Source organism: Centruroides sculpturatus, unplaced genomic scaffold (assembly GCF_000671375.1).
Source record: "Centruroides sculpturatus isolate CEXI.00-Female unplaced genomic scaffold, Cexi_2.0 scaffold1662, whole genome shotgun sequence".
Classification (NCBI taxonomy): Eukaryota; Metazoa; Arthropoda; class Arachnida; order Scorpiones; family Buthidae; genus Centruroides; species Centruroides sculpturatus.
Genome location: NW_019385783.1, coordinates 1 through 133,553, shown reverse-complemented (window position 1 = coordinate 133,553; position 133,553 = coordinate 1). Strand labels below are relative to the sequence as shown.

General features: G+C 32.6%; 5 protein-coding genes and 1 long non-coding RNA gene across 6 annotated transcripts in view; 2 read left to right on the top strand and 4 right to left on the bottom strand.

The window, feature by feature from the left end:
• Positions 1–22,897, bottom strand: part of LOC111642107 — a 33,036-nt gene extending 10,139 nt beyond the window's left edge. The window contains exons 1-5 of the mRNA XM_023388386.1: positions 22,836–22,897; positions 17,419–17,541; positions 17,206–17,341; positions 11,301–11,439; positions 8,418–8,607 (exon numbers count right to left, since the gene is read on the bottom strand). Of these exons, the coding sequence (XP_023244154.1) occupies positions 8,418–8,607; positions 11,301–11,439; positions 17,206–17,341; positions 17,419–17,541; positions 22,836–22,850 (603 nt within the window). The 5' untranslated portion in view covers positions 22,851–22,897. The remainder of the gene's footprint in view (positions 1–8,417; positions 8,608–11,300; positions 11,440–17,205; positions 17,342–17,418; positions 17,542–22,835) is intronic.
• LOC111642103 lies at positions 19–1,489 on the top strand. The gene has a single exon (XM_023388382.1). The coding sequence runs from the start codon at positions 67–69 to the stop codon at positions 1,285–1,287; it is 1,221 nt and encodes a 406-aa protein (XP_023244150.1). The 5' UTR covers positions 19–66; the 3' UTR covers positions 1,288–1,489.
• Positions 22,898–26,041: 3,144 nt separating the features above from the next.
• On the top strand, positions 26,042–33,340 carry LOC111642104. The gene is made up of 3 exons (XR_002759512.1): positions 26,042–26,275; positions 32,983–33,054; positions 33,322–33,340. It is a non-coding gene; the product is annotated as an uncharacterized LOC111642104 (long non-coding RNA).
• A 5,078-nt stretch (positions 33,341–38,418) lies between these two features.
• Positions 38,419–45,552, bottom strand: LOC111642106 (glutamate receptor ionotropic, delta-2-like). Its single transcript, XM_023388384.1, has 6 exons — positions 45,514–45,552; positions 43,406–43,561; positions 39,977–40,121; positions 39,653–39,879; positions 38,747–39,012; positions 38,419–38,650 (listed from the first exon to the last, which is right to left on the bottom strand). The coding sequence occupies exons 1-6, from the start codon at positions 45,550–45,552 to the stop codon at positions 38,419–38,421; spliced, it is 1,065 nt and encodes a 354-aa protein (XP_023244152.1).
• A 2,355-nt stretch (positions 45,553–47,907) lies between these two features.
• LOC111642102 (Golgi apparatus protein 1-like) lies at positions 47,908–115,974 on the bottom strand. The gene is made up of 14 exons (XM_023388381.1): positions 115,670–115,974; positions 110,144–110,182; positions 102,910–102,996; positions 102,057–102,269; positions 98,983–99,228; positions 93,686–93,866; positions 88,474–88,703; positions 80,231–80,352; positions 76,449–76,467; positions 63,266–63,433; positions 60,987–61,124; positions 54,142–54,291; positions 48,070–48,189; positions 47,908–48,000 (listed from the first exon to the last, which is right to left on the bottom strand). Exons 1-14 carry the CDS (start codon positions 115,958–115,960, stop codon positions 47,908–47,910), a joined length of 2,097 nt encoding a protein of 698 aa, XP_023244149.1. The 5' UTR covers positions 115,961–115,974.
• Positions 115,975–128,193: 12,219 nt separating this feature from the next.
• Positions 128,194–129,352, bottom strand: LOC111642105 (low-density lipoprotein receptor-related protein 12-like). Its single transcript, XM_023388383.1, has 3 exons — positions 129,180–129,352; positions 128,987–129,106; positions 128,194–128,734 (listed from the first exon to the last, which is right to left on the bottom strand). The coding sequence occupies exons 1-3, from the start codon at positions 129,271–129,273 to the stop codon at positions 128,244–128,246; spliced, it is 705 nt and encodes a 234-aa protein (XP_023244151.1). The 5' UTR covers positions 129,274–129,352; the 3' UTR covers positions 128,194–128,243.
• Between the last annotated feature and the right edge of the window lie 4,201 nt (positions 129,353–133,553).

The window sequence follows — 133,553 nt, the reverse complement described above, 5'->3', positions numbered from 1 at the left end:
ATCAAAATTATATATAAAGCGTGTATTGAAACAATTATACTCTATGGTGCTCCGTTCTGGGCTGAGATGGTAGACAATACCCGTACTAAGAAAAAGTTAAACAAAGCCCAAAGATTAATGTTACTAAGGTTATGCAGGGCATATAGAACGGCCCCGACAGCTGCCCTACAAGTCTTGTCTGGTGTACTGCCTCTACATATAAGGGCAAAAGAAGAAATGTGGAAGTGGCACCTTAAAAATGGAGGAATTATAGACAATCAGAATAGTGAAATATATAAATATATTCAAATTGGGTTATTTCCTAATCTTAATGAATACCTTCTTAATACTTTGAAATCAAATTTGAAGGAGGAAATGATAACTAATAAATTACATCCAAGCTTAACAGAAGATATTAAGGTAACGGACTATAATGATGATCCTATATCACAATTCAGGATTTTTACTGATGGATCCAAAAATAACAGTAAGGTGGGATCTGCTTTTGTGGTCAGGGATTCCAAAGATAATATCTCTTATAAAGCTTGCTTTAAGCTTGCTGACGTCTGTACAATCACACAAGCAGAGTTGTTTGCAATTCTTCAGGCAGCAAAACATATTAATAAAACTAAAATTAAAAATAAGCATATCAAGATTTGCTCTGACAGTCAGGCTGCTATCAAGAGAATAGTAAATAATAAAGGAACCCTCGCTACTTTAATTCGTAATGAAATAAATAGTACAAACAACAAAGTGACCTTTTCATGGATAAAAGGCCATTCCGGCAACGAAGGGAATAACATGGCAGACTTCATGGCTAAGCAAGCCGCTACATCCAATGTCACTCCCTCTTACTGGGAAGTTTCTTATATTATAATCAAAAATGTTATTCACAATACAGCAATACAGATCTGGCAACGTGAGTGGGAGGAAGGTGAAACAGGGAGGACAACTTTCCGGTTCTTTCCTGACATATCAACTAGACTACGGAATAAAAACTTTAATACCAATTTCTACACAACTCAAATTATAACGGATCATGGGAACTTCCAATACTATTTACACCGTTTTGGGCATCGTGATCACCCTCTCTGTGAATGTGACCATACCAGCATCCAAAATGCTTATCATCTTATTTTTGACTGTTTTAAATTTGATGATCAACGAACCGCTTTGGAGAGGATAGTCTTGGAGAAAGGTTTCAACTGGCCATGCCCAATGAAGATATTGGTGGAGGATAAGGATATCTTCGCTACTCTTGAAAACTTTATCAAAAATACTGGTGCATTAGAACCCTCATTCAGTTAATGTACTTAGTTACATTAATATAGTGGGTGCTTATATGTTTCGATGATGTGTTCATTAAGTTTGAGTTACAATTACAACTCAGCTATTCATCGGATCTCTTGTGTCTACACAGAAGCGGCTTATATGGTCCTTTTACTGTGGTGCAAGTTAATTATAACTCTTATTATGCAACAGTGATATTATACTGTATATTACAGCTTTATAACTATTGTGTTATGATAATTTGTCCAAGACTACAATTTTGAACTGTGGTGAAATGAAGTCCAATTAAGACTTTTACTATGCAATCCAGATTGTGATATTGTAATATACGGATTTACATTTTTGCATGTGGTATATTAATTTATGTTAATACATGCCAGCAAAATTTTGTATGTCGAGCACAATTCTTTACAATGTATTTGCTTGTCTGTATTCCTAGATTTAATATTTAACATAATGTATTGTTGGTCACTAGTTTTTGTATAGTATTTAATTTGATTTTATTTTATCTAATTATTCTTATCATAATAGTTTCTGTATATTGTACTTTATTTTAAATTCTATATTGAACTGTATGTACATAACTTCATTGTCGCGATTACTATTCTGTTAACAGTTATTGTTCTGTATTACTTACTTGTATCTTATTTAAGTATTTTTATGTAATTAGTTCAATAGTTTCTGTGTATTTTATCCCCTAATAATTTTATATAACCTTTCTGTATTTATAATTGTATTTATTTTTAATTGTATTTATTCCTAAATATTATTTACATGTCGTGATTTTGTTTGTTAGTTCCTTTACAGTATATTAATTTATTTCATCTTATATTATTATAGATATAATGTAATTTGTTCATTAGTTCTATACACTTTATTTTATCTTATATTATTATACATATAATGTAATTTGTTCACTAGTTCTGTACACTTTATTTCATTTATAATATTGTATAATTATTTCCGTATTTCATTCTTTGTATCGAATTGTATGTACATTATCACATTTTATTCTTTGTCGCAATTGTTACACCAACTAATAATTTTGTACTGTATTATATATCATTGTATTTCATTTACCTATCCTATGTAATTAGCTCTATAGTTTTGTACTTTTACTTTATCTTAACTACTACGTTATCTATTTTGTATCTCATTTCATCTTATATTATTTTGTATATATTTCCATAAATGCCAATGCAGAACACTCATGGGACTCCCTCCTTCACCAACTATCCTATCTCCCTTTTCTTTTTACATCTTCCACCCTCCTCTTACTTTCCCCTCACTCCCTCTTTTCCTCTTCTCTTTTCACACCCAGGCAATACCTATGAGTAGCCTGGGTTTTCATCTCCTTTTATGCTAAGAATGCTAAGAATGCTGCTGCCATCACAAGACAGGCCTTGCAAAGTGTCACAATCATGGGCTGGCCCACCTGGTCTTCAGATTTATCCCCTATCGAGCATGTCTGGAATGTCATGGGTAGACAGATTACATCTTATAGCCATCTAGTGAGCACTGTACAACAACTGACTGCACAAGTTGTGCAGGCATGGAGAGACATACCCCAAAAAGACATTCAAGCACTTATTGATTCAATGCCTACAAGGATCCAAGAATGTATCCATGCTCAAGGTGGGCATACCACTTACTGAAACATGTACCAAACAGCAATAAAACCTTACTTAATTCATTTCATATTGTGTTCATTTCTTCTGGATATGACCCTGTACATGTTTACTAAGTTTCGTGAATTTCCACCAATTCTATCTGGGTGTAACACTTTCAATTTCCACCAGTATATAAATAAGAATATAGTCAAACCCCAATTCATCTTCATTTCAGGATTATCTAATTGGTTTGAATAATCATTTCATTTTAAATTTTTATACATTTTAAGAAAAAATTATTATTTTTTGTGATTTTTGTGAGATCATTGAATTATTTATTGGTTCAAGACTGCATATTATTCAATACTAAAAGACTTACTATGACACCTTGTGAACGTGCAGCCCAAGTTTATTACTTCCAAATGTTTTTGGTCACGTTAAATGATCTTTCTCAAGAAAAAGAAAAAACAAAATAAAAAACAAGTGGTTAAAAAAGACTGTAAAAATTGAATGATACCATGGTATCGTTCGATTTTTACAGTCAATACCATGGTGATAGATCTTCATCAATACCATAAACAGTGAATAATATGATGTAAATAAAGGTACAGAAAAAGGTTGCTAACTGCTGGTGTTGCCTGTTTTTTCATAACAGTACCTCCATGCATAGGAAACCTTAATGGCATCATTTGTGTTAATACAGTTGCCATGTAAGCTGGCTTTGTAAATTTCTAATGCCTCAAGGTTTCAAAGATGTTCAATTCGATGTGACAATCTGACCAGTTTGGCTTTATGAAGGTCGGCCTGTATGTCAAGGTCTGTGGCGTAGGTGGATAGGGCAGTGGTGTTCCTTTACTTAGTGATATTTTACTTAGAGAATGCTTTGTGGACCCAATGTATACTAAATCCCTTTGAAATCTGTTGTCTCTGAGGGGAACCATGTATACATCCAGTGCCCAACTTTTGTCAGTCCTGTCTTTGCCGTTGCATAATAGCCCATATACATTGTTTATCTGGCATTTCACAAGGAATCTAAACTTATCCTTAGCCTAGTCAAGGCTAGTAGCAATTTCTTGTATAACTTAGCCAGCATAGCTTATAATATATTAAAACAACTTCTTACAGGATTACTGGAATGTATACTTCACACTCGAGAACTTTAAGAATCCAATAATACTTTAATGGAAAACTATAGGCAAGTTTTGTGCCTGTATGAGCACAAAGATTGCCTATAGGAGATCCAACATTGTATATGGATTATTGTGCAATGGCAACGACAGGACTGACAAAGGTTGGGCACCAGGTGTATACATGGTTCCCCTCTGAGACGACAGATTTCAAAGGGATTTAGTATACATTGGGTCCACAAAGCATTCTCTAAGTAAAATATTACAGGAGTACAGATATGATATCACTAAGAAAAGGAACACCACTGCCCTATCCACCTACGCCACAGACCCTGACATACAGGCCGACCTTCATAAAGCCAAACTGGTCAGATTGTCACATCGAATTGAACACCTTTGAAACCTTGAGGTATTAGAAATTTACAAAGCCGACTTACATGGCAACTGTATTAACACAAATGATGCCATTAAGGTTTCCTATGCATGGAGGTACTGTTATGAAAAAACAGGCAACACCAGCAGTTAGAAACCTTTTTCTGTACCTTTATTTATATCATATTATTCACTGTTTATGGTATTGATAAAGTTCTATCACCATGGTAATATACATGGATAAGAATTGTATACACGTGATTAGATTGTTCCATAGATTTTAAAATAATTTTGAACATGTTCCATAGGTTTTTAAAAAAATAATTTGTAAATATTGTTCTTTGCATTCCAAGTTTGAATTTTACTGGTTTTAAAAACCTGAGGAAGTCCAGGTATGGTCGAAAATGTTAGTTTTCCATTAAAGTGTTATTACTGGATTCTTAAGGTTCTTGAGTGTGAAGCACCTAATGTACAGTACCACTATTTACATTTCAGAATCCGATCACTTTAGCTATAAAAATATCGAGTAATTAATGACGACTGATTTTATAATTTTACGAATAAAGCTTTAAAATATAAACTATTAATTCAATTAATTCCATAACAAAATAATAATAATAATAATAATAATAATAATAATAATAATAAATTTTACTACTTAAATACAGTACAGTGGTACAGTAATTCAAAATATTTAATCATCATTTTTAGAGTTAAATTTTAAAAATTTATAAAATCAATATGATAAATCATATTAACAGCTGTTATTAATCATATTGGCATGTCCTTTCAAAAATTACAAAAATGAACGATTGAATTAGATACAGTATTGGACCAAATATCTGCCTTTCAGAAAACCAATTATTTTTGGAACTAATTAGTTTTGAATTTGGCATACCGTAGTTCGCTATGCATCTACTTTGTTTTGGTTCTGTGAGAATGCAAGAGCAGAGAGCAATTTATTTGAAAATCTATGTAATATCTCATCTATAAAATAGATCAAAAATTGTCATTTTGTGTGCATTAGAAACTTCTTATCTAATTTATCTGATGAACATCTCTCTTGTGTCAGATGTGTGTCTGGTCAGATGATTAGAATCTTACAATCTGACTGGTGGGAACTGAGAAAATACAGGAAAAATTCACGAGTTCAGGGCAGTTCCTGATTAATTCGAACATGCCATAAACAACAGGCAGTCTACAGAAGAAGAAATTTGCCATACTTGACAGGCAGTCCATGAGAATTAGGAACATGGCATATTGACAGCAGTCCATAACCAGAAGGAAGCTGCCATAAGAAGAGCAACAGAAGAGATTTGCCATTCCAACTTTCCCAGCATTCATCTCAAATTCTCCAAGTTTGATCGACAGAGATTATTATTATTTTAAACTTATTGTAAACTGTCTCTCATGTTTTAGAGATAGGCTCGATTTATGATAGGTTATATTACATATCTCGCTTTGTGTACTTCTTTGTTTTATTTTACTCATTAAATCCTTTTTGTTATTGTTAACCTGTTGATCCTTTCCCAAGTACAGACATTCACCCCGTGACTTCCTCCCCACTTGAATAATAGCCCTCCTACATGCCATCCAGTGACCCCGTGAGTAGATCTAATGGTTATAATGACTAGAGGGTTTCTGAGTCTACTCTCATACCCTTGTATTCTCACAGTTCTGTAAAACATGCATCATATGATTACCAGTTACAGCAGTGATTCTCAACCTTTTTTCGTCATGGTACACTTTTAATAATTTAAAAATTGGCAGCACACATGGTCACTTCGGTAAGCACTGCAGAACCAGTGATGTCACAACTGATTTTTAAACGCAGTTGGTTATTTAGGCCATGTTTTCTAAATGCCTTAGTAACTAACCAGTAACACCAGTTACGATTTCCAAACACACCTTAGGAAGGTAGAACTGATTAAACTACTTGTCTGACGTTGCTTATGTATTGATATTCGCAGTGGCGGCACACTTCAAAAATCTTGCGACACAGTGGTTGAGAATCACTGAGAATTACAGTGTGACTGCTGGCATACAGTGTGTTAAATACAATTTCATTCTTTACTTTCAATTTTTTATTTTGTATTTTAAGTATACATTTAGCCTATCTATGTCCAGAAAACCAGAAAATCCATAAATATGGACCACTTCTGGTCTCAAGTCTGCCAGATATTTAGTCCTGTACTGTATGCAAAACACAAACTTTTTTCTTCTTGTAATATAACAACATTTACTAGCTCTCTTCTATGGTATTAATGAAAATGTTAAAAATTACTTAATTGTTTTTAGCCTTGATAAGAGATGTTTTAATGCTTTTCCTACAAATAATAAAATTCATACTTTTCACAATTTTAACATGTTTGAATTAAAAACAAATTCCAATAAAAATTATTGAAAGCAGAATAGAAAGTAATTCCAAGTAATATAATAATTTCTTGAAACTGTCCCAAAAAATTTAAAGAAACATGATAATTGAATTAAAAAGAAAATTTAATAATTTACTTCAAATTTATAAATTACAGGTATTAATGAAAATGATGATAAATTTTTATTTTTAGCCTTGATGTCACAATTTCTTTAAAAAATAAATGCTTTTAATTTATAAATGGAAAATTTATAAATTGTTTTAATTGAATTTCTACTTTCACCAGATGTATTTTCAATTAACTAACTTGTGTTACTATTTTGGCTGCCATCAGTTTAGTAAAAACCCATAATTTATGACTAATTTTATCAATTTAAAAACCTTGTTTGTTAGCCGTGGAATGTTTGGAAGACAACTCATGACAGCTACTTTTATGAGCAGAATCTTATTTTCTTTGGTTACAAATCTTTATATACACTCATCATGAAGTAAAAGGTAATGGAAAATTATAATATAATGTACGTAACATAATCTGTAATCTATAAAGTGACAAAAATTAAATAACTGATAAGTTGAGTAACACTATATATGTCAAAAAAAGAAAAAAGTGAGAAAAACTAAAAATCATTTTTTTCATACCTAAAATTATATTTATCACAAAGTACAGAACTTTTCTTTAAAGAGCTGATAAAGGTACAGTAATGTGAATGTACAGTAAATGAATACAAATACAGTAGAACCTTGATTATCCGGACCTCTATTATCCGGATTTTCGATTATCCGAATTGTTCAAAATAAACAAAAATTTTATGAATTTGCTGATTTGCACTTGGCGAATTACGACACTGTTTATGCACATGATGGAATGCATAACTTTTTTTGTTTCAACAGCATCTCACCCAGCACAGTGGTCATAAACTCTTAAATATATTTTACGTCGTAATAAAAATATAACTTGACATACGTATTTATAAATAATTTATATTCAAATTACATCATTTCTATGACCAAGGGTGACGTAAGACATAGACGACATGGGCCACTGCCTATGCCTCGCGATCCGAAGGGCCTCGCGCCTCGAAGGTTTATGCATTACTTAAAAGCCGCGAACACAACAAAAAAATTTTAATCATCATAAAACGATAAATAGTTTGTCAAATTTTTATTCATAAAAATGCAGTTTCAACTGCTTTCTATTTTATAAAATCTGTCTTCTTGCACCACCAGAGGGCCTTTTAAACAATAGGTCGTCTGTTAGCGCTGGTCAGTAGTAGTCCAAATTCAATACAAACATTTGTTTCTTGAAAATTTGATCACGATTTAAATACAGTATTTATTTTTATTACCGATATGTCATCGAAAAGAAAACGTGTTGTATTATCATTAAAAGACAAATTAAAGTATTTGTTTCGATTATTTGAATTTTTCCTTATCCGGACTACCTTCATCCCCAACTAGTCTGGATAATCGAGGTTTTACTGTACTATAAACATTAAAAATGAAAGAAAAAAAAAAATCCAAGAATAAGGTGAAAAATATGTTTTTTGATGGTTTCATATATTTATATATGATTTTGTCATATTTTTTATTTTTAATGTTTGATTTTACTTCATAATGAAAAAATAAAGCTTTCTTCTTCAAACAGATAAATATTAACTCACTAACCTTCAAAACTATGTTATCATTACTATGATTGAATTCTTCAATTGAGGAAACAACATCTCTTATTATGGTGCATCCCTGTCTTCTTGAAATTTCTTGTTGAGCAGCAACCAAATTACGAGCAGATATATATCCTGCACCAGTATAATCAAATAGAGCAACTTCATCTTCTCTTAAATTCATAAAAGGAAATCTTAAAATTAAAAACATTATTATTAGTTTATATTCAACAAAATTATATTCTTGAAATCAGAGTTTAAAATTGCACCATACACTAAAAAGAGAGAGAGATTCTTATTAAATAAAATATTTAAAAGTATGCAAAAAATTAAGAAAAATAGTTTGGTTTCTTATAAAAGCTGATGTACTGTCTTTAATAAAACTTTAATAATATTATCCAAACTAATTTTATCTTTTTTGAAAATTGATATCCCGTTCAATGTAACTAATTACCATTTTCATATAAGTGACTCCTTTTTTTAAACTTATGATGATAATATAAGCTAAAAAGAGAGTTATTTATTCAAGCTTTTTAAAAATTAATTTAACACTTATAATTAAGCATTAATGTATAATACAAAAAACCTGGATTTACTAAAACCAGAGACTTTGTCCACTTAACTCAGGGCTACTTTTTATGAGATAAGACTATTTTTATGCTGTAGGGCTGTTTTTTGAGATATTTAACTAATATAATTTAGCACTAAAGATGTCAAATAACATTTATATCAATTAGATAATAATTAGAAATTAATTATTAATTTATAGAAATCTTAAAGATATGGAATGAAGATCACAACTATAAGCTATGCAGGTGACATTAATGATTACACTATTTATGCTTCTAAAGCAGGATATTTGCCAATTTTCCCAACTCAATTCATTTGATTTGTTCTATTGTTATTCCTTCCCTTTTCAAAATTTCAGAGTTTCTTAAATGCATTTCTTAAACAAGGGAGAAATGCATCAATTTACCAAATGTACTATCTAAAAATGGAACTATTAAAACTTTGTCTGACAAGTTTAATGACATACAAATTCTATGAAATGATGGCATTGAAGATAAGCATGATATTTTTTAGCTGATATTTATGAGAAGTGTGTAATACATTGTATTGTCCATTTAAAAAAACTTTTGGAGAAGAAGAAAATTAAGAAATTTCTATCTGTTATCTACAGAATGCAGAAATATCAAGATAAAAATATATTACTAGTTGTATTTCTATGCCAGAACCCAATTTTTTTCTCTGATAATTTCAAGCATCTTCTAAACTCAAGTTTTATTATATTTGTGAATTGTACAAGTGGGAGACAACAGCCTAAAATATCTCAATCTAAAAACAAATGCACTATGCACATACTTTATAATATTTGAAAGCAGAAATAAAATACATCGTAAATCTAAAATTTTGAATAAAATTAAAAGTAACATGATTTTTGAAGTTTAAGACAAAAAGTTAAATGAGTTAAAATGTTATAGAATTGTTAAAAAGTTTAGATANAACAAGAAATTTTTGAAAAACCAATGGGTGTTATTTCTGATCATAATTTTGTTAAAAATACAATAAATTTGTCTAATAAATTATATAACTTTAAAAGAAACTAATTTATTATTTTAAATGAAACTGAACTTTCTTTTCTAAACTTTAAATTAATTAAAATATTTCTGCATGAACATAAATGTACAAATCTTTATAAATGCTATCTAAATCAAATTGTATTGAATTGTTCAGAAAGTAATTTTGTTTTTTTTCTGTGGGAAAAAACACAATATTTTTATAATAAATATTTTATTGAATTATATATCAATCATTTTGGTCAAATACCTGTTGTCATCATTTCTGGTAGCAGCATGATTTCACATTCATAAAAGTTTTGATCGTTGCTTACAAAAAGCTGATCCAAGTGATTTTTGACATTGTCATTTCAAGTAAATGTCATACAGTTAAAAAAAATTTGTATAGACTGGAACAAGTAATAATCTGAGTGTGCTCAGTCTGGCAAATATGGTCGGTGTGATAGCAGGACCCATCTAAGTTATAACAGTTTCTGACAAGTTACCAAACTTGTGTTAAATTTGACATTATTTTGGTAAAACACTACACCTGTTTTGTTGATCAATTCTGGCCGCCTTTTCTGTTTGATGATATTACTCAATTTGTTTACTTGATGGCAGTATACTTTTGAATAAATTGTTAAATTGTCTGGTAAAAGCTCCAAAAAAAAAAATTTCCTTAAAATCCCACCAAAGATAGCATCTCTCTTTAAGAACATGTGGAACCCATATATCAAGCTTTGAAATGAAACCAATTTGTTTCAAGTAATCATAAACGGTTCAATTTGACAAATTTAATGTAATTTCATGTGTTATTATTCGGCAGTTTGCTTCAATCAATACCTTTATTTTGTCTTTATCAGCTTCAACTAGCCTTCCAGAATGTGGTGCATTTTCAATATTGAAATTGCTGGAACGAAATTTTGTAAACCAGTTTTGGCATTGTCGTTCTGTCAATACATCTTCTCCAAACACGTCACAAAATTTTTTTCTCACTTGAACAGCATTCTTACCTTTTCAGTAATAAAAGAGCAAAATATGCTGAAAATGCTGCTTTTGATCTTCCATATTTGATGGGACACAAAAAAAAACAATTGCACAAAATCAAACAAAATTTTTTACAAATAAGCCTTAAAATGCTAGCTGTCAAAATATATAATGATAATACGGTTTAGAATAAAAATGGCAGGAAAAATACGACTAATCTGTCTAGTGGTAAAAAAAAAAAAACTAAAGTACTTTCCAAACAACCCAATATAATTAATAAACATACAATTTATACTCTAATTATAAAAGAATGTTCACATTTATTATATTAAATAGGTATTTACTTTTGTTTAAACATAGAGTCATCAGATAAATCTTCTACAGGCACATTATTGACAACACAAGCATTTTGTAGTCGAACAGTGTGATCAATATTTTTTTCACCAATATACAGACACCCAACAGGATTGTAAAATGATATTCCTAAATTAAAATATAATTTTTTATTTTTTAAATTGTACTTAATGAAAAAAATTATATTAATGGAAATTTTACAATAAGCAATTATTAATTAATTAAGAAACCAAAAAGTAAGTATTAACTTCTAATAAAAATAAACTTCAACATATATATTCATATACTTAAAAATGTAAATACATTATGATTAAAATATAGGTTTTTTTTAAATAATTGCTAAAATTCAAAACAAAATGAACATGACAATGATTAAGGATAATCTATTTAATATAAGAACAAATTGCAAAAACAACTGAAGAAAAAATTGTGCTTTATTGTCTTAAAAAAATTATTTTTGTTTCTTTTTGTATAGATCAATGCTCTGTAACAACAATGCATACTTTTAATTTTCCATATGAATGTATATATAGAAATAGAAAAGGAAATAAAAGATGGGCATTATTAAGGAGCACTGACCCACACAAAAATAAATCACAAATAATAAATTGCAATTCCAAAGAAAAAAAATCCAGCAACAAGTTACTTAACTCTCCTGGCAACATTTGATGGTTCCATCTGTTGATATTTTATTAAAAACTTTATATTTTTAACTATTATAAAATAGCAGAAAGCTCAATTTTGAGGATAGAGATGGGTTTTACAAAAAATTGTACATGTTAATAGCAAGTAAAATCATCATTAAGTCTGACTCTATCAGAGATACACATAACCTCCTTCATCTCCCCACCCCCTCAATCTTTAACAACCAAAGTTTAATTGCATCAATCTCCCTAATAAACAAACCTCCCTACAAAGTATAAAAAATTTTTGACAAAAAGCACAGGAGTTATTAATAAGTTTGGAAAAAAGATGAACAAAATAGTGCCCCAAATACACGCTAACATCTATACATATAGAAAAAATTCTGGAATTTTTTTTTGCATTTCTCGATGTTTTAAGGTGTCCTGAGTCAAAAATGAAAAAATCTGGTGGGGTCATTTTTTGACCACTGTCATACTTTCCCTCTGTTATGTATAACAGCCAGGAAAGTAAAAAATCTGGATTTTATTTGTATTTTAGTTTTAATGTTTTATCTACATCAGATCAAAATAATTTAATAATTTAATTAAATCTGATACTAAAATAAAGAAATTGTTATATATATAATTTTTCACAATTACATTCATTTAATAATTTAGTGGTTTGGAAAAAGTTCAAAGCAGAATTCAAACTGCAACTCTCATTTAATATGTAAGCATGTACCAAAATAAAATTCATTTTTAATTTAAACTAAAAAAGGAATTGCCTAAAATGCTGTGGCTTGAAACTACAATTCTACTTCACTGCACAACACACCAGGATAGATATAAAAAGTGTGACTGACATTAACCAATTAACCGGTGTTATGATTAACATTTGCGAACGTTCTTGTAACCCCTTCTGGGCTCTTCTTCAGGCTTCTTATTTATTCAAAACAAGCTGACAGTTAACATTTAAATATAAATCAAATGGTAATAGATTTCAGATACCATATGTGCATGTGTTTCTGTTAAGATATTTAAATAAGATCAAACAATAGGATTAGTTTGAATGTGCATGCGTTCCACTTTAAATATGATTGAAAATTAAATATCCTTGTCCAGTAGAGCCTGCCACACCATCAAAAGGCAAAATCTCGAAACCATGGAAAACTAAATCTCAAAACCATGGCATTTTTTGCCTTTTTTAGAACTTACTAGACACTCCCAAAACCATCCTAAACACGAGGATCACCACCTTTCGACTGCCACTTCCGGGGAGCACCATGGGGAGTCGCGCCTTGCTTGGTCTCTCTCTGCTAAGCCTATCACGTATCTAATAGGTAGCAAGCCGTTTTCTAACGACACTTCCATCGGCAAAGACCAAAGAAAAGCCTGATTATTACCACTAATTTACCAACACTTTCTCCGCTGCCGCCGCTCTATATCGAGTGCGCTTCTATTTTGTTATCTCTATCACATTCGAAGACAGAAACGTCGGTCGATCGTCACACGTACACCTTCACCACCAAACATTCTGTTGCCACTAATAACAGAAGTTTGCGTGAAAAATCCAACTGTGATTTTTCGCAACCCTTTCCAAATGCTGCAAGCATTCGATTCAAAGACTGACTTCAACTTATGTTTTGTGGAAGCATCAGCAACTGCTCCAAATCCGTATTTGTTGAGGTTAGGCATCCATTCCATACGAACCACATCGTTCATGATTTGTTTCGTTTCTAAAAAAAGATTGTTTATTTCATTCATTTTCGACCTTACATTTTCTAAACCATCAATTAAACTTCAACTTCCGGGTTGAGAACAGTCGAAATCTGGACATCTTCATGAAGAGGAAAGCTGTAATTGAAGTAGGAATGCAAAGGCAATCTCTACATAAAAACTTCTCCTTGCCTTATTAACACTCAAAGCTGCAAAGAGCAATGCTTTTCAAAGATCAGATGAAGACAGAACATGTCACCAAACTAAAAGCAGTTTTAAATGTTCTGGATATTCTTTAAAACAATGCAATACTTGAAAGTAACTATATTCCAATTTCATTAATTGTGATAATCGAGACGACGAAAGGGAATTCGAGATTACATTGCAATGTGATTACAAATGGACAATTTAAAAATTCTGAAACAATATCATTTTACTTCTTTGAAGAAGTAACTAAGTCTTTTGATAACATACAAAGTAGTGTGGAGAAAGTAAATGAATTGAACAATTGTCACGAACCAATACCGAATGAGATCGAAATAAGATGCAACAAGCGTTCTCATCTCATTCTGGAATTTTAACATCTGCATTTGATTTTTGAAAACCATTGCTCTTTGCAATCTTAATGCAAGGAAAACTTTTAATGTAGAAATTGCCTTTTCCGTTGTACTTCAATTACAGCTTTCCTGCCTCATACTCATCACAAATGTGTAATAAGCAATCATTTTGTTCGTTATGTACACAGATAGGTTTGGTTTTCCTGATACATGTAATCTCAGACAAAGCACAAACTCATTCCTTAATATCATAAAATTCAACTGGAATAATCTGAATCGCTTTCCAGTGAATTGAAAACTGTCGCTGAGAAATGTTTCTGCTAAAATTCCAGAATGATATGATACACAACTTGCAAGCTCCCTTTTAATCTCTTCATTCAGCATTGTTTCGTGACAATTGTCCAATTCGTTTACTTTCTCCACACTATACCTTGTACATTATGGAAACACTTTACTATTGGGAAGAAGTAAAGTAAATGCAGTCGTTTCGGATTTAGAAAATTGTCAATAATGACCATTACCTGTTGCGTTCGCTTCTGTTGCCTCAAATATCACAAATGTTGAATATTTACTGGAATATCAGAAATGTTGGATATTTACTGGAATATCAGAAATGTTGGATATTTCCTGACTTGTACTCCTAACTATTGCGGTAACAAACACCGGCCAAAAATGTCCAAAGGTGGCCTGAAGGCTTATGAAACCTTGGGGAGCAGGGGTAGGTCACGTGACCTGCAGCCGCCTGGCCGTTGGCCATGCGACGGGTCTGCTGCACCTGCACAGCCGAGGGGTGGTCGCGTGGCACGGCACACTGCATCTGTGCGGCTGAGGGGGGTTGTCTGGAGGGCCCATCATGCACATCCTCTGGGGGTCGTCTGGAGGGCACATCAGTGCACTCCTCAGCCTAGCATGGCTCAAGTATGAGTTGTGAAGTGTTTCTGGCAGAGCGACCTAGCGGACCGGTGCGGAGAGAAGTGGATCGGCGCCGGCTGGACTGGGGTTCGAGCCCCGACTGAGGTAAGAGGTGTAATAATAATAGATATTTGTATTTACAGGCAACAGATGGCGATTCTGGAAGGCTGCAGGCGGGAGACTCAGCCCGCCGGCCATGTGCGAGGGGGAGACTGCAGTGGCATGGACAGGAGGGGGAGACGTGCGCTGGGGGCTAAGGAAGAGGAGCACGCACTTTTTTCCAACACTGAGATGGGGAAAACCGAAAAAGAAAAAAAAATTTCGGCCACATGACACTGTCCCTTTTGGGCACAGAGTCACATGACCGAATATGACGTAGGCACATCTTTGGAGGGCTATATCTTGCGAAGGCTCGCCCATATGGGCATGGTCCTTTTGACTTTTATGCTCGCACAGGGGGCTCTACAATTTGGGGGGGACGAAAATTTGCTACATTTGTCCTAGAATCTTGCCATGCAGTTTCTCAGTATAACAAAGTAAATGATTTAGAACTCTAGCCATACCAACATCTTTACTTCCTAAATATAAACTTCTTCCTTTTAACAAAAATATAAAAAAATAGTTGTTCATAAATGTTCATTATATGTTTCAATGAAAAAATTTGCTATTAATAAGGAAGAGGAATATCATGAAAGCAACAAGTGACAAAACTGATAAAATGACAAATCTGCAGAAACAAGAAGAGAGCTTCAAAAGCCCATGTTTATTTGAATATTTGGAAAATAAACTTAATTAAGCAGAAGAAATTTTTATAAAGATAAGGTTAATGCATACTTAGCAGATATCAATCTTATTTTCTTGGATGCATATATATATATATATATATATATAAATGGACGTGTGTGTCCCTATATTTCACTTTTCCGCCAAAACTACACATCGCACATGAATGGTGTTTGTATGTGGTAGTAGCCCCAAGTCTCCATTCGTGCACTATGGGGGTTGCGTCTCGATAGCTATAAGGGTGCGGGAGATATGGGGCTGAAAGTGGTTGAAAGTGGTTTTCTATTTTGAACATAACATTTGAATATTGGTTCGATTATAGAATGATTGTAAATGTTCCAGAAACGTTGAAAATAGTTCGTTTGACTGGACGTGAATGGGAGATGTAGAAATAGAATCGGACCAGGTCTCTAATTAGTCTGGAAATGGGGGATCTAATTCTTGCATTCTGTGAAAACGGGTAAGATTGGCTACAATGTAATTATCTTAATCCTCACTATCGTTACTTTTTTCCCACAAATAAAAACCCAGCAAAGCAGGTCCTTGCAGCTAGATTCTAGATTACTTAGAAAAACAGTCTTTTATAGACAAAAGCAAAAACTGTATTATATACAAATGTACGAATCAAATAAAAACCCAGCGAAGCAGGTCCTTGCAGCTAGTAAACATATAAAAAAAAACTTGTAAAATATCACACAACTTTACTAAGTAAAGCTGCTGTTAAAAGATTGTTTTCTGTGGGTGGCAAATATTAACACCACAGAGATGCAAATTGTCAGACAGAAGCTTTGAACATACGCTTCAAATATTTAATTTTTAAATTATTCTTTTATGATATTTTTTAATGTAACATGATAAATGAAGATAACTCAAAGCAGATTGAAAAATGTTTGTTTTGAACATAAATGCTTACTGTTAAGTTGTTGTTGTTATACTAAAATACAATTTAATTTTTGCTTTTGGCCTGCAATGTATATTATATCAAATAGAGTTCTTATCTCATCTACTCAATTATTATAACATATCATAGTATTTTTTTTTTATTTATCCATATTACATATTTAATAAATATTTTATCAACATTTAACCAATTGCATTATTGTCTATTATAGTCTAGCCTATATATTATATTTCTAAGTTTAGAAATTAATTAAATATAACTGTTAATAAGATTTATAAAAATAATTTCTTCAATAATACTCTGTAGACTATACATTTTACTTTTTTTCTCTAATTATAATTTGATTGAAATGAACTTTATTACAGAATATATAAAAAAGTGCATTTGTAACTTAAAGTCTTACCAGATAATTTTTCAATCTCTCGATAACGAGCCATTGAGCACTTTGTAAGCTGGTGATCAACAACACAGTCTTGAATGACATACGTCAGTCTGCCTTCATCATAATGTGCAGAAAAAATATCTACATTATTCCAATCCTATAAAAAAAATTTTAAAGTGAAAACACTAAATAATGATTAAAAATTTATAAGCTTACGTGAAATCAATTTTTAACCTTTGGTTCATCTGGGCCAATGAGACACACTTTCAATGATGGATCTGCAGATGCATGCCTAGCTGTAGCAGATCCTATCATACCAGCACCAACAATGCATAAATGATAAAAATCCATATCTATCTGTAATAAACAAAAAATTTTAGAACTTAAAAATATCCTTGACATTTAATGAGTTATTATTATTATTATTATTATTATACAATATAATTAAATAAACAATAAGCCAATTAGATTTATTCTGTTCCATAAATCTAACTGAATCATTTTATATGGCATTTAAAATAAAACATGTTTTATGTTTACTTATTTTTTTTATATTGTTTTATATATGTTTTACATTCACTTTAATACTGTATTTTGGGTTTGTTATGAAGGGAAGTTATCAAATGCAATACCTGAAAAAACTAGATAAAATAAAAACTTAAAAAATAGAATGTAAAAAAATTTATATTACAAAATCAAATTCTATAAAATGATTTTCAAAAATCAGGAGTTAGATCCTATTAACTTATTTTTATTAAAATTTTAATTATATAATTTTCATATTAAAATCAGAAAAAACTTATTTTTTTGTGAATATGTGAACCAATTATCAAATTAAGTTTTATTTTATATGTTATTCTCTATATATTCTAATAAAGAATAAAAAAATATTTTCATTGTGATAAATTTTTTACTTTGATCTTTTGCATGGCAACTGTGGAGTTTTAATAGAACTTTGTAAGAAATTAAATTAATAAAATCCTGGTTATATAAAATGAAATTGTTAAGATTAGTTTGATTTACAATGCTCCCTAAAAATGTTTTCAGACTAAAATTGTAGGAAATAACTTTTGTAATGTAACAAAAGATTAGAACAATAAGAATCTCAAGAGAGATCACACAAAGAAAGCAATTTTTTTTCTCTTTGAATCTTATAACAACAGGTACATGGATGATTGTTGGAATATAAGCCATTCTCCCATGTATTAATTGACTAGCAGACCCTGCCACATGTTGTTGTGGCTCAAAATGTATCTATTATCAATGTATAACACTTCCCCCGAGGCGGGGAATTTTTCGAAAAACCCCTTCTTAGTGTACATTCTCTTGATGTACCCTATTAAAATGCAATCAAAAACGCAAAAAACTGCATCTAAAATAGTATAATAGAAGCAGAGTTCTTTACAGTAAGCCTTAATCCTGTCCATCTCCCCCCAGTGGGGGGAATTTCGACATGTATATTATATAAAAACACGTGCATATTCGAATGCAGCATTGTGTCAAAATTTCAAAGGAATCAGTAGGAACAAACAAACATTACATTTTTATTTATATAGATAGATAGAAGATGATTTGCTTTAGTTCATCTTCACAGAAAAGTATAATGCCTCATAGAAAAGCAAACTTAGGTTGTCGTACTTGTAGCACCATCTGTTGGACATAAAAGCCTTAACTCTAGATGATATCTTTTAATTTATATGAATGTTTAACAGAATAATATACAGCCTATGTCCACCCTGAAGTTCCATTCTAAATATTGATGAAAGAATTTTTGAAATCAGATGAGTAGTTTCGGAGATTACCCCTACATACAAACTTACAAACATTACCTCTTTATAATATTAGTATAGATTACATTTGTTTTGAATTTTATCAATGTTTTTAATTATTCTCCATTTCTTCTTTCATTACAAAAAAATTATTATGAATGGCAAATAAAACAAGTACACATAATAAAAATAAAGATGGATCTTCACTTCTGTGAGAACCGAGGGGGTATGACTACGTCATACCTCTGTGGATCGGCTTTCAAGTCAGAGGGACTTGCCCACTAGTCAGTGATGGCTTAATTTTTTTCTTTTATTTATCCCGAGGGGACAGGACAAATTTTCTTTTGTTTGGTTGAGGGTAGGAGGGAGGAGTGCCATCAGAAAGGCAACAGACGATATACGAGTAAAAGAGGACACCAATTTAACAAAGAAACAATGATTTACTGGTTAACTACATAGAATATACAATAATCTATCATCACAGAATTCCAAGTGAAAATTCTGAGTACCTAAAGCACGAAGGGGCCAAGAGAGAGTTCAAAGAAGTGGGTTCCATTCCTCTTTCTAGATGTAGATATCCTAGAGCACAAACGTAGGGCACAAATTAAACATAAATCCTCGGAATGACTCTCCCCAAGGAGGGGTGAGAAGTGGCTTTTATCGTTTCGCGGTGAGAAAACTATCACGTGATTAATTAGTGAGGGACAAAAGGTATGCGAGGAGGTCAGAGTTGTCCCCAGAACCCAAATAAAACGACGCAATTGTATGTTAACTGTCAACTTTTAAGTTCGTAGTGTGGGAATATTGTCGAGATGGGTGCATGTTTACCTTGGAAAAAAGGGAATGTTGATATTTCTCCCTCTTTCAAGTTGTTTCCACTCTAGTTTCTTGGGGAAATTTAATTGGTTTTTAGGTAATAACGGGACATTGACCAGAAAAAAAAAATCAGTAGAAATTCCAGATTTCACACTTCTTACTAGTTTAAAAGTTTAGTCTGAGAACATATTTTAAAAATGTTTGTGTAAATTACATCATCTTGCAGCTAAGAAATAAAATTTTATTGAATTACACTACAAAAAATTTTTTTGAAAATACCATTATAAGCTGAGAATGATACAAAAGAAAGTATAACTCCATATGTATAAATCAAATTAAATAACCAAATATCACTGTATTTCTCAAATATATATATTTTAGTCTTAAGATAAATATAATACATCAAATCCTTGAATGGCATTGTTTTGTTATAACATTGAGGAGAAAAAAAAATTCTTGGCTGGGCACATTGTCTATATGGCATTTGCATGTTCTGTGCTTGCATGGATTTTTTTCAGCCATCCCAAAGGTGTTCTAAATTGGCCCAGTATGAATTTGGGTGGGTAGGGGGTATGTACCTTGCAATGCAATGGCATCCTGTCTATGGGCTGTATTTTGGACTAATAATGTATGTATACAGTAAATGATTGCAATTGTGCATAAGATATAATTGTACCTGGAGTATTTTGAATATATATCATATATGATTCTCTCTCTCTCTTTTCTGCATTATCAACTAATTGTGCCTTCTTTGAGACAGTCACACCCATGATACTTGCATATTGGTCTTTAGTGGAAACATACATACAGTATTGAAGTGAAAGTTAAAAATGGAAATTTCAGAGGAGTGGTAGGAAACACACCCAGCTTTTGGAAAAAATCCACAAAGTGCCACAAATAGTGAGTTCACTGGAGATTATATGGCAAAAGATGAGAAAAATGTTAAATGCAGAGAGGTCCATTAAAAAAAATCAGCCAAAATGGCAAATAAATACTGGAGTTGGTGGAAAAATTGTGCAAAATGCCAAAATAAAACAAACTGAGAATGATATAAGGGAAAATAGAACTAGATCTTCTCTTAAAGTATATACTGAATATACTGGAAAGAATACCATATACTGGAAAATTTATCCATGAGAAAGCCAAGCCATTCAAGGCTTTAATGGGACACATCCATTAAGGAGTCAATGAAAAGGTAAATTCCATAAATTTTTTATATATTTCTACCACAAATCCCATTAGTTCTAATATACTGTGTAATTCATCAAGGAACAAAGAAGTCAGCTTAAGAATGAAAGCTCTTTGAAACGACCCACATGACCAAAATGCTCAAGTTTCAGCAGAAGAGTTTGGTGATGTTTTTCAGATTAGAAATATGAACTTGTTTATATTAATTAACCTATGAAAAAATTGGTTAAAGTTAGTTTCCAAAAATCTATTGATACATTAAGTGAGGACTTACTATACTTATTTAATTAATCTGATGCATTTCCATATTTCTAATCAAAAACCAATTGTTTAGCTAATTTCTACATCATTTCCAGATTATATTTTATTACAAAAAAAATCTGTCTATTAACAAACTTTTTATGATCAAGTTGTTAAATAATTCAAGCTGTTTCTCTTAAAGAAGCTAAAAGAAAAACTAAAAACACATGTTTTTGAAAAAGTTCACCTTAGTTAAATAAAAATTGGTTAAAAGTATGATGTTCTGATGGTGGCTAGATGACCGAGGGAGTAAAAATAGCTGCTTTCTATGGAATTCAGGTATTGTATAAATCCAAACCTGAAATTTTTTTAGATTATTTGATTTGAATATATTGGGTCTCCCTCATACAATCATACCCAATCTATGATGGGGAATAAAAAACAAAAAGGCTTTTTCCTTTATGTAAAATAGCTAATTAAGAACATAACATTTCTAATATACCATAATGCAAATTACACATTAAAAATATCAAAACAACATCTTAAGAAACTTCATGTAAAAGAACATCAATTACTACTAGAATTAAAATATAGTTAAATAGAATTAAAAATAGAAGAAACTATAAACATCTTCATTAAGTCATTTCACACATCTCAGGAACAACCGTTTTTCTTGAAGAAGACCATCTTTTATTAGAGGCTACTCATCCACCGCAATATGCAAAAAACATTTTTAAATTTTTTAATGTTTTTTTGCATATTGTGGTGGACAAGCAGCCTCTAATAGGTCGATTTCACCAAGAAAAAATAGTTGCATTCCTGAGGTGTGCAAAAAGACATAACGAAGACATTTATAATTTCTTCTACATTTTTAGCATTCTTCACTATAGTGGTGAAATGCTTATGCCATCTGTCAGATTTCCATGTGCATGCACAATGACTTCACTTTCATTATCTAAGTGTTATATTCCATTCATTGAGAATGTCCACATGCATGCACAACTACTACTTGATTCTTTTGATTGAACTACTTGATTGATACAAGAATTTATAAAATTTATTTTAAACAAAATTAATATTCAATTGGCTTTTGTGGAGCGTGCTAAGAGATTGGCTTGACCAAGCTTGTTACATATTAAAACCATCCTGGCCAACGTATTAAAGAATTAAAATAGTTTACACAACGATAATTCTTATTTAATCACATAATTGCAATTTTAAACTTATTATTTATTTCAATTACTAAAATATTAGGATAAAAGTAAAACAATGCAAAGTGGATTGAATGTTTTGCAATTCAGAATGAAAAATTCAATTAATCTTGATAAAAACTTTCTACTGTATTTTAAAATACTGTATTTAAAAAAAATGACGAGATCTTTTTTAATACAAAATTTCTTCCAAAAAATAAAATGTGAAATCAAATTTTAAGATTCTCTTTATTTTATAATTCCCATGATTATTATTATTTATTTATTTATAAAGTAATTTGATATATGAGATCATTTTGTACTGATCATATACAGTATACAAATGATGCAAACCTAATATTAAATGATACTTTTCGACTAAAGTGACGCCTACTAAAAACTGCACCAATAACTCAGTCTAATAAAAACAAAAATCTTACATATTTACCACATGATAGTTCATGCACTGATATACTGTACTCGTAATCTACCAGTTAATAGATAGTACAGCGACACCAGACGGAATTATTTACAATCTTTCGTCTTAATTTTGAAAGGAAATATAAATATTGAATATTATTTCTAACTTTTACTTTTTAATAGTTCTTACAAAATTGCAATGATATATAGATTTTTATAATTAATAGTTTAGGATAATAAATTCAATTTTTAAACAATTTTCGCCCTGAATAGTTTAGAAGACATTTAATCTAACTCGTAAGCCTGGCCGGGTGATTGAGGGAAGGAGCCCGATCTATCCGTGGCAGCCCGTTCCTGAAAAATTCTTGAGATTCTTGATCCAGACTGGATTCGGGTACCTCAGAGCATCAAATTTTTATTTATTTATTTACTCTCCGCCCTGTCGGCATTAAGAGAGTTTTGTGTTCCATGCCCATCGTGGACAGGCCCACAATGAGAGCAGCCAAAAAATATATTGAAGGAAATCGATATCTCCAGAACCGACCCCCTTGCAAAACTCGAACTCTGGTCCCGAAAACGGTAGGATGAGGCTTTATCGTCTCGGGCATTGGGCTGCCAAATATGCCGCATATGGAGAAACTGTACTCGACATAGCTAAAACTGGCATTTTTCAAACTAAACATTGATTGATTAATTAATCAGAATTTAGATCGATGATTATGCGTTAAAAGACATTCCTATCGCTATGAGACATCAAAGTTTGATACGATCCAGATCTCCGGCGACGTTGTGATTCGTCAGGGTTCTCATGATTTTTCTATATGTACTGGAATTACCATTCTCATCATTTATTTACATTGGGCAATCGTATTTTATAAGTAAAATCCAACCTTTGAAATTCCGGCAAGAGGTTTACTAGAATAAAAACATTTTCGACCAGAATTTATTGATCTTCTCTAGTTTCAAAACGAATGCTATATACTGTAACAGAAGAATATCAATAAATTCTGGTCAAAAAAGTTTTTATTCTAGTAAATTTCTTGCTGAAATTTTAAGGCTATGTACACACTAGGAGTTTTTAAACGCGCGTTTTAAAGAACCAAGAGTTCTGCATAGGCATACATACAGTAATACCTCGACTTACGCTACCCCGACTTACGCGAACCAGGAGTTACGCGATTTTCAAATCTCGTCGATTCGTCTTTTGTTTGAGCGCCATGCAACTCTTGATTACTCATTCCCCCCACACTATTGTTCATCTTACATGTTCGGACATGTCGCGCGGAATCGACATATAGCTACAATTTATTTTGTGTTATTTATTTCTGTGTTTGTTATATCTACGGAGACTTGAGCGACTCTACTATGTCATCCAAACGAAGTAAAACTAATTCTACATCAAACAAGAAAAGAAAAACTTTATGTTTGGAATGTAAAGTTAACATTGGGTATGTTCGTAAAGTTGAACGAGTTAAACGAGAATGACGTCATCGTTATTCCTATTTCGTTAGACTTTTCGAACGATTCGTTACTTAACTCGTTTGACTTTACGAACGTACCCATTATTAAATACTTCGATACAAAAATGAAAATTTGTGAATTGGCAAAGAAGTTTGATCTACCGGAATTGTCGGTCAGAACAATTATAAAAGACAAAGAAAAAATGCTCAATCTTTAAATTCAAGCAGCATTTGTAAACGTCACAATAGGCCGTTCGGATACGGCTGGCAAATCGGTCGCATAGCGATCATACACACACAAGTCTACTTGGAGAAAGAGCCTAAATTGAGCTAAAATCTCCATATAAACAACACCGAAGAAACGTCACAATATTATCGCTGAGATGGAAACAATGTTAAAATTATGGCGTAATAATCAAGTAAATGTGAAAAATTGTAAAATAATATAGGCCTAATTTGTTATACATATGTATTATCTAAGATTTTATTAAACGTTTTTTTTTCTAAATTATTGTTTTCTTTAGTCTCCGGCTCCAATTAAAAATTATTTGTATGTATTTATGTGCGAAATTATACCCCGACTTACGCGGTTACCGCTCGGTCCCACCTATCACGTAAGTTCGGGGTATTACTGTACTCAAACGCGCGTTTTTGGCAAAGCGCGCGTCAAACGCGCGTTGATAGATTTTTCTTAAAACGCGCGTTTTGCCGGCGTCAGCCGAGCGCTTTGAGATATATGTGCTGCCATGTTGTTGTACATTCGATCGCGCGCTTTCGGGTAGAGTGGACGTACGTTGGCCGAAGTGGAGAACGATCATTTCGATACTGATCTATTTATTGATGAAATGTAAAAGAGACCAACCATCGTCAAATGATTTTATAGATATTTTAAAAGATTTTAAAAACTTGGGTTCATTTTGTCTTAGTTTTGGATACAACGTCGCAAACATTCCATGCGTCAGTCTATCTCGTAATATTGGGTGCACCCTAAATTTTCTTTGCCTCTGCCATCGTCTTTTATAGCGACGATGGAGAAGGCGCACACAAGCAATTACTTTCACGTCCATTTCCAAACTGAGCCAGTGCGTATGCTCCACTAAACGGTCATCGAATGCCGAGCTAACGCGCGTTTAAAAAAACGCCTAGTGTGTACATAGCCAAAAGGTTGGATTGTATCGTCATTTTTCTCCAGGTGTACACTACATTCATATCTTAATCGATTTTGGATAGCTGAATAATCCGGACAGCTAAGCGGGGCGCTTGCCACCCGGATCATCCAGAAATTAGATTCTTCAGAGCGGCCAGCACGTCGCACTGTGAAGAATACAATTTCGAATCCGAAACTTTTCAGGATGTTTTAATTCTGATATGTTGAGTCTAATTGCCCATTATCACTTCGTTCTATTGAATATCTATCATATTGAAGAACAATCCTAATGCCCAGAGGGTAGAACAAGTATTAAAAACAACGATTTTTCGGTAGAAAAATTCTTGTGTATCAACTGTAGAATTAATTGTGCGTTAATGATAGACAAATATGTGCAATAAAATGGAAATACAGTATAAATAAATATTGGTCTATTAGATATTAATTACTGTATTAATTATACTGTATTTCCATAAAAAATATTAAAGATATTTTTTATTTTAAATACTTAAAATAATAACTTATTTTATAAATTATTAATTTATATATTTGTTAAAATATTAATACGGCACTTATTTATAAATTCGTCGTATTTGGCTATATTTAAGTGCATTTTTCATACAGAATGAATGTGCAAAAAGTTGAGTCGTCATCCGGCATAAGAGTGATTGAGCATATTGTAGTATTGTTAGAGTAGTTCGTTCGGTGAAATTATACAGAAATAATTTTATATCCGGTAACAGAAGCGAATCGAAGTATTAAAAAATGACTGCGATCGAAAGAGAACCCGTTAAATTACCGATATCGCACGCGATATTGTGCGTACCACAATCGCAACCGATTTCATTGAAGGTGATTCAGGTAAATGCTGATTGCATAATTATATAAAATATATAAATTAATAAAGTCTTTTTGTAAATAGTATCTAAGGTGTTTACAGATGATGTTTATACATTGATAAATTTTATTAAAAATCAATACATAAAATACACACAAAAAATTCAACGTCTAATGTAAATCGCTGAAGATGAGATGATAAATTATTCTTTCACGAAAACGTTTTTGGACCATGTGAAAAAATGTCGGCTCTTTGATTGAAGTTAGGTCTTTGGTGTGAAAATTAATATACAATATTACTATTTCCCCCCCCCCCATATTTCAGAGACAAGTATGGTGACCTTTAATTCATATGATTCAGGAACTTTGAAAGGTCGTGGACACATTTATAAAAGATATTTTTTTTTAGCCTTTGTCATTTAATTAATAAATTACAATAATAATAAGCATTCAAGGCATCTTATATTATTTTTGATTGCATTAATTTGAAAAGTTTTGAATTTATAATACTGACGAGTAGCTCGAGTCTAAACTACAGTATTTTCTATAATACCGAAGGTTCGTTATCCAATATGTGACTAATAGATTTGAAAAGTATTGTCAATACATGAATATTTATTTAATTAGTACAAGATATTTTGTGAGATGTAAATCAAGCAAATGCATTAAATTATACTAGGCCTAATTTGCAAAGTTTATATTAAGCTAATAAAATTAACAAATTAATTAAAAATATCAAAAGCAGAATAGTATATTCAAAAAACTTAACTGTAGAAACGTATGCCAATAGTTTTATAAATAGTCAAATACATAGTTATGATATACATCAACAATACTGTCTCTGACATATTTGATTGATAAACTATGTTTAGGACTGAATATTTAAAGATAAATGGTTGGTTAGTTTGTATGTACTGTATTGGCACAAGAGCCATATAGGCCAAGCTGTGCCATGTCAAATGATATTAAAGATAAATAAGGCACTAGATGAAATTAACAATAATTATATACTGGTAAGAATATTTATTACATATTAACTAATATTTTCTTATGCACATTACTGTGCTAAAATATTATTTAAAAAATATTAGTTTGTATGTTCGACGATTAATATCAAAAATGTTATTAGTGTGAAGAGGTGATAATAGAAAGTCAAATACAATTATATAAACAGAATTCAAGTCATATTATAATTATCAAGTATAATTTCATTTTAGAGAATATAGTGAAACCTTGATCTGTCGTTCCCATTTCAGTCATTTTTTCACATCTGTCAGTAGTACTGACTTTATCCCATCTACAAGAGTATGCTCTTTTATATGCAGAAATACAGTAATGTTATCTTATAATAGTGTATTTTTAATTTTTTATAAACAATACTAGCTTATACTCGCGGCTCTGCCCGTGCGGATTTTGCAAGCAAACCCCATTTATATTCAGTATTTCAACAACTATAGTAATTGTTATATAACACCTACCGCTGAGAATGATGAGAATTGCCAAGAATCAAACAAACTATTTTCAATTTGAACAATTTTCTGGAACGTTTACAATCGTTCTATAATCGAACCAATACGCAATAACAAATTTGAATTTAAAACGGTTCGAACATTTTAAAAATAGAAATAGATAAAAATATTTATAACAATGTCTGAAATGTTATTAATTTAATACACCTAAGTACTTGATGAAGACTAAATCCTCTCCCTCTCCCATCTGCGCGGGAATTTCGAAAAATCCCTTCTTAGTGGGCATTGCCATGGCATACCCTACTAAAACGCAGTTGAAAACAAAAAATTGCATCTAAAATAGTACAGTAGAAGCCATTCTTCTGGTTAAGCCTTAATGCTCTCCCTCTCCCCCGCGGAGGAATTTCGAAAAATCCCTTCTTAGTGTGCGTTTCCATGACGTACCCTAACTGTCTACCAAATTTCACCTCTTTAGGTTAAGCGGTCTGCTCTGGGTGATGTGAATCAGCGAGTGAGTGAGTCATTCAGTCAGTCAGTCAGAACAAGCAATTTTATATATTTAGATAACTTTTATAAATGTAATCAAGTACTTGTAACTAAAGTTGATTTTTTTTTAAATGATATATTTAATAATAATAATCAATTTTTATTTGAATGGTGATCCTACAAAACTAAGTAATTACGTTACTAGAGTAATAGTAGAATTTTCTTTGGTATGAATAAATAATTTACTAGCAGGAAACTATCTAAATCAAGTTTTATTAAATTAAAATACAATTAATTAATGAGCTGGTTTAAAATTTGGCATTACACAAAAATCATCAGTACAGCAAGTGTTTTCAACGTCCATTTATTGGTGATTTGCATCTAATTGTTCTCAGATACCATGAGGCTCCTCTTACTAGTCCTTTCTCTTGATTACTACTTTCAATTTTGCATCTGGGTCTTTGTGTGGAAATTTAGCATTCTTAAGGCCAATCAACTTTGACTGGCAGGACTTTAGATTAATAGTAGTGGTAACCCACCTCATGGCAATTCTCTTATCCTGGGCTTTGTGAATAAAACTGTTAGATTTACTACAATCAGATCTTCAAGTTTATGCTTCTTTTTGTTGGTAAGTTTAAGAAATCTATCAATCAGCACGAAGTAATAAATTGGATGGTTGGACTGTTGCTTCAGTATAGTTGTAACCTGAAAAAAGGACTATTAAAGAGGCTGAAAACATTTGTGAAATAAATGTTGTGCTGAAAGGAATGGTGTTAGTATATGTTTATTATTATTATTTCATATTATTAGGCTGCAATTTGAAAAAATTGTAGACCTATAAAAATCCACTGTTATTATCTGTCTGTCCTTCCTTATCTCAAGAATGGAGTTAGATGGATCAAAGATGAGACTAGATATGAAAAGCTTTGGGGCAGGAGGCCCCAATTAACTATATATGAACTTCTAATGCAAACCCAAGATCATGTTTTTTCAATTAAAAAATTTTTCCCTGAAAAGAATTAGATAATGACTAGCATGACTCTGTTGCTAACAGGAAAAGTATGATGTACTGTACTGGGTCAAGGCACTACTAATTTAGGTGTGCATCTATTTTAAATTAAATAAATTTTAAAAAATAATTAAAAATTGCAGCCCAGCATTGTGACATTGTCACATTGTCACAATGAATAATTAATCATTTCTAAATAATATTTTTGTTTTGATTTTAAATTATATGAATGATGATTATAAATGGTTTTATATTAAGATATGCAAATATTTTTATACTGTTACAAATCTGCATATTTTAATCAAAGTTGAATTTTTTAACTGTTGAAAAATTAAACTGCCAAACTTTTTCAACAGATGAAAACTTTGTTTAAGGAGATTTAAAGTTTATTTTTGAGAATATTAAAAAATTTATTTGTTAATTAAAATTATTAGAATAAATATTAAGCATGAAATTGATCATAATTAGCATGAAATCAAGCATGAATGATTGTAATTTTTGCTTAATGTAATTCTTGTTTTGGTTGGTTATTTACAAAATCTTTGGTTTGTTTCAGCTGTATATATAAAAGATTCAGTTTCAAGTTTTATATAAAACATCTTTGGAGAAATAATCTATATCATTCAAATAAATGTTTATAATAAATGTAAGAAATAAGAAGAAATGGGAAGTATCAAAAAAATTGACTTGGGAACTCTGCATAATCAACAAGATAATTTCACTGTTACTAAACAATAAAGTAAATAATACATAAATACAGTCAAACCTTGGGTTTCAAACACTTTGGTTTACAAACAAAATTTTGATTGCTATATTTGCTGCATTTTTATGCATGAAATACTGATGGAAAAAAAGACTTTGTTTTGAGGATTGGGAACGGATTGATCCATTTTATATATTATGGAAAAATTTGTTTCAGTTTGAGAAATTGATTTTCGAATAACTTTTAGGAACAAATTAAGTTCAAAACCAGATGTTTGACTATATCTATTTTGTGATAGAACGTGATAGTGTACAGCAGGGGTGGCCAGCCTTTTGAATACCATGTTCCAGTTTTTTGACAGATGAGTTCAGATGTGCCATATAACTATAGCACTTTTTATGCTGTCTTATCTTCATGGTTAGGGGTTGGTAAGTAGAAATAAGGATAGAATCTGCTTTGCTTAGGGGAGGAAAAGGAATAACTTAATCACACAGTTAAATGAATTAATTTATGCCAGTTTAATGAAGCACCAATCTACAATAATCATGAATGATCTCCTGTATGACAGAGTGATCGCTTCATGATGGTGCTATAGCTGCCAGAGATTCTCGTTTGAAGATAACTCTGGACCACAGTTGTTGGCACTTAGTGCAAAATCAGCTTGGAACTTGGATTTGTCTGTTCTCTCTGCTTGCTAGGAGTCCTGGCCCTGGCATATGTTTAATAACCTTTTTAATAGAAGTATGTTTATAGACATAATTAACTTTTTAAATGATTTAATTATTGTATGTAAAACAATATCTATTACAGCACATAAACATTACTTACCATTAATGAAAGTTTTGAGCCTATTTGGTTTTTGCTAGTCTTTTAATGTTTGGTGTTAAATTTGTTACTGAGAACAACAGAGAAATTTTCAAATTTGAATCAGTTATTTGTGACGTTGTTTTGCTTTTAATCAATTTTATTGATGAAAATGCTTGTTCACATCTGTATGTTGTTCCAAAGCGACATACTGTATATAATTTTTGCAAATTTTCTTAGCTCTAGGAAATGTTCACATGGTAATGAATGCCAGAAATTAATTGTCAGAAGCATTTTGATATGGAAAAAGCTCATCAAATTTTATTTTTAAGAATGAATTTATTTTTAAATCAATCAGTTCTATTTGTATGCTACTAGGAATCTACATTATGTTTTGTTCACTAAGTGAAAATGGGTTTATAAAGGTGAGAATGCAGTTTTTTCTTTAGCAAAATCATGAAAATGACTTTCAAATGTCCCTTGCAATAACTTGATTTTTTCAATATATTTGATCAACTTGCTATTATTCTCAGCACATTCACTCTGCTCTTCAAGCATGGAAATTGACTCAAATCCTCATTTTCTAACTGAGAGATGAACAGTTTTAATTTTATTTCAAATGAACTGATGTTATTTACTAAGATAGGAAATAATTTATTCTTGCTTTGTAGTTTTTAAATTTAGATCATTGAGATGGCTAGTATTATCAACTAAAAATGCCAAATCAAATAGCCAGTTGTTTTCAAACAATAGGGTTCTTTCATCAGGTAGTTAATTTTCCTGTTCTAAAAAGTTAGAAACAGCATTTTTCAATTTCCAAAATCTACTCAGAACCTGCCCTCTAGAAAGCCATCACACTTCACAATGAAGGTTAAGATCACTATATTCCAAATCTAACAATTCACAATATTTTCTGAATTCTCATCTGTTTAATGTTCTTGCTCTAATTTTATTCACACATTTCGGTAACATAACATAACATGTTCGGTAACCGGTAACATAACATGTTGCATATTTAAAGGTTTGGCACACAGTGCCTCTTGGTGTATAATGCAATGATATTTTAGTATAGGACAAATTTAAAAATTTTCAAGCAAAGTTACAGTGCCATTGTGTTTACCTATCATTGATGGTGCTCCATCAGTACACATACTGATGAGTTTGCTACAATCTAATTTTAGATTTTCTATGCATGATTTTACTTTTTCAAATATATCTAATCCTCTTGTTTTACCATGCAATGACTCCAGACTGGCAAGTTCTTCAAAGGTATTAAAATTGTCATCAATTCCTCATAAAAATGTTTAACTGTGCAACATAAGATATGTCTGTTGATTCATCCAAATCTAGAGAAAAGAAAGTACACGAATGGACAAGGTCTTCCAATTGCTAGGATACATCCTGGGAGAGTTCCTTGATATGTCTCATAACTGTCTGCCTTGATATAGCAATTTTGTCTGCTTTCCTTTCAATACTTTTATCATCAAGATGCCGTGCAAATATTTGGAGACGACAATTTCTTCTCCGTCAGAAAAAGCTTTTTTTTTTTTTTTTTTTGCCAATGTTAAACAATTTCATATGACACTTCTGTCATTGCTAAGTCTTCACAACTTACTTTAGTAAATATATTTTGTCGTCTTCTGATTTCTTCTTTTTTCTTAGTCACATATTCTTTTCACAACTCAGACCCAAGAACAAACTTCATTTTTTCTTTTGTGTAAGTTTGATGCTGTGTTTTATAGTGTCTATTAAGATCATGTCTTCTATTATGTGAAAAAGTGCTTTCACAATGCAAAATGATTTTCCTGATGAATTTGCTATAAATAATAACTCATTTTCCCACTGTTCATTAAATTTACGCCTATCATCACTTCTGTGCTTCTTTTGGTCATTTTATTTTGCACTATAATAGATAAAAGGAATTTAAAAAAACAGAAAAGTACAAAACTTTAAAAAATGTTGAAAAAGAACAAATACATCACAGTTATGTACATCGTATCACACAAAACGCTCTTGCAAAAATTCTGCTTCAAAACTCGACACCACGATAGCTCACTCAGAACTGACTGAAGTGCCACTTGTAATCATCCAATGCACCATATTTTGGCCACCCCCTAGTGTACAGTATTAAGTAAAGAACTAAATAGGATTTACTGATTATTTTTACATATTAAAATATTAATAATTTATTACAAGTCAAATAGAAGTAAAAAAACTGTTGATTTTTATTGTATCATTAATGTCCATAATTTATTTTCAGATGGAAGTGGAAGAAACTCAGAAAGGAGATGGATTAAAACAATATTATATAAATAAAATTGAAGAATTGCAGGTAAGCAGGTATTTTTAATGTGTGTTTATATATTTTAAATACTTTGATATACTTGGCTCATGTTGTATTGAAATTCCTACTGGTGTTCTTTGATATCCATTTTTAAATGATTAGGACATGCAACCTATATAAACAAGTTGTAATTAAGTAGCTCTTTCTAGATCAGTGTTTCCCAACTTGTGCATTGGAGAAATATTAAATATTTATTAAAATTTTAAATAAACATATTTTTACAATTTCATTTAACTGTCATCTTTTTACTGCCAGCCAACTGAAGGGAGAAAGAGGTATATTCACTAAAATGCCGATTTTTGCAAAATTTGTGGCATCAGCATACCCCGTCATAAAAGTTGTTTGCATCTGTGTATGCTGGTGTACAGACTCTTTGGAACTTCTATAAATGTTGCACCTTACCAACTCTATCTATGCATAAAGAGTATCAGTAAGCTCTGTATGCTTTGATTCAAGTAATCTTTATTTTTATAGTATATATGTAAAATTGTGAGTTTGTCTTTTTAAGTTTAACTTCTGTATTATCACAACTTTTTAAAATCAACTGTAATTTATTTTAAATTTTCCTTGTCAACTATTTGTCCCTGAATAAAGAAATCAAGCAAACAAAATAGACACAATTATTACATTAGGATTTTTGGTCATTTTTGTTAAATAACTTTTTTTTAACTATACTTAGTTTCATTGTATTTGATACAATTATTTTGTAATAAACAAAAATATATATGAAAGTGCATTATGATTGTGTCAATTTTACACATTTTTATTTTAAAAATTATGGTGTGTTGCAGGAATCTTATTAAATTCAAAGCATATTGCTAATTTGAAAAGATTGCAAACACAGCTCTAGCTGATATCATATACACACCTGCAATTTTGTCTTTATCTTTAGGTAGCATGCTATATAATAGAGAGATTGTAAAAAAAAGTGAATTTATCTGCCAGCTTCTTAGTGATATGTTTTCCAAAGTAGTGGGTGTTGTAGATTATTAGTCTAAAGTGTTTGCCCTTTGTGCTTTTGGTTATTGTAATGATTTTTTTTATTAATGTAATTTTAGTGGAAGGAAGATTGTGGTTTCTAGAGGATCTTCATTCAGGATTTTTTTTATGAGTATACATAGTATTAAATTATCTAGAATTATCATTTGTTATCTTCCATATAACTTGAAGATGCCATTTTCATAATATTTCTTAGGTTTATCAGCAAAATGCTTAAGGTTGTTTTTGTGTTATGGAAAGAACTTCATTTTTAAGTTCTTTCTATTAGCAGAGTTTTGCAAAGACTGGAATGTGAGTGATATTCTATTTTCATGTTCACCAGAGATCAGTGTGATCTTAGTGAACATAGAAATTGAGATAGCAAATCTGTTGAGCTACAACAATTCTTGTTAAGTGATCAGAAACATAAAGCTTGACATTGTGCTAATGTGGCTAATGCTGCACATTTTTTTTCTAGATCACTGCCTTCAATAGTCCTATTCAAGCAGTATTTAACTGAATTTATTATTTGATTTTTGGAAGGAGCTCATAATACAGGATTTCTTACCAGAGCCTGGCTTTCTTCAGATGATGACTAGATTTGGAAGTAATTAACAGTGGTTTATCTTGCTCATACCAAGGCCTTTTTTAGTTTGATGTAAACAGTTCATTTTATGTCACCTTTTGCTATTAGCTTCTAAAATGTGTTTATGTTGCATTTGTAAAGCAAGTTGCAAATGAAGATGCAAGCCATAAAGTTTATTTTGATCAAATTATGTAGGATCTGTATGTCATAACTAAAGTTAGGACATCTAGGCATTAAAGATCATATCAGTTTTAACATCACTCAGTAGTCATATAACTTATATTATTTATATAACCATTTGATTTTTAGTGTGTAGATGTCTTAATTCTAGTCATACCAAGCTATACTAAATTTACATGAATGTGGTTTTCAATATTTTGAGTATCTTTACTAATTCCTGTGTCATGTATTGAGGATTATTCTGTATTAGTTACCTGATTTGGTTGTCATTAGTGATAGAGGGTCTATTATAGCATTCTTGGATTTAAGATTAAAATTTCCAGTTCTAGACTTAGAAAACTATTTGTTAATAACTGTTTTAGTGTGAATAATTCCATAAACAGCAAATATTGATTTTGTTGCTTATGTTGCATTTTTGTCTTTCTGGTGAAAAAAGCATCAGATGTCAAATATGCATTTATATTCTTATGAAAAAGAAATAAAATAATCGTAAATAAATTAATCACAAATGGCTTTTTTTTTCTAAAGAAGACTTGAAATGTTACTTTTCATAACAAATGTTTAAATCATGTTTTCAATAACTTTGAAATCTTTATCAGTTTTGATTCAGTGATCAAGTAAATAAAAATCATTGAATACTGGTAGTTGGTGGTTTTGTGTCTCACTAACAAGCTGGCCACATAGTTTTTTAGGTTTTCTTCACATGTCTAACACCGAAATAGGAGCCAATTTCCCAAAGAAAGTTTTCTTCAGTGGCATCTCCTCCTGGCAGATTACCCAAGTATTGTGTTGCTTTAGAGCAGCGTTGTCTAGCTCCACATAGACAACCTTTAGTTTATGTGGAGCAAATTAAGAGTTTAAAAATTTCTAGGAGAGCGACCTTTTTCTTGAAAAAATTAGCCACAATAGGTAAAAGAAAACACAATATTACACTACTACTAATCTACTACAAATTAAATACGATAAGGACAAACAAAACTTATTTATTAATAATGAATGTGAAGACTGACATTGCATGTCTTCTACCAGTTTATTGTACTCTGGTAAATAAGGTGTTACAGCAAGAGTCATACAATCATTTAGATGCTCATTTGTCATTCTGGATCTGAACTTTGATTTTAAAAATTTCATTGTCGAAAAGCCACTTTCACAAAGGTAAGTTGATTCAAAGCAGGAGTTTAACCTTTGAAAAGTTTCCTTTAAAAGTGGATATTTTCTCTCATCCATGTGTCCAATGATAATTAAATTCTAGTAGTGAGATCATTGTAAACATATAATCAGATACTGTAAATATTTTTGGGTTTACAATAGACTCAATTCTGATTTAAATAAAGAATAAGACTTAATTTTATTCACTTTCTAGACAAAGATTTGATATATTGACAAATCCAAATCAAATTAAGCACTAATACAAGCTTGTCCATTGCTTGAAAAATATGGATCAACTACATTTTTGTTAGAAAAGTGTTTACAGAAATTGTTCTCTGTAAGTTTGGATGACTATACCTACATGATTCACAACTAACATTGTACAGTGACTACAAGAATTCCCTTTTAACAAATAGCAAATACATTATGATCATGGGCTTTGAAAATATGCATTTCTCAGTTAAACTAGTACTCTGTTTCTGCTTCTTAAGGGATCTACCTTTTGAAAGATTCCAGTTGCTAAAACTTATCACAATTCAATCCTAAAATTAGCATATATGATGTTACCCATCCTTTTTCAATTTAAAGACATATCCAAAACAGAAGAATATTTAAAGATAACTCTAAAACAAACCTTTTCTGTAAACTAAAAGAAAATTTTATTACATATGTTATATCTAGAAATATATTTCTACACTAGATATATAGATGATGTCCTTACAATAAGTCCTTACAATAAATCCAAATCTAATATAAATGCATTTTTATAATATAGAGAAGAAGAGTTTATATGTAGGCCTAGTACATTTTCTTAGTATCTCAATAACACTGAGAGACAGGGCTGTTATTACTGGCATATACAAGAAACTTATATTCCATCTATTGCCATTGCAGATCAACATATCCAATCTTTTATAAATTCTCAACATTTAGAGATCTTATCAGAAGGGTTTGAATCTACTAAACAAGCATAATTTAAAAATTATGCTTGTTTGCATGCTTTATTGGTTTCAGTATGTCAATATTCTAAAATTAAAATATTGCTATCAATATTGTAAACATGTATTGGTGTCAGTTTTACATATCAGTTATTGGCATAGCATTAGATATGATCCACCAGTAGATGAGTGGATAAAACCACTGAATACTGGTATTTAGTCCTGTGTTTATACCTGACCAACAGGCCGACTATACAGAGTTTTCTGGGTTTTCTTCACATGTCTAACATTAACTAGATGCCACTTTTCCATTTTCTATGAAAAAATGGCACCTACTTAGATGTTACTCTGAGAGAACTTCTAAGGCCTCTTAGAGGAAACTTTAGTCCTCACCTTCATGTTGCCTTATCCCGTGTAACATATAAAGGAGATGTGAATACTGTGGATAACTAATCTGAAATTTATTCCTCATAGCATTGACTTTTATTCACTGGACACGTGAAATTTATTGTAAATTATTTATGATGTAAATACACTTAAATTAAGGATTTTCATAATATGTGGTCATAGAAAATGTCCTGGAAGACTGTAGGTTATCCATACTTGACCTAGATGATGATAATTTTAAAAGTTCTATTTTTGCAAAAAATATCAAAAGTATTTGATTTATAAATTACAATAGAGCATCGATTATCCAACTCAATTGGGGACTGGGGTTGGTTGGATAATTGAAAAGTCGAATAACTGAAAAGTATGAAAAAATCCATTATTAGTATAGTATATTATTATATTCCATGTAATTAGTATATCGCTATTAACCTACTTCGCGTTGAATTTTCATCAATGTTAAGCCTAACAAAAATTTTTTAAAAATAATAATGGTCACTATTGTATCGTTAAAAATTAGAAAATTAAGCCTCGTTTAAATACTGGCTCCCTTTCATGGTCGAGCCAGTGTTGCCAGTTAAAACATGTAAAAATAATATTAAAGTAGCCAAGACATAGCCAAATATTGTAGCGCCACATCACTAGCGGACATTTGAATTTGCCGACTAGAACGCNTTTATAAATAAACAAAAAGGAGAGTTAACCAACTATTAGTATATAATATTCTATACGCATTTTGTCTTACGATAAATTTCACTGTAATATAAAAGTTATAAGAAGAAGTTTTAGTAGTTTTATTTCATACTGTTTCAATTATTAACATGAAACTTTATTTTTAAGTTTTTGGGCTAATTCCAGGAGAAAAATAAGTGTTGACAAGACATAACCTATGAAAAGAAACACGAAAGCTCCAATTAAATTTTTAATTGAAAGTGGTTGAAATGCAGAATCATCTTTCTTCATGAATAGTTTCTCATTTCTAACTAAATTCAATTGGATTGTATGCGCATGTTCATCAAGACCTGCTTCTATTATTCTGCGATTTCTGTAAAATATTAAATNAAATGAATTAAAATAAAATAATATAAAAGTTATATGAAGAAGTTTTAGTAGTTTTATTTCATACTGTTTCAATTATTGACATGAAACTTTATTTTTAAGTTTTTGGGCTAATTCCATGAGAAAAATAAGTGTTGACAAGACATAACCTATGAAAAGAAACACGAAAGCTCCAATTAAATTTTCAATTGAAAGTGGTTGAAATGCAGCATCATCTTTCTTCATGAATAGTTTCTCATTTCTAACTAAATTCAATTGGATTGTATGTGCATGTTCATCAAGACCTGCTTCTATTATTCTGCGATTTCTGTAAAACATTAAATTTTATATCACAAAATTAAATAATAAAAGAAGTAATAAAAATTCAAAATTAAAACCTTAGACTTTTATATATTTTACGTACACAATATTTATTTCCTTCTTATATGGAAACCCTTTAATCATGCCATATACTTCGTATTTAATATAAAGACTATCCTTTGACATCAGATAGTCATCTGCTCCTAATGCACTTACATACAACAATCCATCCAACTCATACTCGATAAAAGCATGTTTAGGTTTCATAAGATGTTCATATACATCATTTTTTGATCTCAACTTTACCACTTTACCTTCTGTTCTTAATTTCTTAAGCGCCAATACTAAAGGCGTCTCTTGTGTTGCAAGCTGTAAAAATTAACATTTATATTTTACATATATTTTACATATATTATTCACTTATAATAAGAGAACAAAATTAATCACAACTCCTTTTCAAAAGTTTAGAAACTTTGTCATTAAAATTAGAGTATTGATATTAACACGAGAACTACTATTTACACATACAGAAATGTAACTTTTTATTTATTTCCTTGATTAAACAAATAAATAAGTTAGAAAATGCATATATTTAAATTTTTGTCAATATAATGTATTGATTTATTTAATCGCTTTTGTTCAAAATATTAAATTTTTTTCTTTGTTAGCTGCTTAGATTTGCCCATAATAAAGTATGAAGCACACTAGCAAGTGTTCAATACAAAATTACTAAACAAAATACGAAAAGTAATCTGTATATTATTAAGTTTCTAAATTTTTGACACAAGTGTGGTTTATGTAAAAAATATTTTTGTGATTAAAATAAATGTTCTGAGTTAAAACTTTTAACGCATTTTTCTAACTTATTTATTTCTTTAATCAAGGAAATTATTGGAAAGTTACATTTCTGTATGTGTAAATAGTATTTCGCATGGAAATATCAATACTATACTTTTAATGACGAAGTTTCTAAACTTTTAAAAATGAGTTATAGAATGTTAAATCTTACCTTAAAATGGTCGGCTAAATCCATATTATATACGTAAGACGCCGTATAATGTCCGTTTCTGATTTCTTTTATCAATTCAGGAAACGTTTCAGGCACATATTCATAACCCGCGAAAGCAAGAAAAGACATGAGACCGCCACTGTAACTGGATACTATAATAAATATTGCGATTAACCAACCGAAAACCATTATTCTGCAGTATCCACTAACTTCAAATAATGAGCTGCCTACAACAAACGAAGGTAAACAGTTTTCTATTATAATATAAATACAAGTATTTATTAAAATATCATTTAAAATACATAATATAAATCTGTTGCGTACCTTTATTCGAAAATGATCCAAAAATCGCCCAAAATATATCATATAGTTTAACGTGTTTTGCCTGGTTTTTCCTTGAATTCCAATTTAAGATCAAGTAGAAACATAATCCAGTAAGAATGAATGCGATCACCAGGGCTATCCATATCTTTGTATAAAAAATGCTATTCTCTTATTACTAATTAATATGATATAAAAGATATTGTTTATTAAAATTAAAACATGACAATAGAAATTACTAGAAAGAGTACTAATATTTAACAGAAATCAAATACTAGAAACTTTACATTACATTTTTTTCATAATTTATATTTATTGTGAAATATATATTAAATATTTTATTGCAAATATTAAAATATATTATAACTAGCAGGTAGGCCCGTACAAAAGTAACGATAACTAAGATTAAGATTATTACGTTACAGTCAACCTTACCCGTTTTCACAGAATGCAAGAATTGGGTCCCCTTGTTTCCAGACTAATTAGAGAATTTTTAGATGGGTCTAAAAATATGTTCGATTTCCCGCAATAACGAAAAAAACTGCATCTGCGTATTGCACGTCGCTTTCTCTTAACAATTCCATTGTTACCTAACACTTCCATTGTTGACACTTTTATTGTTACTTAACACTTCCATTGTTGATGGAAGTATTAAGCCTTAATCCTGTCTTTTTCCCCCGTGGGGAGGAATTTCGAAAAATCCCTTCTTAGTGTGCGTTCTCGTGACGTACCCTAACTGTGTACCAAATTTCAACTTTCAAATCCTAACCGTTTGGGCTCTGCGCTTATTATTATGTTGGGTTTAATGGTTATTCAACGATTTCCTAACAATGTGGCATGTATTCAATATAGTGGCCTTCTGTAGTGTGATGTATGTATTTCTATTCAATTCTAATGTTCCCAGGCTTTTATATAGTGTGTGTGGTACCTGTACAGGAGAGAACGACAGGTACTGTACAATAAGCACCCTATACATCCTCCACAGATGTCTTATTTCCTGGGCGAGTTCTGTGTACTTGCTAATTTTTTCAGTGAATGTGTTTTGTACATTGTGAGTGTTTGGAATGGATATGTCTATAATGTATGTGATTTTATTGTGTTTGTCAATGAGTATGATATCTGGTCTGTCGTGGTAAATTGTTTTATCTGTAATTATGGCTCTGTCGTAGTATAGTTTGTGCGTGTTGTTTTGCAATATTGTCTGTGGAATGTATTTGTAGTATGGTTCGTGAATGTCTACCAAGTTGTGTTTCTTAGCAAGCTCTTGGTGTATTATATTTGCTACTTGATTGTGTCTATGTAAGTAATTTGTCTGTGCCAAGAGCTTGCAATAAGAAGTGATGTGTTGTACAGTTTCTGGCGTGATGTGACATTTTCTGCATGTTTCATTTCTGAGTGTTGTATCTTTGAGTATGTGTTTTCTGTAGTTTTTAGTATTTATGACCTGATACTGTATGGCAATCATGAATCCTTCCGTCTCCCCAAAGAGGCATCCCCGATCTAACGAGCTGTTTGACGCAGTTTTGTCAACAAAATCCTGGACCAGGTCATAAGGATGCCTGCCATGGAGTGCCTTTCGAGCCCACGATTGCTTCATGTTGTCTATGTTTTTTATATGTTGTGTCAAGTCTGTATGTTGTGAGTGTAAGTTTAATGGTGTGTTATTGGAGTCTGCTAGAGTTACTGCTTTATGTAACTGTGATGTTTCTTGTTTCCTGCAGAAAAACTCTCGCAGTGACTGTATTTGTTTGTAGTGAAGGTTAACTATGTCAATCAGGCCACGTCTGCCTTCTTTACGTGGAAGGGTTAATCTTTCTGTGGCGGATTTAGGATGATGTTGTTTATGCTTAGTAAGTTTTGTTCTTGTTTTCCTTTGGAGTTGCTCAAGATCTGTGCGTGTCCAATGTATAACTCCAAAAGAGTATGTGAGTACTGGAACGACATATGTGTTTATTGCTTTAACTGTGTGTTTTGCATTTAGCTGTGTTTTGAGAATGGCATTTAACCTACTGTGGTATTCTTTAATTAATCTTTGCTTTATTTGTGTATGTTCTGTTAGTTTGGCCTGTTGAAATCCTAAATACTTGTAGAACTCGCCCTCTTCCATGGATTCAATAATGCCCCCATTTCCAAGTGCAAAATCTTTTTTCTTCAGGATTCCTTTTTCTATGTGAAGTGTTTTGCATTTGTCTAAGCCAAACTCCATTTGTATGTCCTTGGTATATGAATGTGTGATTTGTAGGAGTTGATGAAGTTGTTTCTGTGTGGATGCATAAAGTTTTATGTCATCCATGTACATGAGATGTGACAGCGTAAACTGTGTTGTTTTTTCATGTCTGATATTGTAGCCATAATGTGTGTTGTTTAACATGTTGGATAATGTGTTCAGGGCTAGGCAGAACCAGAGAGGACTCAAGGAATCTCCTTGAAAAATTCCTTGCCTAATGAATATCTCATTTGTTTGTATGGAAGTGTTACTAACCCTGAGATGCAGTGTTGTTCTCCAGTGCTGCATAGTGTTTTCAAAGAATGCAATGAGTGATGGATGTATTTTGTACATGTGTAGAATATGTAGCAGCGAACTGTGTGGAACACTGTCAAATGCTTTTCTGTAGTCTATATATGCCATGTGTATGTTTGTGTGCTTGCCGTAGAATGACTGAATCTATGAGTAATTGTTCTTTGAATCCTCTGTGATTTCTACGGCAACCTTTTTGTTGTTCTGTAAGAATGTCGTGTTCTTCAACATGTTTGTATATTTTGTTTGTGATACAGAATGTCAATAATTTGTAGAGTGTTGGAAGACATGTAATTGGTCTGTATTGTGTGGGGTCTGTGGTGTTTTGTTGTTTTTAGGTTTCATGTAGGTGATGCCCTGAGTAAGAAATTTTGGCATGTCTTGTGGATTGATGATGATGTGTGTTAGATGTTTGGCTAGTTCCAGGTGCAGTGATGTAAACTTTTTGTACCACAAATTGTGAGAATTTGGAGAATGTTTCCCAACATTCTCCAAAATAAGTTTCCAGTAGACATTTAATATAATGAAATTTTGCGGTATTTGGAGAGTCCCTGGCTGGCATGTCTTCTAGTGTCAAGTTAGAGCTTTCTTTCCTTTTATGTTTATTCTTCTTTCATGTTTCTATTTTACTCTTGCAATGCAAATTTAATCTAATAAACATAAAATATCGTATATAGTTTAAAAACTAAAACCTCATAATCGCTACTACGGATGAAATATATTTTGTGTAATAGCTGTACAGGAGTTTTATGTCATAACTGTACCCTTTGAGTTTGAATACTCTGCAAAAATCTTGGAAACATGAGACAAATAAAATTTGCTGTACTAAATTATTTTTGCTCCTGTAGAAAACTATTTTTGCTTCTTAGGGGTTTTCGGCAGTCAGTTTGAAAAAGAAATAAAATACTACTTACCGATAGGCCAAAAGGAAATATTATGGCCAACATTTTAGATAATTCCTTTGGTTTAGATGTAAAAAATCTTACTCTCGAAGCATCTATAACATCGCTGTAATCTATTGCTTCGAGTTTATCATAGGTAATTCCTAACGGTAATGCTAGATCCGATTCCTAAAAATATGTTATTGTATAAAAATACTACAAATATTTAAATCAATATTAATTATAAAAATAAATACATTTCTTTGAATAAATCCAACGCGGCCAATCCAAGCAGTACGTAATTTAAATCCTCCAAAGCGGTGTTCACTTATCTCCAAGCTAACATTAAAAATACAATTATTAGTTTTTTTACGAAACGTGTAAAATGTTCACACGTATCAACTAAATAAAGATGAGAAAACCCGCCAAGTGTCTTAATTTATAGCACTTTATTGTGTTAGAAGCATAAACAATTATTAGTATTCGAAACATAAAATTATTCAATTTTTAAATAATAGTTGCTTTATGAGTATATTGTCACTCTTCACCGAGTATGCATTTATAACGTTTCGAGAGTAAGAGCAAATAAGAAAAAATTTTTAATGGATTTTTTAAAATTTGTTATTTACTACAGCCAATTGTACATAATTTAACATTGACGACGCATTTTCGGTCTTTTTCTTCAGAAATCTTTTTCTGAATCATTTTCTTTAGAAAATTTAATTTAAGAGAAATATTTTGGATTAAAAGTTTATGCATTTCAGCATAGAATGCAAATAAACGTTTTGATAGGATTTAATTTAAGATTTTGGAGTTCACTTCTACCCTATCTCCCACAAAGGTAACGGGGACGTTTTTAGCCGATTGAATATCGCGTTTTATAACTTTAATACTGACTGTGAGAGTAGCCGGGGGTACAACTCCGTTTATGATTGTTCGTACCACTTAATCGGCACAGATTATCCGAAAATCTGTCTCTAAAGTTTCAGATCACTAGATCTGATCTTAAAAACTTACATAGGAAGACGGTAGGATTAAAGACTGTGAAGTCTCTATCCAAATTGTCAGGTTCCAGACACCAGTTTGTCAATTAATCGTTCCGCGAACAAACACGCGTGTGATTATTTTATAGATCTGATTCAGAGACTCTATAGGAGACATTCTTTAACAAATAAACAAGAATAAATTTAATTAAAACATAAACCAATAGAAATAGTACAAATATATGGTAGTAAGAGACAATGACTACAAATTACAGCCTATAAGTCGAGAGAGATATGGACTTATATTTAACCGATACACGATCGAGAGAGAGAGCTTACAAAATCGTTATTAAACATACAACCTGGTTTAGTTGTCGTTCGTCTTCTTCTTATAGGTTGGCAAAGGCACTTCGTTTATAAAGTTCTCAAACTTCATTCCATGGGAGATCGATATGTGCACAAAATCAAAGTATATCTTCTAAGCGCTAACTCTGGATTTATTCTATGTGACTCGACTAAGGGCGTTGGCCAACAGGAGAAATATGTGTGGACTCTTCCAGGTCTGTCGATGAACTCCCCGATTTCTGCCAAATTCCCTCTATATCTGATGATTTACAACCAATCATCAAACAGAGACTCTTTTATGTGAACGGATGAAAGGGGAAGAAAGGAGGGGTGATCATTTCCCATAGAAGCGAGATTTTTAGCGGATAAGGGAAAAACAGAGGATGTTCTAACTTCCCTCGAAGGAAGTAGCATCTGTTATCTAGCTTTCCCACGTTGGAAAAACGTTAATTTCTCACCAAAACGAAATAATATTTTATGACAATATTTAACATTATTAAATAATTATTAATTTTAGACCCAGGGGCTATTCAGATCTCACACTGACAGATAATTTGCTTTTAATTATCATTGAATAACGTAATATTGAGCTGTAAGCCTTTTTTTCTTTTGTTCATATACGTTTACTAATATAAACCGGCCGAAGGAAAGGTACAACAGACACTAGCGAGAAAAACAATTTGTAAAGACCTTATAACTTATCCAACAAGTATTTAATTATCCAGTCTATTTAATTTTATTTATGGAAAACTATGTCCTATATTTTTCTATCGTGCTTCAAGTATGATTCCATTCACTGAAAGATATATTCACTTTCACTTTACAATTGTCAGGTAAAATTCCTCCAATCATCCTTTGAGATTCTGCGTTGGCTTTTGATGAATGAACGAAAAACTTTCTTCAAGACATGCCCAACATTTTTATTTAATTAACATTAATTCACGCCAACACGGTAAGCATCATATTGCATAAGTGCCATATTACTGTATTTCCATATTGTACAGTATATTTTGCATATATTTTGTTGATTTAGTTTACTTTAGTTGATACTAGCATAGTTTACTTTATTTATAGTTCTACAGTACAATCGTGAAGACTTTTCATAGTGGACCACGCCCACGTCGCTCAGCTGAGTGGTGACGTCATAAATAATTTTAACTCTGGCCACGTGCTATCTTCCTGTGACGTCATTACTTCGTTCCCAACGAGCTAGAATATACTACATAGAGTGTTTATACGGACGCCATGTTGAAAAAACAATTGAATACACGTCCGCCATTTTCTTTTTAGTCAAGAGGGCGCATTACTTTTATTTACTAATTGCAACGAGCTAGAATATTCTAATTCGTTGCGTAAAAGTGTGTAAAGGAAAAAAATGATCGTACAAGTCAAAATACCCCTTTTAGTTTTTGTTTTTTACTTTTGAAAGTAAATAACAAGACATTTCTTTTTGTAACCCTTTATTTAAACGTTTCTAAACAAGACAAAATATTCTGTAGTGATAAGTTAAATGCATTTCTAAACATTCTTAATTTTACTATCCCAATTGTTATGTACACATAACAAGAGAAAGTATTGAAATGGTGTCAAATTTCTACGTTTTGACCTCTTGAAGTCAAAACAGTCAAAAATGGAAAAAATATTTAGTCTATGTGTGTGTTGGCGTCTGTAAGAAACGAAATTTAGCATAATAGCTTGTGTATAAGGAGCATTGATGCAATTAAATTTTGGTAGTTACAGGTTAAAGGGGATTCGTCTCATATCTCGAGAGTCGACATACGTTTAAGGTCGGACGTTATTAAATAAATATTTACAATTTTTTATATAAAACTCATCACCACTCTCATATGTAAGCCTTTTGCCGTTTGATAATAAATAAAAATAAAAATTGTTATTTTTAAAATAAAATCTTACAACAGCCGGAAAACTTAGGCAACTTGTTGCTGGATTTTTTTCACAAGCTCCAAGGTTTAAAATGTGATAATCTTTTAAGTTTATTTTTTAAGAAAGAAATGTTAATAATTATTACCGGTAAGATATTTAATGAAATTCGTTCTAGACATTTGTTTAAATGACACAACGAACAAAAGGTTAGTTCATGTTAATTAATATGCTGATGTTAATTTTCTGATGCAAAACACCTCACATGTTTCAGCGTTACTTATAACCATTAATTGCACAGCTATATTAACTTTATATCATCAGTCATCATGCAAACATCAATCTGTTTTATCGCCGACCACTATGCTGTGGAACCTCGCTTAACGAGCATAATTCGTTCCAGAATCTTACTCGTAATTCGAAACACTCGTTAAGTGAAACAATTTTCCCATATAAATTAATGTAAAATACGATAATTCTTTCCATGCCAAAAAATACTCAAATATTTTATGTATAACGTTTATTCAAATAAAATTATATTCGTACAATAATGTATATTGTTAAGGATCGTGAATCATCATCATTTTTTCATGAAAATAAAGCCCTTCAAGACCTGGATCGTACTTAGATTATAAAAATATTGGTATATTGAGGGTTAAGTACTATACTTATACTATACTTACCAGTTTAACCTCTTATCTTACCTTCTTTATAATAATCAAATAAAATCTAAAAAATAGATAAATTCGAGATGAACCTATCTAGACTTATATCACGTATCTAATTGCCTAAATCTCAAATCTAGGGGAAAACATGCGAAAATATATTCTAAAATTGAAATCCTGCTTAACACGTGGTACAGACTTCAATGTTTAACTGTTTTAACTTAAAGTAAAATAGAGGTCGACAGTCTCGTCGTTGCCATCAAGAGCTCTGTATCTAAGGTCATAGCCACTCTACATAGTATATTCTAGTTCATTGTTCGTTCCTAAAAGATCCTCCTCTTTCGTACTGTATTATAANCCAGAAGTGATGTGTTGTATAGTTTCTGGCATGATGTGACATTTTCTGCATGTGTCATTTGTGAGTGTTGTATCTTTGAGTATGTATTTTCTGTAGTTTTTATTATTTATGACCTGATCCTGTATTGCAATCATGAATCCTTCCGTATCCCCAAAGAGGCATCCCCGATCTAACCAGCTGTTTGACGCAGTTTTTATTATTATTTTTTTTTTTCTTTTAAATTTTTCAATCCTCAATAGGTCAAATAATTAATTCAGAGTAAAATAATTATTATAGTTAGAAATTAATCTGCATGTATTCAACTTACTTTGTTTTAATATTTCCACATAATTGTAAAACATCTTGTTTGCAAGCTTCTTTAAATTTGAAATTAAAATGATAATCTTTAAGAGATAACTGAAAGAAAATATCATCATTAATTATTTTTGAATGGCAATTTTACATCCGATAACTTAATGCTATTACCAATTGAAAATGTTCTACCGCTACACGACACTTCTGGTATTTTTTCATTTCTGGTTCATTCTTATGTTTGATAAGGCACTGTATTAAATCTCCCTGATCTACATCTTGTCCTTGAAGGTCCTATTAAAAAAGATTAAGATTAAAATCATTAATTAATATTTAAGATAATTCAGTGAAAAACTACAGTGTATTGAAAAATTAAGTTAAACCCTGTTAAAAAACTAAATCAGAGATATATAATAGTATTAATATATTTGGGCGTGTACAGAGAGACATCTTTAAATAACTACACAACTAATTTGACTTTGAAATGATTCAATAAGTTTCATAAACAAATGAAATTTATTGAATCTTAATAACAGTGATTGTTTATAAATGTATTGATTTTAAAGAATATATAAGCTTTGAATTTATAGGTTATCAATACTTTATTTCAAATAATAATAGTAAAATGGAAAATTAGCAAATTTTATTTTAAACTGTTCAAATAAAATTTAACAACAAAAACATTTTTTATGATAAAAAACAACTTTCACAGAAACCTTTTATTTTCTAGCACATTATAAAATCATTTTCTTCATTTTTCCATGTAATGAAGAACAAATAACAAGCAATGCATTGTTTACAAAAAGAATACCAGAATATAGTAAGACCCCACTTAACACTGCCTCGATTAATGCTGTTTCAATATAACATGGTCTGCTCAAAGCCTTAAAAAAGCTCAAAATTTACGCTGATTCAAATTATCGCGGTATTTCATTAATTCGTATATAATACGATTATTCCCAAACACAAACCAATCAGCAAAAAATGGCAATTCATCTTAGCACTGTACTTTCCTTAAATCTATGTTTGTTTGGTGCAATTTTGAAAAAACTATAATATCATGGATGCCACAGGCAATATCGACTTTGCTTGGCAAGGATTAACTGATAAATGCATGAATGGAGTTGTAGAAGAAGTTATGGCTGAAGGTATCCAAGTATTCTCAACAAGAAGAGCGTCTTGCTGTATCATTTGGTTGACCAAATTGTCAACCTAATCAATACAGCAGGACTAGATGTAAACAAGCAGGATATTGAGGAGTTACTGCAAGTTTCTGGTGAGAGCCTTACCAACGACGACCTTCAAAAATTGGCAGAACAAGAAATTCATATAGAACTGAGAAATAGTGATTCTGAAAACAAAGAATCCCTCTATAGATTTCCTTAGTAAAAGTTTGGTAACGATAACCAAAATTGTTGATCAAATTGTAGCAAATGATCCAGATTTTCAAAAGGAATGCATAAACAAAATGAGGCATTTTGGATGTGATCTCTTGCTACTGACATTTGCTTAACCCTTTCCCGGCAAACTATCTAAAAAAAATATTGAGTGGAATTCGTCATGCGGCGCATTTTTTGCATTTTTGGATAATTTTTTAAATTGTGATATTTTGCTTCAAAATCATGCTATATTTAATCTGTTTTTTGTTTAATTAAAAACATATTACAGTTTATGATTGTTTAATTTTTAGTTTAATACAAATTTAAAATAGCATTAAAATTTGAAGTTCACAAACAATAGAAAAAAAATTAATTTACAGAGATTCGCTGAACTTTGTACATCTGTTCGTTAGACACATCTGTCTTCTTTTAAACAAAACAAACCGCAGCTCTCTAGCTAGAGCGGGGGAGAAGTTATTGCCATTATTTACACTGTGTCTCAAATTACTTAGCGGGGAGAGGAGTCGATTGTTATTGTAAAGCGAAGCGTTAAAGTTTATCAGCATATATTTCTGCTTGAAATAGTGAATATTTGACACTTTTTTATATTTTTTCATTGCTTTATACAATAATACACTAAAATAAGCAATTATTTAATTTTTTCCTGCAATTACACAATATCTAGAAGTAACGAGTTTCCCGGTAAATTTTTCAGCTGGATGCTTTTGATAAGAAATATTGTCTAAGTAAAGTCAAATAACATGAAAACTAGTAGAATTATCACTCTAAAATGAAGAATATAGCTATTTTTAACATTTATTTTACATTCTGACTTTAATCACATGGATTGGTTCTTCACAGGAAAATCCAGACCAAATGGTTCTGAAAAAACTCTCATTCGTTAAAGTTAAATCAGTCATAATATAAATTACCAATTAGAGTGTAATAAGCATAGAAACAAAAATTTTAAAACAGCAAGAATGTCTTCCATAGACTTACTATAGAGATCTTCAACTCAGGAGGCATTAGTTCAAGAATTGAACTATCTACTTAACATTGCCAGTCAACAAGGATTCTATAACATTGTCCATAAATTAGCTCAACAATACAGCATCGGCCTACCACCGCCACAGAATGGGAATAATGTAGAACAAGACCCATCACAACAGTCACATACAACCCCTTCCTCATATCCTTATACCAAAAAATCGCTAAAAAACGAGGATTACAACTGTCATTCAGAAGATGTCCATTTATGTTTAAGCTTTTACGCAATGAAAAAGATAAACCTAAGGAGGATAAGCTGCCAGGGGTATATGCTGTTCCCCTCATGGACCACAGATTTGAGAGACAACTGATCTACATTGGTGCTACTAAACGTTTGATTGGTGTCTGATGGGCAGAACACAGAAGTGACATCATCCACAACAGGGGTACTACTTTGTTATCCATGTATGCTTCGGACCCAGAAATTTCGGTAGACTTTGATAACGCCAGACTCCTCATTACCACTCCATTTACGGACCATCTCAAATGGTTGGAACAAATGGAGATTTGCAAGGCATACAACACTTCTGAACCTATTAACTCGAGGGATGAAATTACCCTATCCCTTGCATGGCAAGCCCTACTACAGAAAGAAGATATGCATTAATAATACGTTTCATAAATAGGGTTTAAACATCATGCATACGAATATGTAAACCGAACATTTTTTATTGAATTTATTTATGGAATTCGGGAATGCACGTGATTCACATTAACGTTGAATTTTGACTTTTGAAATGTTGTTCCGAAGAATAATTTTTCGAATGTCGCAATTTACTGGTCTTCGTTCATATTTATTCTAAAGACGAATCGTTGCTTGAGAAAGGTCCTAGGGAAGGAACCAAAAACGTTTGCAGTTCATTTTACAATTATTTAATACCGGTTATTGGTTTTGTTAAGTGGTTATTTTTATATTAATCTGGTATTTGAAGATTCTTTATCTATTTTTGATTAATTTCATAACAGAGCATTTGTCGCATGACAAGAAACGGAGAGTCACGTGATACATTCAACAGAGTGGTAGTTGCATCTAAAAGATTAAAGAAGGAAAAAAAAGCGACAAATGAAACTACACGACTTTATCACAAAAAACAAGAATTTCAGAAGAGCCAGGACCTTTGTCACAAAAAATGAACTTTCCATTTCTGTGTGCATATGTTTGTGTGTTATTTAACATATATTATTATGCAAATTAATATAAAAATAATTTAAAATTAAAGTAAAATCTGTTTATTTTTGGTTGCATGTTCCCATTGCATGTTCCCCTTTCCCTATTTACTCTGTGTTAAAATGACCTGGTTTAACGCTGTTTCATTTAGCGCTTTGTCGTCTTTTCTGCTACTATTAATAATTAAATTATAAATAATTTGGTATTAGAGGTAGGCATAGGTGCCATCTCTTATTAATTTAATAATTATAATAAAATTAATATTTTTATTAAACAATTTAGAATATTCTGGAAGAAAAGAATCAGCATGTGGCAGTACTCAAACCTGCAACTCCCGCTTACCATGTGGATGCATTGCCAGTTATGCTACCCAGACCCTGAGTGAATACAATAACTCATTACACATTTAATTTCTAGTACTGTACATTTGATTGTGTTTAGCTGGAGAGTCATTTCATATAAAAGTTGGTCATCCCTAGTGGTGGTATGAGGAACAGTGATACCAAGGACACAACAGTTCAAAAATTCCTTCAGCTTTATGCATTACATTTCATTACAAGCCAATTTTCCAGCAAGATAATGCTCACTGATATACAGTTAAGGTTTTCCAGAACTGTCTGTTGTGTTGCCACACTTTGTACTGCCCTGTCTCTTTGTGGGACTAGATGGTACACCAACTTTAGCCATCTACAAATATAAGAGCTGGAGTGACAAATGCAACATCTGTAAGCAAATCTGTAGCAGAGTAGCATATTATGTCTGTAAACATCCGTGACTGACTACTGTCACATATCCAGGCAAGAGAGATCCTACCATATACTGAACATTCCAAATTATATTTTACTCTTGTTCTACACAAAATCATCCCTTTGTAATCATTTCTTATCATCACAATTAAGTAAAGTTTCATTTGTTTCCATCATCATCATCTTGGCACAACTTTTTTGTCAAAGTATGTAAAACTTTTTTTTACAATACACGTATACAGTAAAACCTCCATTAACGAACACTCCCAAATAGTGAACACTTCTACTTAACAGATATTTTTTACAATTCGCTTAACCTTCAAATAGGACATCTATTACATTTACCTCAAAATAGCAGATGTTGTCATCCATAACCAACCTTACAAAAACACAAATCCCTCCTTCAATATTCTGAAATAATTAATTACGTACAAAACATTTTAAAATGAAAATAAAGAATTGGTTCAAATATTCCTTTAGATGACAAATTTTAACAATAGATGTTGAATAAAGACTGGCTGAAAACAGAAACAGAGGAGGAGGGCAGGTTGTAAAAAGCTGAACACTACTCTATCTGTTAAAGAAGACTTATTTGGTTAAGTTGTTGATAACTACTTATCATCATACATATTAATGCTATTAAACTTTCTGTTATTGTTGGAATTGAGCTTATGGTATCAAGAAGCCATAAACTTTTCCCAAGTTATTCATTCATTTGACAAGTACAGTAACAAAAAAGAAACTTAAAACCATTAATAAAACAGCATTTATATGGCAAAAGTTCAAAGCTCATATAATGAAAGTGATTTTTCAGTAACTTTGAAGTGTGAAAAGATATTTGCTATTCTCACATTTATGACATAATTTATGATCTTAACAGTTTTGTGGTGGTTTAATTGTAATTTTTAATAAATCAATTATTGAAAAAAGCAAAACTGTTTGAAAAATTACAACTATGGGATAAGTAAAAACTGGACAAATTGCTGTATTGAGTTTTATTAGTCACTCAGATAAAAAATGATGTCATAAATGCAAGAAAACAGAATGCATTTCCCACCTCCTGAAGTGGTAGCAAATCACCTTCATAACTCGACATTCAAACTCTCACCGCCTAAACTGATCTTTGTACCCTTCTTCTGATAACAACTGTTTCATTTTTCTTTTTCATTACTTCTGCCCTCATTGTTTTTGATCAATTAATAATTAGTCAACGTTTTATTTTGTTGTAATTTTTACATTCCATTTAAGGTAGCCTGTTCGATCTGTTTGCTAATTAGAATTCAATTAAAACAAGATTTTTACAGCTGAAAAGATGAATAATATACTGTATATACATTTTAATTGTATATCCTACTTATACTTTACGGTATATTCTTATTCCTAACTCGGATTTGATGTTTTTGTAATCAATATTTTTCACAATAAAATGACTGTATTAAAATACTATCTTGCCACCAGCATGTACTGTACCTCATAATAGCAAGCACCTCTAAATAGAAGACAAATTTTCCAGTCTAAATAGCACCTTCTATTTGGTGGTTATACTTTATTGTTGTCTCTTTCTAAATATTCAAATAACTTTTTTGAGTTCTTAACTGCATCGTTTTATTACTAACATAAAATATGGTGAGCATTACGAAAGACAATTCTCAAAATGTAAGAAAATTATTGTATTTGAAATCAGTTGTATAAAATACTCTTTAATATTAAACAAACAGCAGGATTCTTTATTGAACTACTTAAGACTAATAAATTATTAAATAATTTGGCTATAAATTGGCAGTTAAGCTACCAAAATTGACCTATTTTACCTAATTAACTTTATATTTAAGTTAATTATCAGATTGGTTATGTTATTAACACTCTTTTAGTTCTGTACGTTAAGAAAATTAAAGTTAAAACTTACATTACAAAAAATGGATAAAACCGTACTGCAAGCATGATATAAAGGATAATTTAGTTCTAAGTGTTCTGATTCTTCTGCTGTATAATTTGATACTGCTTTCTGACAATTGGCACTAAGTTTATCCAAATTCTTTTGAAGACAATTCATTTCCTAAAATTATAAAATTATTATAAATTATGTAAAAACTCAATAATTAATTGTATATATACTTAATTTCTTACATAATATACAATTAACAATTTGCTAACAATGAAATTAGTTTAAATATTAAATAAATTAATTAATCAAATAAATACTGTATAAACAAAGTTGTATAAATAAAAGTGTTTATACAAAACTAAAATTAAAAAAAAACATTCCATTTCTGCATTCCAATTTAAAGAATCCCGAGGAAGATCTCCCGTGATGATCAAAAATGTTAGAATTTGCAATAGATTATTCTGGAATTTCTTTTAAGGTTCAATTCATTGCTATTTTTTACAACTCATTGTAAACTTTTTAAATTTGTCAGCACATAAAATTTTTGCAACAAAATTTTAAATACAGATTATTTCCTTGCATATTTCTTTGCAATCAATAAAGACTGAGTTGAGCAATGTCCAGTGAAGAATAATAATACTGTAAACTGTAATATGTCTGTGATAAGAATTATGCCTGATTCATATGATAGCCAATACAAAATCTAGTATTGCACTTGTTTTATGTTGTTGCAACTGACAGCTTAGCATTCTATACTATTATTTTGAATAAATGTGCAGATTACAGAAGGAAAAACTTTTTATCAGCAATTATTCATAAAATCTATTAACGTAGCCATTAGCAAATAGGCCTATGTGAACGATGGTCAACTCCTAAAAATTGTAAATTATAGATCACAAGTTCCACTATATGTTAAAGAGAGTATCTTTAAGATAGACATAACAAAAAGTATAAATAGAACAATGAGATTAAATTATAGAGGAGAGAAAAATACATTAATAAATTTTTAGAAAATGATTACCTTAATTAAATAAATAAACTAAACCTTAATAAATCCAGCAATAAACAAAACCCACTCAGCAAATAATTAACAGACCATCAAAATACACAGTAAGTTGCTGAGATAATTTATTTAAACGTAAACTAACGTTTTCAGCCTATTCAATGGGCCATCCTCAGGTTAAAGGAGAAAATTAGAACAATGGTGTTCTAAAATAAAATATATAAATTTAAATACAAACAATAACAAAAGATAAGAATATATATATATATAATCAGATATTATATATCATGTAATAATATCATAAATAAACAGAATACCAAAAATGTAAAATTAAGGCATAAATTAGGCATTCTTAAAAAACTTTTTAACTAAGTGCTTCCATGCAGATGGTAAACCTTCAGTGTCTCTTGCATTGATGCACATATCTTGTAGCTTGTCCTTATAAATTTCAATTCTTTCTGCACTCATTGCTAAAGATGGGGAGTGCAAGGACTTAACAATATCTGCTTCTTCCTATTTTACTATAGAGCCTTCAGCCTGCGCCATCTGAAATATCTAAATTAATAATTATTATAATTATTAATTTAGATGAGATGGCACCTAACGTCTACTTCTATTACCAAATTACTTAGTTTCTAATTATTAATTATTGCACAATAATAGCCTAATTATTAAAAACGATTGTTTAGTTTAGTATCAATACACTGGGCTTCAGGATGTTCATATATAGTTATCTTTTATATTTTTATTGTTTAATGTATGTATTTTTAAAATCATTTTGGTATTTTTGTTATTTGGGAGGTAGAAATCTATTGTTGATTGACATTTCCTAATATATGTAAAATAAATAAATAAAAATTCACCTTTTCTGAAAAATTTTGTTTTGTATAAAATTGAAAACAAAATTAACTTAATACTAAAAAAATATTAATCTTAAAGATACATTTTTAATTTAGTAACTTGTTTTGGAAAATATTTATTTCAGTTTGAATCAATTATATAATTTAAATGCAATGAAAAGTAAAATTAATGAATATGAAACAATTTAATAGCAGCAATATTATACAAACACAAAAAGAAAGTTAAAAGCAGCTACTTTTACTATCATAAACATTCTTAATTCGTCTGAAACTATCATCATCAGATAATCTTTCTAGACTAATAAAATGAACATAATGGATTTAGTAAAAGATCTCATTGAAACATAACTGTGTGTGTAAAAGACTTCTTAATGAGATTTTTTATGCATTGCTCAATGATACCACTCAAAGAGGAGGAATGACACATTATCAGGTGAATAGCTAAACAGTATGGTTTCTCTAAGGTCCTGCTTGAGTCCTAAATACAACAATATGAGACTCCCACAGAGATGCATAATAGACCATAGGAAAGATAGGGTAAAGTACAACAAACCCCTAGTTCAAATATATAAAGAAATTGCCAAAATGATTTATCAGAATCATTTACAAGAGACCTCCAACTGTTTTTTCATTGACCAGAAATGATAAGGGCATTGAGGAAGCTTCTGGGCCAGAATTGTATTCCAGCTTTATGACTACAAGGTAAACAACTCATAGGTTTATGTCAGTGCAACAGCAAGGAATTTAACCGGAAAATTAAGGAACTTCAATAGAACTTCTGAAAAAAATAAACAACATTGCACTAGCCACACATGCAAGGAAGGAGAATGTACATGTGAGAATAACCGGGGGTAAAGAGTCTGGAATAAACTCTCTATCACTTAATCGGCTATGGATTGGTAAAATCCATCCCAGGGTTATAGGATGGCGATTTTATGAGTGGAAAAAATGTGGAGACAAAATGATCGTATAATCACCATCTCCTGTCAGGATTCCCAACACCAGTTAACAAGTTAGTCACCATACAACGTGCGCGCCATTGTAATGGAAATTCCCGTACAGCGCCATATGACAGTCGTATGGCGCTGTACGTGAATTTTCATTAACCTTGAGTAAACAATGTAGTTTTACTCAAGGTTTTACTCCTGGCCTCGTATGACGTTTTCTGCATGCTTAGTGCTGGCCTCTCGTGAATATCTATTCAGTTGGCTTCAAACACCGGCGGTCATGTGGCAAACTGGTCCTAGGTACGACCGCCAGCGCATCATGTAGCGTCATGACGCGGTACAAGATTGGCAATCGTAGTTTTTTTTTTAAATAAAACTCTATTTTATATCTGATAGTAGTTTATTTTAATAGTAAATAATTTAAAATATCAAAAATTAGTTTAATTATTCTCTTTTATCGCATATAAAGTAAATAATATTACAAAAAAAATTCAAAGTATATAAGTGAGTTTTAATATATATTTACAGAAAAAAAATATCATTTGCAGTGGAAACAAAGTGTGAAATACTTTAACACACAGACGTAAATACTTTTAAGTAGGGAAGGATGTCTAATTACAGTAGGGTTGTAAAATTTATTGCCTGGGAAAAAGCAGTCTCATGTTCAAGGTCATACAACTTCCTGGTCTTTGTTTATATATACTTTTCTTATCATTCCTCTCCTGACTGTTGTACATCAACCCTTTTATTTACGTTATAATCAATTATTAGATATCAAATTTTCATTTTTTGCCCCCCTGACACAAAGTATCATATTACAACAGGCAGTTAACGTGTTAATCTATTTTTGTCGTGGTTTAACTCGCATATTATAAAGATGATTTTTAGGAGGGCTTTTCTGATGAGTGGGGAGTGTCATGATACACGCTCTGTTTGAGACTAATCGACAAGGCCATTATAAACAACAACAAAATTCAATAAAACAAATGAAATAAAAATACAATAATCTGAGAGATCAAAATAAATCTATATATATACTAGCTGTTACCAGCAGCTTTGCCGCACAAATTTTGCAAGCAAACCCCATTTATATTCAGTATTTCAACCATCATAGTAATTGTTATATAACACCTACCGCTGAGAATGATGAGAATTGTCGAGAATCAAATGAACTATTTTCAATTTGATCAATTTTCTGGAACGTTTACAATCGTTCTATAATCGAACTTATATGCAATAACAAATTCAAATTTAAAACAGTTCAAACGTTTTTAAAATCGAAATAGATAAAAATATTTATAACAATGTCTGAAATGTTATTAATTTAATACACCTAAGTACTCGATGAAGACTAAATCCTCTCCCTCTCCCACCCGCGGGGTAATTTCGAAAAATCCCTTCTTAGTGTGCATTCCCATGGCATACCCTACTAAAACACAGATAAAAACAAAAAATTGCATCTAAAATAGTGCAGTAGAAGCTGTTGTTCCAGTTAAGCCTTAATGCTCCCCCTCCCGTGGAGGAATTTTGAAAAATCCCTTCTTAGTGTGCATTCCCATGGCATACCCTACTAAAACGCAGATAAAAACAAAAAGTTGCATCTAAAATAGTACAGTAGAAGTCATTCTTCCAGTTAAGTCTTAATGCTCCCTCTCCCCCCGCAGGGGAATTTCGAAAAAATTCCTTCTTAGTGTGCATTTCCATGAAGTACCCTAACTGTCTACCAAATTTCACCTCTTTAGGTTAAGTGGTTTGTTCTGGGCGATGATGAATCAGTCAGTGATTCATTCAGTCAAGACAAGCAATTTTATATATTTAGATAGCCTAATCTATATGCGTGAGAGTGAGTTACATCAATCTAACATATTATACTACCTTCACAGTATGAAGCTTTTTCTTGTCTTCAGTTGACGTGACAGAGAGATCAGGAAGAAAATGTGGATCTCTCTTTTTATGAGCGCATTATAAAGTATTGTTGAGACTCATTATGGCCATTCTATCTTCGATGAACTGCATTCTATGGCATGTTCGTATTTCGTTGAACTGCAGTAAGTAATATAGCAATTACTTCTTTTGATGAACTGACTGGAATGGCAGGAAAATTCCCCTTTCATTGAGACCTCTGCCCAATAGTGTCTCAGGAATGCACAGGATATGTAACAAGTATGCAGAGAGGGGTAAAGTGACATATGGCTATATGAAATAGCAATAAGCCATGTGGAAAAGGAAGTTGATTTCCTTCTTTCTTCCAAACGACAGATGTCACTTCCTCCCTAGTATATATTATTTTAGATAATTAATATATTTCTTATAATATTTTATGCCTAATAAACCTCGGATCTCACATACAAGTCAACTTTGATCAAGCGAAACTGTTACATCAGACTGCAGAACCAACATTCATTTGGACATTTGACTTCATTGGAAATACATAAAGCAATATTACAACAAGGTTTACTAATACAAATGTTTTCATCTGTTTAAAATGGACATAGAAAGAACATAGAATGCAGAACAGAAATTATAAATTCAAACCATTGAAGAAATTCAAAAATGAAAAGCTTCCAGATGGCAAAAGCCCACTCAGCACAGAAGTACAATCACACAATTGTTGGAAAAACAAACTTACCCCCGTATTCACCAACACGAGTTAAACAGAGAGTTGACGAACTCGAGTTTAGATGTAACTCGAAGTCAGATTACGAGTTACTCTTCTTTCGTATTCAGATAAAAATTTAACTCTAGAGTTTCGCTACTCTAGAGTTAATACTTTAACACAATCCTGCGTTCGAGATTAAACAAGTCTTCTTTCGTGAAGAGAGGCACATGGGAAGAACTAACAAAGGAATTCAATGGTATCCCGGGTGTCACCCTTAGAAAAACCAAACAGTTATTGGACTGTTATAAGAATTTAAAAAAGAAAGCCGTGAAAGAACAGGCACAAAAAAAGCCGAATTATTTAAAACAGGAGGAGGAAACCATTTCGTTCTAATAGGTTTCTTACGCTCTCTTTTGTCAAACGATATCGACATAGAAAGTCGTAATCGTCCAATTGTTCAAGGTCATTTCTTCTTGGAGAAATAATCCGCCGACTTCTTCGTTCCATACGATCTATATAATCTAAATATTTCAGATTTTCTAGCATCTCGGCTTCGTCTTTGTCGTATGTCGCCATTTTTCTCTGAAATAGACCGCTTTGCGCAGGCGTCAAACCTAGAGTTATTGTCTACTCGCCGATTTTCTAGAGTTAGAGTTAGAGTTAGGGTTATTGTGTTTAACTCGAGATTCGGAGTTGGTGAATACCAATTTACCAGTAACTCGAGAGTTAACCCTAACTCTAACTCTAACTCGTGTTGGTGAATACGGGGGTTATAATGGGGGTTATATGGGGGTTCATATTTTCATGAATTGTCCAGTATGTCAGTCTATCTGGGGGAGACCAGGAAATCAGATATTTACATATAGTAAACTGACATGCTGGTATGCTAGTTTAAATGAGGTTATACATCCCTCTTTATTTAAAAAGTTTGCCAAGAGGCTATTAGTCATCAGTTTAGTCATTCATTATTAGTCATAAATGAAAAATTATTCTACTAATCAAAATTGAATTCAGAGATTAATATTAAAATATGATAGATGACTAATAACTAAATTAGGCATCACTAATTTACTTGTGACTAGTTTATTTGGTCAATTTCAATTATGATTGAAAATTTAATCAACTAATGCACAACAATGATGGCTGAATATTTACAGGCAAAAACAGTTATTAAAAGTTCATTTATATTGTATTATTGTTCCACCAGAAATTATCCCTTTGCTATAAAATTGGCATTAGTTATTACCATTACACTTGCAATAATAAAGTTTCATTTGATTCCAACATCTCCTTCTTGGTGAATAACTTTTTATTGATAAGTTTGTATTGTTATTCTATATTTTAATATCCTAATGTTTAATTTAATGCTGAAGAGATCTTTCTTAATCTTCAATTTATGCTAGGAATCTGAAGTTTAAAAAAATTAGAGTTTATTAAATTATAGGAATTCAGCATACCTGTCCTTTCTCAACATTATTGTTGCAGAATTTTGGAAGATCTCGGATACAAGGTTCTTCAATTTCTGGGTGCAAATCCACACTTATTGCTCGTTGTCTCATGACTCGTCTCACTTCATACAAGCATTCTGGAGATAACTACAGTTAATATTTAATACAAACATTAGTACCAATATGTGAAATAAAAATTATTTACATAGATTTACATAAAATCATCAACACAAACTTTTATAAATTATAAATGTTCTTATATCATCTTTTCCTATCAAAACTCAATTGCAACAATAGCAGATAACTTTAAAGCTGTCAACATTCAAATTTAAAGAATAAAATAATTCTTTATTAATGTAGATATTTGTCTACCCAAACAAAAACATCTGAGATGCAAAAAATTTCACCAAGTAAAAAATTATGACAATTTACACAGTCAAATTTATTTAAGGAGTTTTTCTTTGGTAAAGGTAAGCTTGGTGCTTCAAACCAAAATGTAGAACACGATAATAAAAATCTTGTGGGTACTGTTTCAAAACATCAAGCTTATCTTAACCAAAGAACAACTCTTAAGAAAAAATTTACATAATAAAACCATACACTCTTCAGGAATTACAGCAGAACACTCATAAACACACAACAAAACCAATACCAGCAACTATGTAATTAATAAATAACGAAATATTTACTAACATTTTCATCCATTTAAAATAGACATCATCAGGCAAATAACCAGGGCTGTGGAGTCGGAGTCGTGGAGTTTTGGTGTTTTAGTCAGAGTCGCTAAAAATCTGCCGATTCTGACTCCTTTTTACTTTCCAACTTGTTATGTATATAAAACAAGAAAGTATTGGAATCATGTCAAATTTGACCATCCGAGTTTTTTGCAAATCTACACGTTTGGAAACCCTCTGAACTTAAAAAATGTCAAATAAAAGGGAAAACTTCATGTGTGTGCATTGGCATCTAATTTGTTTAATTTCTTTATTCTCTGTTCAGAGATATTAAATAATATCTCAGAATGGGTCAAGTTTAGGAAACAAAATTTGGCACAGTAGTTTGTGTATAAACTAATGCTATTAAATTTTGGTTCTTAATTAAAGGTAGACAGGATGGAGACATAGAAAGAATTGTGTGTCATATCTCCAGTGTGGTCAGACTTAATGACTATTTTACTTGTTATCTAGAATTCATCTCAAAAACTCATCTCTACCCTCAAAATGACACTTTTTGTCATTTTATAATAGTACAGTAGAACCCATTAAGATGTTCTCACCTGAGATGTTAGAATGTGTATGGGGGCACAATTTAGTTCAACAACTCCTGTGTTAAACCATCCAACTTGGATTTACAAACTACAAAAGTTATTAGGCTTCAAATAGGGTGAACAAAATTGTGTCCCCCACACAGCCTAACATCCATACCTACAAAAAAAAAACCAAATCTTTTGCATAACTTGACATTTCAACATGTTCTGAGTTCAAAAATGTGCCCAAAATGTGTTGGCAGTTGTTGCTGGAATAGAAGACTCTGACTTTTATAAATTAGCAAACAAAAATGGTATCTTGAAGCAGCTTTATATTGGTAATGAGTTTGTAATTTGTAAAGAAAAGTTACTTTCCATAGATAAAACTTCTCAAGAAATATCACTGAGAGAAGCAGCTGCAGCTAATTCGAAAAGTGGAGAGCAAGGCTATACACACTGTTATTGCAAAAAGAAGTGTTCCACGAATAAATGCAGTTGTAAAAGCAAGGGATTCTTGTGCAATTCAAAATGCCATAACAGTTTAACTTGTTGCAATAAATAAGATTGTATAACGTTAATCACAGAATTTATGTGTAAGTTTATTATTGTATTATTTTTCTTTTCTGATTAAGAATGTACTGTTCATTTTAGGTTCAACAGTTTATGCACTGTTGAACCTAAAATGAACTGCACTGTTACTTAAGCTTTCTCCTATTTTGACATATTAAAAAGTTGCATTTTTGGCTTAATGTAATAAAAATATTTTTATTCAACATTCACAATCAGTGCATTCTGAATGTCGACATTTGCCAGTGTAAGTGAGAAATAATGATATTTAACAAATATTTTGTACATACATGAAATGACCGTGTGAATGCTGATATTTGCCAGATATCAGTCATTCACAGTAACATATATATATTCTAGTTGGATTACTTATGCAGAATTATATTTAAATTTTATATATCATATATTACACATTTTAAATTGTTTTTAAAAAAACAATAATGCAACTTTGGAAAAATATCAATTTGGGTCTTACCCTAACATTTTTATCTGGATGATATGCATAGCGATATAAACATGGCAAAACAATGGGCCCTCTTTCAGGATCCATATTAGAAGGTTCATCATACCAATTCCTTTTTGCATGACAATACTGAACTGCTTCTTTATGACACTTTTTATAAAGAATAGGATCTAGTCTAAAAAGTAAAAAAAAAGTATTTTAAATCATCATGAGCTCATTTATATTAATTGATCTGACATAAATATAATAAATTTAATAAATATTAACTCATTAAATATAATAAATTTTGCAATCTTGTGGCCCACATTTTTGGTTGCATTTCTGAAATAATACAATGCAGAGATCAATTGACTGTACACAGGGCCTATAATGAAACTTCTGGTAAATGCATATGTTTGGTAAAAATGTTCTAAGTGGTGTCTCAAAAGCATTTTTCACTTATTAAACTACATTGTGATACAGAAAACAGTTTGAAGAACTTTTCTCAGCCATGGGAATATCATAAAAATTACCTTGAAAGACTGCTTTTCTCTGTGGAAACTCCCTACCATGGTATTCACCCAGAAAAATGGTGCAAATTCAGATAAACGAACGTTTTCGGTCTTCTTCTAAGACTTAAATGATGATAAACTTTTTGTCAATGAACAATGCTGTTTTGAATTGTATTCAGCTGAGAATTACAGAGAGAAAAATATGCTAATGCGACTCCCAACTATTTACAACTTGATTAAAAATGAAAACAATTTTTAAAACTAAAAAAGCAGGTATATAAAATATGTTACTACAGATAGATAACAACAGCTAATAAATTGAAAATATGTAAACACATCTAGAAATAGACTGAAAGAGCATATGAAAGCTTTTAAATGAAATGACTAATGAAATTTCATAATTTTTAAGTGTAAACTTTGTTATTCAATATTTTTTTTATTCAAGTAAGCACATGTGTCACCTCAAATTCGCCCTCGGATTTTAGAATATTGAAATTTTCAAAATATTTTGTGCTTTTTGTCAGGTTTACTTTAATGAAAACTGATAGGACAAGAAAGACAAAAATTGCACTAACTTTCCTACCAACCAGGTGTCGTCATCGTTGCTTTCAGACTTTAGCCCTTAAGACTGTCGTCGTGTTTTCTGTTATAGATTAATCTTTGTATTTAGTAAACTTCATTTAAGAATTTTTAGATAAGTATTATTAAATTTTTTTTACCATAGAAAATACTTAACCTACAAATGAAAACTTCATTTGTAAATATGACAAATAAAATATGATGGTATCTTGGTACTTGAACAATTTGGTATTCGAACACAAATCCTGGAAAAAGGTCGCTTGATACTCGAGTGAACAAATGCAACCTGATTAATAACATGATTTTATTTTGTTATCCATAAACATTTTTTATCATAAAAATTTAAAAATATGAAAATGTTGCTGATACTTCTGATCGAGATCAACAAAAAAGCCAAGATAACAATGATACTTTGTAAAAAGAAAATGCCGTCGTTTAACTAAAATTAATATTAACATATAATACAGTATTTTAATTGTAATTGTTAATTAATTATTGATTGAAAATAAATTATTGATTGCTTTAATAAATGTATTTTTCTTAGAAAAAAAAAAAACAATATACTTTTGTTAACTTCTGGAACATAATCCCATGCTTTAAATTAGTCCTTTGTTTCATATAGCATGGATTCTCATAACATAGCACTTTTTTGGAATGTAACTACTGTGTTATATGACAGGTACNATTGAAAACAAAATTAACTTAATACTAAAAAAATATTAATCTTAAAGATACATTTTTAATTTAGTAACTTGTTTTGGAAAATATTTATTTCAGTTTGAATCAATTATATAATTTAAATGCAATGAAAAGTAAAATTAATGAATATGAAACAATTTAATAGCAGCAATATTATACAAACACAAAAAGAAAGTTAAAAGCAGCTACTTTTACTATCATAAACATTCTTAATTCGTCTGAAACTATCATCATCAGATAATCTTTCTAGACTAATAAAATGAACATAATGGATTTAGTAAAAGATCTCATTGAAACATAACTGTGTGTGTAAAAGACTTCTTAATGAGATTTTTTATGCATTGCTCAATGATACCACTCAAAGAGGAGGAATGACACATTATCAGGTGAATAGCTAAACAGTATGGTTTCTCTAAGGTCCTGCTTGAGTCCTAAATACAACAATATGAGACTCCCACAGAGATGCATAATAGACCATAGGAAAGATAGGGTAAAGTACAACAAACCCCTAGTTCAAATATATAAAGAAATTGCCAAAATGATTTATCAGAATCATTTACAAGAGACCTCCAACTGTTTTTTCATTGACCAGAAATGATAAGGGCATTGAGGAAGCTTCTGGGCCAGAATTGTATTCCAGCTTTATGACTACAAGGTAAACAACTCATAGGTTTATGTCAGTGCAACAGCAAGGAATTTAACCGGAAAATTAAGGAACTTCAATAGAACTTCTGAAAAAAATAAACAACATTGCACTAGCCACACATGCAAGGAAGGAGAATGTACATGTGAGAATAACCGGGGGTAAAGAGTCTGGAATAAACTCTCTATCACTTAATCGGCTATGGATTGGTAAAATCCATCCCAGGGTTATAGGATGGCGATTTTATGAGTGGAAAAAATGTGGAGACAAAATGATCGTATAATCACCATCTCCTGTCAGGATTCCCAACACCAGTTAACAAGTTAGTCACCATACAACGTGCGCGCCATTGTAATGGAAATTCCCGTACAGCGCCATATGACAGTCGTATGGCGCTGTACGTGAATTTTCATTAACCTTGAGTAAACAATGTAGTTTTACTCAAGGTTTTACTCCTGGCCTCGTATGACGTTTTCTGCATGCTTAGTGCTGGCCTCTCGTGAATATCTATTCAGTTGGCTTCAAACACCGGCGGTCATGTGGCAAACTGGTCCTAGGTACGACCGCCAGCGCATCATGTAGCGTCATGACGCGGTACAAGATTGGCAATCGTAGTTTTTTTTTTAAATAAAACTCTATTTTATATCTGATAGTAGTTTATTTTAATAGTAAATAATTTAAAATATCAAAAATTAGTTTAATTATTCTCATTTATCGCATATAAAGTAAATAATATTACAAAAAAAATTCAAAGTATATAAGTGAGTTTTAATATATATTTACAGAAAAAAAATATCATTTGCAGTGGAAACAAAGTGTGAAATACTTTAACACACAGACGTAAATACTTTTAAGTAGGGAAGGATGTCTAATTACAGTAGGGTTGTAAAATTTATTGCCTGGGAAAAAGCAGTCTCATGTTCAAGGTCATACAACTTCCTGGTCTTTGTTTATATATACTTTTCTTATCATTCCTCTCCTGACTGTTGTACATCAACCCTTTTATTTACGTTATAATCAATTATTAGATATCAAATTTTCATTTTTTGCCNATTACTTTTCAATAAAATAAACTGAATTAAGTTTGAATACAAGTTTATTTTAAGCTTTTATATGAATTTCTTTCAGACATTCGAAGTAATTTATTAAGCAGCCTATTTCTTTTAATTTCTGCAAACTTTTTTATGCGGTTTTAAGTTAATTTTAACTCGTTGTTTTGGTTTTATGCGATTTTAGAAAATTACGGAACGTATCCCTACTTTTTCAAGGCAAGTAAAGTCTTTTTTTATGCAAATTTTTTATATGCACTTTTCTGTAGAACGTATCCACCGCATAAAACGAGACCTTACAGTACATGTAAATTTAATTTTTAAAACGTATTTTACCATAAAATAAAGTGAAATGTTTTTATTAAAAAATTTTAGTTTTGGATCGCTTACATTTTTCGGAAAAAAGTATCCATCTTTAATTGCTTACATTTTTGTTTTCTTTCATTAAGAATTTCGAAATATGGTCAAATGGATGCGATAATGCTCCTTTTTACATTTGCACTTTTCTCCCAATCATTGTCTAACTCACAAAGTTCATCAATCAAACTTTCCATAGTTGAAAGGATACGCTTTAAATTGGCCGTTTTCATAACTCTTGGAGTTTCTTCTTTGTCATTCTTCTGTAGCTCTATGTCAGGTCCGCAGCTCATACAAATCTAACAGTTTATGGAACGTTCTCTATTGATCTAGATCTGACCAATCCCAGCAAGCCATGAATCTGCCATGACACGTGGTGTCGTAGTAGACTCGTGTCTCACTAAGATTGGTCAAATCTGGACATAATCTAGTCAAATCTAGCATAGGAAAAATTGGGGAATTACACAGCAAACCAGTGAATTGCACAGCGGTATTATTGTGAATCAGCGTAAATTAAACTGGCGTAAACCAAGGGCTACCTGTATTTGTAAGACTGTCAAGCGGGCATTCATTAAGTTTTGCCTGGATTTTTATTTTCGAAAGGTGAGAACATAATTGCAAAGGTCTCTAGTAGGCAGATGTCTGATGTCTGTTGTTGCTGGGCAGTATGGCTCTTCAATCTTGTCTAAGAAAGATACTGTATAATCAAGAAGACTGAAGCAGCTAAAGGAGTAACAAAAATCACACCTGAGAAATGAAGAACATTGAAGAGCTTATAATGGAACCTGAAACTGATCTGATGACAGAAGAATGCCAAGAAACTCGGCGAGATATGTTTTCTTCTGAAAAAGAGGATTAATGCTGATATCTGCTATTAAACATCTTTTGAAGAAGTGGGAGGATGTCAGAACAACAGTCTTAGAATGGCATCCAAACCAGGTTGAGGTTAATAGACTTGGAGATCTCTACAATTACAATGCTATTAATTAATTACAGTGGTGCCTCGTATAACGTGCGCCTCAAATAATGGATGCTGCAAACAACGAACTTTCTGTTTGGCCATTACGTGACTTGAGCAACGGACTGGCTGTGAACAACAAACTTTCCATTCGGCAGTTATGTGAGGAGAACAACAGACTTTCTGCAAACAAGTGCAAATGATGTTTCCACTCTTTTGCCATTGTCAATGACGATCTGCTATTTTTATAATATACTAGCAGATCCTGCCACACATTGTTGTGGCTCAAAATGTATCTATTATAAATGTATAGCACTTCCCCCATGGGGGTAATTTTTCGAAAAATCCCTTCTTAGTGTACATTCTCTCAATGTACCCTATTAAAATGTAATCAAAAACACAAAAAACCCGCATCTAAAATAGCATAATAGAAGCAGAGTTCTTTACAGTAAGCCTTAATCCTGTCCATCTCCCTCTAGTGGGGGAAACTTTGACATGTGTATTATATAAAAACACGTGCATATTTGAATGCAGCATTGTGTCAAAATTTCAAAGGAATCGATAGGAACAAACAAACATTACATTTTTATTTATATAGATAGATAGAAGATGATCTGCTTTAGTTCATCCTCACAGAAAAGCAAACTTAGGTCATCATACTCGTAGTGCCATCTGTTGGACATAAAAGCCTTAATCCTAGATGATATCTTTTAATTTATATGAATGTTTAATGGAATAATATACAGCCTATGTCCACCCTGAAGTTCCATTCTGAATATTGGTGAAAGAATTTTTGAAATTGGATGAGTAGTTTCAGAGATTACCCTCTACATCCAAACTTACAAACATTACCTTTTTATAATATTAGTATAGATTAGTATTATTAGAATATATTATTAGTATATCTTAAGTACAGACCTTCCGTTGGGATTCGGCTTGCTCCCTTGTTTATTACGTACATCACCTCAGTGCAGAGTATTTACATTCATTCAAGTGTTGTGCAAATCATGACTTCTAAAAATCAGAAAGGTGATTTCAATTGAAACAATGCAAGAAATCATTAGGAGTGAAAGCTGACAAAAACTTTGTTGTCAAATGGGGAAAGGTTCAGGAGTTTACCTACACTCATTATCCAAACACAGCTGAGGACAACAGGATCAATAACACCCTTGCCCGTCTTTTCCGACAGGTGATGAAGAGAGAGAAACAGACCACCTTGGACATGTTTTTCAAGAAGCCAGCTGCCAAATAACAAAGGATGGAACAAGAGGAGTTGACCCTGCAAGCTCCAGTAGCCTCTCCTGAATCTGACTCTGATTAAAAAACAATAAAAAGAGACCTGCTGCAATGTGTAAAAAGTCTGTATCTGTATGAATATGTGAAGAAAGTGTTCCTCCACCTCCTCCTCACAACATCTGACACAACATCCCAGCATAATTGGTGACTGCTCCATTTTCATTTTTTTTATGGTACAGTATGGTTATTTTATGCTGCAGAACGAATTATATGTTTTAACATGTATTTCTATGGGAAAATGCATTTCATATAACAAACTTTTCACTTAACGGGCTTGCACCAGGAATGGATTAAGTACGTTATACGAGGCACCACTGTACTTCTGAAAAATTCTGAAGAGAGAAATAGACATTAGACAGATTCTTTAAACCCCACAAACAGAAAAAATATGACTAATAAAAATGCAAGACTGTGTATATATGTATTTTTATTATTACACATAAATAAACATAGTAAGATAGTATATATTTTTTATTTTTGAGATCTCCAGAACAAATTAATCAAATTTCCATAAAAACCTATGGTAAATCAATAATTGGTTAATGAACAATTTGGACAGCAAACAGTCTTGGAACAGATTATGTACATTAACCGATCACCCACTGTATTTATTAATTTCAATTACGGTATAATTGTAATTGTTATACATGTACAGTGTGCAACGTGTGCCTGCATTTGATATAATTTACTACACGGTAAGTTTGCCATGGTTGTAGATTATAGTTAAAATGATAATATTGATATTGTGACTGCATAAAAAAATATATATTGTTTACATTCAGTACATGTGGTAAATCCTACCAACATTCCTTTCATAGCTTTTTTTTGTCAACCAAAAAATAATAGACAGTGAAGCTTATATAAATCAGAATTGTATGGTACAAAATATTTTTCTGGTTTGACAGGTTTCTGTTTTGAATGGGTTATTTTTTTAACACAGAAAATGACTCCATTCCAAAGAATTTTTCCATTTACTCATAGATCGGTCTTCTTTTTATTCGGGTTCCATTTTGAGCTGCTTTTTATCATATACTGTGTAATTTAGATAAATATTTTAATTTTAATACAACCAGAAGAAAGAAATACTTATAAAACCCAGAATCGGACAATTAATTATTGCACAAATATGAAATTTTCACTGCACAATTCAAATTCCCATTACTCATTTTGTGTTTAGTTGCATGTTAGAATAGGCCCTTACATCGATAGTTCAACATGTGTGATGTAGGACCTTGCAATCAAGCCGTTCTATCGAAAAGAAACCTTTCGAAAAGTTTGAAGCCAATCACATATAGTTAGAGATTATGTATTTCCGAAATATTATAACAATTTCCTAGAAAGTACTGTATATATTATTAAGAAATACAAAAATGGCAGAATACATACCTTCTATACATTGGAAACAAAACTGCACTTTTCACGAACACATAATAACAAAGAGTCCCTAAAATCAGAAACTCCAAAAAAATAAACCTTATTTAGTTCAACGGAAAGTCTTATATAAGTCCAAAATTCAACGGAAAAATATTACTGTTACGATGCTAATAACAGGAGATTCAAAACCATTGTGACATAAACAGTTGAAAATAAAGATATTTTGTCTTATTTACGACTGTTTTTCCTCCTTTTTGCTAATTTGAAGCTACACCAGTACATTAATCTCGGGAGAGGTCAAAATCGATGTTTAATTGGATCCCAACCGGGAATAGTTGATCTTGGGACTTACATTCTTCTATTGTTTATACGCTAGTGTCACGGTTTTCATACAATAATTATTTCTAGCTTTTTTCTTATTTTAATACGAATTTTAGTGAGGGTTCGGACTTGTCCAGAGCCTTACACGTATTTTCAATTGAAACATATCAAGCATCAATATTATTTAATATATCAAGAAAGATTATAAGTTTATTAATACTTAAAACGGTAGAAAATTACAGTTTCATTTACATGAATTTATTAGCTTAGTTTTTTGTTTTTAATTTATTATCAACATTGAAATTAAAATAGTTTTTGTAGTAAGTATGAATCGTTAAAAACGATATTATATTTGCATTCTTTGCAAAATTTACGAAAGAATTTGCTAGTATAGAATGACGAAGCTGCGTGTATTGAAAACGACACTTATTTGCTAGTAATTGTTTTTCATTTAGAATCCCAAAGATTTATTATTTTTCGAAATGGAAAAAATAAAAAATATATTTTATATCTTCACATGACAACTAATTATTTACTAATATTTCAAGTTTAAATTAATATATCACAAAGTTAAAATATTCAAAACAAAAGACTTACTTCTTCGATTATCGTCGATCTGTAGAAGGTGTGATCATAACGTAACGATGTACACGCGATTTGACTTGTATTTTCCTCAATTGATAAACCATACATTTTGCACGTGTTCGATATTTTCACAGTATTAATTATTTCAACAGGAATGCTGTGATTTTTCCATTTTTCTGTTGTCAAATTAAAATATTCGAATGAATTTTCACACCAGTAATCGACGTTGGGAGCGAGGAAAGCCATACTCATATTGTAACATGCACCAGGTAAGCTTACATACGCTGCGATTGACATAATTATTACGTGCCATTTACCGAAATTTCCAACTAAATCACTAAGATCCAAGTTTTGTTCTTCGCTTTCATTCTCACTAAATTAATAATTAAATTAAATTCTTTTTTAATGCTTAATAATTGCTAAATATGAATGTATACTTACCTGTAAGAATTGTTAGCTAGATGATTCATAATTGGATTTCATATATTATGATATGTATAAAGAAGTCTAATCGCTTTTTACTTCTTCAATACTCTCATTCATTATTTATGTAAAACTATTAACTTATCGTAGATTATGAAAGGAAATGATTTCTAATTTTAGTTAATTTTTTAAAGTTTTGCATCCTTTCCTTAAGAATCTACAACTTAAAATATTCAATTAATGAATTTAAAAAATATTATCCAACGTAATTTTCGACATTGTAAAGTATATAAATGTTAAAATATATTACTCTATATTTTATAAAAGGTCAAAATTTAAATTTAAACATTTTTACGAATCGATTGAATAAAATCATTTTAATTTTAATTAAAAATTTTACTTTTGTTTCATTTATTTACATTTTATATACCTGCATCAGTAAATACCAATACTGTACTTATTTCTTGTTTTTTTGGGGGGTCGAATATCGAAACTGAGCTATAAAACCAGAAGGTAGTTAATAAGCGAAAAACCATATAAAAAACAGCCTTACAAATAGGACGGAATGTATAAATGTTTTATCGTCTTTAACATATATTTAATTAACATGTATACATTTAAGGGGAATGCTTATAGAGTTTATAAGCAGTCTAAATAGTTTTTTTTTAGTTTATTCGACTTAAGGGATGTAAACAGTGAATATGAACAAGTTTATGAAGAGGGGCCATGTTGGTTTCTCATTGTTTACATCTATAAAACAAATAAATTAAAAACCAATTAACGGTGGAAGTACTACACTATGGAAAAAGTGTATTACTTATGTTTCACCCTATATTATAAAATTTGAGTAATCTATTTTTGTTATACTCAAAAAGAAAGACAAATTAAATTGAAGAAAGACAGAACTAACTTAAATCGAAAGTAATTTTACTTTTCAGTTTTTAGAATTATCTTTGAGATTTACCTAGGAATTTATCCGATATCTCCAAAAATCTAATGTTTGATCATCGAAAAACACGCATTGAAAACAAACTATTTTGACATTTCTATTAACAGGTCTAATTTAAAAAGTTAATTTGTATGTATTTTGCACGTTTTAATGAAATAAATACTATCAATTCTTTGTACTAAATAATCTTCAACTTAATTTTAAATTTAAAATAAAATATAAAACAATTGCCGTGTCATTTTCGTTTAGCTTCTAAAGGATGTTTAAAAAGAAAACATTCAGCATTTCATCATTTATATGGTAGATATAAGTTACATATACCATATTTTATTAGGTAAATATGTTTAGTAAACATATGCTAACTCACAATTCTCGAAAAAGATTAAATGAATTTTCCTTTGATTGACGAAAGCCGACAAAGAAGACACGAAAAACGACATTTTCGCTCGACTTTCAGCCAAACAAATATTAGGGCAGAGTTCCGAAATGCCTAGGGCAATCGTTGTAATAAACTTTGAATTGATTAGTTAACGCCTGAGAAGAAAACACCTACTGTTTTTAATTTAATTTTAATTTTACCACCTAGGTTTTTAATTTCATATTATTTCTCCACTTGAAATTGTTTTAAACAATATATTTCATTAATTCTGAAATTTATAAAGCAAGTTTGGGCCCGCGGACCGCATGCGGCCCAAGGCAAATTCTAATGCGGCACAATAAACGTGTAAACAAAACTGACAAATTTTTTTATTATTTATTTATTTCAACGGCATAAACCTAAAAAAAAAGAAGTTTCAGAAAGCCGTAAACCTTTATACATATTTTATTTTTTAATAGAAAGGAAATATTTTCAAATATTTGAAATGTGTGAATGAGGAAGGAATACTAAATAAAGCTGGAGTCGTGATTCAAAGGATTATAGTCCCAAATTCGGGTAAAGAAGAGAAAGGCAAAAATATAAAAAGAAGTGAGAAAGGTTGGAAAATTAAGGATCAATATTTGAATAACAGAAGGTCTTCTAACCTTTCTCACTTCGTTATTTTTTGAGCTTTCTCTCCTTTTCCCGAATTTGAAACTATAATCCTTTGAATACCAACTCTAGCTTTATTTAATATTCCTTCAGCGTTGCAAGATTTGGCTACTTTGCGCCAAATTTGGCTACCCTTTTTTTAGTTTGGCGTAAAAAATATCATTTGGCTATTATTTATAAATATATTAGTTGAATAAAAATGCACTTTAAAATAGAGTTTCGTTATTTTTTTTTAATTAAAGATCCAAATAAAATAAATATTTGTGTTTTCCAAATAAATTTTTGTTTGTCCTCTTTATAATAAATAAATTTATCTATCTCTAAGTAGAAATTAAAAGTGTCTGTAGAAGTAATTTTTTAAAATATCCTTTTTCGTGATAAAGTTTTAATACTTATTACTATAATCTACACATGTAAATCCTTAAGTATACAAGTATATTTAAGCATTGGGCCACAAGTACATTGTGGCCCAGAACTCTATGACTTCTTCCAATGTGGCCAGAGAAACAGAAAGATTGGACACCACTGTTATAAAGGGTTACAATTTCTGTATTCTATGGGAACTGTCACATTTCATATTCGTAATATCTATTTATACATATTTATAGCCGAGATGGCATATTGATCTTATAAATTAAATTTCCAAAGCGAAAGGAAGCACAAGTTTAGTCTGAAACCTCAAATCTTGTGATTTTTCAGAGAATTAAAATTTGTTGTTGTGAAAATTGCCATCGTGACTTTGCAATTCCAAGTATTTCTCAGCATTAAAATGGAACAAAGGGAAATTCAAAATAACTAAGAAAAAACAGCATTATCATTCAAACGTTCCTTCTCTCTTCGAAAATTAGTCATACCTTCAAAAATTATTATAACTTAGAAAAATAGTGAAAGAGGCTTTTGAAATATAGTTGGACAAACAAAATATTGTCAAAATAATTGCAAAATAACACTGCAGTAGACCACTATTTTATACGATTCCATTAACATCTTTAAAAATATCGAAAAAATTAACGATTGAAATTCAAGAGTATAAAACGAACAGCTGAGTTTTTAAGTTGTCTTCTGTGAACTTAAATTCTTTCAAGGTTTATGCCTGAAATCGGATCTTATCTATATCGATTATAACAGAAGACAACTTTATTCTTATTTATTTTTACTTCGTACTAGGAAATCTAGCTGACTCCTCTTTATATTAATTAATCTTCATATTCTTACATTTGAACAATGTTTTGACTCCAATTTTATTAGAGTTAAAACACAGTATTGGTTTAACAATACTGTGTTCTGTAGTTTATAGTTATAAATCGACTATGTTTTATATGAATTCTCTTCGTAAAATATGTTTAAAAATTTATACAGAATAACAAATAAACGTTGAAAATTACGTTAACATTTTTTTTCAATAGGGTAAATCAGAAGTAGATGATAAATAAAAGTTGAAAAAAATTTTATGAACTTTTAACTGAATTAGTGAATAGGAAGGAAGACAATAATACTTACTTGACTAATGAACAATTAAGCACTCTTTTACAGAGCCGGGNTTATTAAGCAGCCTATTTCTTTTAATTTCTGCAAACTTTTTTATGCGGTTTTAAGTTAATTTTAACTCGTTGTTTTGGTTTTATGCGATTTTAGAAAATTACGGAACGTATCCCTACTTTTTCAAGGCAAGTAAAGTCTTTTTTTATGCAAATTTTTTATATGCACTTTTCTGTAGAACGTATCCACCGCATAAAACGAGACCTTACAGTACATGTAAATTTAATTTTTAAAACGTATTTTACCATAAAATAAAGTGAAATGTTTTTATTAAAAAATTTTAGTTTTGGATCGCTTACATTTTTCGGAAAAAAGTATCCATCTTTAATTGCTTACATTTTTGTTTTCTTTCATTAAGAATTTCGAAATATGGTCAAATGGATGCGATAATGCTCCTTTTTACATTTGCACTTTTCTCCCAATCATTGTCTAACTCACAAAGTTCATCAATCAAACTTTCCATAGTTGAAAGGATACGCTTTAAATTGGCCGTTTTCATAACTCTTGGAGTTTCTTCTTTGTCATTCTTCTGTAGCTCTATGTCAGGTCCGCAGCTCATACAAATCTAACAGTTTATGGAACGTTCTCTATTGATCTAGATCTGACCAATCCCAGCAAGCCATGAATCTGCCATGACACGTGGTGTCGTAGTAGACTCGTGTCTCACTAAGATTGGTCAAATCTGGACATAATCTAGTCAAATCTAGCATAGGAAAAATTGGGGAATTACACAGCAAACCAGTGAATTGCACAGCGGTATTATTGTGAATCAGCGTAAATTAAACTGGCGTAAACCAAGGGCTACCTGTATTTGTAAGACTGTCAAGCGGGCATTCATTAAGTTTTGCCTGGATTTTTATTTTCGAAAGGTGAGAACATAATTGCAAAGGTCTCTAGTAGGCCATCAAACAAGATAAAACCCTGTAAGCAAATGTTATAATTTCAGCGTAAATACTAAATTAATTTAAAAATTAGCAATGAACTCTTCATCAAATAGCTTCAGTTTTCACATAAATATTTATCTTATTGTATAAAACACTAAATATTAAAAATTTTAATAATTTTTGCTAGTCATTTGCAAGTTCAATCATTTTTGCTGGTCTTTAAAGTAGTCTAATTCATTCCATAATTTCTTTCACTGTGAAAAAAATGTAGCTGTTCAACAATTACAACACACCAATTACAACAATTTCTTTTTCATTGCCGAGATAGTTTTATTTATTTAAAACTAACATTTTCAATGAAAAAGGTGTGTTATAACTGTCTAATTGTTTTCTGAGCACGTTCTGTTAAATATAGCTGTTCTTTCACTTAGAAAATAGGAAACTGCTACTTTGTAAAATTTTTGGAGTTAACAGAATCTATTGCAATTTATATTGCTTTAAATGTATCTTTCTTATATACAGTAACAGAGCTTGTATTTTACAAATTCATAAATCCAGCAATTGTAATCTACCAATAGCTCTAAATCTTCCCACAGCTGGTTATATATTAGTAAATAATATCAATGAAACCTTCAAAATTAAACCAGCAAATATATTTTAATGTAAATGTGCTATGACATGCACTTTCAATCCCATTTGGAGGGATCTGCTTCAGATCAAAACGTTCAATAAAAAATTAGAATGCTACTAAAATAATTTTAAATTTTAAAATCACTGGAATGATTATATATTCAAACAAGTATAAAGATCATGTCTATATGTTAATGATTAAATATTCAAACAATTATAAAAAATCAAATCTATTTTGTCTGAGAATGTGGTGTATGAGATGGACAAGTTTTAAGCAGCTATCAAACTTCACAATCCTGTGTAAAGCTACCCTACTGTCAGAATAAATGCAATAGTGTAAGTAGTGTCTTTTGTCCTTTCTACGCCTAATGTGAATTGAATGATCCGGACTCACAGCCTACTTTCAATAGCTTAATGAACAGTTCAATTAACGAACACTTTCTTGAAAGATTTTTATGTTCGGATAACAAACACAAGAAGCAGCGACATAAAATAATGAACACCGATTGGTCTTCCCTTGACTTCAGGCAACAATTCAAAACTTTTTGGAGTGCAGGAGATGTCAGCATCGATGTTCAACCCAGTATATACTGATCAGATAGTATTCCTCTGAACTTTCGAACTCTCACTCATAATTCCAGCCTTTTATTTTTCTGACAGAAACAATTCTTTTATAGTACAGGTAGCCCTCGGTTTACGCTGCAGTTCCGTTCCTACAAAAGCTGGTGCAAATCTAATTGGCGTAAAATGAACCCATATTTACAGTGAGGTATAGGGTTAGGTTCTACATAATTGAAAAATAAGCAAATAATTTTGTTTATTAATACAATATAATACAAAATACTGTAAGGTCTCTTTATGCGGATTATTTTTATGCGATTTTGAAGTTGTGCGGTTTGTATTTCATCCAAAAATTTCTTGGACAAACATACATATAGGCTTGTTTAAGAAGCCCGCATATAGACAGTCTCCAAAAATCATGGAACGCTCAAAGCTCACTCCATTTGTTCCACTGACATACAGTGGTACCTCAGGTTACGAACGCCCCAGCATACGAAATTTTCAGGATATGNCATTCTGAATATTGGTGAAAGAATTTTTGAAATTGGATGAGTAGTTTCAGAGATTACCCTCTACATCCAAACTTACAAACATTACCTTTTTATAATATTAGTATAGATTAGTATTATTAGAATATATTATTAGTATATCTTAAGTACAGACCTTCCGTTGGGATTCGGCTTGCTCCCTTGTTTATTACGTACATCACCTCAGTGCAGAGTATTTACATTCATTCAAGTGTTGTGCAAATCATGACTTCTAAAAATCAGAAAGGTGATTTCAATTGAAACAATGCAAGAAATCATTAGGAGTGAAAGCTGACAAAAACTTTGTTGTCAAATGGGGAAAGGTTCAGGAGTTTACCTACACTCATTATCCAAACACAGCTGAGGACAACAGGATCAATAACACCCTTGCCCGTCTTTTCCGACAGGTGATGAAGAGAGAGAAACAGACCACCTTGGACATGTTTTTCAAGAAGCCAGCTGCCAAATAACAAAGGATGGAACAAGAGGAGTTGACCCTGCAAGCTCCAGTAGCCTCTCCTGAATCTGACTCTGATTAAAAAACAATAAAAAGAGACCTGCTGCAATGTGTAAAAAGTCTGTATCTGTATGAATATGTGAAGAAAGTGTTCCTCCACCTCCTCCTCACAACATCTGACACAACATCCCAGCATAATTGGTGACTGCTCCATTTTCATTTTTTTTATGGTACAGTATGGTTATTTTATGCTGCAGAACGAATTATATGTTTTAACATGTATTTCTATGGGAAAATGCATTTCATATAACAAACTTTTCACTTAACGGGCTTGCACCAGGAATGGATTAAGTACGTTATACGAGGCACCACTGTACTTCTGAAAAATTCTGAAGAGAGAAATAGACATTAGACAGATTCTTTAAACCCCACAAACAGAAAAAATATGACTAATAAAAATGCAAGACTGTGTATATATGTATTTTTATTATTACACATAAATAAACATAGTAAGATAGTATATATTTTTTATTTTTGAGATCTCCAGAACAAATTAATCAAATTTCCATAAAAACCTATGGTAAATCAATAATTGGTTAATGAACAATTTGGACAGCAAACAGTCTTGGAACAGATTATGTACATTAACCGATCACCCACTGTATTTATTAATTTCAATTACGGTATAATTGTAATTGTTATACATGTACAGTGTGCAACGTGTGCCTGCATTTGATATAATTTACTACACGGTAAGTTTGCCATGGTTGTAGATTATAGTTAAAATGATAATATTGATATTGTGACTGCATAAAAAAATATATATTGTTTACATTCAGTACATGTGGTAAATCCTACCAACATTCCTTTCATAGCTTTTTTTTGTCAACCAAAAAATAATAGACAGTGAAGCTTATATAAATCAGAATTGTATGGTACAAAATATTTTTCTGGTTTGACAGGTTTCTGTTTTGAATGGGTTATTTTTTTAACACAGAAAATGACTCCATTCCAAAGAATTTTTCCATTTACTCATAGATCGGTCTTCTTTTTATTCGGGTTCCATTTTGAGCTGCTTTTTATCATATACTGTGTAATTTAGATAAATATTTTAATTTTAATACAACCAGAAGAAAGAAATACTTATAAAACCCAGAATCAGATAATTACTGTACAAATATGGGATTCCCACAACAAAATTCAGAATTCTCATTACAGTTGCATATTAAAATATGCACTGGCCTCAATAGTATGTGATAAGTCCTACTGAGAGCCAAAACTTTAGCATAGCTTAATTGTTTGTATATTATTATTTTAGAGATGAATTGATGTTCATATTATTTTGAGTTTTGAAACAACTTAAATGTGATTTAATAAATATCAACAAACCAAACTTTAATTTAATAAGTTAANCTAGATAATATATATATATATATATATATATATATGAATGTCTCAAAATTCAGAAAGAATAATAATAAAATTTATCTGCATTTCAAAGAAATAGATTTAATTTTGAATAAGCAACTTATACAGAGATTTTATGTACAGCTTAAATAATTAAAAAAGTTATTAAATTTAAATTTGGTTTGTTTCTTCATTTAATACAAAATATTAATACTAACCTGCCTTCCCCAGGTTTTATATTTGAACATAACGAATTTACAACCAATTGACAAGCTTCTTGTAAAGCAGGATCTACTCTCCAATCTTCTCCTATATCAACTTCTTTTAACAGATTTTCTAACTAAATAATAAAAATTTATAGAATAAACAATTTTCAACAATAAATGTTAAAAATTTACTTAATGGTTATTGACCAATAAATTGTCCCATAAATCTTGTATTAAAAAAGAATAACCATGTTCAAGCTAACAAATGGTTATTTATTGGAATTAATAAGGAAAAAATTAAGAATTTCTACCGGTGCCAATTCTAAATGATATGTCAAGATTAATATAATACAACTTGATCTTCACACCAAATATTAAATAGCAGGAAAGAAAATTCACTGAGTACAACATTATTAACCCTTCGCCACCACCATCTTATTTACGTTAATTCTGTAAACTGTCCGAAGGCAATATAGGTCAGTCAGGCAATATTATTTTAAAAATTCACCAAAAATCAAATTATCATTATATTCATATGAAAAAAATTACATACATTTATTAATATCTTTAGTTTTAAATATGATATTTTTCAATACATTTTATTAGAAAAATTTATTTAAAAAAAAAATCGCCAATAAAAAAAAAACGTCACAACTGAAGGTCATAACTTCAGTATTTATAACATGTTGACTTATTATAGCTAAATGAACTTATTGTAGTAATATTTCATGAACATGCTAAAAATGAAGTAAAAAATTATCAGAAAAAAATAAATTAAGAAAAAAAAGCATTAATTAAAACTTTTTAAGGCAACAAAACACCACCTGGAGAAAGATATGTAAAACAGACAATAGACAAGACGGTGCCGTCAAGTGCTGACATCTGTTGTCGATAAATTTTATAAAAATTGATTTTTACTAGGGTAATGATGAATCGGTACCATCGAAGTTTTGCTTAACAATGGGGGTAACAATCAATCGGTACTTTTGGTGGCAAAGTTTTAATATTTTTTTATTGCTAGCAAACGTTCTAACATAGCTTTGTTGAAAGTGCTAGCAATAAAAAACTATTAATAATGCCGTACTCAGTAAATTTTCCTTCCTGCTATTTCAAGATTATTCTTAAAATACACAATACTTTTCTGAGGAAACAACAAAGCATCTAATAAACAACAATAATGAAATCCTAATTTCTGTTAAAAAAGAAATATGCACTATTCAAGTTAAAAAGGTCTGAAGTTCTACATAATAATTACGCTTCAAAGCTTTATACAAAAATCAAAAATTTTCAGTTACCTGTGAAAAGTTATCAATTCAAGAAATAACAAAACCATTTTTATCCAAAAGGACAACCCATCAAATTTCATTTAAGTATGGTCTTGTATGTAATCCTGGAAAAGGACAAGATTTACATCATAAAAGAAAAAGACTTTTCTTGATGCCTTGTTACAGTCATCACTAGTGCAATCAACAATGTGTTGCAACATATGTGGCAGAGATCATCTGTCATCTTGATGCAATCTGTGCAACCTCCAGGGTGCATACAAAGATGCAGTTATTTATTTAAATGAAACTTGGTGAGTTCTTTCAAACAAAACTTGTTCTGTTATATATTAAATTGATAACTTTTCACAGGCAACTGAAATTGGGTAATGTTTTCAAATAATTAGTTTGAAAGAAAACAATAGAAGTTTCTTTTTGCAGCACTAAAATTATCACCACTATTCATATTTGTCCACAAAGTAAATTTTTTTTATAAAAAAAATTTGAAAATGAAAAGGTCTACTACTAGATATTATTAATATAACAGATAGCTTTTAACTGACCATTAAGTGGCTATACTGAAAATTCTAAACAAGTTCATGTAATGTCTTAATAAGAACTGAAATGCAAATTTTATTTTCTTATTGGATCTTTCAATAAAATTTAACAATTCTTATAGACTTGCACTAAAAATAGATAAATTTAATATAATAAGAATATTTAAAAAAACTTCTATCAGAACTGAAACTAATTTAAATTGAACAACAACTTCAGTACTTTTTCCAGCAATACTATGTTTTATTCAAACAAACATTTTCAACTGTTCTCAGAGGCCTGCATCAGGTTTAACATATAAACTAGAAGATTCAAACTAAAAGTTCTAATTGACATTCTTACAGCATTTTAAAACAATTTGAAATTTAATTTCAAATGCAAACAACTACATATTTTAGTTAAATATTAAACATAATATGTATGTATAAAATATTACAAAATTCTAAAATAAATATGTAAAATGAATCCAATATAACAAAATAAACTACAGTAAAACCAGCAATTACTGGTGAATAACTCAATAGGGCGATCGGATGGCATATACTCTACGTAACAGACATCTAGTATATATGACTTTTAACAAGTAACAAATTGTCTCAAGCTGACAATCCTTCTTTATGCTTTATTTTATATTTATACCTTTTTCGTCCTTTTTTGTTTTATTCTTATTATATACATAGTTATACTGCAGTTTATGTTGTTATATTGGATTCATTTTACAATGTATTTATTTTAGAATTTTGTAATATTTTATACATACATATTATGTTTAATATCCAACTAAAAATTTGAACATATATTTCAATTTTTTTTAAAATACTGTAAGAATGTCAATTAAAACTTTCAGTTTGAATCTTCTAGTTTATATGTTAAACCTGATGCAGACCTGTGAGAACAGTTGAAAACGTTTGTTTGAATAAAACATAGTATTGTAGGAAAAAGTACTTAAGTTGTTGTTCAATATTTAGAATAATATAATTTATCTATATAAGATGTTTCCTCAACTTTAAGAAATTTCTTTTACCCATATTTACTTGTTTGAAAGCAAGATATGGCTTACAATTGACAGCACCTTGCATTTGCAGTTCAAAACAACAATCAGCAGACATCATGAGTAGACCATGTGATGCACTATGTATTAATAATAGAAGTTTTTGGCTATATTACTCAAAGATCATATAAGTTCAATTGAGCTCTTCTAATAATAAGCTTTTATTTTACACTCCACTTTAACATTTAAAATGCATTTTAGACAACATTTTGAAGCAACATTATAATAGAAGTTATTGTACGTGCAGAAAAGCACAAAAATGGAGCCATCAAACATCATTCATTTTGTGACATTAGTATTGCTTTATAACTTGCTGTTACTTAACAAACTTAATTTAATTAATTAACAAATTTAGTTCCCAAGGCCTAATTAATTAATTTCCACTAAAAAAATTATGTCATTTTTTTATTTTTTATATTAAATAATTATTTCCACTTAAAAGTGAATCTGACAACCAAAAAAATCACCGGGAAATAATTGCCACAAAATAAATACCGCCAAAAAGTGTTTTTACAGAAAAACTATGATTTAAAAAGAATGCTTTTATTTTAAAAATATAGTTGCACCAATTGTTATTCTTTCATTTAACAAGGAGAAACTTCTTAACATATAGGCGTTAAATTACAAATGAATGTCGCTAGATCAACAAGCTCTTTTGACGATAATTATTTTCGTCTTCGTCAGATCGTTAAAAACGGTTAAAGTCCTTTTTTGAATATGAATATCAAATTATTCCAACAATATTAATGTTTTGGAACGAAAGCAACGGTAGAATGTAAGAAAGAAAGATTTAAATAAAAACACATGCGGTTATAATGCACATGTGCTATAAGCCTCCAAACTGTGGAGCTAAATACGTTGTCTTAGGCAGTTACACAAGTTAACCCACATTTATTTATTTATTTAGCATATGGCTACACATCTAATTGTTAACAAGAACAGAAAGCAGAAAAAGTAAGAACACAAATCATAAATGTAAATCTAAGTTAGAAATATAGTTTAAAGCACTTTCAGTCATAATCAGGAAGTCACTCAGTTGTCCCGGAAAAGATCTTACTGGACAATCTTCCAAGATATGATGTATAGTCTGTCTTTCAGCACCACAGTCACACTGTGGGGATGCAACTTTTCCCCACCTAAAAAGACTGTCCCTGCACAACCCATGTTTGGTCCGAATCCTATTTAACACACTCCAAAGATTTCTGGATAACTCAAATCCAGGTGGTCGCTTTGTGATACAAGGAAGTTGTCGACTGTCCACCGGAGAGACATCAGCCCAGAGCCTTTTCCAAGATTCAGTGAGGTTGAAATTATTGGAATGCAGGGATTTAGCTCTTATAAGAGGAGGGTGTCTTGATTTAAGTCGATTTATGTTGAGGTCATCAATATCCTGATGGATCGGAAGTTGTGGATTAGACAATATTTTCCTATATTCCCTGAGCAAAGTGCTGTCCCTTCGGAGTGCAGATGGAGGGATATGGCTCAAAATAGGTAACCAGTGAATAGGAGTTGATTTAATAGTACCTGTTATGATACGTAGAGTAGCATTTAGTTGGGCATCCAGTTTTTTAATGTGAGCACTGTTCATCCATACCGGTGCACAGTATTCTGCTGCAGAGAAAACCAAGCCAAGAGCAGAGATCCGTAAGGTGGACGGCGAAGAACCCCATGTAGTTCCACATAGTCTTTGGAGGATGTTGTTTCTGGTATTAACCTTGGCAGCTAAATTCATCAGATGTGTTTTAAAAGATAAAGTTCTATCCAAAGTGACGCCAAGATATTTCGGGTTCATATTATGTTTCAATAAATTGTTGTCAAAGTAAACCTTTAATTCTTCATTTGCCAGCTTATTATTAAGATGAAAGCATGAAGCTTCAGTTTTTGTTTTACTCAATTGAAGTCTCCACTGGCGAAAATATTGTCCTAAGGTTGATAAGTCCTCTGTCAGGATCTTTTCAGTAATTGCAAGGTCTTTATGTCTCGTGGCAATCACCCAATCGTCTGCATATCCAAATTTCCTTGCCTTTGTTTGAGGCAAGTCAGCTATGTAAAGACTAAAAAGCAGTGGTGCCAGGACAGAGCCTTGAGGTAGGCCATTATTTAGTTTTCGTATGCTACTTCTCGAATTTCCCATGACAACTTGAAAGGGTCGGTTATTTAACATCTCATCAATTATTTTAACTATTTTTAAGCAGGGTATCACTCGAAGCAGCTTATAAATTAGGCCATGCCGCCAGACAGTATCATATGCTGCAGTGAGATCGATGTATACTGCAGATGTTTTTAATTGCCTTTGGTATCCAGCCTCCAAGAAAGTAGTGAAGGCTAGTACCTGGTCTGTACAGCTCCTATTCGGTCGAAAACCAGCCTGCTCTACCGAAATATTCTCAAAAATTGTATTGCTCAATCTGTTGTAAAGAAGTCTCTCTAATAGCTTATACATCACACTCAAGAGTGAGATAGGTCGATAGCTCTCTGGTTTATTGTTAGGTTTTCCAGGTTTCAGGATAGCTATGAAATTCCTTTCGCTATGAACTGTTCGTGTAGCGTTATCAGCTACACGAACAGTTTTAAATCAGTTCCCGCATAGCCAACACTGCCCAATAATTATCGGAATTGGACTTAGTTAACCCACAAAGGGGACAAATCAAGTGTGGGGGTGTTGCATGGATTTAGTATGTTGGTAAGGAGGGCCTCCCAAATATACACAAGGCTTCTGTTATTACAATGTCTTAGAATGACCAACTGGCCCCACAACGGAGTGTGTGGGTGTTGCAACACCATTCTAGCGAGCTCAGTTTCGCTCTTGCCTGCCCTGATAGAACACTGATGTTCCAAAATACGATAAGACAACATTCTGGTTGTCGTGCCAATACAGTGGGTGCGACCACCCTACATATTTTCCAGTGGGATAGAATAAACCCCAGATCTTTCTAGTGTGGAAGTAGGATCTCTGTCGTTGAATAGCAACCTCCTAAGACTTGGCCATGGAGAAACTGGCAGAAAAAGCACATGTCGCCTAAAAATACAGCAAATACGAACAGTGACATGACCACAAAATGGTAGCACGGGAAGGACTATTGTGGATTCTTTTGGGAGATGTAGTATAGTAGCGGGAAAAAGCAATCTTTTTACCTTATTTAAGATGTACATAAACTTGGCATTAGTATAGCCTGCCTCATTTACTGCAGAGCGAATAGAATTAAGCTCAGTATCGATAGCAGCTTGGCTGAAAGATAACAGAAAGGCCCTTCTGATTAAAGGGGCAATTGCCGCATTGATGTAATGTTGCGGCTGGTATACTGTAGCAGGGATTAGGGGAAGAACACCGTTGAATTTGTGGAATACAAAATACAATATAGTATCCCGGGATTTAGTAATTTTTAGATCCAAAAATGCGATTTCTCTTTCATTGTCTTTTTCCCAGGTAAAATTAATTGTGGGATAAATGGTCACGAGAAAATCTTCGAGAGCAAGGAAATCTCCATGGGTATCCTGCCAAGCTACTAGAATATCATGAACGTATCTAAGGTATAACAGCAGATACACTATCATGAGGAGAAAGCTAAAAACCTTGAATTCAATATTCCTCATGATCAATTCCGCCAAAACCACTGAAAGTGGTGAGCCCATCGGGACTCCTTGCTGCTGTAGATATACTTTGCCCTTGAACTGGCAATAATTATTTTTAGTAATAAAAAGTAGAGCTTCACATAACTCTAAAACTTCTTGAGCTGTAAAGCCCTTCTTGATTAGTAGCGCATGAACAAGCATAACAATAGGCATTATGCATTTCTGTGAGGATGAACTAAAGCAGATCATCTATCTATCTATCTATATAAATAAAAATGTAATGTTCATTTGTTCCAACCAATTCCTTTGAAATTTTGACACAATGCTGCATTCAAATACGCACGTGTTTTTATATAATATACATGTCGAAATTCCCCCACTGGAGGGAGATGGACAGGATAAAGCTTACAATAAAGAACTCTGCTTCTATTTATACTATTTTAGATGCAGGTTTTTGCGTTTTTGATTGCGTTTTAATAGGGTACATCGAGAGAATGTACACTAAAAAGAAATTTTTCGAAAAATTTCCCTCCCCACGGGGGAAGTGTTATAAATTTATAATAGATACATTTTGAGCCACATCAACGCATAATGGGGTCTGCTAGTTCTAAGATATTGTAATAACAGAAGCCTCGTGTATATTTGGGAGGCCCTCCTTACCAACATACTAAATCCATGCAACACCCCCACACTTGATTTGTCCCCTTTGTGAATTAACTTTTATAACTGCCTAAGGCAACATATTTAGCTCCACAGTTTGGAGGCTTATAGCACATGCGCATTATAACCGCATGTGTTTTTATTTAAATCTTTCTTACATTCTACCATTGCTTTCGTTCCAAAACATTAATACCATTGGAATAATTTTATATTCATATTCAAAAAAGGACTTTAACCGTTTTTAACGATCTGACGAAGACAAAAATAATTATCGTCAAAAGAGCTTGTTGATCTAGCGACATTCATTTGTAATTTAACGCCTATATGTTAAGAAGTTTCTCCTAGTAAACGATTGGCATGCTGTCCATTTCTGAATTATAGTTCATTTAACAAAGCGTGAAATTTCACAGGTGCAGTCTACGTAGTTTACAAACCACTTGACCTTGAGAACAGCTGGTGTCGGCTTTCCCAGGTTGTTCTCAGGTATGCCTCAGGGTAATATTGGTTTAAAGCAGGAAAGCTAACCTACCACATCTATTCAAATATAACATAATTTTCGATTTTTATGCTATTAAAATACAGGGTACCGAAAAAAAAATATGGAAAAAAATTCTACCGAATAAAAAATAAAAAAAAACCTGCTGATGTCATAAAAAACAGTGTTAGTAATTATCCAATAGTGTTGTAAAAAATTTTACCAAAGTCAAATCAGTCAAACAGAAGTTTAGAATGATTTAATTAATTTGATATAAAAAATCCCATTAAAAAAATAGCACAATTAATTATCTAATTAATAAATCGTCATAAAAAATTTTTGCAGCAAAAATAATTTATGCAATTTGCATAGATGATAAATAGCGATGTATATGCTGATCCATACATTTTTGGAAAAGTTATATATCTAGACCGTTTTTTGAGGCCCCTTATGGCCATGCCCAAATTAACTTAGGCTAGGAACTTAAGGGGTAAATTAATAAAATTGATTATTTAAAAATATTTCCCTTTATGAAAAAATCTTAGAATTTTATTTCAAGTTTGCAGTGCATGTCAAAATGAAGGTAACAGAAAAATTGCAGTTTAAAAACAGAAATAGATCTCCAAAATAATAAATATATAAAATAAATTACAAAAATAATATGAACACTATTACTGACCTCTCTTCTACATACAGCAGTTAATCTACCATTGTCGTGACGAGAAGGTTTGGCACGCTCCATTAAACAGTGAAGCGTTTTACCTCCGAGTTCTAAATGTTTAGTTTCGCAGAACTGCTTAACGTCGTTTTCACATGCTGCTGCCAATTCTGGCGTTAATTGATAATTTTCCATTAAAGTTCTTCTATGCATTGTCATCTCAGAATGGCATTCTCCATTTACTGGATAACCTGTAATTTAAATGATGCATACATACATATATATTGTTATTTATCATCATCATCATTATTTATTATTGTGTATTCCCATCTGAAAGTATAACAGAATATATCTAATAACATAATTAATATGTTGATGCTAAGTGGTAAGGATAATTCTGGCTCCAGAGAAGTCCACCATAATATCCAGGTCTGTCAAATAAGTGGAGAGAGCTGTGGTACTCCTACTGTACTGTACATCAGATTTATGTTCTCGTTATCTGACCCCTATTGAACATTTAGTGAAGCCAATGTACACCATTTCCCTCGGGAATGGCTGAAAGGTAACAATCTGGTGCTCACAAGGGCCAACAAGTCCAAGGACTTAGTTGTCATGAAAAGAAGCACTTACGACGATTTTTTGTTAAAGTACATCAGTGATACGAATTGTATTAAAGTGCATGCACGCACTCTAGAAAGACAGCAGGCAAGAGTTAAAAGATTTGCAAACACACCATTGGCTAAAGAGCTTGGTTTGATGAAGATAATAGTTCACTCACCGTCAGCACCTAGGCTATTTGAATTCGCCAAAATCCATAAAAAGGATAAAAGCTTAAGGCCTGTCGTTGATAAAGGATGCGCCCCCACAATTTTATTGGAAAGATTGCTCAATGAGTTAATTCACAAGTACTCGCCCCCACATCGATACAGCGTAAAACAACCTTTAGAGCTTATACAGAAAATGGCAAATATAAAGTCCCAAGAAGTTAAGTATATGACCGTATTGGATTTCAAGGCGTTGTACCCTTCCATCCTGTTAGAACCATGTTTTTGCCATTTACGGGATTTCCTTTTAAGCAAGATCAAGTATTCAGAAAAGAAGAGAAAGCATATTTTAGAGATGATGCATCTAGCAACTTTTTCTTCTATTTTCAACTTTAAAGGCATCACATATACGCAACAGAAAGGCGTCGCTATGGGAAGCCCAATGGCGGGTACATTATGTGAGATGGTGTTAAGAACGCTAGAGAATGCCATTGTGCCGATTTACGAAACGCAAATCCTACTGTACGCAAGGTACGTCGATGACGTGGTTATTTTATGGAGTGTCAAACCCAACTTACAGCAATTCATAAAGAACGTTAATGACAACAAGTTCGGCCTTGAAATTGAACTAGAGCAAGAAAGTAATACATGCATACACTTTCTGGATTTATATATACAACTTGACAGCAAAGGGAATTTTCTCACTAAAGTCTATAGAAAGCCTACGTACAACCCGATATTTATCCTATGGAATTCACACGACCCCTACAAATAACTAACCCACACCAAAAGGAAAAAAGATGTCTCAAAAAGTTGTTTGCCAATTGCACTCACTCAGAAACTTTACCTCGTCTTTCTTCAGTCTTGTTGGGTCTCTTATATTCCTTAGTGTGATATAACAAACAGCCTTGCCACTCCAACTCATTTACATATTTATTCTAACAACTGATATTTATTTTTTCTTCGCAATCTTTCAAACATTTGCCTTTACCAATCTTCTCAAAAAATTTACTTATAATTTTTCAAAATCAGTCACAATTGGGATTAAGAGACCATTCTTTAATTCCTATTCAGAAATCACTCAATCCAAGATGCCTTAGTAGATTGGTAACATAGGAGATACAGGTATCAGTCATAATAAGACTATTATTTTTCAAATTTAATTTTTTTTTTTTTTGTTAGATGTGGAGTTTTATCCTTTAATAAAATAAAATGCCCCAAAAATAAATAAATAAATAATGAGAATTAAATAAAAACCCCAAAAATAAAAGTAAAATTCAGACTCAACTCCTAACAGTACTTGTAAAAATGAAATTAAGTACAGTGATACCTTGGTTTTCATCATTAATCCGTCCAAAAACTGAGGCAATTATTTCCATATGAATCAATGTAGATCCAATTAATTCATTCTAGACACTCCAAAATACATACCAAAAACACATTTCATAGAGAATAAATAGTGTTTAATACTAAAAGCAATAAGGAATTAATATAAAATTAATATAAAAGACTAATGTAAAGAATAACTGAATATTTAACATGGCATTTCCCATGATGGACCTAAAAAGAAAGGAAAGCAATGGAATTCGGCATATTCAAAATCTCAGCATCAATCCAATAAATGCTGCCAGAAGTGATGCAACTGCTGGCATTTTATAGAGAACACAAACACTGATTGACAGGAATTTTGGAAGAGAAGAACAATAAAAATGGCAAATGATATGGACTTTCACATTATATAAAATTTATTTTTGAACTAATTTATTGAGAATAGCTTAATAAAAAATAAATATTTCAAAAAAAAAAAATAGGGATAAAGATTTTTTAAATTTCCATAGAAGTTTCAAATATTTAAATCAATCCTAAGATGCCACCAACCGGAAGTACATATGAACCTCCAGAACACCAGATTAATTAGGCGGGCCTTTCAAACAGACCATATTTGTTACCTGGAAGCTTTGGAAATTTATAAAGCCAACTTGAAAGGCAAATGTATTAACTTTAAAGACTGCAAGACAGTGGCGCATGCGTGGAAGTACCTGTATGAAAAATTCAAATGAAGTCAAGCAGCCGCATGAATTTGATATATTCAAAGTTTAAAGTCGAACGACATTGTTCTAATGTTCCAGTTTGGGAAGTCAGTTTAGTTCATTACCTGAAACAGGACTTGGTGAAGGCTGAAAACATTCGGAAGTTATATTATAGTTCAATTACTGGTTTAAAAAAATTTTGTTTGTGACTGATTGTTTATTTACTCACTCCAGTAGTTTTGAGAATACTTTATAATATTATTGTATTATATAGAAGAAACAAAACAAAAATACTTGAAAAAAAAATGAAAAGAGCACCAAGCAGCCATCAGATCAGGTATTATGACATTACCATGGTATTTACATCATAATGAAGAAAATTGTAACATTAATAAACGTTTATTGTTTCTATAATAATAAGTTACATATATTTTTTGGCATGGCTGGCAGAAACTTATTTTTCAACCTATAATAGGTTTCATCTGAAAATTTTTTATCCATAATCACAACTCATACAAAAAGGAACTTTTTAGCATTACATTCCAATAGGCAGGGCATTAAATAAAACTGTCCACATTGTATATTATATGAGAAGTATGACAACTGCTATATGATCCAAGAAACCTATGTAAAAATAAAAATAAACAAGCAACTAAAACAAAATATATTAAGTTCCTGTATATTAAAGGCCTATATGAACAAATTAGCACAGAAATAGAAAGAATAAACTACAAATTAGTACCATCATATCAAAAAATGGAGAACAGACTGTTAACCTCGAACTGGATGAAAAACCAGCAAATAGCGACTGAAGCCCAAGGTGTAGTATATAAAATTCCATGTACCTGCACAAACAAAAAACATTACATAGGAGAAACAAAAAGAAAAGTAAAAACTAGATTGAAAGAACACATAGTGGACCTAAAATATAATAGAATAAATTCTGCATTTTACGAACATTGTACTCTAAACAACTGTAATATAGACAAAGCTAACGTAGAAATACTGCATTAAAAAAAATTAACATACAACAGGAAGTTTAAAGAAACCATAGAAATTATAAAAAGTACACACAATATAAATAAAAACCTAAGTCTTAAAATAAATGAAAACTGGTTCAATATACTATAAATAAATAAAAAATTTTTCTGTGAAAAGCAATCTTTTCAAAAAATAACTTCTGCAAGATGGATTTGGTAAAAATCAGACCACAAGGTGGCGAACGTCATACGTGGCAACACTAAAAATACCAGCACAAACAACAAAAAAGGAAGGGAAAAAAAGAGGCGGAAACAACTCAAATTTTTAATCATTGTATTGTGTCAAAGTCTATCCAAAAGGGAAGGTTTATGGAAGTTTTTAAATTGTAATGTATACTGGTTTATCCATAAAAGGATTAAAGCAGATTTTACAAGATTTTAAATTACACAAAGTGTAACCAAATGTACAGTACGTCTATATATCATTTGTGTACTCATTGTTTTTTTATGTACGTTCTCTACTGTAACAGATAAAAAATATATATTGTATTATAGTTGACTGAAGAGGGGCAAAGCCTGAAACAAGTACAAAACAATGTGCCGTATTGACTCAACTAATAAAGATATTTGATGAGAAACATGCCATGTGTCTTTGGAATACAACACAATACTAGTGTTTACTATGCCAGAATTATAAAACAGGACACGGTTTCAAAAAATAAATGCTATGTTTAAATTTATTAAATATAAAACATTTTGAATAAATGTTTGTTAAGCTTAAAAAATTCAAATGTGAAGGAACACTTAAATTACCAATTAGTGTTTCAGATTAGGCAAACTTTTCACAAGGCAAACTAGGCCTGTCTGACAGTTAATACTCATACTGCAAAACAAAAAAGCTTTAAAATGCAGCCTTTTTATTCGCTTTTCCAAACGTTTTAAGCCATTTACCCATTTTATTTGCTTTTCCAAACGTTTTCAGCCATTTACCCATTTTATTTGCTTCTCCAAACGTTTTCAGCCATTTTGAATGGCCTAATAAAAATAAAAAAGCAAATAAAGGCTGAATTTTAAAGGTTTCTTGTTTTGAGGTACGAGTTTTATTTCAGTGCAGTTACAGAAGAGTGACAGTTAATAATTACCAATCAGACACCCTGATGCAGTTGACATGCCAGAAATAATAAAAAATATGGAAAAATATGTAACAAAAAATTAGCAAAATTCATTTCAAAAATTAATGGAGAAGTCAAATATCAAAATTTGACTTTTCTACATATTGGCAAAAAAAGCATGTAATATATAAATCTGGCCCTAACAATAACATTTGTTCTCTATATACTCTCATACAGAAAGCATATAGCCTTTTATGTATTTTAGACATGCAAAATTAATTACATTCTAATTTGTCAAAATAATTACCATTGTTATAAAAAACATACATATAAAAATTAACACAAACCTTTTTTTACAGCATTTTCTAAACAAAGTAGAATTTGTGCTAGTCGAATATCTCTCTTTTCCGACGTCTGCTCACGACATCGATACATCTTGATGTCATTTCGACATGCTTTGGCAAGTCCCCTGTTCACTTTATAATTATGTACTGTTAATTTTTCTCGTTGAAAAAGTTTCTTCTTGCACTAAAAGACAATAATTAAAAGTACATACTTCAATTTATTTTTAAATAGTTATTTTATTCATATTTATTAATTATATTAATAATAAACATTGTTTCTTATTAACACAAAAATTAATGCTTTTTAAATTTACACTATTTGAATACTGGAACTTGTAACTAACCCTTTCAGAACTTTTTTATTTCCAGTAAGGTTAATGCTTTTTATTAACTCAAAGCAATATAGTGGGTGATCGGTTAACAAACAAATTGGATAACGAACACTTTTGCGAAAGATTTTTATGTTCAGACAACGAACACCTCACAGAACAAACACAAGAAGAGACAACATAATATAATGAATACCGATTTGTCTTCATTATTTTACGTCTCTTCTTCTTGTGTTTGTTCTGTGTGTCCCTTGTCTTCAGGCAACAATTCAGAACTTTTCGGTGCACGAGAGATGTCGACATCAATGCTCAACTCCGGAGGAATACTGATTGAATAGTATTCCTCCAAACTTTGAAACACTCCCTTGTAACTCCAGCCTTTTATTTTTATGACAGAAACAATTATTTTATACTATTCGTGAGACTGTCAGACAGGCACTCGTTAAGTTTTGCATCAGTTTTATTTTTTAAAGGTGAGAGTATAATAGCAAATGTAGAGTGGTCAGAAGATGTCTGATGTTGCTGGGCAGTATGGCTCAAACAGGCCACAGTTCAATCTTATCTAAGAAAGATACCATATAATCGAGAAGACTCAAGCAACTAAAGGAGTAACAAAAAATCACATCTGAAAAATAAAAAACATTGAAGAGCTCACAATAGAACCTGAAATGGATCTAACAGAAGAATGCCAAGAACTCTTGAATGAATAACACCAAGAAACTTGGCGAGATGTTTTCTTCTGAACAAGAGGATTAATGCCAATATCTGCTGTTAATTAAACATCTTTTGAAAAAGTGGGAGGATGTCAGAACAACGGTCTTAGAATGGCATCCAAACCGGGTTGAAGTTAATAGACTTGGAGATCTCTACAATTACAGTGCTATTAATTACTTCTGAAAAACAAGAGAGAGAAACCACCACACAGCCTTTCTCCCATGACAAAAAATGTGTAAAGCGTGAATCTGCTAGCGTTATTACTCTATCACGTCACACCAGACAACGCTTTGGTTTGGCTTCAATTTGGTGGTTTCTATTAAGAAACCACCAAATCGAAGCCAAACCAATCAACGAGATCAAAAATAAGAATATTACGTAAGACGAGATCTATTATCCCCTACTCGAGTAAGAAATCGTAAGAAATCCTTGACCCCCACCCACCCCAAAATACCTTACGTAAGTTATGGATGGCCCCTAGCCAAAAAACACAAACATAACCATAATAAATTCTAACAAACATTTAATGAAAATTGACCATCATTTTCAATTTCATTAATAAACTTGCTTTGGGTCACAAATCTTAAACCTACCAAATTTGATTGTAAGGATGTATAGGCATTCCATAAATTAATGTTACACAGTCCAAAATTTAAAAAATTTTGAACTGTGTAACATTATTCATTTATTTGTAACATTACATATTATTCATTTATTTGTAAAATTAATGTTACAAATAAAATTGAAGTTTCACATCAAGATATGTTACAAAAAATTTTAGCAGGTTACAGAAATACAATTTTAGCATGTTACAGAAGCATCTTTTGGTTGTTGAAGCAGCTTTGCCATGCCACTGATAATTTGACAATCTTTAAAATTAAGGTATTCTCCCCTGTTGGTTGCTTTAAATATTTATGAAACAAAATTCTAACAATTAAACATCAAATTCAGCAGATTTATGATCCAAAGCAGGCCAATTAACATGGCTAAAAATGTTTGTCAATTTTCATTAAATATTTGCTGGAATTTATTATGATTGTTTTCTAGATATATTTTCCAGTATTTGAATAAGTTTTACAAACAGAAATTTTGGTTATGTTTCTACTCATTCATGAATTCAAAATCACTGCATTTTAAAAGGAGATCAATGATTACAAAAATAGCTTTCAACATATCAGTAACTTCAGTGAAAATTCAATTTAACTTTACACAATTTTTTTAGTAAAAGGAGTCTTATAATATGACACTTTGTTGGCAAACAATGTTGCCAGTTTAATAAAACAGTTTCTATACTTTTAAAAATAATGTCCAAAGAGACAACAAAGAGAAATATCTAATTTGTTGGTTAGTTTCTTTATCAGACATACAAAATTTTCTTGAAGTTTTGTTTCTATTCATCTCATTTTGTGGTAGTCATCCTCAATTGATGCAGTTGATCAGTGACCAGCATGGTTAATTTTCTAAATTTTAATTGGTCCTGAAGGAAAGATTGGATGAAGGTCCACCTAATAATTGGCAATACATCTGCATGGTAAGCAAGTTTGAGTTCCACATCAGATTAATTTCTTCTTCCAGAATATTTTACGTTAACTAACTTCTAATTATTAAATTTCATATAAAATGGTGGCCCAACCATTACTTTTAGTCCAAATTATGTAATATCTTTTAATTAATTTGCCATATTATAGCTTGATTAAACTCCAGCCATATCATTTAATCAATAAGACAAACATTTTGAATTAGAATTTTGAATGTAATTCATATGCATGGCAAAACATTTCTGTCATATCTTTGTGACAATCACTTGTCATTTCTGTATATAAAATTAAATTCAGTTACAAAGCCTTTGTTTATAACCTTCTAGAATGTTCCATCACTTGTTATAGCATGGAGGGGCAATAAACCCAGCAGGAAAGCAGGTGCAGGTATATATTGAGTTGGGGTTGAGAGAGCGACTCTCTTATTTTTGGTGCCATTACGGGAAGAACACGAAGGAAACCAGCGATGACAAGACTACGCAAAGGAAGAATTATGAAAGTCAACAGGCTCTGCTCTAATCAATGAGACAATCAGGAAAAGTTGGCAATTATGCAACATAAAAACTTGAGGAACCTCTCATGTACAAGTGTCTCCTCTCCCTTATATTTTCAATTGTCTACTGATGATAGGATCGTCATGTAGGAAAATATGCAGATTAGACTAATACATAATTGTTGTAAAAAGACGAAATGTCTGAGTTTAACAGGAACCTGAAGCGTTGTAACATTTGAAAACCCTCTAATATCATGTATATCGCATTTGATATTCACTCAACTTTGTGTTGAGAAAATAAAAAATTGCATCTTTATGACTTCAATTGTGTCAATCAAAAGTGGACACAACCAATTGGTCAATTGTAAAATTTAAATTGAAATTAAGCTGATGTTCTTAAGAACAGTCTGTTTTAGAACATCTGTTTCTGAAACAGTCCATTTCAGAAGTTTAAAACCTAAGACTGGAAACATTTTTGAAGTGAATCTTACACCATATTGCTTGACTAATTCAAGGTTTGGAAGGTGTTTATTTCTCGGTTCTGTAAAAGATTTATTTTTTGTAACCATAAATTACAAAAGCAAAATTTCTATTTAGAATGTTTTGTTTTCTTAGAATACTGCCAAAAGTATATTCTGAAATAAGTTCAACAAAAATTAATTTATAGTTTAACCCTAAACTGGTATCATTGGTTTGAAAAACTTCTGCGATTCTTTTTCTTCTCAGACTTTGAGATACCTTTAAACTAAAATAAGCCATATTGTCTACCTTCATGATGATATGTAAGCAGCATACACAAGAAAAGAATATCCATGACTGCTTTCTACGATGAATAAAAGTAGCTTACTTTTCCCATGCAGTCTCACAAACCCAATGATTTCCAATTTCTTTAGAATTTCCACTGAGTTACCCTTGTCAACTAAATGCATTTTCATAGCTGTACTTTCATTAGTTTCTTTTTAAGTGACTGTAAATTGGATGTATGATCTGCATTATAGTTGTTAGTGTACACCTTGAATACTAGCAGCAGTTTTTATAAAATACATTTGTTTACAGTATGACACTGCAATTTGTTTAGTATGAGCCAATAAAATCTGTATAATGTATTTTAAAAAATAATAAAGTAAAAAATTTATTTTTGTACGTTAATTGATTAGTAAATAATAATATATATAAATATTTTATGAAAAATAAAATTGAATTAGGTTACAGAAAAGAATGAAGAAACACTGCATTCTGAGTCCAGTTAAAGGTTAAGAAACAAATCATTAAAGTGGTATGGTGGAAAAACAGCATATTTCATATTATGAAGTTGTCAAGAAAAAGGAGGGTTTGTGTTTCAATTCACTAGCATTTTAACATACAATAGTTTATTAATGTAGGTGTACAACACCTTGGAGATGTAACCAAACTGTGAAAGTTTCTTAAAAGATGGACTGATGATTCACAAATCCAAGTTTGTTAATAATTCATTTTCTGTAGTTTCTTGGTATATTCCATTTCTCAACTAAACCCATCAGTTAAAAAAGTTTTTAAAATGAAATTATACTGGAATTCCAACACTAATTGGTTGATTGAAATAACTCAAAACAGCAAAAAACACATTTATCAAAAAATCCTTAATTTGTTCCAGTGATATTTAATGAAAAATAAAAAATCTTTTGGAGTAATATAACAAACACACTAACCTTATATTTATCCCAGCAGGATAGTGAAAAAATTAACACAAAACAAACTTTCGGTCTGCTTCAGGTTGATGAAATTGCTTTGATAAATGAAGATGGAATGACCTGTAGAAAATATTCCATTTTTGTTTTGTGTTAATTTTTTCACCATCCTGCTAAGAGAAACATAAGGTTAGCATGTTCTTTATTTTATTTACTTGTCTGCTTTGTGGAAGAGTAGAATATTTAACTAATTAAAAAGTATAAATTGTAACAAATATATTTATATAATTTGTTACTTTTTAAGTTTTTCTTTTTAATTACTTTTGTACCTCATTCTGTTTATTTTATATTTTATGTATTCGAAAGTTTTGTTTAATCTTTAAAAAAAACATCATTGTTTGATTTATGCATTCCTTCATAGAATATACGAACCTGAAGATAATCTCCATTTGCATATTGAAAGCATTAGTCTAAAAAGTTTTCATTTTGCATTAAATCTCGCTGCTGAAATCAATTAAGGCTTTTTGGTATATGTGTTTATTCCTGAAATTATACTTACATCATCACTCATATCCCTCTCATCCTTGTGCCTCATCAGGCAGCGATAAACACGGCCTTCTCCCGAATTCACTTTTGAACAGAATCTTTCACGATCTTCTCGACACGCAAAAAATAATGGCCGATCGAGATGAAAATCATCACCCTGCAGTTCAGCAATACGAAGTATTTCATGCTGACATATTGGCGATAACTTTTCTGTTTCTTTTGATAAGCATTCTATAGTTCCACCTTGCGAATGCAGCTCCTGTTTATTTAAAAATAAAATTCCTAATAAAGTAAGTTTTTAAAACATTAAAAGTTCTTATAAAAACATACTATATCATCATCTCTTTTCTATAAATAAAATAACAACAACTGATTAGATTCAAATTATAATTTTTGCCAAATATGCACTGTTCTAATTCAACAATTTTTATTTATGGGGCTCTGACAATAGCTCTGAGGTTCCACTACAGAATAAATAAAAATTAAATCATAAATATAAACCATTAATATATTATTATTATAATATATAAACCATAAATATATTGAAATATAAATAAAAATTAAATTTTTATTTATAGGGCTTTAACAATAGCTCTGAATTCATGAAGAGCATCTTTACAGTATGTGAAAAAAAAAAAATCCTTTCCAAACCATTCATCCAAGCATTCATCTGCCATCACAATTTTCTTGGAAACTGCCATAATATGTATATAAATGTCTCATCTATATATATAAAAATGAATGTATGTCTGTGTGACTGTCCTTCATGCATTACCACACCATTTATTCAATTGCCATGAAACTTTGGGAAGTTGTTTAATTAATATACTCCTGCGAAGGTTTCTGGCATAGTACATTTATCCTACGATAGATGGCGCGCATGTATAAGAGCATTTTACTGTGTGTTCGATCAATTTCAAATTGTGAAGAACATTTCCCCCCTCCAAAAAATATCTCTATATATGCATTTGTGAACTGTTATTTATGATATTTGTAATAATTTTTAACCACTTTATTTCAACTTTTTTTGCTAATTATGTACTTGCTCGAACTTCATTAAAACCTTAACTGTATCCCGAACAACAACCGAAGTAGTAGGAGGAAATTCGCCTATTTTACCGATCTAGGGATCCCCCTTTTCCAAATTTTAATATTGACTCAAAATAATTTAAAAAGACAAATTACAATAAAACGGTTTATTATCCAACTATCAGAAATTTCACAACATGCCAAGGAAGAGAGGAAGGAGCAATTAAATAATCAAAATTATAAAAAATTAAAAAATATATATAAAAATGGGGAATATCGCACTTTCTGACAATCTCTGCAAGTATGTGGGCTAAATTTAAAGAATCCATGCTTCTCGCATGTACAACTGTATGTGGCCAGCTCACGCATTGGAAAATCTTCCGATTTATTCGTGTACGCACCAGACGGAAAAACAAAAAATATCGTGTATCCACAAGCACTCCAATAAATAAATAGAATTGAAACAACACTTTGAAATATTTTCCCAATGAAAATTAATAATAATAATAATAATAATAATGTAATAATAATAAGTTTCAATAAAAATGATAAAATGTAAATTGAATTTTATCATAACGAGTTTGCTTGATTTTCCTTTCTTCTGAGATCTCAGCAATGTGCAACAGGTAAGCTAGTAAGTTTATAAATTTCTGGCAATTTTGTTTTCTATGTAATGACTTACATCCATATTCACTAACAATTCAAATTGAGAATTTTATAATCTGTGAACTAAAGCTTATAAATCTATATTAAGGTTTACTTTACTTTCTATATTCACTGACACAAGATTATAACATCCCAAGTTATGTTACAAGTTCTCCAGTTTGTCCAAATGCATCATATCACAACATATCCATGTAAACCATCATGGGCAAAGTATGAATGTGGTTCAAAATTTAGTAGATAACGGATTCCAGCAGTAAAAGAAACTATACTTATAAGACAATTATTCCCACCAATAGCTGAGGCAGACCTCTAAACTGGGTCGAAAACATTTTTTTTGATTAAACTATTAATGGAAAAGTAAGATGTAGTGATTGGTCAACAACATTCTAATTTCACTTTTAAAATACAAGTTTCTGCACATTTTGGTAAATTTCTTCAATTAATGTATGGTACAGTATCTATAGGCTTAGCAAAGATGCTACTCCATTTTATCAGCACTGTTGTGGTTACTGCCATAATATTTTTCTTCTGCAAATTTCCATTAAGCTGTGTTAATTCTCCAGGAACTTTGTTCACACAATTGGATACATTCTGCAACCCTGATGTTCACCACATTTATTTCAATGTTTGAGATTAAAAATATTTTGGATCTTTATTTAAAAATTTGGCTATGATTTTATGATCAGAAATATGCCTAGAAACTTAACTCTTATAGACATAATCAGTTTTACTACAAACTAAATAATGTTATATGTTTTTTGTAGCATACAAGTTTTGTATCATTTGAATCTTTGCAACTAGTTTGTTTGAGTGTCAGTTGTATTCCTATATGTGCATATTTATTGTTAGTGCTTATGAATATGTTTTAACTTTCTTGAATATTTTCCTTTTGTTAAGTTTGATGTTATGTTGTTTTTAGTGTAGCATGTCAGCCTACCTAGTTATCTAATGTTATTTGTTTTATTTCTAGTCTTTACTATGATCATCATCATTAGATAAATAGTTCAAAAAGAAAACTAAAAATAATTTTGTCATTTCAACACAATCCACATTAGGCTTTGGATCTCACTCTAAAGTTTTTCATTCCACTTAACTTCTAATCACTTTCAAGATAAATTTTCAGTAGAAATAAACAGGAATAAAAACAAAATATTTGAAATAAGACCTCCCAAACTGCATATCAATTGTGTATCACTTTTCAAAACCAAGTTTGGAAGTGCAGGATATATGCTGGTGCAATTTATGCAGAAAAGTTTATTTCTGTTCTAACAATTTTCTGCAAGATATATATACCAGTGAAAGTTACATGTCATTGTGAATTACACACAATAAATTATTATATCTAAGTTTATTAAAAATAAATTATCAACTTTTTCTTTAGCCAATTCTTACCTCAGAATTTATATCTATGCGACCACACTGAAGTTTATTAATATCGTCATTACAGGCATCCGTAAATTTATATATTAATCTATAATCACTAAATATAATTGTTTCCATCTTTTTTAAAAATGACCGGCATTCGGCATCTGTATTATTTTCCATGTAATCTATCAAACAGGATAACATTTGACTCCTGGCTCCAATTGGTTTGCATTCTTCATGCTAAAAATCAATTAAAAATCTACTTTAAACTTATTGTTACACAAATATTTCTGAAATTTTTATGCAGTTTTATTAAATCTTATTTTATGCACATATCTTATTTAAATTCAATATATTACAGACATTACAAAAAATAACTTAATATTAAATTTTCTTCAAATGTAAAAACAGTAAATTACACAAATGAAGAAATTAAGTAGAAAATTGCAATAAAATTTCAAAATTGTATTTTATACATTATTAATCCAATTTAAAGTTAGTATTGTGAAAACAATATGAAATTCAACACAAATGACAGCATTTTTTCCAAATTCTACTTAAATTTATGGGAATGAATAAAAAAGCAAGAAAGTAATATTTTCAGGATTCATTTCTAAATTGAACCAAATTTAAATTAAATTTCTTTATTATCTATAAATTGTAGTTAACTTATTTGTAATTTTTCTGCATTTTATGTTTGGAAAGATGATACACTGCATTAAGTGTACTGTACATAGTACCATTGAGGATAATTTGTTATCTTTTTAAAATAAAATAATAATTCCTAAATAACTCACTATATCTTAAATAGTTTGTGTGGACTTGGTTCACTTTAGAATTAAATCCTTCATTTCTTCCATATATACCAGACAAACTTTACCTGCTGCAGAAATTTTCGACACATACTGTTCGCTGCATTAACAAAACGTTCGTCTAACGTCAAATTTCTCTTGTATGTCCATATTAACTATAAAGTAAATGATTACAACCAATGAAAATTTAATTTATTAAAAAAGTATCAGATAAAATTATTTATTAATTAAAATTTATTTAACTAAACATCAATTCTTTATTGATAAAATCTTAAAAAATAATGCATAAAATAGTAAATTTTTAAATGTAAATTTATAAATTTTAGCATTTTCAGATATTTCTGATCAATCTATTAAAAATGTTTTAAGAAAATTATATTATAAAATACATCTAAATTCTTTCAAACTGAAGTAATTACCCTCAAGATTACAAGAAAATTATTCAAATATTTTCAAGAATTTGAAGAATAAAAATTACATCCTCTTTTAAACTCACAAAACAGCCTTCATAAGCAGCAAAAAAGTTTTAATCATCAACATTTTCAATCATTTGCAATGACATCCTTCAGGTAACATAAATAAATTGATCATCATTAAATTTTTTGCTGTTTATGAAGGTTGTTTTGTGAGTTTATCATCTTACATAACAATATCTAGTTGTGACATTTTGCTTTTCAAATATTTCAAAACCAGGGCACTATAATGATAAATCATCTAAACTATTCAGTTGGTTACATAAAAAACTTATCATAACTTCAAGCGAATTTTCAGTTGGTTATTGCTGTTTAAAGGACAATCTGAAAATGAGTATTAATTACATTGGTAACCTTTGCTTAATTCCAGTATTTAATAACAATGAACATTTTCAAACTGTTTGACTGTCCTACTTCAGGTCAGTTATACATGTTCCATTTATAATGCTCGTTCTATAGCATTACACATTCGAACTCAATTCAAAATTTCAATTATTTTTTGCAATTTACGAAATTTAAATTTATCAAATAAAATTTTACAACTGATGTATTCTATATAATTTTACATTAACACACCATAGTTTAATTGAATTATTATAATAATCTTTTATCGAGGTTATCGTAAAAACTTCCCAAACACACGATAATGAATCTGCATCTCGTATATTAATGCACTCTCTCTTCAAGGCTGTTTTAAATATCTCTAAGAATTTTGTTTCTTCTCTAATAAAACACTTTTTAATCAATGCTGCTTGCTCACTCCAATTTAGCTTCAATTCCTGGTTCCACTGTTTGTAGATAAACCTGTTTGTTTCTCACTTTCAATATCATATTTGTATTCTTTAATCCTGTGCTTCTAAGAATGTATTTGTGGCTTCTATGTAAATTAAATCCTTGTCAAATCTGTCACCCTTTAATGGTATGCTATAAATTCCAGGAGCTCTGGTCCTATCTATAATATCTTTATCATTTTGCAGCATTTTGTACAGAGTATTGTCCCTTTTGTATGCCAGCTCTGTTCTTCCAATACATGTAATTTCTTTTTACATTGGTTTCATCTTCTTGTCATGTTCCACCACTATGTTTCTAGACTCTGCTGAGATATGTTTTCTGCACTGCCATACTGAATTAATATGAATCAGTATGGCAGTGCAGAAATTGGAACATAGCAACACATTTGTCCATTTTTTGGATATTAAAATCAAGTTTAAAGAAACAGCATACATACCAATGTTTATTATAAACCAGAATGCATTTCTTTATCCATTCCAGTTTAATCAAATAATACATTTAGATATAAAGTAACTGCATTTAAGTTGTTAGTCAAGAGGGCATTTACCCATTGCACCAGATTTGAGAACACGATCATAGACCTTAAGCACATAAGGAGAAAAGCGATAGCACATGGGTACTCGATAAAACTCTTAGAACATTTAGCAGAAAAATACATATTGGGTCGGGAAAAAGAAATCCATTATTTTTACGTTTATTTCAAGACTTTATTTAACATGGTTTGGATTGTCCGACTTGGATCAAATGTGCATCGTTTTGTTTTATAATTTGTTGCCATTTTAAAGGTAACTTCATAATGCCTCTCTCATAGAAGCCCTGGTCCCTATTGGCAAAAAACTTGACTAAGCAATTTTCACAATCTTCTCTTAATGCCAATTTCTTATCACTAAGGAAGTTTTGCAATGATAAAAAAAATGGTAATCGCTTGGTGCCAGGTCCGGACTATAAGGTGGATGCATTAAAACTTCCCAACCAAGCTCCCGGAGCTTCTGGCGAGTCACTTTAGACATGTGTGACCTGGCGTTGTCCTGTTGAAATACAACACCTCTCTTGTTGGCCAATTCTGGCCGCTTCTGGTCAATCGCTAGCTTCAAACAATCCAATTGTTGACAGTAGAGGTCCGAATTTAGTGTTTGGCCATATGGAAGCAGCTCATAGTAGATGATTCCTTTCCAGTCCCACCAAATGCACAGCAAAACCTTCCTGGCCGTTAGTCCTGGTGTGGCTACCGTTTCAGCTACTTCACCATGCTATGATCACGAATGTTTTCGCACAATATTGTCGTATGTAACCCATTTCTCATCCCCAGTCACCATCCGTTTAAGAAATGGGTCGATTTTGTCAGACTGCAATTTTTAATTTATTTTATTTAAAATATACGCGCTCCACCTCCAATTAGTACTGTAGTGGCTTGCCCCTGTACATCATCCGTTCTGTTAGCAATGGTGTTGTGCCAGTCATCTATTAACTGCTTTCAGGGAAAAGTTTTGAATTGAAATAACTTGCATGACTTCCAGCCTGCTTCAGAAGTTTGTATATAGTTAATCAAGGCTTCCTGCCTAAGGTTTCCATATCTGGTCTCATCTTTTGTCTATCTAACTTTGTTCTCAAAATTAAGGAAAGACAGACAGACAGACACCAGATAAACAACAATGAGAATTTACAGGTCTACATTTTTCCAAACTGCAGCCCAATAAAAAATACCAAAATAAAAAAATGTTTCCAATACTATTAAAAAAACTGTTTAGTAAGTTTAGCTATTTTGTGGAGTATAGTGCCAATTTTTCCTCATCTATGAATTTATCTGAGTATAATAGCATGCCCTTACGTGCACATAAATATGGTACTCTTCAAAATTAAATTATTTTTTATTTGTTTTTTCTGTCGCAACTAGGTGCACAGACAGACACTGAGCATTTTTGACATCAATGTATATAAGTTATCACCTCTTTACAAGATATCTCAAAAAGAAATGCCAACAGAAGAGGGGCATACATCTGAAATGCATCCCAGTCCACAAGATATTCCTGAATAAAGATTGATGTCAAAAATGCAAAGTGTCTGTCTATGCATCTAGTTGTGACAGAAAAAACAAATAAAAGAAGACACTGTTTCAAGATAAGCAATATTTTTTATGTTAGCAAATGAAAAAAATGTTGGCTATAACAAACTATTTCCAACAGTCTGTACAGGTCCATTATAAGCAGACAATATTGTATAAAAAATTCTCATAAAATATTTTCATTGAGAAATTTCTGTAACAAGTGGAAACTGCAATGACAGATAGCAAAATACTCAAAAAAAAACCATTAATTACAGTGAAAGCTTTAATTAATTATTAATAACTCATGTTTTCAGCACATACCTAATTTTATGTTCTACCTGATGTTTTAATTCAGGTAGAACATAAAATTGAATATAAAACCTACCTGAGGAAAGCTGGGTATTTTTGAATGTTGTAAAACATCCATAAATATGTATTTTCAAACTACACAGAGCTGTAATTTATATTTATTATATTTGTAAATAATGTTATTTTAAGTGCAATAAAATACTTCAATAAAATAAGTCACAAGATGTAAATATTGAAACTGTTTAGCTATGGTTTCTGAAACTCTTCACATTTGTTTCAATTTTATTTAACAAAGTTTCACAACACCTTTCTTTCTTTTTTCTAGCACTTTCTTTAATTTAACTAAATGTTAAAATGGTCAAAAACATTAGTTAAATTAAAGAAAGTGCTAAAAAAAAAAAAAAAAGATGTTGTGACACTTTGTATAATAAGTTCTAATTTACTGCACATTCAATTTTATTTATCTATTATCTATTTAAAATAATGTTTAAATTATATTGAATAGACTAGTGAAATGTCAAAATTCTAATTATAACACAAAACGCTTCATTCTTAAGACAGAAGTATCATTTAAAGGAAATAAATTTAAGGAGAATTTTACAAGAAACCTTGTTAAGTATAAAAATGGAATGCAAAAATTATATTTATTTTAAAATACAGAAACAATATTTGAATGACTAAAATTTCATCATTATGTTTTAATAATAAAGTCAATCCTCCCTAATCTGCCATCTCCATTATCCAAAGCACGTAAATATACCAGAAATATCCAGCTCAAATTATATTTGAAAAAACAAACATTTTCAATAATTTTTAAATTGTCACCTTCAGATTCAAATGTTGCTAACATTGCAGTGGAAAGGCCCTTTTGGATAGAATAATAGTGCTCTTGATACACTTGCTCCTATACAGACCCATTTCTTGTTGAATCTGTTATCTATAATGGGAATAGAATATGTCCCAGATGAATTCTGTGTTTTCATAGGGTCCTTGGCATTCTGAAACAAAGAGAATACATTTAGGTTTCTCATGTAGGAGATAGTAAGTTGGTTTGTTCTCGCAATTTGTTAGTACCTTAAAAAAATGTCGGTTTTAGATTTGTCCTTCTTGGATGTGTACTCGGATTGATATTTACAAGTGAAATTTTGGACAAAGCTCATATACCATCAAATTGCAAGAACAAACCAATTTAGTATCTCCTAAATGAGAAACCCAACTGTATTCTCTTTATTACAAAATGCCAAGAACCCTATCAACACATAAAATTCATTTAGGGTATATCCTACTTCCATTATAGACAACAGATTCAACAAGAAATGGGTCTACATAGGAGCAACGTCTTGATCTCTTTACAGCGGTATCAAGGAGCACCATTATTTTATACAAAAGGGCCTTCCCATCACATTCCAAACAATGTTAACAATATTTGCATCCTTTAACCTGAAGATGACAATTTAAAACATGTTGAAAACATGTTTTTTCAAGTATAATTTGTGCTGAATATTTCTGGTATATTTACATGCATTGGACTTAATTAATCCAGTTTTATTAAGTATGTATTTATCATCCCCTTATCTGCCACAAAAATTCCCAAGAATGGAAATTTGATGAACGTATTTCTACCTGAATTTCCATTCAACAATTACTGGAAGGAAATCTGCTGAAATGTGGTTTTATTGGCAAGCTTAATGTATTTTGTTTACAAAGCAGACCCAGACCAAGTGACCCATATGCGCATGTGTCCAATCCTCTTGGAAGTGCAAGTTAATTTGTTCATTTCAGGCTGTAATAGAAATTCACTCCACTTCCCAAGAAATGTCTACAAAACAGTGCAAAAACACTATGCTCCTTTTCCAAGAATTATTCTGATCTACACAACTACTATTAGGAAATGTCCTATGGTAACGACATGCTTCTTAACACCACGTGATAGATACATGTGGTTGAAATTTCAAATAAAACCTGCACCAGCTTATCCTCAACAGATCCTCTAGCCCAGGTGTGGCCAAACTTTTATCCCTTAGGGGCTACTTTTTTGGTAAAATATAGTCTGTGGGCAATTATGAATATGGGCAAACAATTTTAGGATTTTTATTTGCGCATGTGTTAACATTCATTTGCATTGTTCATCGGGATAAATACAAACAGTATGGGTACATTGCACAGACAGTCTATTATTGTAAGAATAAATTATCGAATTAAGATTTTTAAACATTAATTTAAGTGAAAGCAAATTGTTCAACTTTAGCTTCACAGACTACTTTCAAAACCTTTGCGGTCGACCAGTCGACCGTGGTCTATGTGTTGGCCATCCCTGCTCTAGCCTGTCCTCCAGTCTGCTTTGAAGAACAGACATTGAATAGCACAAGAAAGTCATTTAAATAGCCTGTCAGTTAACTTGTCTCAGGAAAAAGTCATCTATGATCTCATTAGTAGTGTAGAAAAAAATATCAATGTCCACTGTGTTTCTTATTATGCAGGTGTGATCTTGCAAGCTGGAGACTCATCAGAAAAAGCAAATTTGTTTTTTTATTGCTAGAATCCTTCGAAGACACAGAAGGCCATCACAGGAAATTTTTCTCAAGTGTTTAGGGTCAATATTACTTGCCAAAGAATTGGGGACATTCTTTCAGAGTCAGGACAATGGGAGCAAGTAAAAAACTTCATAATTATGTTAAGCAAGAAAGAAATGTCAAACATGGTAACTCAGAAAAGCTCTCAATTTGCACATTGAGCTAGTGAATGCTTTTGGTGCAATTGTTACAGATGAGCTAATTAAACTCCAGGCAAAGGACTTATGCATGAAGTTCAAGCATACATAAGATCAATGTTGGAAAGTCTGTCAACTGGAATTTGCTTCTTACTGATGCCATTTGATTAATAGTGGAAACTTGGCAGAAAGTAACTTCAGTGACAATTTCAAATTGAAGCATATTGGTTTCATACATCCTGATTCCACTGAAGATCAGACAGCACTCTCACCAGAAAGCTAGGAGCTTTCCAATTCTCTAGCTACTGTTGTCCTTTAGTTCAAGCAAACACTATCCTTCAAGTTAAAGATGATGTACCAGCTTCTTTTTGCAAGATGACTCTCGACGACATAGTTGAATTTGTGCAGAAAGAAATCGAGAATACACTAGAATAAATGACAATGTTTCTGATATTCATTCCATTGGAAAATTGCTGGAGTATGTCAATAAAATTTTAAAGGTTTTTGCAAAGCAAAAAAGACAGCAAAACTTGAGCATGTTACGGCCATTGCTCACATGCAATGGCCTGCAAAGAGAATACAAAACACAAAAAGATGGCAAATAAAAACTAAGAATGTTTTTTAAACAAGTCAGTTAAAAAGTCTATGTAAAGCCATATCCATGCAAAATGTATCAATAATGAAAACAATATCCAAGATAATAATAAAGTTAATACTATATCCAGTGTACAAGTTAATGAGACTTACTGTAATAAAAATTAGTTACAAAATAAAAATCTTTTTGTTGATGCTGCTCTAATCCCCACCCCCATAGCCACCTAAAATTTTGAGTGAACAAAGATGGGTGGATTACAGAGGGTCGACTCTATATTTAACTTAAATTTATTGAAAACTAAATATCAATCATTTTGTTTAGCTATTTTTAAATATTTGTAAGAGAAATAAAATAAAATCATATTAATTTGTCAACTTACGTGATGGCAGGCTGAACTGAGATCGGCATCTTCTATTTTCTAAAGAAAATCAAAAAAGTTTTCATAAGAATTAAGATATGGAAAAACATAATTGAAAATAACAATTCATTAGAAAAATCAACAGATCCAATTTGAAACTATCAGCATGCAAAATATTACACAGTATAACTTAATCTGGCAGCTTAATTAGAGCAATACCAGATTACCAGACATTTTTGTACTTATGCAAAATTTTATGTTATATTCAATCCAAAAGAACAGTGTCTACCGACTCGACACAAATGAGTTAACTGTAATAAAATGTTTCATTTTCTCGATTCCACAATCGATCTCCCCGTGCCTAGCAACATGCGGAGCCACTCCCCCTACCTCTGCCTCGATTTCTACCAGGGATCTTTGGTGCAATGAACACCTAAAAAATTCCAATTCACAAAATACTAAAAATACTGGATTACCAGACATTCGGAATTATCCGTTGCCAAATTTACAAACTTCTACAATTTTAAATTATTATTAATTTATTCATATTTTTATTGGTTTGCTTGGAAAGTTCATACAACTTTTAAGAGAATAAAAGAAATTGTTTTAAAACTAAAAATATACTTTTATTCCATTACGTATGAGCCATTGTTTTTAATGACGTGTTGCAATCTACATGGCAGCTTCATAATACCCACTTCATAAAACTTTCCAGTTTTTCCCGCGAAAAACTGATCCATGTGGTTTTGCAAGCTTCCAAAGTATCAAAGTTTTTATCACGAAGGGAATTTTGCAGAGAACGGAATAAATGGCAGTCTAATGGGCAAGGTCGAATGAGTATAGGGGTGGGATATTTTATCCCACCCCAGTTCCAATAATTTTTGGTGTGTTCGTAAAGATGTGTGAGGTTTGGCATTATCTTAGTGAAACACAATGTCTTTTCTATTGGCCAGTTCCAGACGTTTTTCTTTTATTGCCACGTTCAGTTTATCCAATTGGGAACAATACTTACAGAATCAATTGTTTGATTCTGTAGAAGCAACTCGTAGTACAGGATTCCTTTCCAATCCCACCAGACGATGAGCATAACCTTCTTTGGATGAAGACCTTTGGGCTGGCCTTAGAAGTTTTTAATGGTAGTTCATTTTTCTTACCCCATGATCATTTTTGGCTGATGTTATAAACGATCCACTTTTTGTCACCTGTCACTAAATGCTTCAGAAAAGGGTCATTTTCATTTCGTCTTTCAAAAGAATGACAAATGGAGATGCGATCCAGTAAGTTCTTTTCCGTTTAGTCATGAGGTATCCAAATGTTGTAAGGATTCACATATCCGAGCTTCTTTAGATGTTGAAATGCAGTACTGTTTGATGACTTCACTATGACTGCAATCTCTCAAGTTGTGTAATGAGGGTTTTCATTCAATAATGCTTTGATCTGGTCCTCTTCAATAACAGGAGGTCTTGCTGAGTGGGGAGCATCTTCAAGGCTGAAATTACCCACTTTAAATTTTGCAAACCACTTTCAAACAGTTGATTCTGTTACAGCACTCCCACCATAAACATCACATATTTTTTTTGCTGTTTGTACAGCATTTTTGCCTTTACGATAAAAAAAGAAACAAGTGCCGATAACGCACATTGTTCGCATCCATTTTTGCAACGAGACAAATTAAATGCTATTTGAATAATCTTAATAGCTTTTTGTAACGGACACATCTCAAGGTCATTTATCGTAATATTCACTGGTTTGTACAATTCTAATCATTTTCGTGTCAATCACTGTCTCAACTGTCGGCTATCAAAAATTGCTACAAACTTTCCAAACAACCCAATATAATCTAAACTATTAATAACATTATTATGTTTCTAAAATTTCATAGTAACGTGTATTTTGTTTCTAATAATATATAACAATACAAAATTTATAAACTTATCTTAACAAACAAACTGCAACTCCCACAAGATTCATTCATAGATTTAAATATTTTCTTATTTATCATAATCAATCTTTAATCTTTTTAAATTGAAGTTTAACTAGAAGAAGATACATCATTTTTTCCCACAAATTACACTTCAATAAATGATGAAAACTTTTTAAATTTTAATAGCACAATTGAAAGATTTGCAGAACTTTTTTACTGCTTTACTGAAGCAGAACTTTAAATTTCCTATTAGCAATTCCCAGTTAGCATTCATTATTGTCGGTAACCTTATATAAAGCAAGATGGAATATATTATTCCGACTAGAAATTCTCAATACCTACCTCCATTTCCTGTCTTAAAACCTGCAAGTTTTATTCTACAAGCAATTCTGTTTCAAACTATCATAAAAATACTCTTCCAAAAATTACTGTTAAAATATTAAATACAGTGGATATAAATTCTATAATTTTTTTTCAAAAGCAATTTTGATAATTTGTAGAAGCAACTAACCTTAACTTTGAACCCTCGAAACTTCCAAATTACTGGAAATTTGGTTTCCATATTTAACCAATAACATCGACATTCTAAAATAAAAAATAAAATGCTGCCATTTTTTAGCAACGAGTAAAACCCAACTTTATATTAAAACTCAAAGCTGGAAAAGATGGCTTCACAATGTAAGAAAGACTCTCAAAAGGGTTAGAGTCAAGATATTTATTCAAATTAAGCCTTTTTGGGATTTTCAATCCCATCTTCAGATTCAAACAGAACAATCGTTTGTACGTAACTTTCTCAACGTAACCTAAAAGGTTACATTCAAAAATTGAGAGCCAGTGCAGCAAGAGTTTTGTTCCATATATTTTTAATTCACATTGAAGATTTAAGAATTTTGACTTTAATGCAGGGCTGTGGAGTCGAGTAAAAATCTACCGACTCCAACTCCGACTCCGACCTTTCCTAACCATCCGACTCCGACTCCGACTAGGAGCGGGCTTGTTACCAAAAGAAACCCGGAAATTCTGATGTCATCACGTGACCTCAGAATAAAATATTCAATAAATAGAGTTGTAATAAAGATAGAGCATAGAAACTTTTTATTCCAAAGCTAAAAGACTTCTTTAAGTAATATATAAATATGTATTCGATAATTTTTACTTTTCCGGCTGTTATATATAACAGAGGAAAAGTGTAGCGCTCGGTCAAAAAATGACCCCTCCCAAATATTTAGTATTTTTGGACTCGGGACACCTTGAAATTTTGAGATATGCAAAAGATTCGAGGTCTTTTTCTATATGTGTGGATGTTAGACTGTGTGTGGGGGGCATGATTTTGTTCACCCTGTTTGAAGCCTAATAATTTCTGTGGTCAGAGTGGTCAGAATCGGAGTCAGATGGTTTAACACAGAAGTTAGTTATTTAGCGTCAAAGTGGTTGAACTAAATCGTGTCCCTAAATACACTCTAACATCTTAGGCGAGAACATCTTAACGGGTTTTACTGTACTATTATAAAACGGCAAAAAAGCTTACTTTGAGGGTAAAGACGAGTTTTATTTTATTATTTTTTTTTAATTTTGAACGTTAATAACGAGTGAAATATTCATTAAGAGATATGACACATGACCATTTTTTTGTCTTCACCCTATCGTTCTTTAATTAAGAACAAAAATTTAATAGTATTAATGCCTCTTTATACGCGAGCTACAGTATCACATTTCGTTTCTTAAACTTTACCCATTCTGAGATATTGTTTAATATCTCAGAACAGAAAATAAAGAAATTAAACAAATTAGACGCCAAGAAACACACACACAATTTTTTCCCTTTTATTGACTTTTTTGAGGGGTTCGGAAGGTCTCCAAACGTGTAGATTTGCAAAAAAAAAAAGAAAAAAACTTGGAGGGTCAAATTTGACACGATTCCAACACTTCTCCGTTTTATATACATAACAAATTGATAAGTAAAAAGGAGTCGGAGTCGGCGGATTTTTTGACGACTCCGACTCCGACTCCAGCTAAAATACCAAAACTCCACGACTCCGACTCCGACTCCACAGCCCTGCTTTAATGTTAGTTGAAGGTTCAAACCTGAGTCTAAGCCATTTTAGACAAAGAATCGAGAAATTTCCAACATCTATAACACCTTTCCTGACAAACAATTATTGTATACTTTTGTATTACTTCACAAATTTCAAAAAGTGAAAAATTGTAGTAGTAGGCAATGACACTGGGATAAGTTAAAGAATATTTAATTGAAAAACATCATTCTATACCAACAAAACAAGCCTTTCTAACTTCTATAAATTATAACTTTGTCAAACCGAAAACGCTAAGTCGTAAATTTGGCAAGATTGTATCGTAAAGATTTGCACAAAGATCTTTCCGACACGATTCGTATATAAATCGTACCCATATCGTTTTCCTAGCATTACTAAAATAATTAGGCAAAATTTAACTTTTAAGTAATACAATCTTGTTATATCCGTGAGAATAACGATAACTCATAACATATATAACTAGCTTTATTAACGTAAACGTAACTATGAGGCGAACAACGTATCGTCGTGTCCAGGTCTAGGGGTTACAACAGCTGAAAGACGACTCGTTCAGACAAAGAACACACATGAGGTCCGAGGTGTGGGGTGACCTAAGTAGGTCAAGGGGCAATTCCGGTAGCGGTCATCCCCTGGCGGTTTACATACATAACAAATCTGCACAGTTTTCTCGATTTTTAACGTCGATATTGCCAGAACATACATACTTCCACAAAGCGAAACATTTTAAAAAGTAAAGAAACAAAAAACCCAGACATTAACAAATATCCTATTTCCATCAAAAACAGCCAAAAAGAAAACAGAATCTAAGTGTGTGTTACGTGGGATTTAGTGCATCTTACATGCACGTCATTTAAAACAAGCATTTTCGGAGCACGGTCGAAACACTGCAAGTGGCGAGTCAAGCAATTTCTGCAATTTTATTCACGAATACATCTCTTCGACTGCAAACTTTGGAAACGAGTAAAGTGGCCCGCCACGGCAAGACGACCGATCTGATCTTTCGAAACAACATCGAGGCAGATGCCGAAACGTCAAAAAGCAACGTATCTTTTGATCTTTCCGACGCCGAACGCACCCAAGCAAACACGAGTCCATCCGGAACTCGCCCTTCCGTCACACCCCGACGTTCCAAATAATTCGGAGAAAGGAGTACGACGACTCCAAAAGGAAAACTTTCCGGCAAAAGGCGAAAGAACTCCGCACTCTCCGCCCGGCCGGCAGAGCGTCCCGACGCGTGGCCCGGCCCGACGCCACCCTCTCCGCCGAAGTCGCCCCGGGAGACGAGGGAGAGGGACAGCCGTCCGGAAACGTCCAAAACGAAGCACCTAGAAAGAGAGAGTCCGTCCAGAAACGGACCTCCTCCTCCGGGCGTAGAGGTGCTGACTGTTCCGAGGAGGAGAGAAGGAGAAAGACGGGCAACGTCTCCGCATTTTTCCCGGAAGAAACGGAGGGGCGCGATCCCGCATCAGAGATCCTCCCCGGAGGACGGGGAGCGACGGGAGGGGAAGGTCCGAAGAGAAAGGCAGAAAAGAGAAGGGGCGCGGGTTGCGGTGGAAGGCGAAGGCCCACCTTGTCGTTCTGCAGACAGTCGAGGACGGCGAAGTTGTTGCCGAGCAAAGAAGAGTCGCAGAGACGGCGAACGTCGCTCTTGCACTCCGGCGCTTCCGCCAACTTGATCCGTCCTCCGGAGCTGGAAGATTCGGGCGAGGTCTTGACCGTTTCCCTTCCGTGCGAAGGAAAAGAGGCCCGGTCCAGGCCGGCCGCCGTCAGCCACAGACACACGGCCAACAAGGTCCGCGTGCAAATCGCCGTCCCGCACCAGCAAAACATCCGACGAAAACACTCTCCGATCGACGCCATTTCCAATTTGCAAAGTGTTGCCAACCAGAAGCGGAATCATTTTTCGCCCGCGACTCTACCAAAAATCGCGGCAGGAAAGAAAAATAAAAATTCTAAAGTAATTTTCTGCGGTCGTTCTACGAATAAGATCCGAGGTGAAAATTGCTAAAATAAAATCGTTACGCCGAATATAAATTATTAATACAGTCGAGTTCGCATACGCCGAAGGAAAAATACCAACTTGTATCTGAACTTGAATGTAATAAAACTTCGCCAGCCAAATTATCAAAGCAAGAACAACATTAGTGGGAATTCTGAAGAAAAAAGAGGAAATTAAGAAAGTTTCTCGAAAACGCCAGAGAAAGTCGCCGTAGAAAGATGTCGAAGATGCTTTGGTACGTTGACTGAAGCAGATTCGTTCGTCGAATCTTCCGGTTTCGGGCCGATACCGAAACAAAAAGCCATGGAAATCGCTGACGTACTCGGAGTAGAAGCCAATTTTAGTGCCGGCGACGGATGGTCAGAGACATACTTCGCGTGTACTGTAATTCCCTAACTGTAGTTTTGTGATTTTTTCGACTTTGTTTTGGTGGTCATATCGGATGACTCGACTCGACTGTATATGTCATTATTCAAATGACATTTAAATAGTGAAATTTAAATGACGTTTCGTCCGTTTTCGAGAAAAATGGGAAAATTGGCCACCGAGCGGGAGAGGAAACCGTCGGAACTATCGTTAAGGTCGATTCACACCGAGAGAATAGCGAAAGCGAACGAGAAAAGCGATTTTTATTCGCTTAGCGAAATTGACCCGTACAATCAAAAGCGAAAAGCCATTGCGAATTTTAAGTTACCGGTTATTTGCAAGCAAAAGAAAACGTCATCTCGAAAAACAAAACGGCCGCTTTCGATGTTCCGTCGTTAATCACGTTGGCTTATTTATTGAGAGGGAAAAGTACACGTCGAAAAGAAAACGATGCTGGGTGAGCAGAATATTTAAAAAACCGTAAATTATCAATACAACATGTACTGTGTTGCTTGAGAAAGTTTCTGTAGCCATCTGGAAAACAACAAGAATCGTGTGAAAACTAACGGGAGTGCGATTCGGCTAGCGAGAAAGCTCGACCGTTCCGAACTTCGATTGCGTTATTGCACGCGTTATTTCGCTTTCGCGCTCAGTGTGAACTAAGCTTTACCGTTGGCGACGTGGCATTACCGAGAAGCAATGTTTTTTCTTTACGAAATATATGCCGTACGTTGCCAAATTATTAGACCCATCGATCAAAAGTAAAGTTTGCGTACCACTTTCTTTTTTCTGCGATGTTTTTGAAGCAACGAGTGTATCCGAATTTTATTTTCATTCCGTGTTACATCGCCAATATTTTTAGTAAAGTTTTTGGTTTGGCAACATTGTAAATGTCGAACGGTCAACTTACTAGAATGTAAGGTGGAAAAACGTTGCCAACGAGTCGGGCCTAGAGAGTGGTTACGCGAATGGCCGCCGTGTCTATTCCAAACTGCTTATTTAGCCGCAGCTACATACTATACTTAGTTCGGAAAACGGAAGTAATCTAGCGCTTGTTTAAATGTCGTTTTCGATTTTAGAATTATGTTTTACTATTATTATTTGTTTATTTACTATAGAGGAAAAGGTGGTATTATGGAACACTGCGGGTATTATGGAACCACCCCATTTCGAACCGATAATAAAGGCAAACTGTAGCGGATTGTGGCCGAACCGAACTAGGAAGACATTCATAGCGAGGGGAAAATCCGTTTTACTTCGGTTAAACGGTTGCCCGTATTTAATCAGCAAATTTGTTTTTTCAAAATTCGCAAGTTTTGAATGTTAAGTGAATTTAATTATTTTTAAAATATAAATCGTGTAGTTGTAGGTTCACCGGTGCACGTATTCCGTTCCAGAGACTTAGGGGTACATATTAATCTGCGCGATGTTCACGTTTTTTAAATTTTAGTCTTGACATACATAAGTTAATTGGAGATGGCGACCCCATTGGTGCTTTTACAGTAATATGGAACTCAACTCCTCCGAACTCTCTCTTTGCGAGCGGACATTCGTCCGGAGCAATTTGTGAAAAAGACACTAGGTAGAAAGTCAATTCTTCCTGAGAATATCGAAAAAGTGCTGCTGGAATATATACTGTTGATGGAGGTCATATTTTTCTATTATAAAAGCATTCTTGCGATAAATACATTGGAGTAAATAATTTTGTAATTATTTAACATTTTTTGTACTTTCCTATTTGTTTTTGGCTACATTAAAGCATTTTTTGAAAATATACTGTAAGGTTCCGTATTACCACCCGATTTTCTCTAAGCCTACTTTCTGACTTTTTGTACGGAAGCCTTTAAAAACCATACTTATAGTTACGCTAGCGAAAAATCCAATTAGGAACATTTAGTTTAATAGTTACCAGTACTTTTCGCACAAAAAATATGAGTGTAGTTATGATACCTTGTTTACAATTCACTAAAATGTAATTGGGGTTCCATAATACCACCTTCTCCTCTACTATTTAATCATTTTTGGAATTTGTTTATGATGAACATGTATACACGACGCGACCAGTGACAACCCGAATAATAATTAAAGTTATTTTATGTTATGTTCTAAAATGACACGAAAAGTGTCGGAGAACAAAAGTATCTATCCCGTCGTCCCGCCTATTCACTGGGTCATTTATTTTTAAAGTTATAAAAGAAATTATTGTTTTCCTTCGATTCGTTACCTTTTATATAATTCTATGGTACAGGCATACCTCGACTTACGTCGTTTCGAGTTACGTCGTTCCCGATTATACGTCGTTTGTCAAAAAAGTATATGGAAAAATAAAAATCAAGTTTAAGTCATTTTATTCGACTTTACGTCTGTCCACCACAAATATTGAAGTCGTAATATCACTAGAAAAACGTTTAAAGCACATAAAATCATATTAAAATATATACGAGTATGTTCTGTATTTACAGTACACGCATTCGTAAATTTAGAATACTTTTTTCTGCACTATATTAAAAACTAAAATTTATTTGTTTATAAGCTTAAAATAGATTCTTGTTAACCATATATTATTAAAAATGCATTAATAAATAAAATACAGAACTGGGAATAGTAATTTATGGTTTAGCCTAGTGACAAGTAGATTCGGAGACATGTAAATTCGACTTACGTCGTTTTTCGAGTTAAGTCGTTTTCCTGGAACCAATTAACGACGTAAGGCGAGGTATACCTGTACATATTTATATCGTTGCAAAAATAAATATTTAAAAAAATGCACTGGATCGGCAATAAATTCAATCTTCCGAACGATACGGGTGTGGAATATAATATACACATTTACCGAATTTTCCACCAACGATGCCAAAGGCTTTTGACATGGCCCGATTTATAGATCCATATCAGATATTAGGTATAAGTGAAGATGTTAGACAATTAATCCCACATCTTCACTATATTATATTTTTTAAAACAACAATCTATTCATTTGCTAGTACAAAAGTATGCAACAATCTGTTTCCACCTGGTAAATATACCACTTAACGTAAAGACTATTGAACGAGTAGCCAAGACAGCGTGATTTTGTAACGTTACTTCACCATAATATGTATTAGTACTGGTCATAATCATCCAAAATTAAAACGCATGGCGTTTCTTTATCCGTTTCCCTACCAACAACTTTTATTTTTAAAAAATCAAATACTTTGTACACTATCCGACTTTCAAATTTTACGTCAGGTTCTTTAAGACGGATAAGGCAGATGGCATTCGAGTAAACTGTCATAACTTTTTGAACCACGGCTAAATCTTAATTCTAATGTTGTATGTACTGTTTCATCGGGGCATTTTTTAAAACACAACGATTTTCGAGAAATGCGGGCAGGCTAGCGGTTAATCCTCTCTAAATGTTTCTTATCATTTTGGCCATCTTTAAATTTTTCTTTTCTATTCTTATCTAATTTTCTATGGAAATTGATTAATTTAAAGTATTTATTCTTTTTTAATAATATGCTTTTTAACTCATCAAATACTGAAATCTTCATCGAATATTGTAGAATTATCGTGTTGCGGGTTCGTAACTCGAGGCGCAACTCGCATCGTCTTTTCAAACTTTACGAGTGGAGCCTTTCCGCATTTTTTAGGTGGTGCGTAAGAAAATACCCAAGGATCAGCGTCGCGCTTTGATTTTCTAATTCCATCTCCCGCCGATCGTCGGGAAAATATACCCGAAAATCAAATTAAGTGTATCATTTCGGATATTAAGACGGCGCATTTTGAATTAAACAATTTACGCTATTACTTATTTAATTGCGTGGAACTTATACTTTGAACTTTACGAGAAACCTACGGTATAATGATTTAGTTGTTGTCAAAGAAAAGAATATACCACTCGCAAAGTAACTTATAAGTAAAATTTATCTTACGAGTTATTAACTAAGAAATAGATTTATATGATATGATATAACATATAAGTAGATTATATATTATACTAGCAGATGAGCCCGGCGTTTCCTGGGCAAAATATAACAGCAAATGTTAAGTTTATTAGATTATTTCGTACAGTACTTCTAACCCCTCTACTATATTATATTATAGTATTTGATTTATATTTACGAAGATTATCTAACGTNTCTAACGTAAAAGTTTATCACACCGAGTTCCCAATCCACATTATTTAATTAAATTGTGTACAGTAGAGGAGTAAAGAATTTTTAACACGTGTTAGATCGATCACTCGGTGTGATAAACCCTTTTCGTCCGATATAAATCAAATACTTTAATGTAACAAACATTAAAACGTAAATGTGAGATTGAAGGGTTGAAGCAGCCTAAACTTCGAGAGTGAGAACGGGGCTCTCTTTGTACAGGATGGTTTAAGTTTAAGGTTAAGACTAAGGCTGCGTTTACTTCTCGGCTAATAGAGAGGTTGCTGCCGACGTTTTCATCGCGAAAACGTGTACGTCGGACGTTCAGCGCCGCTTTCATGTACGCCTAGAAGTTTGACAATGGTGTTTGGATAGTCAATGGAATCATGCTCGACATTCCAAACACCATTGTCAAACTTTTAGGCTTACAGGAAGGCGGCGCTGAACGTCCGACGTACACGTTTTCGCGATGAAAACGTCGGCCGCAACTTCTCTAGTAGCGCCGCTTCCCAACACCGAAGTGACGTCATTAGCGTACAGTTCGTATTCGCGCTTACGTGTCCAGTTCGAAAGTAAAGGCCAACGCTAACAAGAAATATGGCGGTTTCCCGCAAATAATATTGTCGAAGCCGCTATTTTAAATGTTACGTTACGGATAGAATTTCTTGATTCCGGATCCGACGAAAATCATCTTATTGTGGAAAAAATTGAAAGAAGAAAAAAGAAAAGAGAGATGAAATAAAAAAGATAGACTGTACCCTTTTATAATCCAACCGATTTTAAACATCACCTTAGACTTACGAGAGAATCTTTTGAAAGTCTCCTTTTAGACACAGAAAAATTACTTCCTCTGGAAGACGACCCGTGTCTCTTCGAAAGTAGCTTTTACGCCGTCTATGGACATTAGCAAATCAAGAATCGCTCGGGTTTGTTTATACGAAGTAATATATGAAATTAGATGCAGTATATAAAAGAATAACAGATTACTCATATATATAATACATATTTAATGCAATTGTTTTACCCAGTGAATAGATGTGACGTTGCTCTTTTACGGTGTAACTAAACCGAGTTTAAAATCAACGTATAATTGATATTAAATACAAAACTTTTCTTTCTTTTATCTAAGGGTATTGGCCATCGTTTTAATATGCGTGGAATATTTTAAATAAGGTTGTTAATTCTCTCTTAGCGTTAAATGAAAATGAAAAAAAAAATAATCTCTCGGCCATCGCAGCGGGATGTTGTAAGAATAATGGAATTTTTTATACCCAATACGGTTTTCCTGGAATTACAGGCTCTATTGGTGGAAAGCGTGTGGCTATTAAGACTGGAACCGAAAAAGCAGCGGCTTATTTCGATAGAAATAAGTATTACTCTGTCATCGTATAAGTTTAGTTTGTAACGAGAAAATGGTATTGAAACGATACAATTTCTCGAGAAGTCATTTCCCACGTGTAAGTAAAAATTCATTCGAGTATACAAACTTATGTAATTTATTATTACTATTGTTATTATTATTAATGCTGTTCTTTTCTTTACGATTTATTTAATGTTCCGAACATAACACTCGAAGATTCCAAACGCGCGTAATGTAAATTTCACTTTTAATCATAAACAACGAATCCAACTTAATTTTCTTCGCATTGTGTTTATGAAAAAAGCCATCTAAACTTATTGAACCTGACAATAAAAAAAGATCATGGTAAATATTTTATACAACAAATAATCGAAATTTACCAATAAAAATATTTTCTGACGTTTATTTTTCCAAAAATAATTCCATTTTCATTACTTTGTACCGAAAGTAATTTTTTCACGGGAGCGGCCATATTGAATTAGCGCAAAGCCCAACGACGCTCCCCAAGGACTTTAAAGTATATAGTCCTTGGGCGCTCCCAGCTTACTAATTCCGTTAAAAATGACGTCGCACGACTCTAAAGTAAATGCCGACCAGCGCGGCGCTCGGACAAAAGTATTCGGGTCGAGCGTGCCTAGAAGTAAACGCACCCTAAGAGACGGTATAATCTCTGTCTACGTCAGAAGCCCGACACCAATTACAATAATTATTTCGTATCGCGTTGTAACTGGCTTTAGAGGAATGTCTTATTTCCTACGTAATTCGAGTGGTAAAGAGGGGATGTTGATTCGGAGACGAAATTATATATATAAAAACTATATTTATTTGAACGAAGAAAAATAATGACAAAGAGTACCATAAAACGTTCTTGATTAAATAACATCTATTTTTAAGGTTATATAAGTTTCGACTAACCTATCTTTCGTGTCCAGAGTTTACAGTAATCGTATATTACCTGGAATGTAGTACTTCTTATTACATTTTTCATTTAGAGAGTTACACGTATTCGGATCAGGCAGGCTAATAACGAAACAGTCGTAGACGGCTAGCGACAAAATGCCAGCACGAAAGGTGACTTGCACCTTTTAAAACAAACCGATGGACCAATGGGATTTGTCCCCGATCACACTTTCGTTTTAGCAGCAATGCCGTACATTGATAAAATTTCGTCGTTATCTTTTTAAATGAAATAAATTATTATTTAAACAAAATTCATTTTACAATTACGCAAATAAAATAAAAGAATGTGATATTTTGTGTTAATCAGAAATAATATAATTGTATTTAGTTTTATCCTTGTTATTTTAACATAAAATCATAGTTTTATTATCCGACGAAAATACATTTAATTCGTATATATCGTAAACTATATATATGCACGATACAGTATACACTCCCGGTGATATAGGCCTAAGTGTTGAATTTAGAAACGTACGAAATACGTTTACTACACTAATACCTTCTACTGTACGACGTAGAAAGTAGTCTCTTAAAGTAAATGCGCAATATTACGTAGAGAAGTACGTTCGTTTGATTTGTCGATTACGAAACATTGGCAACACACTTCCAGCTGCGGAGTACCGTGCGTGCGGGTAAAAGTGTCGAGTAACAGTAGGCGTTATCGCAAAAATCACGCAGAAAGACGAGATAATAGACGACGGGTTTTTCATTGCGTTTCTTCACTAACGCACCTACACGATAGCGAAGGGTAACAGGAGGATTTGTTTACGATACGCGCTTTCCTCCACCGGTGAACGAAGCAAACAGCTCGGAACGATGACGTATAAGGCAAGACTATTGTAAGAGCTGGGAAAACGTTACAGAACTAAAAAGTTCAAAAAAAATACATTAAGTTAACCGTTATAAAAACGGTTTTGTAGTAATAGAAACTTGTCAGAAAAATATACATACGGTACACCCTCGATATAACGAATTTCATTCTGGAATGTTACCGTTTTTTTTATACTCCGCCCTGAGGGTCTCTTTTAGTCGGCTCATTAAGGGTTCGGCCAGGCCCAGAATGGGACGGATTCCGTGTCCTCCGAAGCAGTAGTCGGTATTATGTAATTCTTGATTATTTCGAGAATAGAAAGATGGCGTTAGTTGAAGGCATCAATATAAAGCATATAAGAATGCCCTCGGGGTCGGTCTCGGGACTTTATCGTGAAATTTATTTTTTGATGGATGTTTGCCGATATCGAGAAACTTTGGAATTGTTGGTCCCGCGTATGCAGACGGTTTGGTGTGGTCGATACCCGCGGATAGCCGTAAAGAGAGGAAAAGTCGCAATCTGCTGTAAAGATTCTTAATGAACGGTTGAAGTCTAATAAGATAGTTTTGTCTGCGGAGTATTGTATGTGTACGTTATTGAAAAGGCGTCTGGCGAAACACGACCGCCCGTTATTAAATTGAATAAGTTACATTTATAAAATACTTCTAAATATCACTTATTGTAGCTGTTATTACGTTCTATCAATGTACTGTATGTCTCTTTAATCGGAATGACTATTAAGTTCGGTAGACTATCGTTACAGCTTTCGGGTTAGACACTTGATTTTCTCATACGCATTTCGCTATGATATAAATGCTAAGCCCCTCTTCAGCGCAATACTACAAATTAGTAACGTGACAATTTCTGGCGTGTAGGTCATATTTACTGACATAAAACTATCATACTTAAAATTGTCAAACTTATACATATGGTTCTGTCTTCTAAAACCACGGTGTATAACGGGTAACATTGGAAAGATTTTTGAATACAGCCATTAAAAACACCAAAAATACACTTTCCAAACATTCATTAGGAAAGCCTATTAATATTTTTATATTTTTTTTTCCTTCAATAACATCACGTATTCTAATAAAATAACAATATAATACAATACATACCCACTTTTATATTTTTCAACAGATATACAGTACTTATATTTTATGAGCATCTTTTAAACGATGTGTATTTTCTACAACATAACTTTGGAGTAACTGTAATTATAATAACCGTTTTACGGGTTAATTACACGTAGTGTAGTAATATTAAAAAGATTTTCGAGAGAATACATACTAATAATAATACATAATAAAAGAAGTGTCTAACCCGAAAGCTGTAACGATAGTCATTCCGATTAAAGAGACATACATTCGTAGTACATTTATAAAGTAATCGCGTATACGTAATGGAGAATGCTTAAATATTACTCCACACGTTGAATACGTGTATTGTTTTTACGGATTGAGAACCGTTGCGGGGAAAAAAGGAAGTTATCGAAATTATTTATAGAGGATTAGCGATATCAATATTGGTATATGGCAGACGAGGCCGAAAGCGTTAATTTCTGCTTTTTATTATTATTTCCACAATTTATTAAAAAAATTCAATATTTGTTTTATATTATTTTTATATTATATAATAAAATGGCGGTACAGAATAAAAAAGTAGAGAACTGCGGCCCCCACCGAACTCGCGCTTGCCCACCCCCGGTATATGATGTAAACGTATGGCGGAACTCTATTAAAAAATATTATCTAGATAGGTTTACGAAAACTCAGTGTTGCGTCGATAATGACGTCAAAAGGATAGAGAGCAATAACTACTCCCGCTCTCCAAATATCGACTAATTGTTTACCAATTGATATGGAAATGGTATTATTTTATTAAATATAATATAAAGAAAGAATTATTAGCATAAGGACAGAGTAGACGGGATATGGAAGTTAAGGGTAGAATAACACGAATGTTTATCCCTACAGTGGAACAAAGAGTAAATAAAGATTGGATCAGTGGTCGAGTGGACAAGGAGATTTTCGGCAAAAACCGTATCGACTTTCGTCGGTCGAGAGCCACGTGGAGCATTTTTTGTTCGAATGTGATTTGAGAGACGAAACTGATATTTTACATGTAATTAACGAAAGTGGTCTTTTCGAGACAAGTGTTTCGCCAACTGAAAGTAAGTTTATTAAAATAACTAAAGTTGTTAAATTACGTTTGAAATTAGAAATTTGATAGTTTCTGGTTAATTTTACCCGCTCGATTATAACCGAATGCTCGTTTGTTTCGATCGTGTGTGTTTAGCCCCATTTATATTTTTAAAGGAGTTTCTAATCGGCTATCTATATATATAACCCATTCAACATGTATTCGTCCTTCCGTCCGTCCGTCCGTCCCGTAACCGTTTGATAACGGACACTAGAGGCGCCCCTATCGTGTGTCATATTTCAAACATTCAAATTAAATCAACAATTTGAATTATTATTTAAATNTATTATTTCAGGGGCTTATATCTCGCGAAGGGTCGCGAGTAGGAATATGGTTCCTTTGCCTTTATTGTTCGCACAGAGGGCTACAGTTTGGGGGGGGTCGCCACCTCTTCACCTAATCTTACCATTGGGACTTTAACAGAGCTGTAGAGCATATTGATAGGAACAAAAAAGTCAAAGGAACCGTGCTTCATAGAAATTTGTAAACAACGCCCACTAGGGGGCGTCCCGGGCTACTAGTTTTAGTATATACAATACAGTGGGTGATCGGTTAACGAACATAATCCATTCTAACACTTTGTTCGTTAACCATTATCGATTTACCATAGGTTTTTATGGCAATTTGATTAATTCGTTCCGGAGACTCCAAAAAATAAAAAGAATATACACTTTCTTACTAGGTTTATTTATATGTAATAATAAAAATACATATATACGCAGTCTGGCATTTTTTCGTTTGTGAGATTAAAGAATCCGTCTAACGTCCATGGCTTTTCTCTCTTCTTCGGGATTTTTCGGAAGTAATTAATAGCGTGGTCATCGTAGAGATCCCCCAGCCTATTAACCTCGACCCGGTTTGGACGCCATTCTAAGACCGTCGTTCCGACATCCTCCCGCTTCTTCGAAAGATCTTTAATAGCCTCTCTTTCCGAAGAAAACGTATCGCGCCGAGTTGTCGGGGTTCTTCCGTCGTCGGATCCGTTACCAGCTCTTCGACGTTCTTTACTTCTCAGATGTGATTTTTGTTACTCCTTTAGCCTTTCGAGTCTTCTCGATTATACCGTATCTTTCTCAGATAAGATCGAACAGCGGCTTACCCGTAGATCCGTTCCATTCCAGCCGTACCGCCCGGCGACTTCCGCCCACTCTACCTCGACTATGGTACTCTCGCCTTTCGAAAATAAAAACCCGGGCCAAACTTAACCAGTGCTCGCTCGGCATTCTCGCCAATATTATAAAAGAATTGTTTCCGTCAGAAAAATAAAAGGCTGGAATTACGAGGGAATACTTTCCCATCGGTATATAACCGATCGGAAAGTATAAATAAATAAAAATTAAAAATATTAAAAAATACGCCCGAAATTTTATATAAATTTATGAATATTTACCGCCCCGGGCAAATGCCCAGTTTTCCCATACTGTAGCGCCGATCGTGCCTGTAAGCCATGTAGTTAGTGAAGCGAGTTCGTAACCAATTTGCAAACCGTTAGAGCGACCATTATTCAAAACCTCATTGGTTATCGTAAAGTGCACGTTATTCTGTTGAAAAGTATACAAAGGTTTTGAAATGCCTGTGTTGGATGGCATAAAAATCCTTTTGACTTTGTTTGTAAATAAACTTCTGGCAGCGTGATGATTATCTTCGTCGATCGTAGCCAAGGTTTTCGGGTGGTGCGAGTTCTCATTGTGGCGTCCCCCTGTAAAGACTAAACTGTACAGTACATAGAGACTAAAGATAACATACATTTTTTACGGCGGACGGCCGTATTTATCCTTCCCGGAAGCGGAAGTAATAGAAAAGTGTGGGGAGAGGAGACGAAAGAATGCAATTCTACCGATTTCTACAGATTAGTCGGCGGCCAGTGAAAAGTTTACCAACCTTCCGGCAATAAGCGAGGACGGAATAGGCCGGCACCATCGTCGCGTCGCTTTTTCCGCTTCCCCCGGCTTACGTACTGTACGTCGGATTATCCGGCGCGCGCTCCCTTTGGCCCCAGCCGTTTCCGGTCGAACACTCACGCGCACTAATGGCGGCCGCGCCGTTTTCTCTCACTCCGGCCCAACGTACGGTACGTCTTTCGGACGCCCGGGGGGGTGTCCGTCCGGTCCGTATCTTTCCGTAATTACCGTAAACCGTCCGGGATCCGCGCCGCGCCTGCAAAAACCGTCGGCGGTAGGAAATTTAAGAGGCGGTGGGAGGAAGAACGGAACCGTTCGATAAATCTTTCGGGAATAAGAAAATAAATATAAACTCTGCTTTATTAAAATATATACAAATATAAAATGGCTTCTCTTCTATAAATAACCTCAGAACCTCTCGGCCATCAGAGGCCGTCCGTCTTCCGACCCGTAGTCCCAGTCGGCCGTTTCGCCCTCTTCCTCCTCCTCCTCCGTCCGGGCCGGGCGGCGGGGACAACCCTTGGCCTCCTCCCGGCGGGCGGGGTGGCCGGCCGGAACCGAAGCCCCTTCCTCTTCCCTGCCCGGGTGGCCGGGCGGAGAGGCGGGACGGGGCCGGCGCCGCCCCGACCCGGCCCTTCTTCCCGAAGGAGGCGGAGGCGGAACCCGGCGGCCGGGAGGGCGGGGACCGTACCAGCCCACCGAAGAGGCGTAGGAAGGGGGCGGTTCGGGATGGACCGCCTCCGGCAGGAAGCGCGACATGTGGGTCTCCCGGTCCAGGGCGCGACGTTCCACCAGTCTGAGGGAGTAGAGGCGACAGGTGCAGCCCACGGCCACCACCAGCAACAGGCCGCACACCAGAGAGCCCATCACCGCCGCCGACACCACGCTGTTCTTCAGACCTGCAAAGAAAAGGCACAAGTAGTCCGCCGACCAAACAACTTCCTCGGGCGCCGGACAAAATCGGCCGACGGCTTTCCTCCGCCGAAGGAAGAAGGCCTGGGCCACCCACAAGAATTCGGTTACGCTTCCGCCCAACGTAACTAAAGCGGGAAGAAAAGCAGCGGGGGGCGGTCCCCGGACGGGAATATCCGCGTATTTGGAAAGGAAGCCCGGGGGCCGCCCACCGCCGGGCGGGGGACGAAGTGGCTTACAGTTTCGTTCGTCGGAGCCGTCGCCGCAGTCGTCCGTCCGGTCGCACTTCCAAATCTCTCGGATGCAGCGTCCGTTGGCGCACAGGAAGCCTCCCCCGTCCGACTTGCAGCGCTCGGGTCCTGGAAAAGAAAGGCGCGGCCTGGGTCCGGCGGGAAAGAGGCGGGTGGAAGGAAAAAAAGAAAAGAAGCTCACCGCAGTTGATCTCGTCGGAGTCGTCGCCGCACTCGGCCACCCAGTTGCACCGCTGCACCCCGGAGTAGCAGCCTCTTCCGGAAGAACAGGCCATCTTGTCTCCGCAGCCGAAGCAACCCTTCTCGTCCTCTCCGTTCTCGCAGTCCGTCACCCTGCAACGGTTCCATATCGATAACGTCAAATGGCACCGCGGTCTTTTAAAAACGCCCTTCTTAAATCTAGGCGCGTAGGAGGGAAATTACGGAAGGCGCCGGTTCTCCATCTTCGGTACCAATCTAAAATTCCGGGAAGAGTCTTTCGAACAGTCCGTCCACTTCCGGTAAGAGAAACCGATAAACGGAATAGAAATGGCGCAATTCTTTCCTTTCGTTTAGTTTTTTGGATCGGAGGGCAAAGCTGGAAATTAATCTAAGAAATAGCCACCGGTAAAATTTCCTCCCTCCGTTAGGAATATCCCGGCCTTGGGGGAAAATTCCTGGAAACGGAGCGACGGAAAGTAAATCGCCTTGTATTTTACCACGCCCGCGACGATTAGCGCTAGTTCGGTCGGCCACGGGCGGCGGATAACCCGGGCCTGCCGCCGCCCAGTGGGTCGGGTAAAGAAGTAGGAGGACACAAATGAAAAAATGTTTAACCGAAAACGACTCTTACGCGTTTACGAATTAAGAAAGAACATCGCAGCCGATCGATGGCTATGGATAATTTTTAAATACGCGCCGCGGCTTGGATAACCGACCAAAGAAAAGAATCAGTTTTATATCCGTGTCCGATAACCGTTTACTCGCTTGGCCGGTCGTTTCCGGCGCTTTTAACAAACGTTACGACGGACGGTAATGGCCGAGGTACGTATTTAATACGCGTATTTTATTAATTATAGTCGACGGTAAGATTTTATATAAAATTATGGCAAATCCGAGGGATTTTTACACTTTATTTTAAAGAAGTAGAACTTTAAAAGTTTCGCATCTTTTATCGTTATATAGAAATTGAATGAAATGGAAGTTATGCAAAAAAAAAAAATACTAAAATCGAGGCATTAAATTAAGAGCCGTCTAATCGTTTGATAAAGTATTTCCAGGCCGAAGGCGACCCTTCCCAATCTGTAGAATTAATGCACGCATCGCGCAATCTTCTCTTATATATTTCAATTTTTTCGGCGCAAATCGCCAACGTCGGCGAATGTATTGGTTTAATAATACTCGCTTCGTCCCATTTGACCACCGAGCCCTCAACTGGCGCCAATTGCGATAGTATTGCGGCGTTAGATCCCTGGCCGATATTCTATTTGTTCTTTTAATCTGACTGCTAAGTTTCTATTAGTGACACTAATGTAACTTTTATTAATGTCTAGTTCACGATTTTCGTACGGAATCTTGTACACTCCCGCTCTTTTTTCTTTATTTACGCTGTCTTTGTCGTTCCTTAATAACTTGTACGGGTTGGGGGCTGTCTCGAAAATTAACTCTGACGCTATTTTGTTCGTTTCCGTGAATCGAACAAAATAGCGTCGGCATGGAAAGCGGCAACTTTAAAATTATAAAATTATATTTATGAGCATGCGCATTCGAGAAGAACGTGCAGTTTGGAATCTCCGTTATGCAAATTTGAAATATATTTCGATTGATAATTCGATCCTGATGAAGGTTTGTGAATCAGACCGAAAACGTTCGACAGATGTAAACTAGACTGCATTTTAAAGGTATAGTGAATTTTTGTTCCACTTTACATTTGCCAACAAAAAGGTAAATTAAACGGTTTTAAAAATCAACCAACGGCGTTATCGTGTTTTATTGGAAAAATAACTTTTATGTTATTAACGATAATCTATATCTATATCTATACATATATAAATGTACGTGTATGTCCCTATATTTCACTTTTCCGCCAAAACTACACATCGCCTTGAATGGTGTTTGTATGTGGTCTACATTCGTGCACTATGGGGGTTGCGTCTCGATAGCTATAAGGGTGCGGAAGATATGGGGCTGAAAGTGGTTGAAAGTGGCTTTCTATTTCGAATGTTTTGTTCGAATTTGATTCGAACATAAAATTCGAATATTGGTTCGATTATAGAACGATTTGTAAACGTTCCAGAAACGTTGAAAATAGTTTGTTTGACTGGACGTGAACAGGAGACGTTCGGAAATAGAATCGGGACCAGGTCTGTAATTAGTATGGAAACAAGGGGACCTAATTCTTGCATTCTGTGAAAACGGGTAAGATTAGCTATAATGTAATTATATTAATCTTCACTATCGTTACTTTTTGCCCACAAATAAAAACCCAGCGAAGCGGGTCCTTGCAGCTAGTAAATAAATAAAATTGAGTCCGGCGCCATCCTACGATATTCTGTGGTAAAAACTTTATATTTTGAACTACTATAAAATGGCAAAACGGTTAATTTTGGGTTAGAGACGCGTTTTATAAAAAACCGTAAACCGGTTATTAAGTCGGCGCCACCACCCCTATCTCCTTGTCTCCCCGACCTTCGACCGCCAAAATTTAATGGTACGGATGTCCCAACATCCGAACTACCCTGCCAATATTCGTTTCTTAATCTTTACCCCGTCCCGATATATCAAACAACGCAAGTTTTTGGCCGATTTTTTTTTGTTTTTTTTTTGGGCGGGGGAAGGGTGAAAACATTTAAATTTGCAAAAAAGCCGGAGGTTCAAATTGTAGGCCGATCCGATAATTTCCCTCGCCACGGCCCGGAAAGCCAAGTTTTCGTTTTCCATTTTCGGCCGGGGCCACAGGATTCGGACCAACTAGTTAAAGTAGAAATGCCGATAATTTTATGAAAAAGTAGAGAACGAGGCACAACCCCAAAAATGTGCCGAGGCCATAAAAAATTACAAGTTGGGAAATAAGGAACGAACATTAGAGAGGTTGCGGCCGACGTTTTCATCGCGAAAACGTGTACTTCGGACGTTCAGCGCCGCTTTCCTATAAGCCTAAAAGTTTGACAATGGTGTTTGGATAGTCAGTGGAATCGTGCTCGACGTCCCAAACACCATTGCCAAACTTCCAGGTCTTTAGGAAAGCGGCGCTGAACGTCCGACGTACACGTTTTCGCGATGAAAACGTCGGCCGCAACCTCTCTATTATACGGCGTTATATTCGATCACGGTTAACCGTCACCCAAATTTATCCCCCGGATATCAGATCGGCATCTTAGAAAACGGCCGGACATCGCCGTTAAAATATTAACCGTCTTTCGGATTTTTTAATACGTAAGTTTAGCTGGCCGCCGGTTTCACCGCACGGCGAAATTTTCGTAAAGTTTATTGCCCGACCGTGGGCAGGCGCGCCACATTTTTCGTTGGCAGTTAAATTTTAATCAAAAGAATATCGTCCACTCGGCGTCAGTTTACTGGGCTGGCCCAGAACCACGGGTTCGGTCCCGGGTCGAAATCGTGCACACCTTTTTCCATCGCGGGACGTCCCATCCAGAGAGGACTCAACCTTACACCATCCGAGTTAATCGTCTTCGTATAATTTTAATATTTTACTCTCGCCGCCACACTCCAAAAAAAAAAAAATTTCGGCCGACGTCTAAGGCCCGGCTGGGGTACGAAAAGATATATAAACAAACAAAAAATAAATAACCACAAATTTAAAAAAATAAAAAAGAACATTGTATTGATGTTTATATTCCCTATTATTAATAAAAATTTTATCCGACATTACTTACGATTTGTTCAGAAGCGACTTATTTAAATAGGGCCCCGATGAAAATTTTGTCCGGGACCCGCCACGGGCTTAATTCGGCACAGCCCCTTTTTTCGTTTCCACAAAAGAAATTTTCGGACTCTCCCACTAGTTACACTGGCATTACGCCCAACGTGCCAATCCGTCTCTGTTTGGACCGGGCACACCATCCAACCCCGGAGAACTTTGCGCCGGGCGGGTGCTAATTTTGTTCTTTGAAGAACAAATCAAAACCGACCCGAGGTATGATCAAATATTGTAAACTCTCTCTCGGTGCGACCAGTCCGAAATACGCGCGATCCGTTAATCTCTGTATGTAGGCTATATAAGTTATGTCTGAATAAATGTTGTTTTGTTGATAAAAGTCGTCTTTAATTCGAATATCGTTCACGCCTCACCGACGACCCCTCTCACCTCCTCCGCTCGACCTGACGAAAAGATTCCCGACTCTACGGGATATAAACCCATTATACTTGCCATCCACTGACCAGTGGGCAGTTCCCACCGAACTGTTGCCTATCAAACCGAGGTACGACTTCGTCTTACCACAGGCTACCCACACTGTGAAACGCCGCGTGACCAAAGTGCGGTCGGAAAGTTCCGCGATTGGGAAAGAGGTAACCAAAGATGTACCAGTTCTCAGCTTAAATTAAATATTTATTT

Bases quoted from the DNA above. Each gene is read 5' to 3' on its own strand.
- LOC111642103 (XM_023388382.1), top strand. From the start codon at position 67: ATGGTAGACAATACCCGTACTAAGAAAAAGTTAAACAAAGCCCAAAGA.
- LOC111642106 (XM_023388384.1), bottom strand. From the start codon at position 45,552: ATGATTGGAGGAATTTTACCTGACAATTGTAAAGTGAAA. The intron at 39,013-39,652 runs GTAAGATTTAAC...TAATTTTTACAG, and splicing joins ATTTAGCCGACCATTTTAAG to CTTGCAACACAAGAGACGCC. The intron at 38,651-38,746 runs GTACGTAAAATA...AATGTTTTACAG, and splicing joins AAGAAGGAAATAAATATTGT to AAATCGCAGAATAATAGAAG.
- LOC111642102 (XM_023388381.1), bottom strand. From the start codon at position 115,960: ATGGCGTCGATCGGAGAGTGTTTTCGTCGGATGTTTTGCTGGTGCGGG. The intron at 102,270-102,909 runs GTAAAGTTTGTC...ATTGATTTTTAG, and splicing joins GTCGAAAATTTCTGCAGCAG to CATGAAGAATGCAAACCAAT. The intron at 61,125-63,265 runs GTAAGACCCAAA...TATTAACTGTAG, and splicing joins ATCCAGATAAAAATGTTAGG to TTATCTCCAGAATGCTTGTA.
- LOC111642105 (XM_023388383.1), bottom strand. From the start codon at position 129,273: ATGGCCTGTTCTTCCGGAAGAGGCTGCTACTCCGGGGTGCAGCGGTGC. The intron at 129,107-129,179 runs GTGAGCTTCTTT...TTTCTTTTCCAG, and splicing joins CTCCGACGAGATCAACTGCG to GACCCGAGCGCTGCAAGTCG. The intron at 128,735-128,986 runs GTAAGCCACTTC...TTTTCTTTGCAG, and splicing joins CGGCTCCGACGAACGAAACT to GTCTGAAGAACAGCGTGGTG.